Below are 144,179 nucleotides of genomic sequence, written 5' to 3'. Positions count from 1 at the left end.
GCTGCGGTTAAATTGCACGTGGAAGGTAATTCCTGATCCCCATGGCAGCGACCATCTGCCGATTGTAGTCTCAATCAATAACGATTCAAGGCCATTGAAATCAATCAATATTTCGTATAACCTCGCACGAAATATCGATTGGAAGAGCTATACTGCCGCGATATCCGACAACATCGAATCTACCCAAGAACTTCCTCCGGAGGAAGAGTACAGCTTTTTGGCTGGCTTGAGCCAGTACCCGGCGCGAACATACAAAAACGCTCTCCTAATCCGTGGTGGGACAAAGAGTGCTCAGACGTGTACGCGGAGAAGGCCGCCGCGTATAAGACCTTCCGGGACGACGGGTTACCGGCTAGCTATCGACAATATGCGACGTTAGAAACGCGAATGAAGAGTTTGATGAAAGCCAAGAAACGTAGTTACTGGCGCCGATTCGTTGACGGACTAACGAGAGAAACATCGATGAGCACTCTTTGGGGCACGGCCCGGCGTTTGCGAAACCGAAACAGTACTAACGAGAGAGCAGAATATTCAAACCGTTGGATATTCGATTTCGCCAAGAAGGTTTGTCCGGATTCCGCTCTGGCACAGAAGATTTACCGCGCCGCGTCTCCTCACGATAGCGCGAACGAAACACCTTTTTCGATGGTGGAGTTCTCACTTGCTCTCTTGTCGTGTAACAATAAAGCTCCAGGGCCAGACACAATCAAATTCAACTTGTTGAAGAATCTGCCTGACTCTGCCAAGAGACGCTTGTTGAACTTATTTAATAAGTTTCTCGAGGCTAACATTGTCCCACTCGATTGGAGACAAGTGAAGGTCATCGCCATCCAAAAACCAGGAAAACCAGCCTCCGACCACAAAAATGATCCTATCCCGCCTCGACAATTGGGTCGAAGCAAATGGCTTACTGTCAGATACACAATTTGGCTTTCGCAAAGGCAAAGGGACGAACGATTGTCTTGCGTTGCTCTCAACTAAAATTCAAATGGCCTATGCTAGCAAAGAGCAGATGGCATCAGTGTTCCTAGATATAAAGGGGGCTTTCAGAGAAGCTGCACCAGCATAGTCTTTCAGCGACTTTAAACAACTTTTTACTAAACTTGTTGTCGGAAAAGCACATGCATTTTTCGCATGGTGACTTATCGACATCACGATTTAGCTACATGGGCCTTCCCCAGGGCTCATGTCTAAGCCCCCTGTTATACAATTTCTACGTCAACGACATTGATGAATGTCTTGACAATTCCTGCACGTTAAGGCAACTTGCAGACGATGGCGTGGTGTCTGTAACAGGACCCAAAGCTGTCGATCTACAAGGTCTGATTGGGCTATTAAGCTGGGTATCGAATTCTCCATGGAGAAAACTGAGTTAGTTGTATTTTCAAGGAAGCGTGAACCAGCACAACTACAGCTTCAATTAATGGGTCAAACTATCGCTCAGGTCTTCACAGTAAAATATCTAGGGGTCTGGTTCGACTCGAAAGGTACTTGGGGATGCCATATTCGGTATCTGAAACAGAAATGCCAGCAAAGGATCAACTTTCTTCGTACAATAACCGGAACATGGTGGGGTGCCCACCCAGGAGACCTAATTAGGTTGTATCAAACAACGATACTGTCGGTAATGGAATACGGATGCTTCTGCTTTCGCTCCGCCGCGAACATATATTTCATCAAACTCGAAAGAATTCAGTATCGTTGTTTGCGTATCGCCTTAGGGTGCATGCAGTCGACCCATACGATGAGTCTCGAAGTGCTGTCGGGCGTCCCGTTGAAAAATCGATTTTGGGAACTCTCATATCGATTGCTCATTCGATGCGATATCTTGAACCTGGTCGTGATAGAAAATTTCGAAAGGCTTGTTGAGCTCAATTCTCAGACCCGTTTCATGTCCCTGTACTTTGACTACATGGCGCAGAATATTAACCCGTGCATTTCATAAATACTTCTGAATCTACTGTTTTCTTCGACACATCCATGAAAGACGAGATTAGTGGAATTCTGGACCACATACGCTCACAAGTGGTTTCAAACATTTTTTATAATAAATTCCGAGAAGTCGACTGTTCTAAGATGTTTTATACTGACGGATCAAACCTCGAAGGGTCCACTGGCTTCGGTATTTTCAATCAAAAGTTCACCGCCTCCTACAAACTCAGTGACCCTGCTTCAGTTTACGCCGCAGAACTAGCTGCCATTCAGTATACCCTTGGAGTCATTGAAACATTACCCGCAGGCCATTACTTCATCGTTTCGGATAGCCTCAGTTCCATTGACGCTATTCGCTCGATGAAACATGGAAAGCACTCCTCGTATTTTTGGGAAAATACGGGAGCTACTGAGTGCTTTATCTGACAACTCTTTCCAGATTACCTTGGTATGGGTCCCTTCTCATTGCTTCGTTCCGGGCAATGAGAAGGCAGACTCCTTAGCTAAGGTGGGTGCCTTAGAAGGAGACGTTTACGAAAGACCAATTTGCTTCAGCGAATTCTTCAGTATTACTCATCAGAGAACCCTCGAAAGTTGGCAAACTTCGTGGAGCAGTGGGGAGCTGGGAAGGTGGCTCATTCGATTATCCCTAAGGTATCGACGAAACCTTGGTTCAAGAGGATGGATGTGGGTCGTGACTTCATTCGTGTGATGTCCCGACTCATGGCAAACCATTACACGCTGGATGCACATCTCCGGTGTATTGGGTTCGTGGATAGTGGTATCTGCGCTTGTGGCGACGGCTATCACGACATCGAGCACATTGTCTGGGCGTGCACCGAGTACAGTTCCGCCAGGTCACGGCTAATGGATACCCTGCGGGCCCGAGGAAGACCAACCAACGTCCCGGTTCGATATGTGCTGGCAAGCCGCGATGTCCTCTATATGTCCCTTATATACACCTTTGTGAAAACCATCAATATACAAGTCTAATTGCCCCTTCTTATTTTCCTTATCATTCTCAGAACCTCTTCCACCTGTATCAAAGCATCTGTATCGAATAAGCCAACAAACACGGGACCTACGGCACGAACATAACACGCTTAACTCGAAATGTAGCCGATCCACATCTGAGCCGTACTACGAAATCGTCTGGAAAACCCCCTGCCATCGTGAGGAGGACCACCCGGCGTCCCAGTACATGATTCCCCTGATGAAGGCCACCCGAGTTTGTAATCCATCCGTTGATGTCACGATGCCTGAAACTGAAATAATTTTCTCTCCCTGCCATCTTTGTCTACCCTCCCTCCCCTGACTCTTATACCCAGAAGTAACACCCCTACCCCAATATCATCACGAAGCATTTAGCTCTTCTTGTCTCTTCTAGTTTTAACTATTATATTATATAATCTCGTTGAAAATGCCCAACTCTACTACCCACAAACATAACTATAATTACGAATCTTTACAAAATTCAATCATGCCCTCTAGTTATTCCTACTTTTAAGATAGTCGTAAAAAACTGTCCCCCTTAGTTAAACATTATTTGCTCCAATAATCTCACTGATAAAAATGTCAAACCATATTGCCACAAAAACTAAATGACCCCCCTAATCTTACGAAAATAATATTATCCCCTTGTGCTATAAAATCGCATTAGTTTCATTTTTAAAAAATCAATATGTAATCCCCTAGTTTTAAGCAATTTAAAATGTAAAACAAAACAAAATTGGCACCTTTAAGCTAACGCAACGTGCCTTATCAAATAAACGATTTGAATAAAAAAAAAAAGCTCCCTTGTTGTCCCACTGAGTCTTGTCAAAATTAGTTGAATAGTTGCCGCTTTCTGTTCAGCAGGCACAATGGTTTGGACAAAGGTTATTTAGTCTGTGAAAAACTTGGCCCCTTCCGGGCGCCCGTCATAGACTGGTATCAGAGCACCCAGCTCCGAGGCGGTTTTGACGGTAAATGCCATTTTTAGGCTTTGTTAGTTTAGGAGTATTAATTCGAATTTTTTGTTTTCTGGTGGTTCAATACATTAAGTTTCATTCGCGAGGCTATTTTTCCTAAGGCGAAATTATTTCTTTTTTAGATCCCGGAGAAGTTTTAACATTTTCTCACTAATCAGTGAATTCAAGTCTAAATACGCAAAAAACATTGCAGTCTAATCTTAAGCAGGGCATGTTTTTTATGTAAATTCTCGGATACAGTTCACTAGGTTTTGAGATTAATTGGTATACAAATGTTCTCACAAGATTGGAAATATTGTTTGAATTTATGCTAAATATAACGATATTTACTTTATTTTCTCTGTAATATATTTTTTGTTACCCCCTTTTTTGTTTCTTATGTTCTAACACAGTACCTTAGAGTCTTTATTGATGCATCCAGTTGATCAGTCCGAATTAATCCGTCTCTTGTTGTTCTATGGACTGAACTGTTCACAAATATTTGCTGTTCGTTTTATTTGGCTATGGATTCATTGCTTCACTTGTTTCACTTTGTTTTATGGACTAGATTGTCTACATTTATCACAAATATTTGTTGTTTGTTTTATTTGGCAATGGATTCGTTGCTTCACTTGTTTAACTTTGTTTTATGGACTGTATTGTCTGCATTTATCACAAATATTTGTTGTTCGTTTTATTTGGCAATGGATTCGTTGCATCACTTGTTTCACTTTGTTTTATGGATTTATTTATCACAGGTATTTGTTGTTCGTTTTATTTGGCAATGGATTCGTTGCTTCACTTGTTTCACTTGTTTCACTTTGTTTTATGGTTAGCAGTTGCGTCTAGGATTTCCATTTTCACTTATCGCGCGCGAACGTAACGAGCTATTTTTATATTGTATTCATATAACTACTGTTGTATTCGCGGATCTGCTGCAGGTTCGCATAGCTTCACGGTTGCCATCCAACATGTTCATTTACCGTTTACGCGCATTACTATTTGCAGCCACCGTATAATCCGGGACTTGTGATAAATCGATAAATAATTAATTCAACCAACTTATTTCGTAACTCTATGGCTTGATAGCCGATTGTCGGGATGGACGGGATTCCACCGAGTCGGGTCAAACCAAATCAAGTGAGTCTCGTTTATTATCCAAATTCTACTTATATACCCTTTTCGGGTTCTAATACTAGCTGACAATTACAATCTTCCTTAAAGCTAAAAAGAGACATGAAATGAAGCGAGGACCAAAATTGCTTATCCTGCAATATTGATTTTATTGATTGTTTTTATGTTGCGTCGCTGTGCACCGGTGTAAAGCGGGAAAAACTGTTCCTATCGTATGTAACCTGAGATTGCATGCGCACTGTCTTATTATTGCGTTACGGGTTTGCGATGACTTATTTACTACATGTTAATATGGTCATAGCCCTGTTTCGGTAGGTAAGTTAGGTTTGGTATTATTTGGTTGCACAAGATATGTAATGAGAATGTGCTGTACTTGATTAATATGTTTATTCGGTTTTTAGTTTCTCTGATAGCTTACAAAGAGTGGTGTATACTACAAAATACTTATTGATGGACATGTTATTACTTTCTATGAACAAGGGGTCCGACGATGCGTCAAAATGTATTTTCTCAACTTTTCGGGAAAGCGTTTTATATTGAAGGGAAAATTGTTGGCAGTTGAAAATTAATAGTTTTGGACATTTACAATACACAGTGGAGTCCGCAGGTGCACAGTGTTTCCAAAGTGGCTAAAAGGTGATTAAAATTGTTTTGACCAGAAAAAAAAAACTAATTTTGAGCTATAGCCAAGCCACCAATGGTTCGTATAAGGGAACTGCATAAGTTTCTCGCTTTAGCTAATTTTTCGATACGATTTGTGTTCTAATAGCGGCTTAAGCAGCTTTCAAGTTCCATTAAAGCTTAAGCAGCTAGAAAGTTCACTAAGAACTTTATATGCACTTTAAAGTGTGCTTATTTTCATTTTCAACTTCTAACAACTTTCTCTAAAAGTTGAAAAAAAAAATCGTTTTGACGCTGTAACTATTGTACTTACTCTACCCGGCTTGGGCGATTTGCTCTGGAGAAATTGTGGACTGTCTTCCCTACCTGCAGAACCAACCGAAAATATTTTGTGAAAAGGGCTCTGGCAGTAAAGATTTTAAAAAAATATGTTCATACATGCATAATAAGACAAGGCCATTTTATTCATTTTATATTTTAATAAGAAATTTTAAGTATTTAGGAAGGTAAAGAATAAAAGGAAAAGATTTACACGCGCTTGCGGTTTCTGTGTCACCATTTCCGGCCTCAATATTCTTCCAATGTCATTGGAGTAGAAAACGGAGTCTCCATCTGCTTGTCACGCGATTGCTCGATTTGGCGCAACATTAATCTAAACCGCCACCCAGCGGCAGCAGCTACAACAGCAAAAATCTTTCCTCGATGTTGGTCGCAGGATCGATTGTTTCGTCGTCGACGAAAGAAACCGGTCGGGTTCGGTCCACACCTGGATTAGGCCAACTGGTCGACTATGTAGAGCTGGGGCCACCGTGCACACAATCGGACTCTCCCAGTGCAGGGTTGTCGGTCGGTCGGCTTCTGTTTTTACGCGTCACTTTTGTCACTGGAATAATTATTTTAATTTTAATATGCACACTTTATATTGCTTAACTTTTGTTACGAAAATGAGTCCGAATCCATCGTGATCAGTAAGTGTCATTCCAATCGAGCACGGATCGTGTGCTTTCAATTGAATATAAAAATCAAGTTTTGATAGTGTTTTTGTATTTAAAAAATAATTGAAAAGTGAAAAAAGGTTAGTTTGCATCGAACACAAGAGAGGAATGCGAGGTTGCGGATATCGAGTGCATTTGGATAGCAAATAGTTCCTATTATCTGATTCAATGACATAACCTCTATCCAGAGACTGTCCCACCGGAGGATCCATCAAACGGGGGAGTATAATTTAACACACTATAAAGCACATACAATTTTAGCCATTATATAAAACATCCAGGTTAAATGAATTTATAATGCCCGGCCGAAAAAGCACTTTCACCAATATTCGATTGAAGTCGGAAAACGGGTGGAATATTCCAGTGGGGCTCGAAAATGAGCCGGAGTTCTGGCTGGCTGGCTTCTTGATCGTATTCCGGCTTCGGTGACGTAACTGATTCTAACTAGAATCAGTTGTCTGGGCCCGGTGTGCGCGTTTGAGCTGGCTGGCATGCCGGCTGATTTCCCAGCTGAGCTTAGCTGTTATAGTGCATTTCATGACAAAGTCTGTTGCATGGAAGATTGCATGCAAACATTACGACTCGGTTTTATTCTGTGGTTCCCGATTATTACCGATAGGCAAAAAAGCCATTTGCGCTCTCTCCATGACAACTGAGGTTCAGAGCTGCCATTTATACAAGTTTATTTGTGTTTATCTGATGCAGAGTGAAGATTTTCAGTACACAGTACAGATTTTATAACAAATTTAATTGGCGGCCATTTGGTGGACCCTTTCTGCAGCTGTTTTCGTTGGTAGTGGCCCTTTCTTCAGTAGATTATTGTAAAATGAGCCGTGGCATTTTTCATATTTACATTTACAGTCGGAAAATGTACGGATTACTTTGGAGCATTAGTTTTAGATTCCTCTTAGTGCTTGGGTTTGTTAGGGACAATATGAATAGTTGATCGGAAATTCGCCGCGTCTGTTTTTATGACCCTAATTTCAAGCTCCGTTATTGCTAACAAGCCCGTGCATCAGGTTAACAATCCTTTATATTTCCCTTCAGTGTTCGTTATTATCGCTCGTATACTTGTATTCCACAAACAATTCGCTATGGAAAATAAGAAATACTTTCCTTGATTTATAACATCTCGCGCTATTTTTGCTTGTATAATGTATTATCACACGGTAGTTTTCAAGCCAATAAATATATCGTAGAGAAGAAGTAGCGATTTCTGTACAAATACTGTTGCAATGAATAGTGATCCGGCCCATTACGCAGATAAGATTAGCTTTTCTAGGCAATACTCCCACGGTCGGCTGTGTGGAGTTCAAATTGCTTTTGTTTAGGGAACATAGTATACTCTCGGTAGCCGGCTGCCCAGAGTTTAAAAAGAACCAAAAACTAAACAAGATCTCTTTTTCGAGTTATCGTGCACTCGAAGACTAACTTAACAACTACCTAATAAAATATGCTTTACAGGTCGCATCGCTTGCTTGGAGCGAATCCTAGACCTGATACCCTTGCAAACTACCAACTCCGCGACACCTATGGAAGAGTCTGATGAATCGTCGTCCTTCCGTTAAGTAGGTGGAGCATCAACACTTCCTGTCTACCTTATCCTTTATCTTTCCCCGTGAACGATGGAGATGGGGGCGGCCGGCAATGATGGCTATCATGCTGTTGAGGTTTTAATATGGGTCGGATTGGTATGAATTTCTACTTACCATTTCCTAAGCAACTCTTATAAGATAATCAGCAGTCAAACATGATGAAGTCAGTGTGCAATCCGCCAAAATCATCGTCACAACGCAACGCAACGCAACGAAAATGAGGCCGAATCCATCGTTTTCATCCGTTTTTATCTTTATTAATGTCCTGAATGTGAAAGTCGGTGTCGAATGACAGGAGAATATCCGTTGCGTTGTGGGACTCAGGGAAATGTCAGAGAGTTGGGATTATGGCGTCAAGGAGTATGGGAAGCCGTTCTTCGAAATCAGGCGGAGATGTATTTTAATTTAGGATGCGGTTGCGCTGCCTTGCCCGAGACGAAAGTGTGCACCAAAAATTCATTTTGCCCCTGCTCCACGAGAGCATCGCAGCCTGATCAGTGCCTTTTGCCTTTCTCAATAGAAAGGTATTGCAATTGCTCTGAAAACCGACTTTTTAACTGAGACCCGGAGGGCCGAATGACATATACCATTCGATTCAGTTCGTCGAGTTCGGGAAATGTCTGTGTGTGTATGTATGTGTGTATATGTGCGTCTGTGTGTGTACGCGAACACAATCTCACTCACTTTTCTCAGAGATGGCTGAACCGATTTTCACAAACTTAGTCCCAAATGAAAGGAGCATCGTTCCCATAGGCTGCTATTGAATTTCTAATGGATCCGACTTCCGGAATTACAGGGTGATGAGTACGATCACGTAGAAAATGTCGATTTTAATAAATTCTGCAATGAATGTATAATGGTGAAAAATTTTCCAAAATGTGAAAACAACTGCTTCGATTTGTAGTACTAGGTCATTAACAGCCATTCGAAGTCTTTTCGGTCACATTGGCCACCATCATCGGTTCCGGAAGCCTCGGTGGAAGTATCCAAATTCAGAATAACAGTCACATCGGTTTCTCGGAGATGGCTAGACCGAATCAACCAAACTTAGTCTCAAATGAAAGATGCTGCGTCTCCGTAAATGGCTATTAAATTTTATCCCCAACCGACTTCCGGTTCCGGAGTTACGGGTTGTGGCGTGCGATCACATAGCAAATTGTGATTCAAACCGATACTCCGATGAAAGCAAAAAAGGTAAAAATTTCGCTAAAATGTCTCTCAAATAACTTAAATTTGCAGTTCTAGGTCACCGACGGCCAAACAAACTTTCATTGACTACATTGACCGCCATAGACGGTTCCGGAAGTGCCCGGGAAAAGCGGTTATCTTTCGAAACTAGCAAACTCATATCAGTTTCTCGGAAATGGTTTGGCCGATTTTCACAAACTTAGTCCTAAATGATAGCTATATTATCCCCACAGATGTCTGTAAAACTTCGCACGGATCGCTTATATGGTTCCGGAAATATATACTGGACCGTCCGGTCACATATGAAATTCCCATATAAGCCGGAACTCAATTTTTTTTTTCAAGGGGGGACCCCATGAAATTTTAGAAATCGAATTCGTATTTTTGATGCCAAACATCTTTAAAATGCATCTAACGTCGAGATTTTATGTTATGTTTATGTTAAAATCGACTTTTTGGGACTTTGCCGATTTCGCACCTTTTTGCCTTTCTCATATAAAGAAAGGCTATGCAATCACTGTAAAAATCGACTTTTTAACCGAGGCCCGGAGGGCCGAGTGTCATACACCATTCGATTCAGTTCGTCGAGATCGGCAAATGTCTGTGTGTGTATGTGTTCACGCCGAAGTGAACATAGTATCGGAAAATTATTTTGACCGCTAAAATCGACACCAGCTAACAGTGTGCCAAATCGAATAATTTCCCACCCGTGGCACAGATGAATTTCTTCTCCAATTTCGGTCAGCTGGCACACACGTAAAACGAAGGCAAGCTAATATCATTGCTGTTCAGCTGATTGTTGCTGGTCTTTCCAACAATGACTTTTGCAGTCCGGTGGTTTCTACGCAAATTCGTTGCCGTAGCATCACCGAGAGCAGATGATCGCACACGGCTGGGTCATCTTCCCCTTCAGCCGTCTCATGTCCTGTGGGAGCAGCAGGGCAGTACGGCAGTACAAAGTTTATCGCCGATCAAGACAGTCCAGCACAACTGACTGTGCGTCGCGCTTGCCGTGCATACGTTGCACACCGCTTCCCCACAGACCGGGAATTAGAAATAGTTTCGAAGCAGTGAAATTTGAATATAACAATGTTGTAAATAGTGTAAATAAATGTTATGATATACAGTAGGACTTTCTGGTGTTGTGTGGACTGGAAAGGTCCGAAGAAGGCGGAAAAGAACGCCCTTTTGCTGGCCTGTGCGGGGCCAGCCAAGTTTGTTTCGTTCCGGGTGCTGTTCGTCCGCCCTGTGTTTCACTGTTTCCCGGGCTTGAGTATCGGCCAGATCCCGGCGTAAACATGGTCCTTCGAACCGGATAGACCCTCAAGTCCGCAGGATGGCGCTCCATTTACCGCAAGCTAAGCGGCCCGCTGCAAAACGCGCGCAACAATCGCGCTTTTGTTTTCGCGAGCGCCATCGCGATCAACCCGGTCTGTGGGAGAAAATGCAATGGAGACTGCACCCATTTTCCAATACTGCATAGACGCGGATCGAGATCCCCTTCGCTGCTGATTTGGAGAGTCGGCGGCCAGCTGGAGAGCTATGCAACAAATCTGCCAGCTGTGGGACGCGTTTTCCATCACATCATCGACGGAAATGGGTGAGTGCAGTTCCATTCAAGTGTGTGAATAGATCGGTGCGTCTGGTAGTCTTTTTTCTTGCCGTTGAAGAACAAACCCAATTCGCGAATGTTACACACCGACCGCGCTGTAACAGTAGGTCCAAGCAGGACCGATTCGTGGCCACAACACGTCCCGCTTTCGCTGCGATTCTTCGGGACGAGCACCGTTGTGAGCCATTTACGTCATCACATGTTAGTGAAAACCCTACGACGAAGACTACCAGCCCGATTCACACTCGAAACCAGCCATATTGTGGCATCAGATGCACAAACCAACGAACCCACGTCATCAATTCGCGGCAACCGACGGCCGCTTCATCTAGTGCAGCACAGAACGCCGTTCTTCGTATGTGTCGCCAACAGACAATCGAAATGGCGCGTGATCGTGTTTTCCCTACATAAGCCTGCACTAGATTTGCTCTACCGGCATTAGAGCTGTATCGTACCCCGTACACGCACACTAGGCACATTAAGGATCTCTGGTGGCCAAAATGCGCACAACGTCAACCCACATATACGCACGATTCGTACTTCCTGGAAGCAATTGGCTTCACTTTTCCCGTCAAAGACGACCGAAGGACGATTCTCACACACACACACAACTACACACGGATGTCGAGTCACTTTCCGACCTGGGAAGCAACCAAGTGCTTCATATTTCACCGTTGGTGTTTTCTGGTCCCACCAAAGAGCGATTTGGTGGATTTATGATCGCGTATTCGCCAGAAATCATGCAACCGGAAAGTGACATTCGCCAAATTTACCACGTCATCCGTCAGCTCACCCGATACTGGATCAACTTTCCGTGGGATTCTGTTCCTCAACGCACTCCTTGTGGTTGGACCGGAGGAATCCATCTCTTTGCGTGTAATCCGTCCACGGATGTACGGATTGCACCACAAAGTTGATCACATCGCATCACTACACGCAGTAAGATACGACGAAGCGGTTTTGTCACCACCATCAACGAAGCCATAGCAGCAAACACACCCGCCGGACGAGATCCCGGCCCTCACTCAGGGTATAGAGTCGCCAGACGAGATCCTGGCCCAAGCTCGGGGGAATCGAGCAGTTCCTGAAGCATCTGTAAAGAGCACAAGCCTCGCCGGGCGGGTTCTCGGAACCCCCCGGCTATGACTTGACAATAGTTAAGTACCCTTTTTTCGCTCAACAGCAACGATGTTTGCGTACAGATTTCTTATATTTCAGTATTCATCGTGATCGTTACCCACCGCACTATAGTCTGTACGCACATCTATCCGGACAGAATTTCGGACCGTTTTATCATGATCGTAGGTGCACTCATCGCTACATCAACGAAGCTCTGCGATCACCATTCCGACAGAATATCGGACTCCACCCTCTATGAGCATCATTCCGACAGAATATCGGTATGAAATCACTTACCATCACCACGAACGTTTGTGACGTCACGGGATCACCACTCCAGTAGCAGACTGGACCGCACAGTAGTTTTCTGTGATCGCTGTCGACGAGTCACCATCGCCTAGCAACACTATCTCCGGACAGTTTCCGGCCCGTACTACGTCATCGCAAGAAACAGACTATACGATCGTCATCACAGCTACACCGCTACTCCATACCAACTAGCGGAATCGTCAACACTACCAACTCTATCGTAGTTCGGCCCATCTCACTGGCCTAAACAGCTACTGATTGAATTTCCTTGATAATTCAAGGCGGGGAGAATGTTCACGCCGAAGTGAACATAGTATCGGAAAATTATTTTGACCGCTAAAATCGACACCAGCTAACAGTGTGCCAAATCGAATAATTTCCCACCCGTGGCACAGATGAATTTCTTCTCCAATTTCGGTCAGCTGGCACACACGTAAAACGAAGGCAAGCTAATATCATTGCAGTTCAGCTGATTGTTGCTGGTCTTTCCAACAATGACTTTTGCAGTCCGGTGGTTTCTACGGAAATTCGTTGCCGTAGCAGCACCGACTGAAGAGGATCGCACACACTCGGGGCGATCATCATCTTTTACCCGTCAGCCCATACCATGCCTGTGGGACCGGACGGGTAGTACAAAGTTTATCGCCGATCAAGACAGTCCAGTACAACTGACTGTGCGTCGCGCTCGTCGTGCATACGTTGCAAGACCGCTTCCCCACAGACCGGGAATTAGACTTAGAATATTAGAAGCAGTGAAATTTGAATATAAATTCTTGTAAATAGTGTAAATAAATGTTATGATTACAGTAGGACTATCTGGTGTTGTGTGGACTGGAAAGGTCCGAAGAAGGCGGAATAGAACGCCCTTTTGCTGGCCTGTGCGGGGCCAGCCAAGTTTGTTTCGTTCCGGGTGCTGTTCGTCCGCCCTGTGTTTCACTGTCTGTTCTCGGGCTTGAGTATCGGCCAGATCCCGGCGTAAACAGTATGTATGTGTGTGTGTCATTTAAACTCACACAATTTTCTCAAAGCTGGCTGAACCGATTTTCGCAAACTTAGTTTCATCTGAAAGGTATAAGGCTCCCATAAGCTGCTAATGAATTTTTGGTTGATCCGACTTTCGGTTCCGGAGTTACGGATTGAAGAGTGCGGTCACACAGCAAATTCCCATATAAACTGGTACCACCATGGGGTTCAAATGATGTAATACATATTAAAATTGATGTAACATTACTCTAGTTTGCGGGTCTGGATCACTAATGATCAATCAAAGCAGCTTTGACCACATTGGTCACCTATGACGGTTCATGACGCCCCCGGGGAACCCGCCAAGTTCCTAAGCTAATATCACACCCATTCCCCAACGAATTCTCTACCGATTGTAACCTCCAAGTTCGGTTACCCTGACTGTTTTCATATGTGCATGCACAATTTGTATAAAAACTACCTGTAAATAAATTTATTCTAAATATTCCTTATCCTCTATTTATAAGCTAAAAATAAAATCATTTAAATAACATTATTATAATATTAAACTAGCTTAAACTTAAAATACAAATTCCCTATTCCTAAAGGTGTCTGAATTTATCCCAGTAAATAAATAAAAACAAATGAATTTACGCAAATGAATTATATTTATCTTTGATTAATTAAAACTTCAGCTATACCCTATTATTAGATTTCGATTTGAATTTGAATTTGCTATAAAATGTTCCCATACCCCTTGACACCATAATCCCTATAATCTCGCACTATCTTGATGGTCTTCCGTCAACTGCTGGTGACAGTTTCCCAGGCAAGACATCAACGGGAATAAAAACAACTGGGAGCAGACGATCGGTCTCTTATTTGTGTTAGGCGTGTGTCGGCTGTCAGTCAGCCATTGTGTTCAGTGAACTAAGCAACCCTGTGGAGAAAATTCATCGCACCGTAATAAGGGTCGCCGACAAAAGTTGGCCCAACTCGATTGTGCGGACTGCGGAACCAATCCACCCGCCATCTCTCCGAGGTTCGTCGTCGTCAAGATATTTGAACGAACCGACTCGGCGCTACCCTGCGTCGGAACCGAACGCGCGCTGCTGTTGTTGTTGGACTAGTTGCTGCTGCCACCAAGCGTCGAAGCGGCCGGCCTCGAAATCTTCAAGACTGCTACCAACGCCGCCGCCATGGAAGAACAAACGCATGGATTACCGTAAGCTAGTGCTATTTCATCCTTTCCCACATTTAAATAAAATATTTCTTAAATTCTATTAAATTCTATTAAATAAAATGGCCTCTAATTGTGCATGTTTAAAACTATTTTTTTTTTTCTTAATTGCAAGTGCCCTTTTTGCTATTTCTGTCATTGGTTTTTGCAGTCTGGGAAGATAGTCCGCAATTCCTCCGTAGCAAATTGCCCCGCCGGGCTAACGTAAGTAATTAGTAACAAATGGCGCCCAACGTTAAATGAATTTTAAAAAAAAAAGGTTTTCAACTTTTGGCCAAATTTGAGCACCTTTTTAAGTAAGCTCCGGGAGGAATTGCAATTAATTAAATTAATTTCAATTTTTATGAAACAGATTTCAGATTTCTTATCATTTTTTATTTATACTTTTTGTGGTTCGAGTGATATAAAAAAGTGGGAATATTTTCTCATTCCGGATGATGAAAATTACTTTAGTGATCAAGATATCGCCTACCCAGTGTTCGAAGGTTTAGAGATGATTCAGTTGTTTAGTCTAGACATGAGGGGAGTGTAGTTTATAGAGGATAGCGCAACTCAATAATTTCAAAGCTTAGCGTAATTTTATTTTTTTTACATTTGCTTTATTTGCTACATCAATTGTTTTTTTGACCATTCCAAAATGGCTGATTCGAGTTTGAGTTATACCCAAGCTGTTGAATTGCTGTCAAGGTGGTACCATGAGATGAGAGTCGACCATCTTACTACTGAAGAACTTTTATTTGAGCTTTCAATGCGCACTATTGTAATTCGCGATGATCCGAGTTTCACGCGAAGAAAAAGAAGTTTACGTGAACACCTTAAAATAGAAAAGGAGGATGGTAAAATAATCAATGCTCTGATATCTGTTAATGTGGGGGAAGCAATCGAAGCGTGCAAAAAAACATACGAAGAAATTTGTGGCGGGATCAAGCGGCACGATCAAAATGTGATGAGTAGATGCAAGACCAGATTATTGCACTACGCTCACAAAGTGTATCAGCTTTTACTTCAGGCTTGTGAAAGTTGTGAGCCAGAGGAAACATTGAAAGCAATGTTTGTTGAAATCGTAGGCAAAATTAGGTTAGAATTCTTTGCAACCGAGGACATTATTGAGGAGGAACAAGAACAAGTAGATAACGATGAGCTACTGGATACAGTTGAGGATAATTCGGATACGGAACCAAACGATCAGGCTGGAGTTAACCCACAAATAATTAAGTGGATTCGTTCTCTTCAAGTTCGCATTACATATCTTGAGAAGGAATTATCCGATCGAAGTAACCAACGACATATAGCAACTCAGACTGCAGTTAGGTACCTGGACAATGAAGAAGCCCAGCACAATAGTTCTTTGCATAACAATTTTGCCCAATTGAAACCAATCGTTAATTCCACCACACAAAATCGTACAGTAATCCATCCTCACAAAAATCTACTTTTCACTCCGAATCAAGTTTCATTTCCTGAAAGTAAAGTCATTTTGAAACCAGCCGATTTTGGCGGCCATCTTATATCTAACCAAACACAAAACTTATCATTTCATTAGCCAGATGCGGTTTCTGCCAACCCGCAACCAAACTACCCAAACCCCTCCCCAACATATGGGCCACATGGATATAATCATATTCTAAATAATCCTACAGTGCCGACCTCTGGCACCACATTAAATAATGCCAACATTTAGGTAAACTTTCCAAGCTCTAGCTTTCAACAATTTTCTAACCCAAACCATGCTTTGAACAATCAAGTTGGGCAAGGCTCCTCTTTTCGCCATAGCTTACCCGTTTCTAAATGGGCGATGAACAAGTACGATGGAGAAGATCAAGGGTTGAAACTTAACGAGTTTCTTGAAATTGTGCAAGCATTGTCCATGGCCGAACATGTTTCTGAGACTGAGTTATTTGAGTCGGCGGTTCACCTTTTCGCAGGGCCGGCTCTAAAATGGTACATGACAATGCGTACCACCGGCCGGTTACTTAATTGGCAGCATTTAGTACTTGAGCTTCGGAGATCATTTATGCATCCTGATTTAGATGCTCTGATAAAGATGAAAGTTTACCAACGCAGGCAACAACGAAATGAGACATTTCTAGAGTTCTATCATGAGATGGAACGATTGTTCCGTACCATGAGCACTCAATTACCAGATTATGAAAAGGTACAAATTCTATCACAAAATATGAGAATTGATTATAAAAAACAATTAAATTTCATACCAATAACCGATCTAGCAACACTAGTTGCCGCCGGTCAGAAGGTGGATGCACTAAATTTCTCAGCGTACAATAAGGTCTTTGGAACCGACAAACAAGTAGCCATGGTAGACCAAAATGTTTCTAAGAAGAAATCGAAAAAAGATTCTTCAAGTGTCTCACAAATTTTGCAAACCCTACCGTCGCAACAGAACTTGAGTCCTCATGATAACCAAAAACCTTCAAATCCACCCCAGCGCAATGCGCCGCAATCACAAACAGCGGCAACCTTCTCGAATACCAATAAAAATTCTCAACCCACATTGGAGGCTTTAATTGACTCTCATCGTCCACCGCCATCCAATCAATGTTTGAATTGTGGAATATTTGGGCATCGTATTTCAACTTGCAGACTTCCTAAAGGCGTGCTCTGTGGGAACTGCGGCTTCCGCGGATACCCATCAAATAATTGTCCATATTGTACAAAAAACTACGGTTCAGCGAGCGAAAACCGCCGTCCGCTGAATACTTAAATGCGCGTAATAAACCATCTGTTTCACCATATTTTGAACAAGCCACTGAAAACATTTATTCAACGAACCCATATCTTTTCTCAATCGTTTACCCATACCACAACGATAACCGACCGTATATTACTATTAGTTTATACGGGCATAATGTTCAGGCGTTATTAGACAGTGGTAGTAACATTACCCTTATCAATAAAACAGTGTATTCAAAGTTGAAATCACCCAAATTAACCCCTCTTCAAAACCCAATTCTGTTGCGTACGGCGAGCGGGGAGCAGCTTGTGATCTCAGGACAACTTTACCTTCCATTTTCATTCAACGGTCAAGTAAAAGTCGTAGCCACGATGGTGGTTCCGGACCTTGCTATCAATTGTATATGCGCGATGGATTTCTGGAGAAAATTCAGAATAAAACCCACGATCCAACAATGTTGCCAATTGGAAACTTCTTTGACTGTTAATCATCCTCCTCCAGCCACGGTTCTTAATGCCGAGGAAAGAAAAATTATCACTCAAGTGAAAACACTTTTCCTACCAGCAAAACAGGGGCAACTATCGTTGACACCTCTCGCGGTACACCGAATCGAACTGCAAGAAGAATGGAAGAAAAAACCTCCCATTCGACAATTTCCCTACGTAATGTCCCCGAAAACACAACAGTTAGTTTCCGTGGAATTACAAAGGTTACTAAAGTCCGGGATTATCGAACCAAGTAATTCGGACTGGTCGTTAAATTGCGTGCCGGTGATCAAACCGAATAAGGTGAGACTGTGTCTTGACGCGCGAAAAATTAACGAGCGCACTGTACGAGATGCGTACCCCTTGCCCCACCCCTGTCGCATTTAGGACAGCTTCCAAAAGCGAGGTATTTATCCACCATTGACCTTTCAGAAGCTTTCTTGCAAATTTCGCTGGATCCTGCCTCTCGCAAATATACCGCCTTCGGTGTGCAAGGCAAGGGGTTGTATCAGTACACCCGTATGTCCTTTGGTCTGGTAAACAGTCCGGCAACACTAGCCCGACTAATGGATCGTGTCCTCGGTCACGGAGAATTAGAGCCATATGTTTTCGTTTACCTCGACGATATTGTCGTGGTAACGGAGACATTCGAACAGCATGTGCAATTGCTCCGTGAGATCGCACGACGCCTAACACAAGCAAATCTATCCATAAACTTGGAAAAATCCCAATTCGGGGTGTCAGAAATACCATTCCTAGGATATCTCCTAGGTACAGAAGGTCTACGTACGAACCCGGATAAAATCAGGCCGATCGTAGAGTACGCAAGACCAGACACTGTTACCAAACTTAGGAGATTCCTAGGAATGGCAAATTATTATCGGCGTTTTATTCCCCAGTTTAGTGGAGTTACGTCTGCCCTTACCGATTTGTTAAAAACGAAAACCAAGAAAATATGTTGGACCGATGACGCTGAAAAGGCGTTCTGTGCCATCAAAGAGTTGTTAATTACAACTCCTATTCTTGGTAGCCCAAATTTCACCGAACAATTTACAATTCAAACCGATGCCAGTGACGTAGCTGTCGCTGGCATCCTTACTTAACAACAGGAGGGAGTAGAGAAAGTAATTTCATATTTCTCGCACAAGCTTTCGACTCCGCAGAGAAATTACCATGCTGCGGAGAAGGAGGCTTTGGCCGCCTTATTAGTCATAGATGCGTTCAGATGCTACATTGAGGGGTATCACTTTACCCTAGTCACTGATTCATCTGCGCTAACCCACATTTTGAAAACGAAGTGGAAAGTAGGGTCCCGCTGTAGTAGGTGGAGCTTGGACCTGCAGCAGTACGATATGACGGTGGTGCACAGAAAGGGTAAAGACAATGTTGTCCCAGACGCCTGATCACGCAGTACTGTTGTTGTCCAAGATTCACCTACTCCGTCGTGGCACTCGAAGCTAATAGAGAAGGTATTAAAGCAACCCGATCAGTTCATCGACTTCAAGATAGATGAAGACCAATTGTTAAAATTTGTGACTGCGAAAAGCGAGCCATTTGACTGTCGGTTTGAATGGAAACAAGTTCCCAAACCTGACACCATACCCCCTATTCTCATAGAAAACCATGACAATGTTCTCCATATCGGGTTTAAGAAAACATTGAATCGTATTCAGAAGCGCTACTATTGGCCAAAAATGGCCGCAACTATACGTGCGTATGTTCAAGGTTGCCAAACATGTAAGGAGGTGAAACCCTCTTACGTACCGGTCGTTCCAGAAATGGGAAAGATTCGGGAAGCATCCCGTCCATGGCAAATCATTTCAATTGATTTCATTGGTCCGCTTCCCCGTAGTCGCAAAGGTCACCAGCATATGCTAGTGGTGACGGATTATTTTTCTAAATGGGTGATGATTCATCCCATGAGGAAAATTGAAAGCTCGTTGATGTGTAATGTGCTCCGAGACCAGTGGTTCTTTCGGAACTCTGTCCCGGCAATTATCATTACAGACAACGGCAGTACGTTTACCTTCAAAGAGTTTAAGACGATGCTGGATCGCTTCGGAATTGCCCATTGGTTGAACTCCAGGTACCATTCCCAAGCGAACCCAGTTGAGCGCGTAAACCGGACTATAAACGCCGCTATACGCACCTACGTTAAAGACGATCAACGCTTGTGGGACACTAAGCTCTCGGAAATTGAGCTTATACTCAACACAAGTATACACTCGCCCACGGGGTTTACACCGTACTACATAACACACGGTCAAGAATTGTCGGAGGATGGTTCAGACCATCGCCTTTTCCGGCATGATCAAATTCTGGCCGACGAAGAGAGAGAAACTAGGCGAAAACAAAGGTTCACCAGTATTTACGAAAAGGTCATCCAAAATCTGACCAAAGCACACGAATCTTCTCGTAAACAATATAATCTTCGGCACCGGCAATTTTCCAAAGCGTTTACGGCCGGCCAATTAGTGTTCAGAAGAAACATGAAACTATCAAACGCGGGAGAACACTACAATGCTAAATACGGGCGGCAATATCTTCCATGCAAAATTCTATCCAAAATAGGAAACAGTTCTTATGAACTGGAAGATCTTGCTGGGAAAAATCTGGGGATCTGACCAGCAGCCCCACTTAAAACCAGGTTGAATAAAAACACGCACATTTACACTATTTATATTTTAAAAACACATCGATTTTGTCCCAGATCGGTAAAACTAAATAAACATATCGCCGAATATTTATATAATTAACGACGTGCCGCACTTGTCGAAGCAGCAAGCCACTGCACAAGTTTGGAACATTGGCTGGCACTTCTGAGTGACCACCGTAAGTGTATCCAAAATGATTTCGAACGTGCGGCAACATTATCGAGCGCTGAAGATGCATGCACGAAACAGAGCCGTCAGAAATACCCTGAAAAAAAGAACATAAAACATAATTCTTAAATTTTAATGCATGTTTAAACAGCTTACCTGTGAAATAAACAACCATCCTCGATTCACGCTTTGAAGAAAATCAAGAGTACTTATTCAAAAGGTCCTAAGTGACATTGAGCTCGAACTGAGAAAAACGAGGCTGAAGTTTCATGGACCTAAAACAAATCCCTATTAAAGAACAAATATGCGTTTTGATGGAACAATTATGCCAATATAGTCTAAGGACTATGCTCTTTAAGTAAATAATGCTAAAAATATGAAATGTTTAGTGCTAATGTAGTTTTTAAGCGCTTTAGAATGATGCGTCCTTTTGAAAATTATAGGACCTTTCATATAGGTCTTCTTTTCGGGCCCAAGAATCATACGACGCTGCACATACGGCTTTTTTCAGCAAAGGTAGCTCTTACGACGAATATTGAATTTCTTCAAAGTTTTCGACAAAATGAGCACCGGAATACGAATGTTCTTCATTACTATGGTAAATAGTTGCACTGGATTTAACAGAAGTCTTGCAGAAAAAAAATGCGGGAAACTTTAGTTTATATTAACAAATCATTGGCTGGAAGTGGTTAAAACCAACGAATGGCATGTTACTTTAGAATAACTAAGCTTTCCAATTATCATTTAATTATTATATTTATTAAATTTAACTTCGAAAATAAGTCGCATGAACAGAAGAAAATAATTTCTTTTATTTTGATGCTTAGGACGTTTTTACTAGGTACCTATGTGCAGTGGGGAAAACATGGAATGAAATGAATCTTGCGTCGTTTTTGCATGGCGCCTATGAACAGTTGCAGAGGTTTTGAAATATTTCGCGCATAGGTCCTTTCATTTTAAAAGGTCTCAAGTGCAAAATTTCAAAATATGATCATGAAAACTTTGCGACTTTTTATATAATGCTTGTTATTTTGATAAATACTGTGTATAATGAATCCTGGTTTTCGGTATTCGTTAGCTATGTTGTAATCACATGCTGTGCTGCAAATAACTCAGTTTGTTTACATTTGTCACTAAGGTCCATTTGAATCAGCACTCTTGAAATATGATTGTTGACATTTCAGCTCGTTGACAGCTCAAGCAGTTGACCTAACGGGTGATACAAAAGTATTCCCATAAACCCCCAGTTGGTATAATTTACCCTCGAATATTTTCTATGTTTTCTTCCAAATGAAATAGGGTAAAGCAGTTAATAGCGGTACCATATGTTTATCAGATTGTGCAACATGAAACCACAAACTGAACCTGACTTATAAATTAGGGCGCCCTAGATTAAGATTGAGAATTATTAAGATATTTACGCATAAGTGTGTGAGTGGGAATCATAAATCAGAAGGGAGTGCTTGTATGAATGATAGTCTATGTAAGAGAGGAGCAAATGATTAGTGGGTAGAATGATCGAGGAAGAATGAGAAAGGGTATGAAAGTGAAAGGAATGAATGATAGTATGTAAAGGGAAGGAAAGGAAGAGAAACAATTGTTATTAAATTTGTTTTTTGTCTTTGGCGAATGGCTTTAGACAGTATTGGAATAGAATGAAGACGGTATTAGAGTTTTGTCTTGTCTTCTACGAATTACGCAACCTGTTTTGTCTGGGCGGCAGCTGTTGACTTTTTATTCTGGAGGAGCATGGGGATGGCAAATGCTTATTTTTTCTGCCGGACTCTGAGATAGCCAATTCACACTTCCAAGTATGACGTTAAACCACAAAAAGGGACTCAAACATGGCTAGTCTCACCGTTGGAGATTCGCATAAATTAGAAGAAAAGAGCTCCCTTATGGGAAAAATCATTGTTCTAAATTAACTTGCATCTCCGAAGGAAGTAGGCCCATGGAAATATCATTATTTATACTTGCTTTGAAATCTAGTTATTATTTTATTGCTAAACTCACAAAACAATAATTGCTTCGGCATGGCGAGTCTCACCGCACAAGATTCTCATGATGATCTGGAAGAAAAGAGCTCCGGGCTACGGAAAAATCATTGTTTCAGATTAATTGGAAACTTTAGAGGAAGTAGGCCCATGCTGATGATTGCTATTAAAACAAAAAAAAATCTTTGCTTTTTTTTATCTCGACTCCGGGAGGATTGTAACCTCCAAGTTCGGTTACCCTGACTGTTTTCATATGTACATGCACAATTTGTATAAAAACTACCTGTAAATAAATTTATAAAATAAATTAAATATTTCTTATCCTCTATTTATAAGCTAAAAATAAAATCATTTAAATAACATTATTATAATATTAAACTAGCTTAAACTTTAAATACAAATTCCCTATTCCTAAAGGTGTCTGAATTTATCCCAGTAAATAAATAAAAACAAATGAATTTACGCAAATGAATTATATTTATCTTTGATTAATTAAAACTTCAGCTATACCCTATTATTAGATTTCGATTTGAATTTGAATTTGCTATAAAATGTTCCCATACCCCTTGACACCATAATCCCTATAATCTCGCACTATCTTGATGGTCTTCCGTCAACTGCTGGTGACAGTTTCCCAGGCAAGACATCAACGGAAATAAAAACAACTGGGAGCAGACGATCGGTCTCTTATTTGTGTTAGGCGTGTGTCGGCTGTCAGTCAGCCATTGTGTTCAGTGAACTAAGCAACCCTGTGGAGAAAATTCATCGCACCGTAATAAGGGTCGCCGACAAAAGTTGGCCCAACTCGATTGTGCGGACTGCGGAACCAATCCACCCGCCATCTCTCCGAGGTTCGTCGTCGTCAAGATATTTGAACGAACCGACTCGGCGCTACCCTGCGTCGGAACCAAACGAGCGCTGCTGTTGTTGTTGGACTAGTTGCTGCTGCCACCAAGCGTCGAAGCGGCCGGCCTCGAAATCTTCAAGACTGCTACCAACGCCGCCGCCATGGAAGAACAAACGCATGGATTACCGTAAGCTAGTGCTATTTCATACTTTCCTACATTTAAATAAAATATTTCTTAAATTCTATTAAATTCTATTAAATAAAATGGCCTCTAATTGTGCATGTTTAAAACTATTTTTTTTATCTTAATTGCAAGAGCCCTTTTTGCTAGTTTTGTCATTGGTTTTTGCAGTCAGGGAAGATAGTCCACAATTCCTCCGTAGCAAATTGCCCCGCCGGGCTAACGTAAGTAATTAGTAACAAATGGCGCCCAACGTGGGCGCCATTTGTTGCAAACTTGATTTCAAATGAAAGATACAGTAATATCATTGACTGCTGCTGAATTTCATTCGGTTATGACTCTTGCTTTCGGAGTTACAGGGGTGTTAGTAAGAATACACTGGAATTTCCCATATAAATCGGTACAATCGTAATACCTCAGAGGCTAAAAACTATTGAAATGGTCACCAAATTACTTCTAATCGCAGATCTAGATCACTGATTGCCAATCAAACATTCTTTGAATATATTGACCACCATTGACGATTCCGAAAGTCCGGAATTCCGGGCATATTCCACAATTAAAGTCACATCTGTTCTTCGGTGATGACTGAACCGATTTTCTCAAACCAAGTCTCAAATGGAAGGCAAAATATGCAGTTGAGTATTGCGTCGTGGAGTGCGATCACATAGAAAACTCCGATTCAAACCGATACCGCGATGAATGCAAAAAGGTGCTCTTATGTATACTTACCAAGTGTAATAAGAATGAAAGACATTTCCATAATGTTATATTGTACGAACCAGCTATTAAATCATAGTTTGGAGAAATGAGAAAGGCACAATTGCACCTCTAGGTGGATTAAAACAGGTTTTTCAGTTCAATATTACCGTGGCTGTTTTTTTCTTTTACAAAATTTTAGAACTCGAATAATGATTTATTTTCTTGTATATTGTTGTCATGTCATGTATAATAATAAAATGTGATATATGCATTTGAAAGCTTTTTATGAATATGAACATCGCAAACATTCTCGTGTTCATGATTGAGAAAAGCACCGCTAGGTGGATTAAAACAGGTTTTTCTTATTTAAACTCGGTTAACTTTATACCGATTTGTGATTAAATTGGCTTAATGATGCAAACGGTAAAATTGTTTTAATTCATCCAGGTTTCAAGTGGGCTGCTGGCCAGATCCCCAGCCTTTTCCCAGAAAGGTATTCCAGTTCATAAGAACTGGTTCCTATTTTGGATACTATTTTACAGGGAACATACTGCCGCCCATATTTGGCATTATAGTGTTCTGTCGCGTCACTGCCCTGCTGTGAACGCTTTGGCAAACCTACGGTGTCGCAGATTGTGCTGCTTTCGTGATGATTCATGGGCTTTGGTCAAATAGCGGATGACTAGTTCATAAATTCTAGAGAACCTTAGTTTTCGTTGGGTTTGTTTCGCTTCGGTCAAACTTTCGTCGTGTCGGAAGAGGCGATGATCCTAACCATTCTCCGATAATTCTTGCCCGTGTGTTATATAGTACGGGGTAAACCCCGTTGACGACTGTATGCTCGTGTTGAGCATAAGCTCAATTTCCGAAAGCTTAGTGTCCCACAAACGTTGGTCGTCTTTGACGTAGGTGCGTAAAGCGGCGTTTATGGTTCGGTTTACGCGCTCTACTGGATTTGCTTGGGAGTGGTACCTGGAGTTCAACCAGTGCGTTATTCCGAAGCGATCCAACAGCGCTTTAAATTCTTTCGAGACAAACATACTGCCGTTGTCTGAAATAATAATTTCCGGGACAGAATTCCGAAAGAACCATTGGTCTCGGAGCACAGCACAAGTCAATGAACTTTCAATTTTCCTCATGGGATGAATCATCACCCATTTGGAAAAATAGTATGTTACTACTAACAGATGTTAATGACCTTTGCGACTTCGAGGAAGTGGACCAACGAAATCTACCGAGTTTATTTGCCAGGGACGAGACGCTTCCCGAAGTTTTCCCATGTCGGGGACTACCGGTACGTAAGAAGGTTTTACCTCCTTACAAGTTTAACAATTTTGCGCATAGGAACGTATGGTTGAAACCATCTTTGGCCAATAGTAGCGCTTTTGAATGCGGGTTAAGGTTTTTTTAAACCCGAGATGGAAAGCCCCATCGTGATTCTCTTTAAGAATAGATTGTATATTATCAGGTTCGGGAATTTGTTTCCATTCAAATCTACAATCATATAATTCGTTCTTCGCAGTCACGAATTTACACAATTGGCCATTTTCAATCTTGAAATCGACAAATTTATCGAGCTGTGTTGTCACTTTGTCTTTAAGTTTCGAGTGCCATGACGGGGTAGGTGAATCTTGGACGACAGCAGTACTGCGTGATACGGCGTCGGGGACCACATTGTCTTTGCCCTTCCTGTGCACCACTGTCATGTCATACTGCTGCGGGTCTAAGGTCAAGTCATGTCTACTGCAGCGGGACCCTACATTCCACTTAGTTTTTAAAATGTGGGTTAGCGCAGATGAATCAGTGACAAGGGTAAAGTGATACCTCTCAATATAGCATCTAAATGCATATATGGCTAATAAGGCGGTTAAAGCCTCCTTCTCCGCAGCGTGATAATTTCTCTGCGGAGTCGACAGCTTGTGCGAAAAATATGAAATTACATAAGGGTAAGGGTGGACGTAACACCACTATACTGGGGAATAAATTGCCATTCCTAGGAATCTCCTATGTTTGGTAACAGTGTTTGGTCTTGCGTACTCGGCCTGATTTTATCCGGGTTCGTACGTAGACCTTCTGTACCTACGAGATATCCTAGGAATGGTATTTGTTAGCATGTTTTAATTGCCGCAAGGTTCTACTGTATCGATTTTGTTGGCTATTTTCGGCAAATTTGAGACTAAGAGAAACGAAAGCAATGAAATTGAAAGACGGATAGGTATTCTAGAGCGAATCAGTTATAAACTTTGAACGGAAAACTAGAACTAGGCAGGCTCATATGGGCATGATCGAAAGAAAATGTGAAGAATTCTTTGCCTTCTGCAGAGTAGGAGTTGGTCGTTGCACCCAAGTCTACCGCATGGTCTATGGTAGAATATAACTCATCATCATGTTTTACCGCCGACGTAGGCAAAAAATTCTTCACAAATCCTCGCCTAGAACGACCATGCGATCATTCTTCCCCTTTCTGCTAGCATCAAGCCGTGACGTATGCATTCAATCGACACCAAGCTATCGGTGTCGCACTGATCCTATTGTGATTGAACTACTTATTGATTTTTCGTTCCGCACACACGGATGGCTGATAGCAATTAATTACACAGCTCAGCTAGCAGAAATGGAATTTTTATCTACTTTTTTACCAACTAGTTTATATGCTACTATGTTTTAATTGCCGCAAGGTTCTACTGTATCGATTTTGTTGGCTATTTTCGGCAAATTTGAGACTAAGAGAAACGAAAGCAATGAAATGGGTAGACTTGGGTGCAACGCCCAACTCCTACTCTGCAGAAGGCAAAGAATTCTTCACATTTCCTTTCGATCATGCCCATATGAGCCTGCCTAGTTCTAGTTTTCCGTTCTAAGTTTATAACTGATTCGCTCTAGAATACCTATCCGTCTTTCAATTTCATTGCTTTCGTTTCTCTTAGTCTCAAATTTGCCGAAAATAGCCAACAAAATCGATACAGTAGAACCTTGCGGCAATTAAAACATACTAACATATAAACTAGTTGATAAAAAAGTAGATAAAAATTCGATTTCTGCTAGCTGAGCTGTGTCATTAATTGGTATCAGCCATCCGTGTGTGCGGAACGAAAAAATCAATAAGTAGTTCAATCACAATAGGAAATATTCTGTCGGGGACTCCAGAACAACTTTTTATTTTAAAGTTTTTTTTGTTTGGAAACTTAGGTTTTTCAATGAAACTGGTTCACATTTTTGCCCCTAGGTAGTACTTTAGACATTCAAATATTACCAAAAGTGAGAATCTGATGGACAATTTCATTGTGTACAACTTTGTAGAAAACTACATCGCAATCTAAAATTTGAGCCAATATATATTAAATTTTATCAAAGTTTCTAGCTTCGCTCGGGCCTATTGGTTAAGAAGCTTTATTCCAAAAACATTTTCATTCGTAAAAAAATGGATTGCCTAATTTTAACAGTGTGCTCAGAAAAATCTGAATGCTAGCAAAGTCCCACCTTTAAGCGGAAAAAACATAATTCTAGATTCCACCGTTTTATGCGCACCAATGATATTTTAGGAGCAAGGAGATAAAGAGAAGAGTTGATAAAATTTGAACGAAATTAAGACTCTTTTTAAAGATGCTGGGTATTACAGCAAAATTTCAGTTTTCTATCACATATTTGTTTCTTCTTTATTATTTCTTCACTCATTCTGGAGTAAGCTTGATGTAATCTTGAATCAACCTTTTTGCTCGTTAGCATCTTGTGGGATATATTTGGCCCAAATTTTAACTCAACGATCTCCATATCAATGTAGATATAGAAAGTATCACTTTTACCCAAAAGACGTGTTGCTGTTAATGTCTCCAGATTCTGAACTGAACTGGCAACTCTGTCTTCTTGATATGTTCTCTTTGCTCTTATCCCATATTATGAGGGAAATCTTCAAGTCTGTTTGTATTACTTTAAGAATTTACTGAATGTATAGTCCAACCTGATATTTTCTTGTTCGTTTTCTGTTGTGATCCGTGTTCAACGAGTAACGACTCCGGAATTTCTTCTTAAAGGAAATTAAGAAACTTGGTTTTGTTCTTTTTTCTATGATTATGTGAAGTGTGTTCGATTTGGAAATAAAAATTTATGACAAGCAAAAATCTGCATCTATAAATTCTAATGAAATGAATCTACCCCAAAAGATAACAAACATGGATCCAAAACTCGAAGAGCTTTTTCTCTTTCAATCATCTTTCTTTTAATGTTGATAATGTTGACAGGATTCTCAACCCAAAGTAGCAACGAAATCCGTCGTTTATTACAATGAGTCGAACTGTCTACTTTAGTTCATTCAAATATAAAACTTGAATTTAAGCCAATTGTTTTTTACCACGCAGAATAGGATCAGGAAGAAAGATCATTCTAGTTTACACTATCTCCTAGAACGAGAAAAGAAATGAAAAAGGCATGATAAAATCCGTTACTACATTAATCAACATCTTGAAAAGGTATAAGATTATCGAATAAATTTGTCAACACCTTTCCACACCTCCTTGTTCATAAGGTGTCATTTTCGCCCAAGACCCGGAGGAATCAAAAAATATATTTTTTCTGCTCAGAATGGGACTTTGAATACATTGAAATTTATCTGAATTTACTGTTCATTTAAACCCAACTTTTTTGTAAGTCCTTGTTAATCGATTTCCCATAGGCCGATTTATAGCATTCTACGAAGTTGTTGACAATGAGATTGTTCATCAGATTCTCACTTTTAGTATTTTTTGAATGTCTATAGTACCAATTAGTACAAAAAGCGAATTAATTTCATTAAAAAATTATGTTTTCAATCAAAAAACTTTAAAATAAAAAGTTGTTCTAAACCCCCCGACAAAATATTTAAATTTTTCTTTCAAATAAAAGGGAAAAGTCTATTCTTTCATATCCCGAAGTTTTACAGATGCCGATTTTTTTTGAATAAAGTTGTTCGACAAAGACACCGTGAAATACCTCGCTTTTAGAAGATGCCCTACAATGCGACAGGGGTGAGGCAAGGGGTACGTATCTCGTACAGTGCGCTCATTAATTTTTCGCGCGTCAAGACACAGTCTTACCTTATTCGGTTTGATCACAGGAACGCAATTTAACGAACAGTCCGAATTACTTGGTTCGATGACCCCGGACTTCAGTTACCTTTGTAGTTCCACGGAAACTAAATGTTGTGTTTTCGGGGACATTACATAGGGAAGTTGTCGAATGGGAGGCTTTCTTTTCCATTCCTCTTGCAGTTCGATTCGGTGTACCGCGAGAGGTGTCAACGATAGTTGCCCTTGTTTCGCTGGTAGAAAAAGTGTCTTCACTTGTGCAATAATTTTTTTCTCCTTGGCAGTGAGAACTACAGTGAGCGGCGGATGATTAACAGTCAATGAAGTTTCCAATTAGCAACATTGTTTGATCGTGTGTTTTATTCTGAATTTTCTCCAAAAATCAATCCCACATAAACAATTGATGGAAAGGTCCGGAACCACGATCGTGGTCACCACTTTAACTTGGCCGTTGAACGAAAACGGAAGGTAAAGTTGTCCTAAGATTGCAAGCTGCTCCCCGCTCGCCGTGCGCAACAGAATTGGGTTCTGAAGAGGGGATATTTTTGGCGATTTCAGCATGATATCCGTATAATAACTAATAATAATATATCGTTATTATCGTTGTGGTATGGGTAAGTGATTGAAAAAAGATTTGGATTGGTTAAATACATATTTTCAGTGGCATGTTCAAAAGTAGACAAAAGAGATGATTTATCACGCGCGTTTAAGAATTCAGCGGACGGCGGTTTTCGCTCGCTGTACCGTAGTTTTTTGTACAATATGGACAATTATTTGATGGGTAACCGCGGAAGCCGCAGTTCCCACAGAGCACGCCTCGGGGAAGGCTACAAGTTGAAATACGATGTCCAAATATGCCACAGTTGAAACAGTGATTAGATGGAGGTGGACGATGGGAGTCAATTAAAGCTTCCAATGTGTGTTGAGAAGTTTTATTGCTGTTAGAGAAGGTTGCTGCTGTTTGAGATTTCGGCGCGTTGCGCTGGGGTGCATATAAGGGTTTTTGGTTATTATGTGGACTGGAATTATGTTGCGACGGTAGGGTTTGCAAATTTTGTGAGTCGCTCGAAAAATCTTTCTTGGATTTCTTCTTAGAAACATTCTGGTTTACCAGAATTACTTGTTTGTCAGTTCCGAAAACCTTAGTGCATCCACCTTCTGACCGGCGCCAACTAGTGTGGCTAGATCGGTTAGTGGTTTGAAATTTAATTGTTTTTATAATCAATTCTCATATTTTGTGATAGAATTTGTACCTTTTCATAATCTGGTAATTGAGTGCTCATGGTACGGAATAAACGTTCCATCTCATCATAGAACTCTAGAAAGGTTTCATTTCTTTGTTTCCTTCTTTGGTAAACTTTCATTTTTATTAGAGCATCTAGATCAGGATGCATAAATGATCTCCGAAGCTCAAGTACTAAATGCTGCCAATTAAGTAATCGGCCGGTGGTATGCATTGTCATGTACCATTTTAGAGCTGGGCCTGCGAAAAGGTGAACCGCTGACTCAAACAACTCAGTCTCAGAAACATATTCGGCGGCTTACACTATTTCAAGAAACTCGTTAAGTTTCAAACCTTCATCTTCCCCATCGTACTTGTTCATCGCCCATTTAGGAACGGGTAAGCTACGGCCTTGCCCAACTTGATTGTTCGAAGTATCGTTTGGGTTAGAAAATTGTTGAAAGCTAGGGCTTGGAAAGTTCAGTATTATTTAACGTGGTGCCAGTGGTTGGCACTGTAGGGTTATTTACAATATGATTATATCCATGTGGCCCATATGTTGGGGAGGGGTTTGGTTAGTTTAGTTGAGGGTTGGTAGAAGGCGCATCTTGCTGATGAAATGGTAAGTTTTGTGTTTGGTTTGATATGAGATGGCCGCCAAAATTGGTTGGTTTCAAAATAACGTTACTTTCAGGAAATGTAACTTCATTCGGAGTGAAAAGTAGGTTTTTGGGATGGTGGAATAAACTACAATTTTGTGTGGTGGAATTAACGATTGGTTTCAATTGTTAAAGATTGTTGTGCATAGAACTATCGTGCTGGCTGGCTGCATTGTCCAGGTACCTAAATGTGGTCTGAGTTGCTATATGTCGTTGGTTACTTCTATCAAATAATTCAATCTCAAGATCTGTAATGCGAACTTGTAAAGAACGGATCCAATTGATTATCTGTGGGTTAACGCCAGTCTGATCGATTGGTTTCTTATCCGAATTATCCTCATCGTTATCTACTTGTTCATGTTCCTCCTCACTAATGGTTACAAAGATTTCTAATCTAATTTTCCCTACGATTTCAACGAACATTGGTTTCAGTGTATCCTGTTGGTCATGACTTTCACAAGCTTGAAGTAAAAGCTGATACACGTTGTGAGCGTAGTGCAATAATCTGGTCTTGCATCTGCTCATCATATTTTGATCATGCCGTTTGACTCCGCCACAAATTTCCTCATATGTTTTTGAAGTAGAATACTTCTAACGTTTCAATATAGGGGTCCCGTTTCAAAATTTTCTGCCGATATTTTACCCGATTTTTTAAACGTTAATATCTACCTTTTTACTGACTGAAAAAATAAGATTATTGCGCTATCTGATTGAAAATATGTACACCAATTTTGTATCCAACTACGTAGGATGTACAATTACTTAAAATAACGGAAAAATGGATTTTATGAAAGCAGTAATTATTTGATCCATGGTTGGTCGGTACAATTCGACTAAGCAGAGAGCGTTGCTAGGACTGCCCCTTTTTCATCGAAGGAACTGAAACACATATAAAAAGGGAACATAAGAAAAATTCGTTAGTTTGTGTTCTGACATTGTAAGCGTAGTAGCTGCTGCGTTTCATGCCAGCTCGCATTCTTCAGTGGTAGGTAATTCATTCTATGACTGCCACCAGGCGTCGATCTTTTGATGCGCTCTCTTGCTCTTTAAATTATACGTGGCGTCAGGTGCGTGTACAGATAAATTCACCACGGCGCGGGTGTGATTGACGATTAGACAAGCACTGGTTTTTTCGTTGTGTAAAGGAGATGATGTTGATGATATGATACGAGTTACTTCGTAAAGCTTATTTACGAGTTTGTAGAGCTTTTGTACACTACCCGGGGAAACTTAAAATACACGGTTCTCAGAGCAAACGAAAACGTTTTACGTATCATGTTTAAACGCAGTTAAATAATGTATTGTATAACAGGTTGATGCATGACGGGATTTTTATATTCACATTAAGACCAGCTTAGTTTATGTGCGGCTAGATGACGCAATGTGCATTTTACTTATTGCTTGTGGCACTAAAAACTGGATTCTAACCGCACAGCGCACTTGCCATTCTTCTTATAAATTCTTGTCATAGACTGGTTAGTTCGACTGGTCTGTCTATGAAAGTACCAACTCTATCACTTGAAATACATGTGTTTTGACAGCTCGCAGATTTCACGGCTTACATATACTAGGCTAGCTCGTTAGAGTGTAAACATTTCACGAGAGCGCGTCATAGAAATCGTCGGCGAAAACAATTACATGAAATTTATATATTGTTTGCTGCTAACGAATGATCAGCGCCTGGTAAATCACAAGGAAGCTATGCGGATGTCCAAAACCTTTGCTATGATCAGAAAATTACGGTGGGATATGTTTTCTATGACATGCATCCAAATTCCCGATTTACGCTAATAATCACATAGATGCACTGATTATCCACTGTGTCTAGTGTAATTATGGCGTAATTTACGTCAAAAATCCATTGCACACTATTTTTTTCCACCGTAAGAGCTCAAATATTGTCAATTAACAACTTTCGAGAAATCCATTTGTTTATCTCAACGATTTCTCTGACGTCACCGAAAACTGTCAATTCGCGGAATAGCAAGCCTCCTTTCTGTGAGCCGTGGCAGTTTTGAGATCACTCGCACTTTGAAAGTGCGAAGTCCAGGTTGGTGGGAAGTGCGCAATATTTTGTTTACAAATATCGCGGCTCAACAAGTGAAAAGTTCCATTAAAAGTGATGTACTGCATTCGTTATCGATTATCATACGTGACAATTGCAGGGTTATTGCAAAAATTCCACTCTAAGAAAACTGCTTGGTTAAGGTTTGAGTATATTATTATTTAACTGAAAATGGGGTAAAACGCGCCCCCTAAAGAAATAGGATAATAGCTTAGCTATAGAACATTAATTAGGAGAATTTAATAAATATCATTCAACCACCATTTTCTTCTGTAATCGCAATCATAACGCTTTGCAAAATTTTCAAAAACACGCTCTAGCATATTGTATCCCATTCCCATTGTTTCAAAATCATAAATTACACTTTGGAAAATGGTCAGGTAAAAACGCTTTTAATCCACCTAACAGTGTGATGAGACATTTCTTATAACTCTTATCACTCTCTTCGGATATTATATCCTTTAGAACTTGATGCTTCGCGATGTTTTTGATAACACATACTACATGGGATAGTGGCAGGACTCAGAGAATCACTCAAATCAGCATAGGACAACATCAGTGCTAGAAATCTCAAACCAAATCAATGGGAAGGCGAAAAAATGGCCCATAAAATAGACATACCAAGGAATTATTGCTAATGCTTTGTTAATAAAATATCTAAATTTCTCAATCAATGCATTGTGGTAGGAAAACTGATTTTTCTAATGGGGTTATGCATATTGTACTGAGCCAAAAAAAATCGATTTTTTTTTGAATCGATTTGAAGTTTATACTTTACTCAAATTTCCAACGCGACTGAGAATTAAGAAATCAACGGTTTTTCTTGAAAAAACGCACCATTCAAAGAAAATCAACAGTGCATATTTCCAGACTTGGTTTTATTTCCTATTTAAGAACTATTGTGTTTTTTACATCCTAGATTGCAGGATTCAGTGATCGAAACCCAAAACTTCATGAAGTATTTGAAATTATTAAATTAAAATTTGTTTTTGCTATTGAAATTGACAAAATGATTGTATATATATAGTATATAGTCCCTTTGCCGATTGTTTGCTTTTTCGGTCCCACCTATCAGCATTGAAGTATCGCCCTTACGTTTTTTTACAATACCAATTTTACAAGTAGTGGGGGTTTGGTGAAAAGCGATCTGAATGTCTAAACGGCGTAATTCCGAAACCGTAATTTTTTAAGTTTTAAAATTATGCAGAATTAATTTTTCAGAAAATAGTAACAGAGCAAAAAAGTACCAAAGTCCAAACAAATCAATTTTTGTCAAACGTTACTTTTTCGAGTTTACATCAAATCTCAATGTTCCATGCATTATAATGTCATTTGGCATCAAAAATACAAATTTGATTTTGAAAATTTTTCATTTCAGTTTATATGGGAATTTGCTGTGTGATTGCACTCTTCAACTCGTAACTCCGGAAGTCCAATCAATAAAAAAATCAAAAGCAGCCGATGGGAAGATTGTACCTTTCATTTGAGACTAACTTTGTGCAAATCGATCCAGCCATCTCTGATTAACAGAGGTCACATTTTTTCCACATACACACATACATACAGACATACATACACACACAGACATTTTCCCATCTCGACGAACTGAGTCGATTAGCATATGACACTCGGCCCTCCCGGTCGGGATTAGATCGACGAATTTTAGAGTGAATGAGAAAGGCAAAAACATTTTTAGCAAATGTTGAAATTTATGCATTTTTTGGTGAGCAGTTCTATGTTTCATAGACATTAAATCAATTTTAACTTCGCTTTCTATTAAATAAAGACCCTTATTACAGTACATCTCTACAAAAACGAGATCAATTTGAAAATAAATCTGAGGATTATGATTGATTACAGAACTGTGGAATTTTCTATTGGAATGTTTTCAGGCAGAAATTTGATATTGATGCTATTAGACAACTGTGAAATCAAGACCAAGAGATCAGTTACATATCAGGACCCCATTCCGACAATTTATCAAAAGTCCTCATGACGTTTACAACAACAGGTTATCAATCTACGGATCAGATAATTGTTATTGTAATATTGAAATAAATCAGTCTGCATCAATAAATTTTTAACTTCAATCCAATTTTTTTGTGTGGTGGGGGGGGGGGGAGTTGTATGGTGTTAAACCCGAAAACCTTCTCTTGGCTACGCCGTTGCTTGGAGTTATTTATTTCGCTTTTCATTTTCCGATATGTTTCAGATCGATCCGATGGTTATAAGTTAGAAAAATTGCAGTCAGAAGGTTCGCACAAATGAACATTTTTGCACTGATAAGTTATCAAGTTCCTTCCAGACAACTTGGAAGTGTTCGGTGATTATTTCTAGCGGTTGTAGATAGTAAAATGAAATACAAAATTCGTTTTATCGAAATAATGTTTGGCTTATTTCAATGGATTATTACTATATTGAACAATAAATAGGCGACAAAGAGTAATCAACAAACAACAAGCCCTAACTTTTAAAGTATTCAAAATAGATATTTGAAGTCTTCAGTAAAGTTATTTGCAAAAGTAAGAGCTACAAATTTGCTGAAGGCATCATTTCGATATAAGCACTTGTAAAAAAAATTGTGAAAATATCTCACTCATAGGGGGATTAATCAGCAAAAGCACAATACCAAAAGAAAGGGCGTATTGCCTCTATTAAATTCTCTGAAGATACTATTGACCTAAAATAAGCCGTTTTGGCGTTAATAATAGATTACATGTTTTTGGTCATATTTCTGGCTATGGGAAATGATAAAAATCTTTCGTCCGCATTTAATGTTAAATATCTCTTTTGATAATAGTCCGATTTCAACAATCTATAGCTTGTACGAAAGGTATTTGTTAAAGCTGTCTAAAAACATATAAATTGTTAATCTATGTTGTCAATTTCGGCAGATAATTTAAAAAAACTGCAAAAAACGCCATTTTTACGCATTCAAACATTTATATCTTGGAAACTAAACATCAGAATCAAAAACAAATTAATAGCGTTCATACTGTTTTTTAGTTCTTTCATTTAAAATTGGTTTGGATAAGATCGGTTCAGCCATTGCTGAGAAACACGAATGAGAATTTGTCCGTTACATACACACACACACACAGACACACACACACACACAGACATTGTCCCAAATCGTCGAGCTGAGTCGATTGGTATATAAGACTCGGCCCTCCGGGCCTCGGAAAAAATCTTGAAAGTTTGAGCGAATTCTATACATTTCTTTTATAAGAAATGTAAAAAAAGAGATTTTAACTACTAGTGGGAGCAATGCGCTACTGTTTCCATGTATTCAAAAACTGAAACGCTCTAGCATATTGTATCCCATTACTTTGACATGTGTGTACCCGGGCAACATGTGTCAAACTAATGGGCCTAGCATATTTAAGAGCGAGATAATAAATCATTGTTAATAGCGGCATGCGACCTCTAGTAGTTATAATCTCTTTTGCTAAAAAGTACTTGTGCGGGGGTAAACCACAGACAACCCGACATGACAATTAGAATGTTTTCGGTGAAAGTTTTTAGCAACTAATTTAAAGTAAATTACGTCGGAACAGTAGCTCCATCCGTATAATGAGTTACACATCATTACGTAAAGTGTCTCTCATAAAAGAACACTAATGTACGAGCTGAAGTTTTTAGTATTCAAATGAGCATCTTATATTAACGTTTCAAGTAGAAAGTTTAGTGGTAACTTCGTGCTCTGGTTGACTTCATGAAAGGTAAATCGAAAAAAACATTTTTCAACCACATTGATTGATAACCCATTCCATTTTCGTTGTTCGAGAATGAAAGGATTTACTATCAGATTGCAAAGACTTTTCTTCAAAAATGCAGTATAAGTCTTTTACTCTGATTTTAGCATATTCCCCGATATTTTGTCAAATATCGTTCTATTTTAACAAAATATTAGAAAATTGTCAACTATTCAACCAACCCGAAATATATATTTCTAAGATTATTGCGCGCTCAAGCAAACGTTAAGTTTAGTCAATTTTTTTGAGCCATATTTCTTGAAATTATGGTTATCAATTTTCTCTTGACCAGACTTTTAATGTAGGAACTCTAAACAATACGTGACAGTTTTGTCGATTATTAGAGGCAAAATTTTGTAGTTCGTACTGTCAAATACAAATGTCCGTTTGACAGTACGAGACCGATTTTTGCGCCAACTCGAGATTATTCTTGCCAAATCTAAAAATAGAGTGTCATGCCAGATTGTCGATGGGTGAACTTCACCACAACAAGGAGTCATAATTCACTACTACTACAACGGGACAGAAAGCTCGTTGGACAAACACATAATTTTGTTTTCTGTCGAGATTTCACAAAAGTGTAGCTTTAAATCGCCTTAGGTTATGCATTTATTAGGTTTTCAGAACCATTTTTCTGTTTTAGATTAGAAATATGGGTACGTAATGTCAGAGACATTACCGTAATGTTAATACGAATGCCGCAATTTTTACTAGTTTCTGAATGGTTTTATTAGAATAAGTTATCTTGGTATTTCTAAAAGAAATAGCGAAATAACGGTACAAGTATATCCGATTCTCTACTGTTGCCAAATGAATTGTTTCACTTTCATTAAATGCTCTTTTCAGTGTTTCCATATGAGGATAAATATGTTCGAATATTTTAGATATCGATGTACGTGTACCGATATTTCGGTATTTCCATTAGAAATAACGAAATAACCGGTTTTAATACAACCTATCAGAAGCATATGTATTAACAGCCTAAAGTGTATTCTATTTCCCTCCGGTTATGTCTCTGACATTACCCATCCATCTTTTTTACACGCCTCGATTGCTTTCCCCACATTAAAGGATATCTGAGCATTTATAATTTTACCCTCTTCCTTTTCCATTTTAAGGTGCTCACGTAAACTTTTTTTTTCTTCGTGAGAAACTCGGATCATCTCGAATAACAATAGTGCGCATTGAAAGCTCATCAGTGGGAAGATTGTCGACTCTCATCTCATGGTACCATCTTGACAGCAATTCAACAGTTTGGGTATAACTCAAACTCGAATCAGCCATTTTGGAATGGTCAAAGAAACAATTGATGTAGCAAATACAACGTGTAAATAAAAAAAAATACACTAAGCTTTGAAATTATTGAGTTGCGCTATCTTCTATAAACTACACTCCCCGCATGTCTAGGCTAAACAACTGAATCATCTCTAAACTTTCGAATACTGGGTAGGCAATATCTTGATCATCAAAGTAATTTTCATCATCAGGAATGAGAAAATATTCACACTTCTTTATATCGCTCCAACCACAAAAGTATAAATAAAAATGATATGAAATGAGAAATCTGTTTCATAAAAAATCAAATTAATTTAATTAATTGCAATTCCTCCCTGAGCTTACTTAAAAAGATGTTCAAATTTGGCCAAAAGTTGAAAACCTTTTTACAATTTTATTTAACGTTGGGCGCCATTTGTAACTATTGTACTTACTTAACCCGGCTTGGGCGATTTGCTCTAGAGGAATTGCGGACTGTCTTATCAAACTGCAGAACCAACCGAAAAAATATTGTGAAATGGCTCTGGCAGTAAAGATTTTAAACAATTATGTTCAAAGAATAAAAGGAAAAGATTTACACGGGCTTACGGTTTCTGTGCCATCACTTCCGGCCTCAATATTCCTCCAATGTCGGTGGAGTAGAAAACGGCGTCTCCATCTGCTTGTCACGCGATTGCTCGATTTGGCGCAACATTAATCTAAACCGCCACCCAGCGGCAGCAGCTACAACAGCAAAAATCTTTCCTCGATGTTGGTCGCAAGATCGATTGTTTCGTCGTCGACGAAAGAAACCGGTCGGGTTCGGTCCACACCCGGATTGGGCCAACTGGTCGATTATGTAGAGCTGGGGCCACCGTGCACACAATCGAACTCTCCCAGTGCAGAGTTGCCGGTCGGTCGGTTTCTGTTTTCACGCGTCACTGGAATAATTATTTTAATTTTAATATACACACTTGCTTAACTTTTGTTACGAATATGAGGCCGAATCCATCGTTTCCATCCGTTTTTATCTTTATTGATGTCCTGAATGTGAAAGTCGGTGCCGAATGACAGGAGAATATCCGTTGCGTAGTGGGACTCAGGGAAATGTCAGAGAGTTGGGATTATGGCGTCAAGGGGTATGGGCACATTTTATAGCGAGTTCAAATTTGATTTTAAATTGATTAATAGGGTATATCTATAGTTTTACTTAATGAAAGATAAATATAATTTATTTTCATTTATAAACTTAAAATTAAATCATTTAAATAACATTATTATACTATTATACTAGCTTAAACTTTAAATACAAATTCCCTATTCCTAAAGGTGTCAGCAATTATCCCAGCAAATAAATAAAAACAAATGAATTTAGTTTTTATTTATTTGCTGGGATAAATTCTGACACCTTTAGGTATAGGGAATTTGTATTTAAAGTTTAAGATAGTATAATATTACAATAATTTTCGCAGGTAAAATGCTAACATAAGAAATGTATAATACATCATATTCTTCGTTTTTTAATTGCAAAAACAGCTGTGAATCAATGATACATAAATTGGTTTAAACAAAATAAAAAGTGAAAAAATAGCGGTTTTGACTTTTTTCACAAAAATTACTATAACTTTGCGAATTTTCAACTGATTTGAAAAAAATCATCTGATTCTTAAAGTTGAAAGAATGGTCTTGAAACGGTATGAAATGGAATTTCAATATTTTTGAAAAAAGTGCAAATATTTTGAAGAGTGAAAGTTTAAAAATCGTGTTTTGAAAAATACCACAAAATGGGGTGGAAAGTGAAATGAAAAAATATTTCTGACTAGTAATACATTGGTAACACGCAACGTTTCTGTTACAGCAGTTACTGTGAGCAAATTATACTTGTGAGCCAATACTTTGAAAAACTATAAAAAACAATAAGAATCAGCAAAAATGAGAACAATTTTTTGTTCCGCTTCAAAAATAAAATAAAATAAATTAATTAAATTATTGAAAACGATCATATAATACTAATTGTTACTTACGTAGTAAATCAGCTGGTATTTAAACTGGTATTGTCACGAATCACATTTCCACTGACAGCACGAAACCTGACAAAATACTAACGTCAACCGTACACTGGGGTACAAATGTACCCCACGCTAACCTTGACACCTGCTTCCACAAAGGCTATAAGCAAACTGGCTATACCATCTTTTCCTTCTCTTACTAGGAACTCTGAATTACTAGGAATTGAATTATGATTAGGGCCCCAGGTCGGTAAATGCCGAATTCTCGTCTTCACACGGTTCCAAAGAAGCCGTGGGGTACATTTTTACCCCAGTGCAACGTTCTAGGGTTAAAATTCGAAATAAGAGTCTTGTACTTCGAATTTTATAATTATTTTATAATACTCTGAATTTAAATTCCCTTGAATAGATACTAAATGATTTGAGCAGTAGCAGATAAAAACCAATGTGAAAACCATTATTGTTCGATGTTTGGTTTTGTCCTTAATATTTGGAAAGCTTGAAATTAATCTGAACGCCTCACGTTTAATTTTTGTTTGAACATTGTAATGTGCTTCATTCTAATTTCACATTTTCCACAAATAAAAAAAAGATGGGTGGGTAATGTCTAGGACATAACCGGAGTGTCGTGACTACTCGTTTGACTTGTAATTCAAATCGATGAAATATGTGGGAATGTTTCAAGTTATTCTTTATAATAATTATGGTGGTTCTGAAAAGAACCTTTGTTGTTGGCGTCTGCGTTGATAGGGGATGCGCTGGATTCTAAGCTCGTTGAGACATTCATTCATGAAATGAACAATTTTCTTGCTTTGAAATATCAATGTTAAAATCTCTCGAAACAACCATCGGAATCTTTTCCGTACAGAAATGAACACGCTTAGCGAAAAACTAGGGGCGGGTAATGTCCGGGACATAACCGCGATGCTCATATTCTTAGAATTCTGCTTGTATCTCCTTCAAATGGCTAAATTTTGCGCATTAAGTTCGATTCACCGGGCTCAGCGAAATTTTCCTGGGGATCCCGTTCGTTAGTATATTCAGCAAAACAATTTTATTACCGAGTTCTCCGCGTTGAATACAGGTCAATAATTTCATATAATGATTTCAACATGCAGACAATGTACATGTATGACAGGTGGGAGTGTTCTGAAGTGGTTTTAGTGGAGGTAACAACATAAAATCATGTATTGGACATTTTACAATGATTCTCCTTAACCCTGCAAAACCACGTGGTTGGCAGCAGAGGGTTAAGTTGTTTGGAAGAGATGACAGTTAATATATGATAACTAAAAATATAAAATTGTTCTATAAATTGCAGTTATTACCGCGTTGACCTGAAAATTTGTCATTTCATTCATAAAGGAACAATCATTGAAATTATGTCAATTTATGCTTTGCAAGATTTAAAATAACTTCGAAGTGTGGTCACGACACCCCTGTTATGTCATATACATTACCAACCCATCTTTTTCCATTTTGCCTTTGTCCTAATAAGGACGGTTTGTGGATAACTATGTTGATTCAAGACGGGAATCTTTTAAAACAATTCAAACCTTGCCGACGATTGTTTTTACTGCGTACATCCGTACGATCTTTCCCCTTTCGCAGCTCACACCGAATGAGCACGGTTTTCATCATGGTGTTCCTATTTATTGACTTTACAATGCAGATGGAAGGACGTCCTTTTGTTCGATAAATGAAAATATTTTCATCATTCGTTTTGGTGTAGCTTTCGCTTAGTGGTAGAGTTGCCACATTCACTGATTTTTTTGGAAGGATTTGCAAAAACCTTCGGGTTTGTAGATTAGAAAAACATTTTCTGATTCACTGGTAAAAGTACAGAATTACCAAGCGCAAACTTAATACTAGTTAACAAAAGAAACTTTCTAATTAAATTCTTTTTCCATTTTGCCTTCGTCCTAATAAGGACGGTTTGTTGATAACTATGTTGATACAAGACGGGAATCTTTTAAAACAATTCAAACCTTGCAGACGATTGTTTTTACTGCGTACATCCATACGATCTTTCCCCTTTCGCAGCTCACGCCGAATGAGCACTTTTCATCAAGCTGTTCCTATTTATTGACTTTACAATGCAGATGGAAGGACGTCCTTTTGTTCGATAAATGAAAATATTTTCATCATTCGTTTTGGTGTAGCTTTCGCTTAGTGGTAGAGTTGCCACATTCACTGATTTTCTTGGAAGGATTTGCAAAAACCTTCGGATTTGTAGATTAGAAAAACATTTTCTGATTCACTGGTAAAAGTACGCTTTGCAGCCTTCGATGTTTTGGTGGCATTTTTAGTGGCAGTTACTACCGCCTTTTCAGTGACTGCGTTTCTTAGCCTTTGGCTTTTTGGACTTCTCACCGCCGCCACCTCCACCAACGTTTTTCTTCTTCTCTCCGATGGTAGCTGATTTGATTGGTCGTCCGATGCAGCTTCTCACGACCACGCACGTCTGTTATGCACTGCGTCTTACACACGTCTGGCTTAGAGAAAAGCTGCGACACCCCTATTTATAGGTTTTATCATTAATGTTGATTTCATTTAAAGTAGTTTTCGAACTATTTAAACAAATTTTATATAGCAAAGAACGCATCGGTAGCAAGCATTGAACGTTTTCCTTCCGATTTATGAAACAAGATTGGCAATCCGTTTTGTAGAAGAAAAGTTAATAAGGTTCAAAATGTACGTAACGCTTTCGCTAATATGCACTACTATCGCTTTCTCGCTCGTTCTCGTGGCGTGCATGAGCCTTTCCTTTCCGTCCGACTTCTAATGGCTTAACCAAAATTAATATCCCGGCTTTCCCCCACCAACTGCTCTCGTCAAGCAACCCAATACGAATAATCATAGGAACAAACATGTAGTGGACCTTTATATAAACTTTTCATTATTTTATTGTTCATTTGCTGCACCATTTTGACGGCTCTGTGCGGGATGGGCTGAAAATTTTCACTTTTCCGAGTCGTTTTCGAAAGATTTTTCAAAACACTATTTTTCCGTTGATAATGAATATCCTACATATTCCAAAATTTAATACAACATTGGTACAAATATTTTCGACAAAATGCCGAAGAAATTGATTAAATCCATTCAGTACAACAAAAGATATAAGCGTTCAAAATCTTACATCATTTTTCTTCCGAAATTTTGAAAAGGGGCCCCTATATTGAAAGGTAAGTCGTTAGTCACGACAAAATTGAAAAGTCTACGTAGACTTTTGTGGAGAAGGGGGGGGGGGGTGTTTGGTAAAAGTCTATTTAAGTCAACTAGGCTGGAGAGGGGGTCAAAAAATCTCAAATTTCGTTCTACGTCGTTTCTGAACGGTCCTAGAGCTATTCGTCCATCATCCAGCAATGCTGATTCTACTTCGGTTGAAGCGATCGGAAGTGCAATTTTAAATTTAATTTTCAACCTAATTTAATTTTTGACGAATTCATGCAATTCATCTGTGTTATATTGTCATTCGCTTAAAAGTCCTCTATCAAATAAATTCTTGTTATTCCATTTGTGTGCTGGTAAACCTAAATGCCCTCGGCTCAGGTACTCCCCTCCCCCACAGCATCCACAAAATCCACCCCGTGACCATCTCTTTGGTGGAAGGATTACCTATGTCAAAATCAAATTCGTCGCTTATCTATATCACTCCCATCCACTATGGCCACCTCCTTAATGGGAAAAATACATATGTCAAATACTATATGGAGAAATAAATAATTCTTTGGCTACCCCTCCCTCTACCCAAAGCTCAGGTTAACACCCCCCCCCCCCCCTACTCCCCGAAACCTTACCATGAACATCTTCTTAGGGGAAAGAATACCAAATGCCAAATTTTATCAAGATCGAACTTGTAGTTTAGAAATAGTTAGCGGACATACATACAAGCATACATCACTGATTTTGTGACGGGGTTAGATTAAATTTTTTACATGCTGTATAGTCCAGTGGCTTAGCCAGAAATTTGGTTTGGGGGGGGGGGTTTGATATAAATCGTTGATTTTTCGAAAATGTTTAAAATGTAAGTTTGATAAATTTTTGAAAGTTCAGAAGCAAAATTAGTCTAACAGATGCCATTTATAGTTTATTTTATAATATGTCAATATAGGGGTTATATACAAAGTTGGAACTCAAAAAATCGAAAAAAAAAATTATTGAATATTCTGAAAGTACATACTAATCTGTGCGAAATTTCATCAAGATCGGAATACCGAATTTCAAACTACAGCCGTTCGTAGCGCGTAGGTTCTTCTGCGAATGAAGGAAACACAAAACTTTAAACGCAATTATCGCGGAACTAAGTTTTTTGAAAAGTACCGTTGCAGTGAATGTGATATCTCAAATACCATTCATCCGATTTCTATAATTTTTTTTTGAATTGTTTATATTTACATTCTCGTGTACTTGAATGGATCCTTTTTCATTAATTTTTTTTTTGATTCTTTGCAATGGATTTTTGATTAAAATTTTGAAAACCACAAAATTTTTTGGTCTACGTGTTTTTTTGTAAGAAACAAAATTTTTATTGAGAAATCGATCCGTTCAAGTACACCACAATACATTTTTCTTCAATGTTTTTATTTTTTTTATTTTAGTTGAGCGGTTCGGCTTGGAGAGCGTTCACCGCAAACCTCTGCCAAAATAACACACTTCGGGGGATAGGCCATAGCTCCCACAACCTTCAATATTTTTTTTTAATGTAGAATACATTTAAGGTTTCAATATAGGGGTCCCGTTTCAAAATATCGGCTGCGGCGCCGCGTCAGATTTTGAACGTTAATAACTTTTATCATACTTAACAGAATGATTTGATTTTTAGGCCAATTTGTTGCAAATATGTTCCTCTATGCTGTATTAAAATTTGAAGTATGTATAACATGTACTAATAACAAAAAAATGTGTTTTGAAAAATCTTTCGAAAACGACTCGGAAAAGTGAAAATTTTCAGCCCATCCCGCACAGAGCCGTCGTTATGGTAGACCAACCGAACAATAAAATAATGAAAAGTTTATATATAGGTCCATTACATGTTTGTTCGTATGGTTATTCGCATTGGGTTGCTTGACGAGAGCACTTGGTGGGGGAAAGACGGCATATTCCTTTGGTTAGGCCATTAGAAGCCGGACGGAAAGGAAAGGCTCATGCACGGCACGAGAACGAGGGAGAAAGCGATAGTAGTGCATATTAGCGCGATTATATAAATATCTGTCGGTCGGTTTTTCTCATCATTCGTATTCGTTCAAGCACTAGCAAGCAGCCAGTCCACCGAAGAAAAGCAGTCGGCGATGACGACGGCGGAAAAAGTGCCCCAGCTACTGGTGACTCATCGCAACCCGATCAGGAACTGTCGCCCTGCAAGAATTTCGCCCCAACTAAAGGGCAACAGAGTAGGCTATCGTTCCAGCGTCTGGGTCGTGAGATTGTGCAGGACTGCAAAGTCGAGCTACGCTTACAAAGCTCAGTCGTAATGATGCCCCGAGAAGCCAACGATGCCTACTTGATCGGTTTGTTCGAGAATGCAAAATAGTGCTTTCTAGCTCACCGTGTCCGCGGGGAGTGCGTCTGAATTATGCTCCCGCAATAAAACAATAAACGGTTCTTTACAGGACCAATTAATTGTGTTCTAATAAGAGTTAAACTGAAATTTACATTTTATGGTGTATAACAAATAATTTTCAGAAAGCAATATAAGAAATACGATGTGTGGAAAGAAAGAAAGAGAATTAAAATTATCCTCTCGCTCGTTTTCGTGCACTGCTTTTCCATTCCTTTCTGCTGCTACTACCATCATAACTAAAACGAATGTGCGTGTTCGCCCACCATCTCATGACCAGTGTTGCCACAATTGCATGTCGCTATTACAATTTGAATTATTTTATTGATCCTCTCTAGTATTGATAAAATATAGAACGTGCAAAGTACACTAGTCGCATGCTTTTATTCGAACTTTTTGGCAGCCTCCGTTGATTAACTGCATAAATCGATTTGTTTGTGCAGCTCCTTGCTAGTAGCAAACTAAATAGCCTTTATCAGCGCTAACAAATAACACGAAAGAATTTAAATTTGTGAAAATCTTTTCCTTCCTTCTTTTCAAATCTGCAACATTCTTTGAAAATATTGTTTGAATGTTGTTATTGAAAAACTGAACATGCAAGTTTGCTAGCACTGGCCACTAGATTGAAGGCGATGGAAAGACAGAATATTCGTTTTGGTTATGCTAGTATTGGTAGCCGAACGGAAAGGAAAGGCGCAGGAATGGCACGAAAACGAGCGAGAGAGCGATAGTAGTGCTTTCTCGTATATGAATATTGGTCGTTCGGTTTTTCTCATCATTCGTATTCGTTCAAGCACTAGCAAGCAGCCAGTCCACCGAAGGAAAGCAGTTGGCAATAGCGACGGACGGAAAAAGTGCCCCAGCTACTGGTGACTCATCGGAACTGTCGCCCTGCAAGAATTTCGCCCCAACTAAAGGGCAACAGAGTAGGCTATCGTTCCAGCGTCTGGGTCGTGAGATTGTGCAGGACTGCAAAGTCGAGCTACGCTTACAAAGCTCAGTCGTAATGATGCCCCGAGAAGCCAACGATGCCTACTTGGTCGGTTTGTTCGAGAATGCAAAATAGTGCTTTCTAGCTCACCGTGTCCGCGGGGAGTGCGTCTGAATTATGTTCCCGCAATAAAACAATAAACGGTTCTTTACAGGACCAATTAATTGTGTTCTAATAAGAGTTAAACTGAAATTTACATTTTATGGTGTATAACAAATAATTTTCAGAAAGCAATATAAGAAATACGATGTGTGGAAAGAAAGAAAGAGAATTTAAATTATCTTCTCTCGCTCGTTTTCGTGCACTGCTTTTCCATTCCTTTCTGCTGCTACTACCATCATAACTAAAACGAATGTGCGTGTTCCCCCACCATCTCATGGCCAGTGTTGCCACAATTGCATGTCGCTATAACAATTTGAATTATTTTATTGATCCTCTCTAGTATTGATAAAATATAGAACATGCAAAGTACACTAGTCGCATGCTTTTATTCGAACTTTTTGGCAGCCTCCGTTGATTAACTGCATAAATCGATTTGTTTGTGCAGCTCCTTGCTAGTAGCAAACTAAATAGCCTTTATCAGCGCTAACAAATAAAACAAAAGAATTTAAATTTGTGAAAATCTTCTCCTTCCTTCTTTTCAAATCTGCAACATTCTTTGAAAATATTGTTGGAATGTTGTTATTGAAAAACTGAACATGCAAGTTTGCTAGCACTGGCCACTAGATTGAAGGCGATGGAAAGACAGAATATTCGTTTTGGTTATGCTAGTATTGGTAGCCGAACGGAAAGGAAAGGCACAGGAATGGCACGAAAACGAGCGGGAGAGCGATAGTAGTGCTTTCTCGTGTTTTCATATATGAATATTGGTCGGTCGGTTTTTCTCATCATTCGTATTCGTTCAAGCACTAGCAAGCAGCCAGTCCACCGGAGGAAAGCAGTTGGCGATGATGACGGTCCGCAAAAGTGCCCCAGCTACTGGTGGCCCATCGCAACCAACTACCGATCAGGAACTGTCGCCATGCTAGTATTTCGCCCCAACTAAAGGGCAACGGAGCAACTAATCCGCTGGCTAACATTCCAGCGTCTGGTTCGTAAGGTTGTGTATTACTTCAAAGTCGAGCTACGCTTACAAAACTCAGCCGTAATGAAGCCAGTGATGCCTACTTGGTCGGTTTGTGGGAGTGGGCGTAAATTACAATAAAAGCAACGGTTCTTTTCAGGACCAATCAATTGTGTTCTAGTGAGAGTTAAACTGAAACTTTTATTTTAAGGTGTGTAGCAAATTTTCAACAAGCAACATAATACGTTGGGTGGAAAGAAGTAGCTTGCACACGGAACAAAAATTTAAATTATCCTCTCGCTCGTTTCGTGCACTGCTTTTCCATTCCTTTCTACTGTTATTATCAGTATTACCAAAACGAATGTGTTGTTGCATGCGTTTAAGAGAAACGTTGAAGTCGCATGCTTCTATTCAAGCTTTTTGGCAGCCCCCGTGAACTAACTGCATTAAATGATTTTTTGTGCAGCTCCGTGCTAGTAGCAAACAAAATGGCCCTACCAGTGTCTGATTCGTGAGATTGTGCAGGATTTCAAAGTCGAGCTAAGCTTATAAAGTTCAGCCGTAATGGTACCCGAAGAAGCCAGTCTTGTCGTTTTGTTCGAGGCTACAAAACAGTTCGCCAGGCACGTAACTATCATGCCAAAAATATCCAACGATCCAGCGCATCACCATCAACACCAACGCCGATACCAAAGGTTCTTTTCAGAACCACCATTATTACCATAGAGAATTATTTGAAAATTTCCCATTCAAACGTGATTCTGTTGAATATTATTAGATTTAAATTAATGTCTCGAATTGAAATCACGACGCTCCGGTTATGTGACAGACATTACCCACCCATCTTTTTTTATTGTGACCACGACACCCCATTTCAATATTTCTGAATGAACAGAAGGTCGAGTTTGGAAAGTTTGTAACTTTCATTGTACTTAACCAAATTACACAATGTTCGCACTAATGATCCAGAAATATGATCAGGAATCTTCTGTTAGATTTGTAAGTATGTATAATTTACATGAATAAAGAAAAATTGATTTTCAGGAATCAATTATTATCTGTTCTTCCATTGACCAGTACTACGCGACTTCCTCATGCTAACAATTAATTTCATCGTTAGCCATCTCCCTCACCAAGGCCAACAACGCCAACAAAACCGGTCCTTTTCAGGACCACCATCATTTTTGTAAAGAATAATTTGAAATATTCCTCGCCCAAATCAGCTTTTGTCCGAAAATCCTAATGAGTATCAACATATTTGAAGAACGTGTTCCTTATGTATTCTACATCTCTCCGGTTATGTCGCAGACATTACCCACCCATCTTTTTTTAATTCAGCTTGTTTTTTCGAACTTCGATAGTACGTCAACGAACTGTCTTTCGCTTTTCCAAATAAAATTTGCATAAAACTCTTCAAAAAAATCACGAACTTAGCTCAATTTTTCGTCACAACTTTGTATATAACCCCTTAAAACAAAGTATTAAAATACAAAGTGCACTTTTAAAGTGAAATAAATGTTCGAAAACTTTTCTAACGGTCAAGATCACATAATTTCGAAAGTTTCAATCAGCTTTGCAGTTTTAACAACCTTGAAGAAGCTGTCCAACATAAAAAGCACATCTTTTGTTGTAATAATATTGGTGATTAAATCTTCTAGAAGTAATTATGGAGAAATAACTCTTCAAAAATAGTAAGAGACTTAGTGCCTTCAGCAAAGTTGTTGATAATGTTATTTTAAACAACTTTGTTGAAAATATGAATGCTACATGAATGCAGTATATCGAGATATAAACGATATTCAACAAATTTTCTTAGGGCCATTTCATCTCAATAATTTATTACTGTTAGGTTGGGGGAACTCATAGAGGATAAGCCAATAAGAAGTCCAACCGATGTTGGCCGCAACCATGACACGGTCCTTTATGTAAGTAGTCAAACAATTAGTTAATACGAACAACAAAAAAGTCCAATTCCGATTGGCATCACCGTAATAGTGAGTAAAATTAAGAGTGTATCGGTGAATAAATTTTGACTGGTGTGTAGTGAAAAAGCGTTAATTATCAATTTTCATTAAAAATAAATTCCCATCAAAATTAGAAAAAAAAAGTCTAGGTTAAATTTCTATTTCCATAAAATAATGGAAAACCCAGCACCAATTCCTGTGGTTGCACCGTTGACCATGCAACAATTTATTGAGAGGAAAACTACCAGATTTTATTCGTGATTTACAAAATTTTAATGTAAGCCAACAGAACTATTAATATGGCTAACAGATGTTGAAGGTATTCTCTGCATGTACAGAGATGCCGGAGCCACGGAAGCTCAAATCGATTTAATTGAACGCTCCGTGAGACGAAAAATTAGAGGCGAAGCTGCCGTTATTCTCAATTCGAATAACATTGTGCATGATTGGGCACAAATAAAATCGACGTTGCTTCTATATTACAGGGATAAGCGTGATATAAAAACATTGGACTTGGAACTAACAACTATTAAAAAGAATTCCAATTAAAGTTTAGGCAGTTACTACTCCAGGGTGAACGAACTACTTTCATCCATAGTAGCACAAATTCAAACGGAGGAAAAACTGTTCCTCCATGCTAATTCACACATTGACTATTTTCGAGAGAACAGGGTTGTTAGTCGATAATTAATCGTCATCGTCGATAACGTTAACCACCCGTCAACGTCATCGGAAACTCCGTTAACGATAATGTATCGTCAGATTCATCGTCATCGTCGATAATTCATCGGTGGTTATCGCGATACATTTTGCGTTACTTTCCCGTTTATTGGAGTTGAAGTTGATGCGGTTAACTTTCAATTGTTTAGAAATAAATAACTATTAAAGGACATGTTGTTGGCAGTTGAAAATCAATAGTATTGGACATTTTCTATGCACAGGGGGGGGGGGGGTTTGGACGATGTGTCAAAATGGAATTTTTTGTCAACTTTTCGGGAGTGTTTTATATTGATGGGAAAGTTATTGGCAGTTGACAATCAATAGTTTTGGACATTTTCAATACACAGGGGGTTCGACGATGTGTCAAAATGGATTTTTTCAACTTTTAGGGAAAGTTTATTATATTGAAGAAGTTATTAATAAGTGAAAATCAATAGTTTTGGGCATGTACCGTCGGTGCGTCAAAATAGAATTTTTTTCAACTTTTCGCAAACTTTTTATTTTGAAGGGCAGGTTGTTGGCAGTTGAAAATCGATAGTTTTGGACATTTTCAATTCACAGGAGAATCCACCAGTGCACAGTGTTTTCAAAATGGCAAAAAGGTGAAAGAAATTCTTTGAACCACGAAAAACATTTTTTAGCTATAGTGTCTTCAGCAAAGTTTATTTATATTTTTTGCATTTAAAAAGTATTAGTTGGGTGATTAATCCCTCTAAAGCTGAGAAGCAAGTTTTGTTTGGTCATTTATGAAAATAAAAAAAAACTTTTTTTGGCAAAGTTGTTGAGAATATCTTTAGTATTAATTTCGCTGAAGAAACTATGTGTCTATCTGTCGATTTAATTATACGTTTGTGAAGATTTCTTTGATATACCCCACAAAATTGCTTATTTCAAAATACTTCTCCTGGTAATTTTGTAGAATTTCAAAATGTTCCAAGATTTCGTTCAGCAATGTTTTGGTATGGAAGCCACAAATTTCCGCAGGTATAGCTTCACCAAGACGAATCTGTAAAACAAACACTATCAAAACCGTTTGGTGGTCTCTACGTTCAAGTCAAATTCGAGTAAATTTGTTCTTTAGCATATCTTTCTTATCTGAGAGATGCAAAATATACAAAAATAATACTACTGTACTGTAAGACCTCCTAAGGGAATTTTTTTACTAAATAATCAGAACGGGTTATGAGGCTTTGTCGAGGGACTAAAGAAGATTATTTTAACTACTGTGGTTTATTAAAAAGAAAGGAAAAAAAATATTAGTCTTGGTGTTTGCGTTTCGACATCGTCTCCTCAGAACCAGAAAAAATATGTGCCGATTTTGTCAATGTCAATTCACCAGAGGGGTTTATAAAAACGGGTCTTCACTGTATTCAAAAACGACTGAAACTGTATTATGAGGCCGTTCATAAATTACACTACATATTTGAGGGTAAAAGACGGAAGCATGAAGCATCTTGTTACATAGTGGAGAGAAGAAACGGAGGAGGGGCTAAAAGCTTCCCAACTAGAAAAAAAATATACATTGGAAATATGTATATTCTCCTTTTTAAAATTCAAAATCTTCTAGTTTAAATTAAAATTATAATAAAATCTGTTAGTCACCACACCACTTAAATGTGTAGTATAATTTGTGAATGGCCTAATAATAGTGGTTTAGTAGTTTTTTCAATATATGTCTTTGCGTGATAAAAATTACTAATTACACAATAGCTCAAAATTTGTTTTCTTCATGGTCAAAACAATTTTGATCACCTTTTTGCCGCACTGTGCACCAGGGACTCTTCTGTGCACCAACTTACCCGAAAAGTTAAAAAAAAATCCAAAAAAAATTCAGTATGATATACTTTCCCGAAAAGTTGGAAAAAAATCACCGCTGTGCATAGAAAATGTCCAAAACTATTGATTTTCAACTGACAACAACATGTCCTTCAATAGGTATTTATTTCTAAACAACTGAAAGTTAACCGCATCAACTTCAACTACAATAAACGGGAAAGTAACGCAAAATGTATCGCGATAACCGATGAACCGACGATGACGATGAATCTGACGATACAATTATCGACGATGACGATGAAGGCGACGATACATTATCGTTAACGGAGTTTTCGATGACGATATATTATCGTTAACGAGTAACGCCGATAAATTATCGCGAAAAATGTATCGTATAAATAAACCCTGCAATAGATGCATTTATACGAGGTATACTAAAAACATTCAATCCAAAGACGTTAAACCAGGCGTATCAGTTTTGCCTAGACTACCACAATATGGATACCAGATCGGCACCCTTCCGAAATGAACATTTCACCCCAACTCCCAAACCAAGAGATTTGGAAATCAATAGGCTTCCTCCTGGACCACCTCCAAGGAGATATCCATCTCCACCAATTCCAGCTCCAAGGAATTTTCCACAGATGCCATTATTTGGCAGGAAACACTTTCAAGCCAATCCTTTCACCCAAACCAGACCTCAGTACCAGCCTAATCGGTTCCAAGCACCCCCACGGCCTTGGGCTGCGAAACCATTACCGAAACCCGAGCCGATGGATATTGACCAGAGTATGAGAACACACAATTTGGACTATGGTAACAGGCCACCAATGAATCTTAAAAGACCACCGCCAATATCGGGGCAAGCATATCCGTACCCATTCAAAAACCACGCTCATCCTATCGATACCATTTTTGAAGATCGAACAGAAGATCTCTATAATTACGAATATGATTATTACGACGATTCATATCCATATTATGATATGCAATCACCGGCAGAACCGGAACCCAAATTAGATACGCAAGAACAAGAACCGCAGCAAGATGAGGCTACAGCAACCCATTTTTTAGAATGGAACTCAAGTTGGTGAAACCTATATTGCTCTACATCAACTTGAAGAATACTAGTGGACAGATCCCCTTTTGAGTAGATACAGGAGCAAACATTAACTTAATTAATCCAAAACTTGCCTGGACCTACAAGGACAGCAGACCGTATGATTTCAATGCCGAAGACATCACTAGTGCTAACGGTAAATTTAACGCAACCTCTGCGATAGATATAAACTATTCTATCCTCAAATTAATTACGTTACAAAATTTCTGTTACATAAGTTCCATTCATTTTTCTACGGAATCATAGGGACAGAAATACTGAATGACTTAAATGCAAATATTGATTTTCCTAATAGGACTTTGACATTGTATTCTGATAATCAGAAACTTGTCATTCCTCTCTGCGAATATTCCCAGACAAACTGTGCTTCCAATAGTGTTTTTCGAACAGCTCATCTTACTGAAGAGGAGCAGATTCAACTAAGAGTTGTCCTCGAAAACTCAAAAGAAGTTTTTCACGAAACAAATTAAAAATTAACATGCTCAACAAACGTTGAATGTACAATCAAAACCACCGATGATATTCCAGTTCATCAGAAGGTATATCCTTACCCTGCTGCCTATGCAGACGAGGTAAAGAAGCAAATCAGCAAACTCCTGGAAGATGGCATTATTCGACCATCTCGTTCAGCGTGGACGGCACCAGTATGGGTGTACCAAAGAAACCCGATGCCTCAGGAGAGAAAAAATTCCGAATGGTGATAGACTATCGGAAGGTGAACGAGAAGACAATTCCCGATAAATATCCAATGCCCGAGATTGGGTATGTTTTAGATCAGCTCAAGGGTCAAAAATACTTCACCACCCTTGATTTAGCGTCTGGATTTCACCAGATTAAAATGAGGGAGAAAGATATCGAGAAAACGGCTTTCGCCATTAACAACGGGAAATATGAGTTCACTTGAATGCCGTTCGGCTTGAAGAACGCTCCTGCGATCTTCCAGCGGGCAATTGACGATGTGCTTAGAGATCGCATAGGGAAAATATGCTATGTGTACATCGATGACGTCATCGTTTTTGGAAAGACCCTAAACGAACATTTGAAACATCTTAAAATAATTCTAGAAACACTAAATAATGCAAATCTCAAGATTCAGTTGCAAAAGCATTATGAAATAGAATTTTTAGGATTTGTTATCGGTGCTGAAGGAATCAAACCTAACACTAAAAAATTGAAGTTATCAATAGGTACCCAGAGCCTAGGAATCTCAAAGAGCTCCGTTCCTTCCTTGGAATGATGAGTTATTATCGAAGTTTTGTGAAAGACTTTGCGAAAATCGCAAAACCTCTTACAAACCTTCTTCGGGTGGAAAGAAATCCCTCATCAAATAGAAAAATTTTGCTCTCGAATAATGAAAAACGATGCTTCGATAAGTTGAAGAACGTATTGAAATCGTCTGACGTTCTCATTTACCCAGATTATGGGAAACCATTTATTCTCACAACGGACGCATCTGATTTCGCTATTGGTGCTGTCCTATCCCAAGGTGACATCGGAACAGACAAACCGATTCACTTTGCTTCCAGAACTTTGTCGTCAACGGAAGAAAAATACTCTGTGCCAGAGAAGGAAATGTTAGCGATCTTCTGGTCTTTGCAAGTATTTAGAAACTATTTATACGGGGCGAAGTTTAAAATTCTAACTGATTACCAACCGTTAACGTTTGCTTTATCTCCAAAAAATACAAATGCAAAACTCAAAAGATGGAAGGCATATTTAGAGGAGCACGATGAAATAGTGTATAAGTCAGGAAAAGCAAACGTGGTGGCAGACACCTTAAGCAGAATTGTATACTCCCTATCAGCAATGTCGTGTATGTGGGTGAACGACCGATTAAATATTATACGATTACATTTATCTCAACTTTATTCGATTAAAAATAATTACATTTATAAAAACGCGAGACGCGTGGACTGCTTTTCGCTCTTCTTTTTCAACTGTCTGGTAAAGCTGGTATTATATTACACTGAACTGAAAGGTATATTACACTGAACTAAAAAGTGTATCGTATTCCATAAGGTTAATATATAACATTTCTCGACAAACATATGATTACGGCCTAAAAGCCAACTGTCAAAATCCACTTTGAATGGAAATTCCAGACAAACCGTTACTAGTCGAACACAGTTCACAACAGTTTATGAAAGAGAAAGCTTTTCTCTTTCGTTTATTATCAACATCCATTCAAAGTGGATTTTGACAGTTGGCTTTTAGGCCGTAATCATATGTTTGTCGAGATTTCTTCCCTCCTACGGAGAAAACCTAAGCGGCGGGCGACGTAATCTATCTGAGCGGCGTAGTATAGGTTCATAGCCTTCTCTATGTTGATTTGGGCTGCTACATGGCGTCGAAAATTGTTCATTTGTTGACTCGAGCGAAACTGAAGAATCTGGTACCGAGCTCGATGATTGAACTTGTGACGTCATAATGTTCCCATAGAAACGCACTCGTCGCGGTACCTCACCTCTATTATCATAACTGCTTGCTCCGCATGATATGCCCTGTGGTGTGGATTCGTTGTTGATGAAACTCCGTATTTGATCGATGTGACGTTTAAATGTTTTCATTTTGTAAAGGATTTCGTAGTGAAGGTCTCCCAAGCGATTAGAAATAACTCCCGGAATCCACTTGTCCATTCTAGTGTTTCCAGAAAGAAAGTAAACTTGGTCTCCCGGAGTAAACAAAGGGAACTTTGAATCGAAAGCGGCTCGTTGTTAAACGAAATTTTAGCGTCGATATTCTGTGGTCTGGCCAAATCTAACCGTGTTCGAATGTTTCGGCCTAAAAATAGTTTTGCAGGCGATTCTCCGGTCTCGGTGTGTGGAGCCTTTCGGTACTGCCGCAGAAACTCATTGATATCCGTTCTCAGTGTACTTTTTGTGGTTCCCATTGTATTCAGCGCATGTTTCACCGTTTGAACATACCGTTCTGCTTGCCCATTCGTCGCTGGGTGATAGGGTGCCGAAAGTTTGTGATATTTCACTCCACTCCTTTGCAGGAAAGATTTGAATTCTGAAGCGGTAAATTGCGGACCGTTGTCGGATACTAGTGTTATTGGAGCCCCGTACGCGGTGAACAGTTCATCAAGGATATTTACAGTGGCTGCCGTTGTTGTTGAAGATGTGATTTTAACTTCGAACCACTTACTATACGCATCGACGATTATTAACAGCATTGTATCCGCCACGGGGCCTGCGTAGTCAATATGTATGCGCTCCCAGGGACCGCTCGGGTATTCCCAATGGTGGGTATTGAACTTGGGTGGGGCGGTAGCATTTGCGAGCGCAGTCATTGCAGGATTTGGCCGTTCGCTCGATGTCTGAATCAATTCCTGGCCAGTAGACGAAAGATCGTGCCAGACCCTTCATTTTGACGACCCCCATGTGTGCTATATGTAGATCATTCAGAACTGCTTGACGAAGAACAGGCGGTATTACTACTCTGTGTTCAAATAGTAGACAGTTTGCTGCTAAAGTATATTTCGCCTCCGGAGCCTTGTGTCCTAACTGCGCAAGGTCGCGCCCTGATTCCAATTCTTGTACCAATTTTCCTAAATGAATATCCTTCCGTGTTTCTCGTGCTATATGCTCAGCTCGTACTGGTAGTTATTGTATAGCAATCAGTGCGAATTGATCAAACTCGTCCTCCATATTCCTTCCCTCGCTAAGAAACAAGCTGTTGACATTTGATTCTGTATGTCTGATTGCTAGTCGGGAACAGTAGTCGGCATTGGTGTTCTGGTTTGTTGGTTTGTGTACGACGTTGAAGTTGAAGTGTGCCAGGTAATCGGCGTAATTTGCCATGCGACTGATACAGAGCGTAGGAAGAGTTTTTTCAGGATGTAGAATTTGCGCAAGGGGTTTGTGATCCGTAATCAGCGTGAACTTACGGGCGTAAAGATAATAGAAAAACTTTTTGACGGCCCAAACGATGGCAAGGGCCTCCTTTTCGATCTGTGGGTAACGTTGCTCTGTACTGGACATAGTTGTGCTTGCATACGCTATTGGACGTTCCATTCCGTTGCTCAACCGGTGTGACAACACGGCACCTAAACCGGTTTTACTGGCGTCAGTGGCTAGTATTAACGGTAACGTTGGGTCATACTGCATCAATACTTGTGGAGAAACAAGAATTGCTTTCAAATCCAGGTACGCTTTTTCTGCTTTTTCTTTTTCACTTGAATGAATCGGTATGAAGCAAATCTCGCAAGCTTCTTGCTCTAGAAGAAAGGTTTGGGATAAATGAGCTATAATAGGTAGCCTTACCTAAGAAAAGTTGAAGCTCTTCTTTATTAGCTGGAAGTGGTGCATCCCGAATCGCTTCGATGTGCTTATCCGATTTATGAAGTCCATGGCGATCGATTTTATGACCCAAGCACTCGAGGGACGGTACAGCAAACACGCATTTCGACCGGTTGAGCCGCAGCCCGTTCAGTTTCAATCTGTCCAATATTTCTGTCAGGGCTAGAAGAAGGTTTTGAAAATTTTCTGCGAATACGATTATGTCGTCGTAGAAGCTGACGACGTTTCCCAAACCTTGAAGCAGCGTTTCCATTCGACGCTGCCAAATGGCAGGTATATTGGCAACTCCATATACAGCTCTCGTAGGACGTACTAATCCATGTGTTGTAGTATTAAGCGTCAAAACATGTTGGAACTCTTTGTCAATCGGAAGATGTGTATATGCGTCAGTTACATCCAAGTGACAGAATAGGGTTGGTCCTTTCATTTTGTTAAAAATTGCGTCGATTTTTGGGATGGGATGCTCTTCTATAATCATCCTTGGATTTACGGTTGGTTTGTAGTTACCTGTGATACGTAGATTTCCGTTGTTTTTGACGACGATATGTGTCGGCGACGACCACTCAGAGTAGTCTACTTTTTCGTAGAACCCCGACGCAATTTTCTTATCGATTTCTGCTGCATAACGGTCACGTAAAGCAAGTGGTACGTCATGTGCCTTAGCGAAGACTGGATTAACTCCTGGTTTTAGATGTACTTTCGCTGGAGGGCCTACCAATTTCCCTGGAATGTCACTGAAGATGTCATTGAAATTTCCCAACGTACTGGATAGCTGGGCTGCTTGATCCGAGGAAAGTTCGGTAGACGTAATCGAGTTAATAGACGTATCTGAAGTGAAGATTCGGTTTAGATTAATCTGATCGACAAAGTGGGAAATCCATTCGCGTCCAAATAACGAGTCTGATTCTCCGGATACAATATATACATTCAGCCTGCGTGTTGTTGTTCTTACTGATACATTTACCGCAATACGACCAAGACAATTAATACGATGACCAGTGTAACTAGAGAACTGCCTGTCGGTTTTCTGCAGCGAAAACTTCGGTTTAATGGCTCGCAATCTGGATTCTGCGATAATTCCACACGGTGCTCCGGTGTCTAGTTCCATCTGCAGAAGGCGACCGTCGATTTTAACGTTAATCATCTTTTTCCCAGAAGAAATAATATCGTTGACCTGCGTTGTCACTAGATCGATTTCGGAACTGCACTTGGTCGATTGAGGAATTTTTTGATTTCGATTTACATACTTTTGCAATATGTCCTTTTTTATAGTAGTTGTGACATCTAATGTCGCGAAAGCGGCAATAGATTCGTAAATGCTGTCCTCCACATCCACTGGTATGAAAACTGTTGCTCCGTTGATTTTCACCTGACGTGCCTCTTGACTGTTTGTAGCTCGACTTCGTTTTGGTGTTCAGGTTTTCGTATCCCAGTTTGTTCGTTTCCTCGAAATGAGATGGACCAGCGTTCACTTCCCGTGCCGTGTTGCGGGTCGCTTCCAGAGTGTGCGCGATCCCGTATGCATCATTGAACGTTTCCGGTTTCTTTGCTATGATTTCATCACACATATCTCGTGCCTCAAGCCCGTGCAAAAGTTGTTCAATCAGCATCCGGTGCAGGAACTCCCCAAAGTCGCAGTAGGCAGAACCTTGCTTCAAACGTAAGACGAACTGTGCGACCGATTCTCCTTTTTGCTGAACAATTTGTCTAAATTTGATGCTCTCGACGAATTTATTTCTGGTCCGATCGAAATGATTAATGAGCGCACTACGTAAATCTTGGTAACTTATGTCAGCTGGATTGCGAGGGCTAACCAAAAGTTTCAAGGCATTGCTCAACTCCGCACCCATGTGAACTCTGGCATAATTCGAATACTGTGGTTCGGGTATGTGACTCAGTTGGAGTGCCCATTCAAATCTTTCGAAGTAGTCAGCTACAGCTGTTTCCTCTAATGGGCGATACTCGGACATATTGAATGACGGAATTCTCGGCGTAGGAGCAGCATCTTCGCCTGGGTTATGGTGACCGGCGTTTACTTGTGCGACGGCGCTTCCGATAGACGTTTTGAGAGCTTCCGCGATCATTGCGAAAGCGTCTCCATAATTTCGACGTTTGGTTGAGCCATTCTTCGAAAGAAAACGTGTTCCGTGTGAACGTAACCTCAAATATCAATCGCGCGACGAATAGTACCGATCCCACTTCTGACACCAAAATTGTCGTGCCCGATTAAATATTATACGATTACATTTATCTCAACTTTATTCGATTAAAAATTAATTACATTTATAAAAACGCGAGACGCGTTGACTGCTTTTCGCTCTTCTTTTTCAACTGTCTGGTAAAGCTGGTATTATATTACACTGAACTGAAAGGTATATTACACTGAACTAAAAAGTGTATCGTATTCCATAAGGTTAATATATAACAAGCAACCCAACATTCAGCCGAAGACTGCATATCAAGAAGACTGGCAACTCTGTCCAGAATCTGGAGACAGTAACAGCAACGCCACTTGCGGGTAAAGGTGGTACTTCCCATAGTGATGCACACACACATATACACTTTTACATTAAGCTTCCTACCTTCCTCCAGTAGAGGCGCTGGAACCTTTATCGCTCTTCGTTTGTATGGAGGAAGGAAAGAGATATCAGTCTTCTTAATATGGAGTCTTCGATTCAGCCGAAAATAGCGACGACTTTTATATACATTCGACTGAATCGCCAATCAACGTATTTCGTCATCAAGTGGTAATAAAGAAAGGACCTGATAAAACAATAACAGAAACCCAATTTTCAGGATACACAAGAATTACGATTTATATAAATGAAATTAACGACGATTCATTATTACAGGTACTAAAAAACCCCTTTAGCTATTCTAAGGTAAATGGTTTGTTAACAGATGAGAACACAATGGGAAAATCCAAGAGGTCTATAAAAGACATTTCGGACAACAAAATCTGTTAACGATTCGTTTCACTCAGAATATGCTTGAAGACATAACAGAGGCAGATGACCAATGGAATATCATCCGCACTGAGCACTACAGAGCCCACAGAGGTGCACAGGAAAATAAGCAGCAAATATTTCGAAATTACTTCTTTCCAAAATTAGCTCAAAAGGTAGGATATTTTATCACTAACTGTCAGATTTGTCATGAGTGTAAATATGATAGAAACCCGATAAAGTTTCCAATACAAGAAACGCCAATTCCAAAGGCTCCATTTGAAATAGCGCACATCGACATTATGTTTTTGGAGAGTCTTCACTTTTTAACATATGTCGACAAATTTTCAAAATTCGCTCAAGTCACACAAATCGAATCAAGAGCAGCCGTCAACCTCATACCAGCAATAAAGAATATTCTCTTAAAGTACAAAGCACCAAACACACTTGTGATGGATGGTGAAAAATCCTTCATGACGGGAGAGATCGTTAATTTTTACAACATTCACAAAATCAACCCACCGGACGGAGCGAAATGAACGGAACTGTTGAATGTTTCCACTCAACGCTCCTAGAAATTTACCGAATAACAAAAACTGAAAATCCGAATCTCTCAACTCCAGACCTGATCCAACTATCCGTACAGAAATATAATTCTTCTATTCACTCCTCCACAAATTTCACTCCTTTGGAAATAATTCTTCCCTCTCCTCGTACTCCGGACATTATCGAAAAGACTTACAGAAACCTACTGCGAACCCAGAAAAATGCGTTGGAACACCATAATAAAAAAGAAACCTGTACCGATCGAAGAAAATCAAGATGCATACGAAACGACCCGACAAAGACTTAAACACAAGAAAAGGGTCAAAAAAATAAAAATTTCGACAGTTAACAAAAGCACAATTCCGACTGACGATAACCGACGAATCCACAAAGACGACCTAGAAATTAGGAAAATATAAAACGTGACTTCTACTACTACGTTTCAGACAACTACTGCTATTATGTATTCAACCAGACCAACTTCAATCGAAACAAGATGTGACAGTCGACTTACGGGACGTAGGACGCCAACCAGTCCTGATCTTCGATCAAGGCGAGGCACGGATCAAACTTGACCACACATATTACATTCATCACTTCAATCTAACGACTATTAGAACGCAAATAAAAGGCCTTAAAGATCAGTTTGAAAACATTACCAGAAATCAATTTTCCGACTTAATAATAGAAAAATTTAACGAAATAGATTTTGCATTAAAAAGCATAGACCCTATCAGACGTCATAAACGTTGGGATAGTTTAGGCACAGTTTGGAAATTTATAGCTGGCAGTCCAGATGCCAATGATTTGAGAATCATCAATTCTACCATAAATAATTTAATTTAGAACAATAATGAGCAGATCAAGATTAACCGTGAGATAAACCTACAATTGAATGAAGCAATGTTTGAAACTAAAAAGGCAATCGATTTGTTTAACACAAGATCAGCCGAAACTTTTTCTACTAAGATTTTATTTTATTTAAACTACTTATCAAAAAAATTGAACCAGATAATTGATACAATCTTGTTAGCTAAATTAGGAATAGTAAACGAAAAAATTCTGAGCCAACGTTAAATCGATATTTTAATCAATGATTTAGCTAGGGAAAATATAACGGTTCATACTGCTTTGGAGGCAATGAATTATGCGACGACATCAGTGGTAACGAACAGTTTGGAAATTGCACTCATAATAAAAATGCCAAAACTCGACCCGAGAATATTCAACAAAATACGTCTATACCCAATCATTCACAAAAAATAAGCAAATTCATATAGATCATCGATTTTATCTAACTCACAAAGACGAGATTTACTCCATAAACTCAGTCGAACCTACTATATTCGATGCAAACGAAATCAATTTGGACAATTCAACCTGCATACCGAAGCTATTGAAAGGAGAACAGGCAACTTGTAATTTTACCACCAACCACCAAGATCCAGTACCAGACATCCAACCTAACATTAGACGTTTGACAATCAGAGAAGTGATTCGTACGGAACCTCATCTCTCAGGAAGGACGAGTTAACGATGAAGCCACGCGACTCAGGTGCTGACGTCGAAGTTCCTCGAGACAACCGAGACAACCGGCAAACATCGCAATCGCCAAGCTAGGCATTTTTGTTAGACGACGACAACGTGCGACCCAATTTATGGCAACGTGCGACCGGATGGATGGCACCACCGCGAGGATTGCAGAGTTAGCAGTATTGAACTGTAGTTAGGGCTAATTAATTGAAATATATTCATTTCGATGTTGAACGGTAGAGAAGGATAGTTGTTTTTCAAAAAGAGTATCACCAACTCTATTTCTTAACTCGCGTCCGGTTAAAGTCAAAGGCCGTCGCCACACTGTTAAAAATTCGCTGGAGTCCGGTAACAGCGCTCTGGCAACCATAGTTGGTTCTCCTGAATGGAACTCGCAGAAGAGAGTTATCACGTAGAGCTCGAACGCGGGCTTAAAGATCCAGACGTCCGAGGATTGTAGGGCAATCCACTCTGGCAGAGAGTAAGTCCGAGACGAACAGGGCTCGAGAGCAGTCCCTCCGAATGCTGAGTGTATCGAGGTGTATTAGCTGGCAACGGTTTTCATAGCTCGGCAGCTGAAATCTGTTTCGCCATGGGAGATGCCGAAGCATATGAACCGACGTTGTACAGCCTCGATTCTATCAATCCCATTCTGGTAGTACGGATTCCAAACAGCAGAACAATATTTTAACGTTGAGCGGACCAACGCGATTTAAGACAGTATACGTCCCTGAAGTTTTCATTATTCGGAAGATGAACCCAAGCTGTCCTGATGCCTCATCCACGATGTATGTGGTTTGAACGTTAGTGCCGAATCCATGATGACCTCGAGATCCTTGATGTGAGAGTGTCTTGGAATGCTCGAGCCGAAGAAATGGTAGCTAAACTGAGTCGGATGACGTTTCCGCATGAACGTAACGATTGAGCATTTGCTCGGGTTTAAGACCATTCTGTTTAGATCACACCACGTACTAAAGCTGTCCAGTTCCCTCTGAAGAACCTCGACATCGGTTTTATCTCGTATTTGGCGAAAAATTTTCATGTCGTCGGTGAAAAAGAGGCGGGGTCCTTGTAATGTGATATTGACGTCATTAAAGTAGAGGAGGAATACTACTTGACCGAGATGGCTTCCTTGTGATATGCCGGATGTCGCTAAGAATGGTGCAGATAGACAGTCCGTAATGCTGATTTGGAGTTGCCTTCCATCGAGGTAGGAACGAAACCAGCGCAGAAGTTGTCCATGAATGTCGAGTTTGTCCAGCTTCGCTATTGCGATATCATGGTTGACTTTGTCGAAGGCCGCAAATAGATCCATGTAAATAGCATCGGTTTGCAATCCATCAGCGAATCCATCCATTACATATGCTGTGAACGAGAGCAGGTTTGTCGTTGTAGATCGTTTAGGCATGAAACAGCGTTGGTCATCTGCAATGTAGTGTTTGCAGTGAAAGAAAATAGGGTCTAAAACAACCAGCTCGAATAGTTTTGAAACGGCACTTAAACACTTTATAATAATAATTGTCAATGTTGTGTATTAGTCTCTCAATAGACCTTTCTCGTCAAAAAATTTTATATGATAGGATGCTTCCTTTTTATCCCCAATTCGTTACTGCCTATTGCCGCGATGATTTGGTACCTCTAACTATTGAAAAATCAAAAATAGTGCAAGCTGCTCATTTAACCCCATATTCTGAATACCTATCTTGCCTTGTTTCCCCATATTTTTACACTATTTGGATGAATTTCCTGTGGGGAATACTAAAAGGATGCCAGATCTGCATATATATTAGTAAATCTGCAGATTTTGCATTTTCACTGCAGATGTTTTGCAGATTACAAATATTTAGCAGAACAAAGCCTATGCCAGCCAATTTATACACCAGTCTTCAACATTTTTGATCATTTAAATTATATGATGGATAAGGACTTGTACACATTTGTTTGTTTGCTCGTGGGTTAATTCCTAACAAGATGATCCGATTGATTATTCATTTTAGGTGGTGAAGTTTACCTGAATTTTATAGGTAACGAATTCGGTCGATGATAAGTTGTTGAAATGATTTTGATCGTTCAATGCCCATATCGAAGAACGTTTCCATTGGTCAGAATGCCTACCAGCGTATGATAGCTGCAAACATGAGGACAACAAGGTTATCGCTTTCGAATGGAACAATTATTTATTATTCGTGTTCAAGTTTCATTACAGCAAAAGTTTCGTCGATTATCGCATTGTCGTTGATTTAGCCGGCAAATGCAAAATAGCGCTCGGCACTGACGATAAGGAGTAAGAAGGATTTGATTGGAGTGATAATAATGCAGAGCATTATACATTCTGGTAGAATATCAGGGAGGAGAAATTATATGTAAATTTATATTATATCCCGAGTTGCCATCATTTTGGCACCGCAATAAAGCTATCTGCTGTCTTGTTCAAATTGGCACGAAATAACTAGGCAGCGAATGATAAATTTCATAGTCAATTTATTTACTTTTTCGGAAGGATAAGTAATTAGTATGTTGTGAATATATGTGTCGTCGGTGCCGTGTGTTATGGTGGTACCGGACGGAACCGTTGGTCAGCAGACCATCCTTGTCGTACTGGTCATAGTTGCGACGTTTTTTCTCATCTGATAGCACTTGACATGCTTCGGAGATCTGTCTTAACGCTCTCTACTTAGCGCAGGATACGCGAAACCACTGCTAGCTTTCGAAAAAAAAATTCCTAGCTGCTGCTACCCTATCAGTCTCTCTCTCTCGGTTGAGGACTACCATTTTGGGTCGATTAAATTATGCTATGCAAATTGTATTTCCTGGAATTTCATCTAACGAGGTCAATTCATTGTGAGGAATTTCGCTGCGTTCCAATATTGCTTGCCTCTGGTGATGATGTGTGTAGATTCACTTCGGCAGCCAGCTCTTATATTTTGGGTAATTTTGCTATCTTATTCTGCTGAATAAATCATCTGCCTAAAGCCTCTACGTTATACTACGGTCACTTTAAAAACGCTCTGCTATTTAATTTTGTAGCGCTCGGCAGTCAGTCCTGGCACTCTTCTCGACTATTCCTGGCACTATACCGCTGACGTCGCACTTATGGCGGTGATCAAACATGGCGAGAGTGGCAGTGGTTTCGTCGGAATTGTTCACTCGACAAGCAGTAAGTGCAAGGACTCTGCTACTTATGCCTGAGCCCCTCATTGAAACCTTCGTCCTGCCGGAGTGTTAGCTTCGTATGATATCGGAGCGTATTGCTGAACCGAAGCAGTCTGCTACTGGCGCTGCTTCCTTCGAATCGGAATCGCTGAATATTCCCGTTAGCCGAATGTCCAACGTGGCCGAAGGCAAACCGATTGCAGCAACACCACCAGCCGTAGCTGACCTTTTAGCCTTTAATCCAAGTCCCTGCCATTGGCATAGCGACAGACGAGTGCGGCGCAGGCTGGACCATCGGTTGACTCGGTGCCGGACGGGGCGAAACAGCTGCAACAGGAGCGGACCTAATATGGGGTGTAAAGGTCATCAATTGCCATAGATCACCAAAATGCTCTGCGACTAACATTGTGAACAAAACAAACCAAATGAAATTGATCGCAACAAAGATAAAATAATCTAAATTCGGCCCAAACATTTGAAACATTTGAAAAGGGTCTAACTGCCAAACGTAAACTTTGAGAAAAAGGCAAAAGAAGTTTTGGTCGAATTCATTATAATTTAGTTTGATTGCGCATATTGTTTATATCAGACACTCCCCTTAATTCATTAAGTACGTATTTCACTGCCTTTATAATCCTTTTGGAATCAGTTACAATAATCCTTTATAATCATTTTATAATTAGGACATTTATATCAACTGGGCCCTTTTATAATTTGTTATAAAATCATTATCAAAATTCTTCATAATCCATTGTTGCGTTATGTTTATGCACATGGCCAGATAGATAGTTTTTAACTGGGACGTGACGTGTGGATACGAAAAAACCTAATGTCAATTGCAGCCAGGAGGAGCTGTCAAATGCAGCCAAAGGGAACCGTCAAATGCAGTCAGGGGGAACTGTCAAATGTAGCCAGTCCATTTAAAATATGTGAGGAAGAAAGAGTGGCTATGCAAGACAAGAGAACAGAAAAAAAGGAAAAGAAAACATATATCCACAGGTTTTGTCCCAGGATTTTAATAGAGAACATGAAAATTCGATTTGTTTGCATTTGGCAGTGGGCTAGAAATTTGGCTAGAAATTCCTTACTTCTACAATGAATCATGTACAAGAAAAGTAAAAATGTTAAATTTAACGGAACAATGTATGATGCCGACATCAAATGAAAAATTACAGCTGAGCGACCTTGTTTGGAAAGTGTTAACATTTGGCAGCGAACCAAACCAAGTTTCTCATACTATGATCGAATCAACAAAAATTCCAAGACCATGTAAACAATCTCTCTGAACTTTCAAAAAAGTGAGGTTAAACATTATCATGCAATGTTGTCCACCGAGAGGTTCACTTTAGTTTGTTTACATAACCAATGAACTTTGTACCGCGACTCACCACTTTATTTGCCGCGTTGCCAGGAACTCAAGCAAAAATATTCAAAACAGTGTTGCCCAAACACACATTTTGAGTCCCACCATTCTTGCAAAGGTGAAAAAAATACTTAACATTCTTTCATTTTACAAATTTAAAAAAATCATTAAAAAATCACGATAGCTCCAAATAGTCTCATTTCAACGGCAATATTCTTAAAAATGTGTAGTCTTTTGAATAAAAATAAGAAAAAAGGGGGTTAGGTCGGACGAGAAAGGTCTATTATTACAAAGAACGGTTAACAATATGTAATGCACTCACACGCATCATAAGTGTGTATTAATGACAAAATATGTATGACGTATCATAATCATAATATTTTTGGTATAATTTGGTCTATAAATAATCGGTGAGATGCATTTTGAAAGAAATTAGTAGGAGAGTCTAGAAAAATACTAATTATTGATTACAGAGTTGCCAAATATGCTATATTTTCAGTTAAAAACTAAAACTGTATTTTTCTCACAATTCATTTATTTTTATTTTGAAAATGTTTATGCTATTGTGTTTCACAGATATTTTTACACAGAAATACAACTAAAACATCAAAATAACTTCAGCGAATCCCAAGACACAGTCATTGGAAGCAAAAAACTCACAAGTTTGCAACACGTTTATCGCGATATTCAGTAACCAAGCAGAATGTCACAATTCTGAAAACGCCTTTTTATAGAGATTTTTCAGACTACTAATGTGCAATATCTAACTCAGTTTACCCCAAAATGGTGCTTTGTCATAAAACAGCACAACAATGACGATATAGTCTAATATATTTCGATATTCTGAATACACGGAGTATTCATGTCTTCGACAAAATTAGTAATGGAATTTCTTCAACAAAGTTTTAACCTTAGGGGTTTTCGGCTCTTTTTTCGCGTTAGAAAAATTTCTAACCTGACGTACGGGGTTGGGAATCGAACCCAGATGAGCTGCATAGAAAGCAATCGACTGGACAACTACTCTATTCTCGCTTCTTTCAATAAAATTGTTTGAAATAGAATTATCGAAAACTTAGCCGAAGACATTAAATCTCGAACTAAATTTGCTGAAAAGTAAATTTGTTTTAATCAAGTCTCGGCGAATTGATCGCCAAAATTATTTTATTGAGGTGCTGCTTTACGTTGTAATACTACTTCAAAGATAATGTGATCGTGACTGCAAAAATTGTTTTCGAGCATTAAATTTACATTTCTTCAAATATCACAACTCCAGAACAAGTCTTCGTATGCAAAAAATTATTACACCATTCAATTCAACATTCAAATATACACCAGTAATAGCCATTAACTTGAAATATTATGAAATTTTTATTGTATCCAATCCTGCTTAGAGGCTATTTATATAATTGATAATACAAAAAATAAAATACCCATAAAACCTATCCTGACCTGCTTCAGACAAACGGAAAACGTCATTTGTCATTATTTTCCTTTCACCTTCCAAAATATTATTGTCGTTGTTAATGAGTTTTTGTCTCAGCTCTCAAAAAATACATTTTAAAAAAATAAGGAATTGTATGCAATTTTTCGGCGAGCAAGCTTATATTTATACACATCAAACTGCGCATCCCATTCGAAGTATTGTCCTTAATCCATATTGCGGAGCATCTCTTCAAAAAAGAGCTCATGGTAATTTTACAACTAGGGACCTCGACAAAGAGATCAGTTACAAGATCTAATACCCACAATTTTCCAAAAGTTCCGATGATGCTAAACCAGTTCTCAATGTAGTGATCAGACATTATACTTAAAAAATTATTATGTCGCAATATTTAATTAATTAGTCAGCATCAATTTTATTCTCGATCCAACAAATTTTGGTTTGGGAGGTTTCGGGGGTTTTAACCCCCAACTAACCCCCCCCCCCCCTGGCTACGTTACTTGTGTAGCCCCTTATGAACTTAAACCCAAATAAGCAAACTGATTCGATAAAAAAAAGTTTAGATATTTGATAGAAGCCTACGTGTGCTACGGTTATGTTGACAGTTCTAAACCATTGAATTGCAATCTCACAATTCTATGTATTATTTTGCAAATACATACTTTCTGGATCGCTTCATCCACAACTAAATACATATCTAAAGCGCACCGATTCACGGTACAACATTTATGTTTGTGTGTTTTTGTACAGCTGTCGGGAACGAACAAGTGGCATGTAGACTACCGCACTATTATTCGGGTTTCAAAAATTGAGGCAGTCCGCGCAGAGACATTTAGTTTATCTGCGTTTCTCAAGCCGTTAATATGTTGAATCGCGTGTAGCACGTCAAATTAGCCGCTACTTGAGCACATTCTCATCATCTGCACCATAATAAACTAAAATCTTTTGTCTGGTGGGCATAGCGAACTGTTGTACATGTGTGATGTGTTCAATATAACGTATTTTATTTGCATTGTAACGGATCTGATTATTTGGAATAGATTTGGGTAGTGCGGTTGCTTCTGAAGACGTGTATTAAAACGTGATTTCTTTATTGCGCAATTCAGGGAACTGCATCCTTTGTTCGATTTATTTGCTGAGTTACTGATTTGTGGAAATGCATCAAGAACGCGGCTGATTAGTGTTTTTAAATTATATGATGAAGTTCAAGTTTGTTGCTGTATTGTGATAGTATATGTATATTAGATTGATACATTGTTATCGTCAGCAACATAGGTGTTTAAACAGATAGGAATGTGGAATTGTTTGTGGCGTGCGGATATACTGCACCATAATATATCTGTCTATTAGTGTAATGAATCATCTTAAATAGCCGAAAGCTGTGTTTTGTTTTCTTTGCAGTGGTGACAATATTGTGAAGATTATCCCAATGGTCCAATACAATTACTAATTTTCATAATAGTATTGCTTTGAAATAGCCATCAAAATATTAAATCAACTTGTAACAACATTCAGCGTGATTTTTTATTTTAACTGACTGTTCAACGAATCATATTTATGGTCTGTGTTAATTGTTTACCCTTGTCCGACGATTCAGAATGTAAGGCGCTAGTTTCATAATCCACACGTCGTATATTCGAACCCACCCAAAAGGTTTTGTGGTCGTCGGTAGAATCGTAGCACTAGTCCTGCAATTATCCTGAAGTCTGCCGATACAGAAGGTCAAGTTCCGCAACGAAATGTAGTACATACCAAGACTTTACTTTGCTCATATGAATAGTACGTTGAGCCTGTTTCGATCTTTTAGCAACTGTTAATCTATCCATTTGAATCTATTTGATAGAACAGCATCTGCTATCTCAGCTCAACAAATTAACTTGAATGGTAGGGTGAAAAACCTTTTCTTAATTTTTTGTTTGTTTTCGCTGTTCTTGGCTATAAAGCAGAAGTTTTTCATATCGTCGTTCCTATATGGCTCACACGAGCCTTATGATATCTGCATGATGTTGTTTTCTCTTTTATAGTCTTCTTTTGATTATTCCATTAGTCACTATTAAATGGATATTTTTTCTGTTCTTTTGTAAAATTAGTTTGAGTTAGACAGTGAGAAAGTGACCATCCTGATTTGTGTCATCAGGCGATCGCTTTTTATTTTTTTAAATTTTAGTATAGATGACCAAGTGAAAGTCGAACATTTCCAGTTTGTGATTCCAAAAAATATATTTGCATTCACCTGTGCGTGATGATATCATTGAACTTCTATAGACTAAATACAGACAAACAATTTAAGTTTGGTTTGTCCCAATCGTTTGAAAAATATAGTTTTAATTTTGAATGTTATTCCTCTTCATTATTTACAACAAAAACATGTTTCCGTGATATGTTTATTGATTGGCAAGATTTTAATGACAGTTTCAAATATACCCAGTTCCCTAGGTTTAATGTAGCGTGTTTAGGCAAATTCGGGATATTACAATAGTAATTGTTTGAAAATTTGATATAACTTTGTATTATACAGAACTCCAATTGTGCTGTTGTCCTACTGAAAATACCTCAGGCTGAGATGCGAAACAAATTAAAAAAATGTTCTGCTGTCCACCGACAAACTGTTTATTCGTGCAAATCATTGAAGAAGAGTTAAAGCAGAAACGACCAAACTAAACCTGTCTTTTAACCTAATTGTGAGAATTTTTTATCTGCGATGTTCAATAAAAGGAAAAAAGTATAGAGAAGTGTTGGGGATAAGCCGAAACCAAGATGTCTTTGAAAGTAAAGATCTCGTGTGTAGTTTGACGCTGAGGTGGTTTTTGTTAATTATGAAGAATTTTGTCTTCAAGGAGGGATCATGCAAGCCAAAGCTACGACGGATAGTTCGTGCTACGAGTTACGTTGATAACGATGTCACGTCGACGCCAATGACATCGAGGTGAGAAATAAAATTTTGATTAGCTAAGCCCAATCAAATGTGAGATCAGTAGAGAGACTGAAATTATCTGGTTGTGGTGAATTTGTATTGAAGCGGGTTAGGCAGTACATACACTTATTTGATTTAATCTAGTACACTCAGGTCCTTTTACGCGGTTTCTTTTAATTAACGCAGTTCTTACGCGGTTTTCAAAATCGAAGTAATACAAGAAACGTAAACGCGTAAAATCCGCGATTATAAAAAACTCGCCGTAATCCACATAAAAAACTTTTCCTCATAAAAAAAGATAAAAAAGATTTCTACGCTAAAGCTTAAGCACTAATAAAGTTAACACTAAATAAATAGGAACGAAGCTTTGCTGAAAGATCCAAAATTTTACCATCAGAAATTTCAAGAATCTTTTATCATGACGCTCCCTCAATTTTCATTTTCCATTATTAAAATTTTTTTTACGCAAGTTATGTTCACGGTAAATGTTAAGTGAGTAAAAGCTGGGTTTTATCACAGTTGGAAGTGGACTAATCATTTTGTGTGAAGTTCTAGAATATTTCTGCTATCTTTTGTTCTACTTTTAATTAGGTATGTATATCCTACAAAAAGGTGGTATGTGGTGATAAAACGGATCGATAGAGTCGATATTTGAAAGTTGATGCGCATGAATGGCAAATAAAACGAAACAATCGCAAGGAAAGTGTAGCAATTCCTTAAGAGATGACTACGAATTTCTGAAAGCACTTATGCATCTGTATTGTAATATTTTTTTCGTCGGCTCTCGTAATATTTCATGTAAAAAGCATCTCCGCACTTGTTTGCACTTGAGCGAAAAGGTTGAGCAGCGTTGCCAACACTGTTCTCAAAAAAACTGGAACCTCTCTTTAAGAAAAGCCCTAATAAAAATAAACTATACACGTACTATAATTCATATGGTAAAACCATTCCATATATAGTTTCGTTGATATCCTGAACACGTCGTTAAGCTTTTTAACCATAAGATTTTTATTAGACAGATGGGTGGGTAATGTCAGAAACATGACCGCAATGAAGTAGAATACACTTAAGTTTTTTCTCTAACTTGTACCGTAAATTGTCACCGGAATCTCCAACTAAGTCGCTTGAGATGATTTTTTTTAATTTATCGTTCTGGAATATGCGAGTACTTTAAAACTATGAAAGTTTTCTCCAGGACGATTTTGGCAAGAATTGTACCTATTTCAATAGGTACTTTTATTAATAACAATAAAAAAGGGCACAAAGTGCAAGTTCATCTTTATGTTCTTAAATTTTTTCGTTCATATCAAAAGTTGGTAAAGTATCGTAATTTATTTGTAACTTATCTGGTAAAAATGAAAATATTCCTCTCAAATAAAAGATAATTATCTCTGTAAGGTTCAATTACACTTTATTATTTCTTTTGAATTTCTGAAATCATAAAAATTTGGATTGGAAATTAAGGGGAGGTTCTTAATCATATTACCCAAAAGTAAGTAATATTCGGAATTTTTTGTGAGCCACAGAAAAAATATAGATCGAAACAGTTTTAGGATTCAAAAAGCTTATATTTTCGTCTTCATTTATAAATTATTTCAAGATTAAAAAACTATAATGGCGCCCGTAGTGACGTTCTGTCTAAGGTTAGGTGCGCGTGGAATTCTAAAACTGTGTACTGCCTGCTGCCTCATGATCGATACAAACACTAATAATAACTAAAATAATAATAAGGCTCTAAAGTAAACTAAATTTATTGGACTAATGGCCTAAGAACGGGAAAATATACTTTTGCATATAAATTATTTAAAATAATCCATAAAGAATTGTAAAACGATCCATAAAAAAGTTGTTCATGTTCCATAAAACAAAACTGAAAATCCATAAAACAGTGTAAATGATCCATAAAAAAGGTGATTTGATCCATAGATTATGTAAAATTGAACCATAAAATAATCGCAAAAGAGCACTAAAATAGCAATAAAAGAGCAATTAAAATCAACCAATGCTCACCCTCTCGCAGGTTGATGGGATTGACGGTATTGTAAACATCATCAAGCCACAATATATTCAATAGAGTTATCTAAATATAAGGACCTTCGCTCTTTTTAGTTTTTATTTGCACCAAGTTCTACTACTAGAGGTTAATTAGTTCTCATGTTAATAATCCACCAAAGATTATGACTACTGAGGATTTGATTTATATAAGAAGCCCGCTTCAAGATGTTGATTACAATACGCCTCGATAGTGTTGTGTCGAGGAGGCCGGGAGGGCTGATATGAGCCTTTTGTCTGTTCTATACCTTTCCTCTATTCACCAGCTCATAACCAACAATCAACCAGTAACAAATAGATAATTGAGAAAGGATGTGCTATGTGTGGTGATTGGCTATTCAAGTATTAGTAGTGTTTGAAGTACTAATGTATGTCTCATGTGATGATCATAACTTCAGCTGTATCTTGTACCTATCTAATCTATTACCTCTCTCATATATTGTCTTTTATTTCTTCTTTTCAAGTCCTATACTGCCATTCTACACCCGCCCGTCAACAAAGATGGTGATAGTGAACGTCTTAACACTCACACATTCTCAAACGCGGTCTCAGCGGGAACCTACAAAAATGCCATCGTGCACGCGATTACGAATCGGTCACGTCCGAAAGTCTATCCTTGATCCTAGAAGCCTAGGTCCATGCCTTCAGCTGGACCAATTAAGAAAATACGCCCATACCTATTAGACAACTCGTCTCATGGCGACATGACCGGGAACCCTATCGATCTAAACGATCCCACTCTCTGCCAGAATTCAAACCGCGCACTGAAAATTTAATATCAGACTCACGGTTCGCGCAACCATTCAAGAACACACGTTACAAAATCACGTCAGCGCACAAACGTTAGAGCCCCTCGCGATTTTCCAAGCAACCTACGAACTCGCAAACATGATTACACCCCGGTGATAAGGTGAAAATCTCAGCACTCATAAACTTACCAACACGATCTCAAGTGTCAACGTACAAACTCCCGCGCTCGCGCCATCATGAATCGGGATCGTCCGGAAGTATCTATCCTCGGTACAAACAATCTAGGTCCTTGTTAATTATTAAAAAAATAATAAAATTGAAAAATAACTACCATATCCACTAGACAAAACGTTCCATGGCGACATGACCGGAAACTCTAGTGATATGGGGTAACTCTCTCCCTGTCAGAATGTGATCCGTACACCGAAAACTAAAGATCAGAATGACGGTCCGCGAATATATAAATCGCCGCAGGGTTTCAAAATCGAATTTATACACGCGAAGTCACATACACGCGAGCACACGGGACAAACACGTCAACATACGAACGCTTAAGCCCTTCGCGATCATCTACGCACACCTATGCCCGCGATCGCGTAAACTTGATAACACTGCGGCAATTGTGTGAACGTTTTAGTACTTACGAAGTTACAAACGCGATCTCAAACGCCAACCCGCAAATGCGCGATCATGAATCGGTCACGTCCGGAAATCTTTATCCTTTATTCTAGCAATTTAGGTCCATACATTCAGTTGGACCAATCAAAAAAAAAAAAAAAATAAATAAAGCTCATATCCACTAGACCACGCGTTCTACGACGACATGATTGGGATCTCTAATGATATGGAAGAACCCACTTCCTTCTGAAATCTGAACCGTACACAAAAAATTAAGTATCAGATTCACGGTCCGCGCGAATATGCGAAAGGCACACGGTTATGAAATAGAATTTATGCACGCGAAGTTACACGTTAGCACACGCGACATACAAACGCACACGCGATCGAGCACATTAACGTACAAATATTCGAGCCCTTCGCGATGATACACGCGATTCCGAGTCCCTACGCCCGCACATGCCTGAACCGTACAAAGAATATCACATTCAGAATCACGGCCCGCTACAATTGGCCTATTGCATTGTTTTATTGGGCGACATTGCCTGTCTCGTCTGCAAATTGTAGTATGTGATTCTGACGGGGAGCCCTTCCGAGAACCTAGCTCTACAGCTCCAGTAGGACAACTCTCGGAAAAAAAAAATTAAAATCAACTAATGCTCCATAAAAATATTGGAAATGTTGCATAAAATGATACATTTTGCACCATAAACAGGGTTGCCACCCCGCCGGGTTTGACCCGGAGACTCCGGTTTTCGGGAGCGATCTCCGGGTCTCCGGGTTTTACATCAATTTCTCCGGGTTTGGTGGGAAGAAGCATAGGTTATTTTTTTTTTTGGAATTAATTGATTCTTTACAAAATATTTAAAAGGTCTAAATTAACTATTACTCTGGTTTATTTTTCCCGAGTAACTCTTGATTTCAAGGTGGCGAAAAGTTCACCAAATATTGCTAATTTCTTTCACAAAGCAATGAAAATGAAAAACAAATAAAATTTACTACAAATTAACCTACCGGAAGTCGCACTAGTGCACTGAGTGCACGCTGCTCTGAAAATCTAGCGAAATCGTCTTGGGGAACCAGCGGCTGCTCGTTCGGTAAGCCATATGCGCGACTTCCGGAGGGTTAAGGAAAGTAATATTTCGCTATGTGCTACAATTGAAATGTTGCATTCCACTAAGTCGCTCAAAATGGTGTAAAAAAGTTGTTTTACTGCAATTTTACCAAATCATTTCACTCTTAGTGGTGCTTATCACCAGCTGCACTAAGGTCTGGCAGATTTGTTCTAATCCAACTGACTAGGTCAACATCAAACGAGTTTTTGCGGTGTTGTTGCTACTCAAGCAGCGATCCTTAACTGGGCTAGGGAGATGAGTTTTGCCCCTTTGTTGCGAAATTAAAATTTGTTGGTGACGAATAACCGACACCACATAGTGTGATGTCGCAGCTCTGCCTCCTTTACTCTCCTTCTCCTGTTAGTTGTGGAGGAGAGCAATGTTCGTTCGACCTCCACAGTGAGAGTAGCTGGTGCTTTTGTATTATTGGCACTTAGTCTGGGAAGTGCAATACTACACCGCAATAAACCGATAAAACCGTTCTCAAGCGTGAAAAATTTACAGTTTTACTTTAACGTGGTTATATAAATCGATTAAAGTGGTCTAAAATGCCTAGCAATCGCTTTGATTCCAATTTCTGTCTCGTTCCACTCAAAATCCACCACTCCCCAGATCAGTGAAAATCTCCGGGTCAAAGCCTCTCCAGAGGTGGCAACCCTATCCATAGAATATTAACAATGTACATTAAAACAGGTCGATATGTTCCATAATATCGACAAAAATGTTACACGGTATTACAAAATGGAGCAATAAAATGTTAAGGAAAGTTCCATAAATTTGATGAAAATGTTAGCTAAATATTTTTTCTTAGTCCATAAAAGATGTAAAAATGAACATTAGAAATGCTATGTATTGATTCATATAACGAACGTTAAATTATGGTTCATGGATATTTACAAAACGATCCATAAGAAAAGAAAATATAAAGCTTCTTCCCACCAAACCCGGAGAAATTGATGTAAAACCCGGAGACCCGGAGATCGCTCCCGAAAACCGGAGTCTCCGGGTCAAACCCGGCGGGGTGGCAACCCTATTTATTTATTTATATATATATATATATATATATATATATATATATATATATATATATATATATATATATATATATATATATATATATATATATATATATATATATATATATATATATATATATATATATATATATATATATATATATATATATATATATATATATATATATATATATATATATATATATATATATATATATATATATATATATATATATATATATATATATATATATATATATATATATATATATATATATATATATATATATATATATATATATATATATAGATTCGAAACTACCGGAGTTTTACAAATATCGTGTGTTGTTTTTGTGCTGCCGTGTTGTTTCGCTGCTCTGTTAAAAACGCGTTACTATTCGTGATTTCGGTTCCGTGAAGAATTGGTTGTGATATAGAACTGTACATCGTGACTGTCGATTCCCGGTATTAGCAACTCGTATAAATCCCGAGGATTTTTGTGTGCAAATATCGCCTCGGATCAACAGCACCGGCAACGTATTCTTTTGTTTCCACGGCTTGCCCTGATATCAAACTGCTGAAAGCGTCTATTATCTCATCGTGCAGCTTTGACCTACGATCGCACTTGAAAGATGGATATGGCATGCGGAAAATGTAATCGTACCGTTGAAAAGGCAAATTCAGTTATTTGTAATGGTTTTTGGCAACGGCTGGCGTGTATTTCATAAGCAATGCACTGGCCTAACTGATGATGAGCTTCACGCTTGCACCAACTCCAACATTTTTTGGATGTGTGATAGATGTGTTGATATGTTGGAAAACACCAGATTTCGCAACTCAATTAGCTCGTTCGTTGCCGTGCACGCCAGTCGTGAAAAGGAACGCGATAAGGAGATTAAAAAATTTAAGGACCAGTGTCGATCGGTTGAATGCGTCTGTAAGCAACTTTTTAGAAGTGACGAAACCTACTCAACAATATGAGCATGCTGTCAACGTTTCTACGCAAGATATAGTTGATTCTCTGTCCTCGACCATGAAAGAAGTTCCACTATCAAGTTTCTCGAGTACCGATGATAGATTCAAGCTATTCTTGACAAATATCGGTAGCGACGTTAGCGAAGAACAGGTGTCAAATTTTGTGAACACATGTCTGGATGCTAAAATGCCAATACTAGTGAAAAGGCTTGTACCAGCGTGGCAGGATACTTCGGCTCTCGACTTCGTTTCATTCAAAGTTGAATTGGATTCAACTTTAAAAGGAAAAGCGTTATGTCCAAAAACATGGCCTCGTGGTATACGGTTTCGAGAGTTTCGAAATAATAATCCCGCACTTTCTTGGATCCCACTTCAACATGGAAATACATAGGCTTGCATAAGAAACATGAGAAATGTAGAAAATGTTATGTTTTGTGTTGATTAACGTATTGCTACTTGTTATGTTTTAATGTATTGTAATATTGCTTAATATGAAAGAAGCGTGTGTGTGTTTGTATCTGAATTAATATTAATTAGTTGTAGGTAATTTCAATAAGACACCCAGTCTGTTGAAAAAATCAATAAAATGAAAATGAAAAATGAAAAATTAAGGAAAACAGGGAATTTTTACGTATTTTAAGGACTTGTTCTATAAAAAAATGCAATATTACATGATAAAATCGACAAAACACGAATATTTTTAAGGTATCTTTGCGAATGGTGTTAGAATAAAACTGTGCAATTTAATACTAAGATTGGCCTTGATCCAGTACTGAAACAGATAGCACTTACTCCGTCCTTGGCCCGAGGGCCTGCTGTTTCGAGAATTCATTGACATGTCAATAAAACCCAATCGTGGACCCGGACTAAACCAACTCCAAGCGGATGTAATCATACTGAGAACAGTGCTACGAAAATCAAAAATCAGCTACCTATTTCTGCTTACATTTACTGAAACCGACATTCAGATTCAACGCCTCCCTCATTCATTCACTTTCCAACTGACTGAAATTTCATGCAGAATCGAACGCTTGAGTGCATAGGAAATATAAATTCATTCACCAACCAAAGCATTCATTTGTTATTATGTCGACAGTTTGAAGGCAGAAGTTACCATCTTCTACATTTTCGAGCATAAGTGAACTGCGTAATCTATATCTGGTGCACTTTTGCTCAATAATCCCTCTCAGAGCTAGCATAGAAATAAAATTCACTTTGCTTCTAAAATCGAACATGTCCGTACCTGAAAGCGCTGCGTCGGGAGAACGAATGACGATGGAAACGAATAAAAAATTTCACTCATCGCAGCGGGCATGAATTGAATTTCGTTTTCTTTCAAGTTCATGCAGCGATGTCAATTTTTTTGAGCTCTGACTGAGAATTTGGAAAGCCCAATGGTGACTAAGTAGCTGATGGGAAATAGTACACGTTACATCGCCGATTTCCGAATTCCTTTCTTGCACAACTTGCCACCGTTACGAAGAAGCATTGTTTCGCCGTCATTACCGAGACTGCACAAACGAATTCTCGCTGCGCTGCCATCACCGGGACGCCTGTTATGCCGCACTACGGAAGCCCCCGAGCGCTCCGACGCAGTCGTGCTACCAGCCAGCGACCAGCTTAGTCGTCCCGGCCCTGCGTCCGGAGGTCGTGAGGGGGTCTTCCCAACTCCCTTCTCAGGCGAGTATTTTGCTTTAAATGACGATCCGCTTCCTGAAAACCTTCTAGTTTCTAGCATGCCCTCTGGTACAACTCGTTCGAACAATCTGCCGTTGTTTGGACGAAGCATTATTTCGCCGCTATCGCCAAGATTGCACAAACAAATTCACGCTGCGCTGCCATCACCGGGACGCCTGTTATGCCGCACTACGGAAGCCCCCGAGCGCTCCGACGCAGTCGTGCTACCAGCCAGCGACCAGCTTAGTCGGCCCGGCCCTGCGTTCGGAGGTCGTGAGGGGGTCTTCCCAACTTCCTTCTCAGGCGAGTATTTTGCTTTAAATGACGATCCGCTTCCTGAAAACCTTCTGGTTTCTAGCATGCCCTCTGGTACAACTCGTTCGAACAATCTGCCGTTGTTTGAACGAAGCATTATTTCGCCGCTATCGCCAAGATTGCACAAACAAATTCACGCTGCGCTGCCATGACCGGGACGCCTGTTATGCCGCACTACGGAAGCCCCCGAGCGCTCCGACGCAGTCGTGCTACCAGCCAGCGACCAGCTTAGTCGTTCCGGCCCTGCGTTCGGTTTCTTCCGCACTTGCCTCCTGTGAGTTTGGTGTGGATAGTTCATCAAGCATTGAAGCAGTTTGGACGAAGATTACTACGCAAACGAAGAACTACTTCATTGGGGCTGTTTACATTCCTCCAGAAAAACGACTTGATTGTTCTAGTACGCAGTTCCACCTAGACTCCATAGAGCGCGCTTCTTCTCAGGCAGATACAAACGATGTGATGATAGTCCTTGGCGATTTCAACCAACCAGGACTCATGTGGGTTTCTTCTGGACGTGGGTACGCTTACCCTAACCCGTTATCCTCGACAACAAATCCTGCCAGCCGCTTACTTCTGGACGGGATGGCTTTTCACGGACTAAGTCAAGTAAGCACGGTTTCCAACCATCGATCTCGTTTTCTTGACCTTGTCTTCGTCAATGAGAATGCTTTGCCTGAGTGTTCTGTGAGTGAAGCTTCCAGTGCGATCGTTCCTTTGGATAACTATCATCCCGCTTTAAAAATATCCATTTCCACCATTAGTTCACCACTATAAGAAGAAGCTTTAGCTGTGAATCGTCGTAATTTTCGCAAAACTGATCTAGTAGCTCTACGCCGCTCACTGTTGCTGATTGACTGGAGTGTACTACTTGATCAAGTGGATGTAGATGTTGCAGTTGATCTCTATAATCGGTTACTCCTTGACTGTGTTGAAAAATCTGTTCCAAATTATCAACCTCCCAGGAAGCCTCCCTGGTCGAACGCAATGCTTCGGAATCTGAAACACATCCGTGCCAAAGCTCTACGTGCGTACACAAATCGACGATGCCCTATTCTCAAGCGCTTTTTCGCAATAGCCAGTAATGAGTACCGCTGTTATAATAAATTGCTGTACAAAGGATATGTGAACCGCATCCAACAAAACTTACGACGAAATCCGAAGGGCTTCTGGACTTTTGTTAATACGAAGAGAAAGGAAACGGGTCTTCCGTCTAGGATGATTTACAATGGCGAAGTAGCGACTACGACAAAGTGTTCCCTATTTGCCAGTTACTTCTCGAGTGTCTTCACTACTGATGCGCCAATTGCCATCGAGCTCGGAAACGCGTCCCGTGATGTTCCCGTTGGTGCGGTGGATATGGATGTATTCACCATTTCAGAACAATCGGTTCTCTCTGCAATACAAAAAACGAAATCATCGTATGCTCCAGGACTAAGTGCAATACCTTCAGCTGTTCTGAAAAAATGTTCGGATATTTTAGCGAAGACGTATCTTTTCAATGTGTCATTTCAGCAGCAAAAATTCCCCGATGATTGGAAGTGTTCAGTCATATTTCCGGTACACAAGAAAGGTGACAAAGGCAACATCGAGAACTACCGGGGAATCACTTCGCTGAGAGTCGAGTCAAAAATTTTCGAATCACTTGTCAACGAAAATTTTCGAATCACTTGAACCGATCTTATCCAAACCAATTGCAAATGAAAGGCTTACCATCCAGACAGAACACAATTATTGGTTTTGGATTCTGATGTTTAGTTTTCAAGATATGTATGTTTGAAAGTGCAAAAAATGCGTTTTTTGCAGTTTTTTAAATTATCTGTCGAAATTGATAACACATAATCATTTTATATATTTTTAGATAGCCTATACGAATACCTTTCGAAATGGCTCTAGATTGTTGAAATCGGATTGCTATCAATAGAGATATTCAACACTGAATTCGGACGAACAAAAATTACTATTTCCCATAGCAAGGAATAAGACCAAAAGCAGGAAATCTATTTTAACGCCAAAACGGCTAATTTTAGATCTTCGCAGAATTTAATGGATACAATATGCCCTTTCTTTTGGTATTACGTTTTTGCTGATTAATCCTTCTGAACATACTATTGAGATAAATCTAACCATTATTTCACAAAAATGTATAGTTTGTGGGAATCGAGTACTGATACACTACCATGCACTGCTAGGCCCCATTAGACTGCCCAGAAAAATGATGAATTTTTGAAAACTCAATCGGCCCACCCCTGAGTCGATTCCTAGTCCCACCAGGAGTACTTGTACCAAATTTAAGCAAATCGGACAAGTCTAACTACCGGACCAACGTGCCTGAAGTTTATATGGGATTTTTCAACAATTTACATGGAGAAAACTCACTAGCTCGTATTTTCGCCGCTAGGTGGCACTGTATACATCGTATTATCACTGTAAGTGAAAATAAGAAAGATATTTTAATTGTCTACAACTTTGTCGAAGACTGCTAGTAAATCCGGCTATGTTAAAAGAAGTTATTAAACTTTTAACGAAGTGATGTCTGTGTCAGTTTTGCATGGGGCCTAGCAGTGCATGGTTGTGTATCAGTACTCGAGTCCCGCGAACTATATATTTTTGTGAAATAATGGTTAGATTTAGCTGAATAGTATGTTTACAAGAATTATAGTAAATAATACGAGTTATGCTTTGGTTAGAAAATTTTAGTTCCACCTGTGACCGCATAGAGGGCGCCACTACTATCTTTTCATAGAAGAGAGATGGGGGTCATTTTTTCCTGTCACCCTAGGCCCCATGCAAAACTGACTCAGACATCACTTCGCTAAAAGCTTAATAAGTTCTTTTAACAAAGTCGGATTAACTAGTAGTCTTCGGCAAAGTTGAAGACAATTAAATAATCTATCCTATTTTCACTTACAGTGATAAAACGATGCATACAGTGCTACCTAGCACCGAAAATGCGAGCTAGTGGGCCATCTCCATATAAATTGTTGAAAAATCCCATACAAACTTCAGGCACGTTGGTCCGGTAGCTAGACTTGTCCGATTTGCCTGAAATTTGAAAGTACTCCTGGTGGGATTATGAATCGACTCAAGGTTGGGCTGATGGGGGTCACTTTTCCCTGTCACTCTATTGTCTAATCACCTCAACATCAAATACCTACATGAACACATTTCAATAGAAATTCATCCCAGAATTCTAAAATCAATCATAATCCTCAGATTTCCTATCATATTGAGCTCACTTTCAAAGGTGTGTACTGTAATATGGAATAGGGTTTTTTTTAATGGGAAGCGAAGTTTAAGAAAAATGGCATTTTCCGTTCGACTCTAGCAGGTCCTGATCGATTTTGATGAGCATTTGATTTTTGTTACAAATTATGTGAATAGATAAAATAAATGTAAATAAACAAATTTAGTTCGAGACAATGTCTTCACCAAAGTTTTCGAGAGTGCTAAAAGCCAATAATTGTCTTCAAACCACTTTGTTGAAAACATGAATACGCTATGTGTTTAGGGTATCGAAATATTTTAGGCTATTTGTGACAGAAAACCTTTAAAATCAGTTAATATGATATTACTGTTTATGATCAATCTCTTCTACTTTTCATTAACAATAAAATTTACATTTTATCCAGGGTTTGAGTTTGTGATGCACACAATAAAAAGTTTTTTTTGAAAAAAACTAGATTTACGAATTTAGTAATTATCATTTTTTAGTTCGATACATTCCTTCAACAAAATTATTCTAAATGACAGTCTCAACTAATTTGCTAATGATTCGAAGTCTATTACTATTTGTTTTGATGAATTATTTTTCTATAAATTACTTCTAGAAAATTAAACACTCAAATTATTATATCAGAAGATGAGCTGTTCTAAGTTGGGAAGCTACAAAGATGACAATTTCGGAGTTATGTCATTTTGACAGTAAGTTCGATTTTCACCAAACTCCCACCAAAGCGTACTTCTTGCAAGTAGAATCAAAGTCTTTCTTCACTCGTCCACAAAAAATCTTTGAATACTGCCTCTCTATTATAATACAGTGAAGGCCCAGCAGCCCCCTATTTTGTCGACCCTATTTTGTGGAAATTTATATCAAATGATCAGTAATGGTTAGGACCCTACATCACGGGACTAAAAGAGAATATTTTAAAAGTTTCGGTTTTTTGTAAAGAAATAAAAAATATGTCCAGATTTAGTCAATGTCTCCATTTCCTCAGTCTAAGGTACACTATGAGGAAGATAAAACGGGTATTCACTACACATATTATTCACTGTGTCCCACATTGATACTTGGCGAACCTACTCCCAAGGGTATCCTAAATTAATCGGTACATTTGAGGGTTTGTACATGTTGCGGTTCGAGAAAGTACAGGAATTTTCCTCATTTATTCAATATTACAAAAACTTATTTTCTGTGCAAAAATATCGACAAACGACTCGGTGACGAATCTTTTTGTAGGACATCTCTGTAATACATTTTTTGACATTGAAAATGTAGTGTGCAATATAATTCGCGGCGTTGGCGGTAAAACTTTTTTGACGTAGGACTACGTCTTTGTTTTCGATATGGGGGTGCACTTTGCAAATTCAACAAAAATGGTATGTAACGAAAAGTGGTCCAATTTTAAACGCTTATAATTCAACCATCTTACGGTAAATTTTCAATTTTTTGCGCATATCGCTCAGAAATACTTCTAAGAATAGATTCCAATAGATAAACCAAAAGATTTTTGATATCATGGCATTAAAATTTTAAATAATGTGCAACATAGTTAAAATACCACGCATTTGCACACAGAAGGCTGCGCTTCCATAGTCTGGCACGACAGATTTAAGGACGATTCAGACGATACATCAGCTTCCGTCAACGTTAACGGAACGTCACCGTTCCGTCAGGATAAGTTACATGCAGTTAAATGGAGACATTTACACACACACCATCAACGGCACGGAACGTTTTGACGTACGGGACGTGTGAACGGGCGCAAAAGAAACGTATTTAACCTTTACAGTACCAAGTTAAAATTTTTCTGAAAATTTTGTTTAAATTTTGATCTCATTTCGTCAATTTTTGACCGAATTGGATAGAACCGGCTTTTAAAGATCTGGAATTTAGTCCAGTTTCTATATACCGAGTAGCGTTCTAATCCGTGAACCGGTTCCGGAGTTAATCCGAATTCCCTTGGGGTATATCCGGCATCCCAGTGGGGTGACGGACGAGTTTTGAAGAAACATCCCATAAATTTAAGTAATTGTGTTTTGAAATTTGCTACATATGACTATTTCCCATTGATCCTTCACAATAGACATGAATTGGACCAATCTTGGCCACCGGAGCACTGTTCCGGGAGAACCTAAGAAAATGTATCTATTTTTCTATCATTCCAACGATTTGGGTTCATAGCTTTATGCGAAATGCAAAGTTCTTCCAATCATACGGTTCTACAGCTCCCTCAAGACATTTCCTGTACCGATTCCGTACGGATGGACATTTGACGCCATTTTGAAATCCAAGATGGCGGCTTCCGGTTGCCACAAAACAGCGAAAACCACCATCAATATGGGTGTTATTTGAAAGAGAACGGTCAGCAAAAGCCGGAAATTGATAATTGACGCCATTTTGAAAAGCAAAATGGCGATTTCCGGTTACCACAAAACAGTAGTGAAAAGCATCATCAATATGGGTGCCATTCGAAAGGGAGTGGTCAATAGAAGACAGAAATTGATTTTTGACGCCATTTTCAAAACCAAGGTGGCGGTTTCCGGTCATCACAGTGCAGTGTAAACCACCACCAATAATGGCGTCATTGTAAAGCGCTAGCGATCAGCAAAAGTCGGAAAATGGTTTTTGACGCCAATTCGAAAACCAAAATAGCGGGTTCCTGTTCCAAAGAAACAGTGAAAACCGTCATCAATATGGGTGTCATTAGAAAAGAGATGGTCACTTGAAAACCAAGATGGCGGCTTCCGGTTACAAAACAGTGAGAACAACCATCAATATGGGTGTTATTTGAATGAGGAAATTTATAATTGACGTCATTTTCAAAGCCAAGATGGCGGTTTCCGGTTACCCCAACAGTAAAAAGTATTGTCAATATGGGTGTCATTCGAAAAGGGGGGGGGGGTCAATAGAAGACAGAAATTGATTTTTTCGCCATTTTCTAAGCAAAGATAGCGGCTTCCGGTTTCCACAAAGCAGTGAAAACCACCGTCAATAATGGTGTCATTGTAAAGCGGGTGGTCAGCAAAAGACGAAAATTTGTTGTTTATGCCATTTTGAAAACCAAGATGGTGACTTCCTGTTCCAAGGAAACAATGAAAACCATTGTCAGTATGGGCGGCATTTGAAATGGGGTGATCAGTAGAAGACGGGAATTGATGATTGACGCCATTTTGAAAACCAAGGTGGCGGCTTCCGGTTTCCACAAAACAGTGATCAATACGGAAGTCATTTGCGAGTGGATGGTCGGCAGATACGGATATTGATTGACGCCATTTTGGAAAGCAAGATGGTGGTACCACAAAATAGTCAAAATCATCATCGGTATGGGTTTTATTTAGAAATGAACGGTCACCCAAGTAGCAATTTTTATTTCAACAACTATTTCACACCAACAATAAGTATGTGCTGTTGTGACAGACAACTAAGTTTCTTCGTGACTCAAAAGGTACAGATTTAGACTGATTTTCAATATAGTTCAGCGAAACTTTTAAAACTTGCTCCCGTTTCGTAGTCATTACGATGCGAGAATAACCGAATTAAATCATATTGTTGTCAATATGTTGAACGCAGATCTCAACAAGATTAGTTCATTCTAGCCGATGTTCACATGGGCTGTCAATCGGCATTATTATTATAATAATAATTTTCGATTTGGACATGTGTATTTTTCCTCGTTCAACACTGCGGGTCGTGATCGTGCGTTGCATTGGAGATGTATTTGTTGATTCACGCGTTCGGAGTTGGTGCGGTGTCGGCATCATAGTGTGGTATACGTGCAGGTTTGTGGGGCTTCTTCGATGACTCCATCGTTTATGGAGTGATTGCTGGCCTCAATTAAAGCAGTGGATGATATCAAGAAGTTTTGACTCGTGAGCCGCTGCCGAATAAGGGACCATTCATAAATTACGTAACGCAAAAATTGCCCAAAATTGACTCCCCCCTCCCCCCATGTAACAAATTGTCACAAATTTCTCCATCCCCCCTCCCCTATTACGTAACAAATTCCAAGAAAAAATATGTATTTCTTCGGTGAAAACATGTTACGTAACGATCTAGCTAACTCCCCCTCCCCCCTATGTCACAACATGTCACAACTTGTTGTACCCCCTCCCCCCCCTAAAAGCGTTACGTAATTTATGAATGGTCCCTAATGTGCTGGGGGAACGACGGCGACTGGGATGCCGCGGTTGCCTACTTTTTTCTCTTTTTTCTTTACTTTGTAAGTAGGGGTTTTCCACTACTCGGGTTCTTGTTTGCCCTAGGTGCTTCTACAGAATTTTAGATTTTCATTTCACAACAAAAAAAGGTAAATAAACTAATAGATTTACCGACTTTTATTCCACCAAATCTCCTCTTTGCTGCACTCTGTCGATGAAGTTGATCAGCTGCTTCTGACGATGGCGGGAAGGCGGGCGGTTTCTTCCAACCGGCCGGGAACACAACGGCCGCGTTCACCTGCTGGTGTCGTTGGCTGCTCCGGGAGCAGTCCTTGACTTTTAGCTAGGGAGGTGAGCTTGGCTCCTTTGTTGGAACCTCCCTAGCGACGATGGCGAATTATCGCCGGATCTACTCGCTCCCCGCGAGAGATCCCAGAATACACCTTTGGCCACCCTGCTTCGCTCTCCTTGACGTTTAGATGTGAAGGAGAGCTAGGCTCGTTCGGCTGATCCCTTACAGCGAGAGCGGAAAGGCGTCTTCTGGGTCCTTTATACTTAGCCGGGGAAGCGAGTTGCTCCTAGACGCTTAGCTTCCTTTTCCGGCGACCCGACACCAAAACACTTGAGTACTCGAACCACGGGTCGGCACTTTTCGAACGGGATTGTCACCGTCGCACACCGCACTGGTTATTGTGGCGGGAAACTGTCCCGAAAAAACAAAAAAACTTGGGGCGTCTGTTCGATGCCGTGGTCCGTCACTATCTAAAAACCTCGATGGCCGCCTTCTCCACGACACGAAAAAACAAACACCAACACCAAAAAACCGTACCGCCGCATAGCTACGTGTAGCATATCCAGCATACTTATTGCAGGAAGAGGAGAGCGGTTTCCTATCCAAGCCCTATGTTTCTTGTATACAAACATAAAACAAAAATTAGTACACCTATCTGATTACACAAAACCGTTCGACGATTGTAAGGACGTGACCCCTATCGGCCTACCCCTGAGTCGATTCCTAGTCCCACCAGGAGTACTTGCTCTAAATTTGAAGCAAATCGGACAAGTCTAGCTACCGGACCAACGTATCTGAAGTTTGTATGGGATTTTTCGACAATTTATATGGAGAAAACCCACTAGTTCGCATTTTCACCGCTAGGTGGCACAGTATGCATCGAATTATCACTGTAAGTGAAAATACGAAATATAATTTAATTGTGTACAACTTTGTCGAAGACTGCTAGTCAATTCGGCTTTGTTAAAAGAAGTTATTAAACTTTTAGCGAAGTGGTGTCTGAGTCAGTTTTGCATGGGGCCTAGCAGTGCATAATGTATCGGTACTAGGTTCTAACAAAATAAACATTTTTGTGGAATAATGAATAGTATGTTCGGAAGAATTGCAATACATAATACGAGTTATGTCTTGGTTAGAAAATTTCAGTGCCACCTGTGACCGCATAGATGGCGCCAACACTAACTTTTAAACGGAGAGAGATAGAAATTAGGTGTCTTCTACAAATATTTACTATAGAATCCATTCGAAAAATGGTTTTTGAAGAAAATTGTTCAAGGAGCTTAACTTTTCGCGGCAGTGATGCCAACTATGCAATTTTTGCAGTTAAATATTAAAAGTTTTTTCTCTTATTACAAATATTTTAATTTTGAAGATTCTGTAGATATTTTTACATAAAAAAACCTGTTTTAATCCACCTAGCGGTGCAATTGTGCCTTTCTCATTTCTCTAAACTATGGCACGGAGGCTTTTTATGTTCAACATAATTGTGGAAATGTCCATTACATTCTTAGTACACTTTGCACTTATACACAATGGCATGCCAGCCACGAACTTGATGAGCTACGTGTCGACGGTGAAACACTTGAAACAAAAAAATATCATACTCCATTAGCCTAATCAGCATTAGATCAATGTTATCTGCTTGCTAACTCATTTTGTCATGCGGGGCTGGGTATGTGAAGAGGGCGAAAGTCTCATGAACGAACGACTCCCCAGCTTAAATTATTATGCTTTGTGATACAGTGGTGGTTTAAAGATGACGGGGTCTCCGTAAACCATCAACTACGCCTCTGTTAAAATCCAGAAACCCTAAACGAGTCGAAAAAAAAATTTGGCCGGGATTAGGTTGACGTTTTTCAGAGTGATTGCATAACCTTTCTATATGAGAAAGGCAAAAATGTGCCAAAATCCAAAAAAGTGAATCGTAGTCAAATTTTTTTTTCGAGTTTGCATCAAATCTCGACGTTTCATGCACCTTGAACACATTTAGCATCAAAAATAAAAATTCTATTTTTAATTTTTCCTATAGTTTATATGAGAAATTTCTGTGTGGCCGTACTCTGAAACCCGTAATTCCGGAACCAGAATTCCGATCGATCCAAAATTCAATAGCAGCCGATGGGAAGGTTGCACCTTTCATTTGAGACTAAGTTTGGGCAAATCGGTCCAGCCATCTCTGAGAAAAATGAGTGACATTATTTGACACATACGCACATACATACACACACACACATACACACACATACACACACATACACACACATACACACACACATACATACATACACACACACATACAGACTTTTTCCGATCTCGACGAACTGATTCGAATGGGATATGACACCCGGCCCTCCGGGCCGGGATTAGGTTGACGTTTTTCAGAGTGATTGCATAACCTTTCTATATGAGAAAGGCAAAAATGTGCCAAAATCCAAAAAAGTGAATCGTAGTCAAATTTTTTTTTCGAGTTTGCATCAAATCTCGAAGTTTCATGCACCTTGAACACATTTAGCATCAAAAATAAAAATTCTATTTTTAATTTTTCCTATAGTTTATATGAGAAATTTCTGTGTGGCCGTACTCTGAAACCCGTAATTCCGGAACCAGAATTCCGATCGATCCAAAATTCAATAGCAGCCGATGGGAAGGTTGCACCTTTCATTTGAGACTAAGTTTGGGCAAATCGGTCCAGCCATCTCTGAGAAAAATGAGTGACATTATTTGACACATACGCACATACATACACACACACATACACACACACATACACACACATACATACATACACACACACATACAGACTTTTTCCGATCTCGACGAACTGAGTCGAATGGGATATGACACCCGGCCCTCCGGGCCGGGATTAGGTTGACGTTTTTCAGAGTGATTGCATAACCTTTCTATATGAGAAAGGCAAAACTTATAAACTCAATATAATTTAAGCGCATCCAGAGATGCACTGTTTGGAGGGGAAGAACTCGAATTTACTCATATAACAATCCATTTTTATTGGCCAAAATTGAGAAAATCTTCAAACAGTCGTAAAAATTGACCCAGATCTGCTAAAAAGAAACCAAAACGTAGTTTTCCATAATTTCTCGTCTACTTCACGATAAATTATGTGTGAACTCAGAATACTCAAGTTGGTTTTTTATTGTTGTACGCCTGCGATTTTATACGGGAAATAGCGTTTTTTTGCTTCAAAATATCGCTGATTCGCTATTTTGCTGAAAAAATCGGATAGTTGGCAGCACTGCCGCCAATAACTAATATTTTTCTAAACTCCTTGAACAATTTTCTTCAAAACCCATCTTACGCTTTGGTTGTAGAGTAAATAGAACCGGAAATATGTTCAAAAGGAAATCAAGGTTTTTGACAATTTCCCAAAACGGGGGGGAGGTGCTCCCATGGCCCGACGGGTGATTGAATAGACACAAAAAATTGGGTTTTTATGTATTGGCCCAAACAACTCTGAACAATTCTTCCAAATTTGATTCAAATCCGTGAAGGTCGATTACACGTGTCTTGATCACTGCGCGTGGAATGACCCTTACTAGAATACATAGGAATTGAGAGGGACCATCAAGCCATCTGATTGCAACGATTTGGACAGGAAGAGTGGAGTAGCCAGATTCTTGTTGCTAACATTTCGTGAACATTTCGCAGGATTTTCTCCCAACCTATTGAGGCTACTTTTTATAACAATGGCTTGCATTGTAATTGGCTTATATGGTCTTGTTATTGGAAGCAAAAGCTTCCGTAGTACATGTAAACGAAGTCACTTTCCGACCACGCAATTCCTTTTTGGCCCTTCGTACAGTAGCATGCTGAGTATGGTCAGAGAGTAATGCTTGAACACGTCATGCTTGTCGTGTAAAGATTGCTCAGTGCTATAGAGAGTGTTCCTGTTACAAAGGTGGTAGTACCACCGCCACCACTACATCTACTGACCACCCCCTTTCAAATGACACCCATACTTAGTATGGTTTTCACTGTTGTTTGTAGTAACCGGAAGCCACCATATTGGTTTTCGAAAATGGCGTCAAAAATCACTTTATGACTACCCCTTTCTGATACCTATACTTATGATAGTTATCGCTGTTTTGCAGTAACAGGAAACCGCAAACTTGGTTTTCAAAACTGCATAAATAATCAAGTTCGTACTTCTTCTCACCAATCCCTTTCAAATGACACCTATATTGATGGTAGTTTTCACTGTTTTTTTGGAAACCGGCGGCCGCCATCTTGGTTTTCAAAATGGCGTTAATAATCAATTTCCGTCTCGTGCTGACACACCCGTTTCGAATGACACCCATATCGATGACGGTTTTCACTGTTTCTTTGGAACAGGAACCCGCCATTTTGGTTTTTGAATTGGCGTCAATTACTGGCTTTTGCTGATCGCTAGCGCTTTACAATGACGCAATTATTGGTGGTGGTTTGCACTGCACTGTGATAACCGGAAACCGCCATCTTGGTTTTGAAAATGGCGTCAAAAATCAGTTTCTGTCTTCTATTGACCACTCCCTTTCGAATGACACCCATATTGATGATGCTTTTCACTACTGTTTTGTGGTAACCGGAAATCGCCATTTTGCTTTTCAAAATGGCGTCAATTATCAATTTCCGGCTTTTGCTGGCCGTTCTCTTTCAAATAACACCCATATTGATGGTGGTTTTCACTGTTTTGTGGTAACCGGAAGCCGCCATCTTGGTTTTCAAAATGGCGTCAAATGTCCATCCGTACGGAATCGGTGCTGGAATGGCCTTGAGGGAGCTGTAGAACTGTATGATTGGAAGAACTTCGCATTTCGTATAAAGCTATGAACCCAAATCGCTGGAATGATAGAAAAATATATACATTTTCTTAGGTTCTCCTGGAACAGTTCTCCGGTGGCCAAGATTGGTCCAATTCATGTCTATTGTGAAGGATCAATGGGAAATAGTCATATGTAGCACATTTCAAAACACAATTACTTAAATTTATGGAATGTTTCTTCAAAACTCGTCCGTCACCCCACTGGGATGCCGGATATACCCCAAGGGAATTCGGATTAATTCCGGAACCAGTCCACGGATTTGAACGCTACTCGGTACATTAAAACTGGACTAAATTCCAGATCTTTTAAAGTTCCGATCTTTTAAATGAAAGTAAAAGATTGAAAATCCATTTGCAATGTTGGAAGATAGCTTTGAAAAAAAAAACCATTTTTGTTTTGAATATCGCCTGTAACTATGCAAACAAAAGAGATAGAAACTTCATTGCTTCGGCAAAAATGTGTATTTACAAAAGTTCTAAGAATCTCTAAAACAAAGTATTAGCGAGAAATTAAAACATAAAAAGATATTAATAGAAAACAAATTTTTAAAGAGCCACCCTACCTTAAATATTGCAAAAATTATAGCACATGAACCATTAGAGAGCCACATAGTGTCTTCAGAAAAGTTGCTTCAATTTGCTAGATTTATAACTTTGTAGAACATTATGTAGCTGAATTTTACATATCTAAAAAGTTGATACTTTGAACACCCTAACCACAAGAACCACCCTAATTCAACTAATATAAAAAATCGGCAAGAAAGTTCTAAGAAAGTTTGCCGAAGATACTATATACCTAAAACCAACGTTTTAGGCGCAAGCAGTTTTGTCTTCCTAAATACAGCTTTGGGACCATAGTGCAGTGGCTGAGATGCTAGTATCATCACAGAAAAGTGACTGTTTACAGCCTGTAGGTAGATTTGGAAAATCATAGGTAAAATATTGATCCTTCAGGGACGCCTGCTTTAACGGGTAGCTTATTAGATTTACAATTCTGATAAGAAACTTGTAGGGTACGGTTAGAAAGATAATTTTTAATTATCTTTATTATGTAAATAGGGAAATTTAAATCCCACATTTTGGCAATTAATCCTTTGTGCCAAACACTGTCGAAATCTATTTCGATGTCTAGAAGAGCAACTCCAGTGGAATAGCCCTCTGAGATATTTGCCTTTATCATGTGAGTTATTCTCACAAGTTGATGAGTAGTTGAATGTCCAATACGAAATCCAAACTGCTCAGGAAGAACAATAGAATTCTCATTGATATGTGACATCCTTCTAGTTAGGATGATTTTTTCAAATAATTTACTAATAGAAGAGAGTAAACTAATTGGTCGATAGCTAGATGCTTCTGCTGGGTTGTTATCTGGCTTCAAAATAGGAATAACCTTGGTATTGTTCCATCTTTCAGGGAAGTATGCTAATTCAAAACATTTGTTGAATATTTTGACCAAGTATCTCATGGTGATTTCGGGAAGGTTTTTAAGAAGAATGTTGAAAATTCCATCATAACCTGGAGCTTTCATATTTTTTAACCATCATGGATTTGATCTCATCATAGTTTGTTTCAACAATATCGTCTAGAGACAATACTTGATTTGAAACATTTTCATACTCTTGTAAGACTTCGGTTTCAATAGGACTCACAACGTTGAGATTAAAATTATGGGCGCTTTCAAACTGCTGAGCAAGTTTTTGAGCTTTTTCTTCGTTTGTAAGAAGCAGTGCTGTGCAATCTCACGATGGTCTTTGAATTGTGACGGTAAATATGAAGTGACCGTATCACCACAAAAATGACCGTTATTTCATTTCCATTTTTCTCGGCTAGTATTTCAGTACTATCTCTCACAGAAGCCGTGCGAAAGAGAACGTATTGAAATGATAGACAGATTGAGTACCATTTATTTTGTATTGGTATGGTAAACTAAATATTATCAGTGTATTGTATTCAGGCAGCATGCGGTGCTTTGTTAATTTTTTCTCCACCTTTCAGCCTCTTTTATGCATAGCTATTTCTGTAAAACCGCCTGTTTGTAGCTCGTTGTTTGTAATAAGATGACCGTCATAACCGTATTGATATTGTTAATAAAACGACGGTCAATTTCCCTTCCTCTCAATAATGTTTCCAATGAGTGAGAGATTCAGAAGAGACTGCTGTCGATTCATTGGAATGAGAACCGTAACTCAATAAGCATCGCTTACTGCTTTAACTGCTAACCGTTTCATTCTCTTTTGTCTAGCCGGTTTGCCATCAGTACCGTGATCCTTCAAAGCTGGAATTGGTTTCTGAGGTTTCTTAAGAACCTTAGAAAGTTTCCAGAAAGGTTTAGAATTTGGCTTGATTTGTTCAACCTCTTTCGCGAAATTTTCATTTCTTAAGAGTGTGAATCTATGCTTAATTTCTTTTTGTAGATCCTGATAGATACATTTCTTAGCAGGATCACGAGAACGTTGATATTGACGTCTTCGAACATTCTTCAAGCGAATCAGAAGTTGAAGATCGTCGTCAATAATAGGAGTAATAAATTTTTTCTTTGTTGTTGGTACTGATAAATTTATAGCATCAACTATAGAATTACTTAAATTTTTTAATGCCGTATCAATGTCAGCTTTATTTTGTAAATTAAGATCATGATTAAAATTATTCTCAATATAAGTTTTGTACCTTTCCCAATTCGCTTTGTGATAATTGAACACTGAGCTAATGGGATTGGAAACAACTTCTTGAGAAAGTGAAAACGTTACTGGAAGATGATCAGAATCAAAGTCAGCACGTGCTACAAAAGTGACTTTGATCTGTCAAAACCAAATCAATTGTTGATGGATTCCCTACAGAAAATTCGGGAACAAAATTGAATAATAACCAGCAGAGCAATCATTAAAAAGTAGTTTACCGTTGGAATTGCTTTGAGCATTATTCCAGGCTCAGTGTTTGGCTTTAAAATCACCGATTATGAAGAATTTCGACCGATTTCTTGTAAGTTTTTGTAAGTTTTCTTTCAAGAAATTAATTTGCTCGCCAGTGCACTGAAAAGGCAAATAGGCTGCAGCAATAAAAATGATACCAAGATCAACTTCGATACCCAAACTCTCGAGCACCTTGGTGTCAAGAGACGGAATTGTCGGCAAACAGAACCTCTGTGCTTACTATCGAGACATCTCTCGGTATCAGCCAGTGGTTTAGTGTTCACGCAAGACGTGTGACTTTTTGGAATTTAGTGTCTAACTAGTGCTAATTTGGGTACTAGTTCAGATACATAGTCTAACTGGACACCCAGATGGTGCTAGTCACTGACGAGGAGAATCCGAAACACTAAAACAAAAAAACCATACCTTATGTAAGGTATGTGCCCTCATGCACAAAAAATTAGTCTTGTCCAAAATGTTTCCCACTTGGCAATTTCGCATAATTCCAGGCGTTTGGTACTTATACCAAAAGACAGTTTCGGTTCATATTCCTCGTCGGCAAACAGAACCTCTGTGCTTACTATCGAGACATCACTCGGTATAAGCCAGTTGTTTAGTGTTCACGCAAGACGTGTAACTTTTTGGAATTCAGTGTCTAACTAGTGCTAATTTGGGTACTAGTTCAGATACATAGTCTAACTGGACACCCGGATGGTGCTAGTTACTGACGAGGAGAATCCGAAACACTAAAACAAAAAAAACCATACTTTATGTAAGTTATGTACCCTCATGCACAAAAAATTGGTCTTGTCCAAAATGTTTCCCACTTGGGAATTTTGCATATTTAAAGTCATTGTTAAACTTTAATTTCATTACAATTTTGTTTGCAAATTTCCACCCCGCTTGAAAAGCTTCAAACATTGAGGTAGAATTTAACATAGCAATCATCATAGGTAACATAGAGTCCTGCAAGTATTTTAATTTTTCTTCCGTTACGCTATCTAGATCCATTGGACTAAAGGAAGCGTTGGGTGCAAACGAGTTTGTAGGCGTGGTAACGGTAGCCGTTATTTTGGCCTTGTTACCTGCCACTGAAGCATAAGATGACACACCATTGTAGGATAGTGTGACGGAGGTAGAAGTTGTTAATCTATTTTGAATCGGATTAACACGTTTGGACGTGCTTTGTTGAAGTGTACCTAAAGAAGTAGGTACATTTTTTATTTGTTGTTTTTGTTGTCTAGAACGAGAATTTATAATTTTTTCTCGAACAGGACAACTCCAGAAATTCGATTTTCGCTACAATTAGCGCATTTGAAACTTTTTGTGGTTTTTTTCACCGGACAAGTATCTTTCGTGTGCGATTTATAACCACAGATCATACATTTGGAATACAAATGACATTTTTTTGAGCCGTGCCCAAAGTCTTGGCATCTACGACACTGGGTCAGATTTTGAATTCTGCCCCCATGTCGTCTATAATGTTCCCACTTTACTCGCACGTGGAACATAAAACGTGCTTTTTTAAATACTTTCAAATTATTAACCTTATTACGGTTAAAATGAATTAAATAAAGCTCCTGGATAATTCCAGAGCGTACTGGCATGTTCTCACCGCTAGCCTTTCTCTTCATAAGAATAACTTGTGAAGGGGAAAAGCCAAGTAAATTTTTCAATTCTTTGGATATTTCATCCAAACTTTGACCTTGTGGAAGCCCTTTCAAGACAGCCTTGAATGGTCTAGCTGTCTAGCTTGAACCGTAAGATACTGGAGTAGTCTTTTGTGGCGAATCAATTCTTCCGCTGTAACTCGACATTCTCCTCTTTGGCCAATCTGAAAAGAGACTTTCGCGTCCGGAAGGAACGTCGAATGCTCAGTTCGAAAGGCCTTGAAGTCGGAGATCATCACTGTTACAGGCGGAGGTAATTGCGTTTTCTTCTCATTGACTTTAATTTTGAGCTTTAATTTTTGGCACATGGCCTTTCTGGGAGGACCCAGGCATGTTGGAAGAATTAAATATTTCTTTAGGCTGAATTGTTCTTGAAAAATGTTTTAGTCTTGAAAAAGACTGATTGAGTAGAAAATGTAGGTAGTCTTGAGAACGACTAATTGTTGAATAAAAATATAGGTAGTCTTGAGAAAGACTGATCGAGCGAAAATATAGGTAGCCTTGAGAAAGACTGTTGCTGTTGAAAAACTCTAGGTAAACCAGGAGCTATCAAGATTTGTGACCGGTTCGAACGAAGGTTCAAGCCGGTATGTCTCTGGAAAAACATGATTTGCGGTGTTACCTACCATTCCAAAACTACTTAACCGATTTATTTCAAACTTTGCATACACATTCTATGTCAAAAATACCTAACCTCTACATTTACGTTGAGTTTTTGAGATAATTTTTCATTTAAGGGGGTGTTTACTCATAAAAAGGCGGAATTTTTCGTGAAAAATAATAATTTTTATTTTAAATGATTAAATAACCCCCTAATTGAAAATTTATCTCAAAACCTCAACGTAGGAGTTAGGTATTTTGTATATAGAATGTGTATGCAATGTTTGAAATAAATCGGTTAAGTAGTTTTGGAATGGCAGGTAACACCGCAAATCATGTTTTTCCAGAGACGTTCTACAAAAAGCTCCGTCACCGTGTCGTTTGTCGATATTTTTTGCATAGAAAAATTACAGCATGTAATTGACATGATACACTATAATGTACAAAAGTTTTGATAAATTTTCGCCACATAAAGTTCTAAAAAAATCGCAAAAAAGTGTTTTTTACACGCTGAAACCTATAGAAAGTGGAATTCCGATTGTTGAGAACGATTTCATTGACTATCGTGGAGAGCCATGAAGAATTTGGCAAAAAACACTATCCTCGAAATGTCGAAAAATATGTAAACGTCTTTCTACTAGTGTTCCAGTCGAATAGGGGGCACGTGCCCCTCCGTGCCGTATTCGGAAAATATTGCTCTCTGTGAGGTCACTTTTCGAAAAGGCTGATATCGAAATAAAGTTTGAAGTATGCACGCATGCACTTCAGAGGTAGTGTGATATCAAGAGCAGCAATTTTAGCTCTCCGTCGGATTGAAAATTTTAGTAAACGCTATTGAGAGTATGTACTTCAAATATATGAAATATTTTTCTTGGCTCAGCCATTTTAGAAAAATCCAGTTTTCCCTACATAATGCATTGATTGAAGAACTTAGATATTTTATTAACACAGTATTAGTAATAATTCATTTGTCAGTCTACTTTATAGGCCATTTTTTCGCTTTATCTTTAATTTGGTTTAGCCTTTGAGATTTCTCGCACTGATGTTGCCCCATGCTGATTTGAGTATCATGTTCTAAATGCTCTCAATCGATATAATATCCGAAGAGAGTAATCAGAGTTATAAGTAATGTCTCATCACACTGTTAGGTGGATTAAAAGCGTTTTTACTTTAAGGCTTCACTAAAAGTAGTGAATTTGTAGATATTATAGATCATTCCTTCAATTAAAAAGGTTTTCTTTCGAGAGGTCAGAAGATGAAGTTTTTAAATTGAACCGTTTTCAAATGATAAACGCTGTTTTTAAAAATCAGGTTTTGAGACAAACGTGTTTATGGGTTTTGGACATCGCTGATTACGAATCTGAATCAGTTTTCCGAAATTCAAAATGACCGGTAGAATATGGCGGACCCCCACTAAAAAAATGGTATTTCATCCAAAATTGAGAAAAAAGATTTTGACATTTATAAACACCAATTTGAGTTAATATGCATCAAAGTAAAAAAATGCTCCGGGATAGAACTGGCTCGAGTTTTCTTCTCCAGATAAGCCGTCCTCGCGTATCCGGACACCCTGCGTTCGGCAGCTTGCAGACGGTGACTGGCCATGTGTCCGCCGCAGGACTTGCAAGCGGAAGATAGTGACGAAGTTGCAAATAACATAACTGATGCCCATTTGTTACAATATGCTACATAACCAAATTCTTAAACCAAGTATAGGTCCAGGCTCTCTGCTCCAATAACGATGAAGACATGACGTGGCATTCATTTTAGACTAAAAAGAACATTCGCTAAAGCGGCTGCTGGGGAGAGTAAGTTCTAGTTTTGGAATCCCCAATTTTATGTTATAGAACTGTCACAATTATGAATCTAAAACTAAACCACTCCGAAACGCGTCCTTACGTCGTTACTTGACTCGAAATTATTTTCCCCAATATATTGAACCTAAGCGTATAAGCTGCATACTCTTTTTATATTCAAAACACAATTCAAACCGTATTTCAAATTAAGTAACATATAAAACGGCACCGAACACCAGTAGTACAGTTCGAAGCAAAACTTCGTAGTAATAAATCAAACCCTCTGCTGGTGATGTGATTCTTTCCGTCCCAATTCTACTTTTAATCCCATATTAAACAATACGCTACAGAAAATAGTCTAAGGAATTTGATTGATGTATGATATTAATACTCGCAAACATGTACTAACAACAAAAACCAATTAGGTCTTTATCTTGGTCAGATGGCAAAACCTTCGGGTTGAGCAGAATCGCTGTATATTAGATTCGCAACTTTTCGAAACAAACTGAAACTCCTCTAAAATAGCTCAGACCGCCTTCCAGTAGGCGCAAATACAGTTGTCACCTGTATCAACCCAACGCATACACAATTAGAATTTTAATTAATTTTTCCCAACGTAATTCGCAAGCAACACCCTGCAGCGTTGAACTCTATCCAAACCCACCCGTATTGCATGTTTGTTAGTGTATGTAGATGCAAATCGCACAGCGTTCAGAAAACCACGATAAACTCTGGCCACAGTAAGGAAACAGGTGCAATCCATACACTGTTCAACTGACACATTCTTTCGTGACATTACAACGATTTGACGATTCTTCATTTCATAAATATGTTATAACTTTATCAAATGAACGCCTATATCAAAACTTATTACAGATTCGGAAATTAGACAAAATTTCACTAAAGATTCAATAAACATAAACTGAGTATACTGGAAGGGGATTGTTTTATAACAGATAATGTAACGTGACGTTACAACGCGTCACAAATTAGAACTATAAACGAATTTCCATAAAATTCAAAATATCTGCTCTATAAGATTTTTAACAAGAACAAATCTTCTACAATGTATTTCTAAATAGCAGACGCATAACTAGGTGTCATTAAATGTATTTTTTATTGTTTTGTTTCTTATTAAGAATTTTTTAACTTTCGTGACGTTACAACGTCATCAACTTGAAGTCAAATCTAAGTATAATTTAGCGTTTAAATAAACCATGCGTAATAAAATTTGACACTATATCTGATAAACCATTCAAGCGTCTGATAAAAGTTGAATGACGTGACGTTACAACGCAAAGTGTATCCTGTTCTAACTTTAGCTCCGTACATCCAATAAAAGAAATTGTATGCTTTTTAGAAAAGTATTTTTGAATACAAAGAGAATCTGAAATAAAAATTTGAATAATAAAATTAAAAAATGGGCATTTTTCGTGACGTTACAACGCAGAAACAATCAAAACTTCTATTAGTTAAAAAAGTATTAGTGATCAAATTAAGAAAAAAATCTTTCTAGCTTTATTGATCTACACTCAATAACGAACAAATTTCTTTAAACAGATAAAAATTTCAATAATAGTTTCATGAAATAGAACTTTTCTTAGAAGTCAATAATTCAGGAGCCATTTTCCATGAAATTCAACTTACTTTTCCATATATTTTTCAACTATTTGTCGAAATGTCAATGGTTGGATTACATAACTTTTCAATGGTTTAAACACTATCTAGGAAAAAATATTGTGATACCAAAATAAGACAAAACAAAAACGTCATTCTGGTGTACAAGCCCGCGGAATGTGTCAACTGTGTTCGAGTCAATGTTACCACTGCCGAAAATTTATAGTAGAATCACAAACATCTAAACCGTGTAAAACTTGCACCCAAAGTCCATCGTGCGCACTCCATGACGCTGTGCGATTTGAAGCCCAGCATGTACAGTGTACATTGTACACGGACAATAGTACCACCTGGACGATATAGCCATGATGTTGATGATGTTGCTCGTTTGGTGTTTGAGCGACAAATGATTTGCAGCACCTCTTTTTGTAAACTATCCATATGTGATTGAGTCACTTAGGTGCGAGTATGTACAAAAGCCAACGTTGATGAAAATCCATAGCGTCTACCGCTTATTGTACCGTTAGGACAATATATTCAACATATTACTCGTTTGGCATATGAGCGATGACAGATATAAAACGACTCGTGGGACCTGTATAAATAACCTTCTCGTATGTGATGTAACGCTTAGAAGCTTCCTTTTGACGGCTCTGCAGGAAATTGGCTTGCAAATTTGGCATTTTCCTCGTCGCTTTCGAAAGATTTTTTGCAAATTCGTTTTTTGCTTTTTTAACAGTAGTCGCACATTTTGCGAAATGCAAAACACGTGCACATATTTTCGATTAGATAGCGTAAAAATATTACGATTTCATTCAGTACACCGCACCTTATTCGTAATTAAAAACTGGAAAAATATATCGGTTAAAAGAAGTATTCCACGTCAAAGTTTTTGAGTTGCTTTCTATCGGGGTATGACTGTATTAATATTACTTCGGGAGTATAACTGCATCGAGAAATATCTATTTTCAGCTTTTATTTGGCTCAATGATGGTTATCAAAAATCTTATCTTAAATACACTTAAATTCACTGACAACGTGTGAATAATGTTTTTATCAATGTCATAATATATTTTTTAATTCATTTCATTTTCTATTAGGCGCAAAACCATGTCCACCGGAGGAAATGTACGTTGGAGGAATGATCCAGAAGCAATGGCAGGAGGTTCATTTGCTGGTGCTGATTTTGAATACATGCAGGTCGGACCGTCGCCCCCAGCTGAAAGAGCACCGAATTTGTATGATAGCTTCGAGGAGCCCAGCACAGATACAACAACATTTATTTGCAATGAATCTATACGAAATGCGCTTATGGAACAATTGCGAACCTCTTCCGGTCGTATTATCTTATTGGAAGACATCGAATCTCGCATAACTAATGCCAGCAATGTTAGCGAAGTATATGGTGGATCATCTAATGTAGAGAAAAACATTAGTTTTCTTTGGGCTGCATATCTAAACCGCGCGGAACTCTTAGATGGGCTGATCGACAGTGGTGCAGAACTTATGTATTACGATAGCAATGGATTAACGGCTTTACATCTAAGTGCATTTAGTGGTTGTGTAAGTTGTGTAAACTTTCTTCTCCAGAAAGGTGTAGAAGTAAACGTGCAGCCAAAATGCTTTACTCCATTGCATTGTGCAGCCCTTGGAAATTCTGTTGAAACCGCTAAAATTTTAATCAACAATGGTGCTAACATAAACATTCCTACAAATAAACAAAACTGTGAGGAGTCTTTGTTACATTGTGCTGTACGTTCAAACGCTTTAGAATGTGTAAAACTATTTATCGCAGAAGGTATGGATGTGAATATGTCTGATAAAAATGGTAGTAATTCAATTCATCTGGCGGCTGACCTTGGTCACACTCAGTGTTTGCAAGTGCTACTGAATTGTCCGCAAGCTGACCCCAACATAAGAATGCAGCTTCGGGATAAAGAAACAACTGCACTTCATTTGGCTGCAGACGAGGGTAATTTAGAATGTGTTACTTTGCTCTTATCGAAAGGTGCTGATGTAAAGGCGAAAAATCACCGAGGGTTTACACCATTACACTTGGCTGCGCGGGCCGCTAGTGTAGAGTGCGTGGAAGTTTTATTGAGAATAGGTAATGCTGATGCCAATGCTCAAGATGCCGACGATCGAACTCCTCTCCATGCTAGTATTAGTAAATCAGACTCAGCCTTTGATATATTAGAAATTTTGATTTGCTGGGGTGCTAATTTAAACCATCAAGATGTGTATGGTTTTACCGCGCTACATTTGGCAGCATTGGATGGGTTGGCGCACTGTGTTGAAATGTTGTTGTTTCATGGTGCGGACGTTACCACTAAGACTAAGAAAGGAACATCCGCGTTGAATGTTATTATGAGAAAAACACCCGCCTCACTGGCAATGATTAATCTTAGGTTAGACACTGCAATTACTCTGACACATTCACAAGATTCCTCGAATCGCGAGGTCGAACTTGAATTGGATTTCAGGAGTATTCTTCAACATTGTCATCCTCGTGAAATAAGTTACCTGAATACTTTCGTAGATGAAGGGCAAAAGGAAATTCTCCAGCATCCGCTTTGTTCTGCTTTCCTATATATCAAATGGGGGAAAATCAGAAAGTATTATATAGCACGTCTGTTGTTTTGTTTTACGTTTGTACTTTTTTTAACGTTGTATGTTTTGACTGCATTAGCGCATAACTGTTATAACGGAAGTAAAGATATGAAGGAAACAATTCAGGAACAGGAATTGTGTCAAAAACAGTCTATTTTAGGTGATATGCTAAGAAATAACCCATTTGTGATGGAAATGCAATGGATGGTTCTCGTCGCCATTACAATAGTCGAGATATGCCGCAAAATATATGGAATGACCGGATATACATCATTGCGTCGATATGTCACACAAGCTGAAAACGCTATTGAATGGTTTATCATTGTAAGCGTTTTTGTGATCTCCTATATTTATACGAAACGTACATATACGTGGCAGAATCATGTAGGAGCATTCGCTGTTTTACTTGGTTGGACCAATCTGATGCTAATGATAGGCCAGTTGCCAGTATTTGGAGCATATGTTGCAATGTATCGAAAAGTACAAGTGGAATTCGCGAAGCTGTTTATGGCATATTCATGCATGCTTATTGGTTTTACGATTAGTTTTTGTGTAATTTTTCCGTCCTCATCGTCGTTTGCTAATCCATTCATGGGTTTTATTACTGTGTTAGTAATGATGACAGGTGAACAAGATTTAGAGCTACTGATAAATGATCCTGATGGCAAAGATCCTCCATTTTTGCTTGAAATAAGTGCACAGATAACTTTTGTATTATTTCTTTTGTTTGTCACTGTAATTCTAATGAATCTTTTAATTGGGATCGCTGTACATGATATTCAAGGATTGAAGAAGACAGCCGGCCTTTCTAAACTAGTTCGGCAAACCAAATTAATATCGTACATCGAATCGGCACTATTCAACGGTTGGCTACCGAATTGGTTGCGAAGTCTACTGCACTATACTGCTTTAGTATCCCCCCAAGCGTATAGGGTAGTTCTCAGTGTGAAACCTCTCAATCCGGGTGAGAAGCGACTTCCCAGAGACATAATGATGGCGGCATATGAAGTAGCTAAACAACGAAAACATATCGGTCATACTATATCAAATCGAAATTCAAACCTAGTTTTTTTCAATTCAAAAAATAAACTAGACACTACCAATACTAGTGCAATAACAATGGATCGCTCCGGCGATTCAGACTGTGGATTTGAATCGGCTAGTATCTGCACATTGACTACAAAAATAGATGAGAATGCTGAAAAGATAGATCTATTGAAAAATGAAATTTGCGATTTAAAAGAGACACTGCAACAGAACCAACACGTGCTAGAACAATTACTTGATATACTGACAGCGAAACAACAACAAAAGCTTCGAGTCGCAGTGGATAACATCTGATAAAATGTGCTATGATTAAAAATCATCAATAAAGCATTCCGATTGCTATGAAGCTATGTATGACTTTGAAGTTGGAACTGTAATGATTTGAATACACATTGATAATAACATGGTTTAATTACTATAAGATTAGAACACAATCTAGGCGGCCTACTTATTTTAAGGCTTTAATGGAAAATCCACTGCTTACATGAATTATCAACATTATTTTCGTTTTTCTCATCACGAGACCCGCCTACAAAAGTTTTTTCAAGTTAAATAAAAATTCGGGCACTAGAGGGTTAATTACTATAAGATTAGAACACAATAACTTACCAAAAACGATCAACAAATGTTATGTTCTTGGCTCTACTTCTTGTCTGAACCTTGGCTTCTATTTTATCGTAATGTTACTACATTTTTTAAAATTATTAGTGATAAAATTTCTGAGTATTTCACATGTCGTCGCTGTTGTGCTATCTCATGATAAATACTATTTTTGGGTGAACTGAGCTAGATATTCCACATTCCTTGTCTTAATTTGCTCTACATTTTTATTAGGAAGAGTCTTTTTTGAAGTGAAATTTAGGAAGAACATGCAATTCCGCATCCAACGACCTATTTATGATCAAAATCTGTTGAAAAATGGTTATTAATCTTTTTACAAATTAGAAACTTTCTCGCATGAACTTTTAAGGTGTGTGTGTTAACCATCCTATCTCCCACTAGCTGGTAGTGATTTACAGAAAAAAAGATGTTTGTATGTATTTAACTATATTAATGCAAATAACTTGGTTCAAGGATTTAGGTAGGTGTTGGTTCAATTGACTTTCCAATGACCCATTTCGTGTACAGCGCCAGACATGTTCCGAGGTCATCGTTCCATCAACCAGCCCCGCCTTAATGTAATGTTTGTATCAATTGGATTTTAACATAACAGTGATATATTTAACGACATTCAATTAGCTAGAGATTACTGGTTATGGAAAGTTATGAAAATTAGAGCCATAGTACTGTCGGTTCTCACGGTAAAGATGGACAAGTTTGTCTATGCCAGGAGAGATGCTGTGAACTCGAGTGATTCGTAGTTATGCTGCTTAAGCTCGACCCTCATTAACAGAAGACAAAAGTTAAGCCTGTACGATATTAAGTCTGTTCTAATGACCCTGCTACTTCTAGTTTTCCGATTTGTATACCTCATATCCTTGCTCTTACTTGAGTACTATGGCTCTAATTTTCATAACTTTCCCTACCCAGTAATCTCTAGCTAATTAAATGTCGTTAAAATGTAAAAAAGAAAATGTGATTAACACAGTCGAAATAAAAATGGAATATATATGGTAATATATATATATATATATATATATATATATATATATATATATATATATATATATATATATATATATATATATATATATATATATATATATATATATATATATATATATATATATATATATATATATATATATATATATATATATATATATATATATATATATATATATATATATATATATATATATATATATATATATATATATATATATATATATATATATATATATATATATATATATATATATATATATATATATATATATATATATATATATATATATATATATATATATATATATATATATATATATATATATATATATATATATATATATATATATATATATATATATATATATATATATATATATACATATATATGTAATATAATGATTATGAATAATAAAATTCACTTAATCAAAAGATCTTCCATACTTAACCTGCCGGCGAATGCGCTGAATTATATAGCATTAGTAGTACACATTTGAAACTTATTTCACAGCTTTGTTGAATCGAATATTGTGTAGTAAACCGTCTTATAGCAGAGATTTCTTTCATAGAATCCTCAATTTCCGTCGGAACTCGTATTTGAGACGCTCAAGGGATTCTACACGTTAAATATAATATAAATAATTTTATTAAAAAACTAGGAGTGGGTAATGTCCTAATGTCCGGGACGTAACCGCGGTGTTGACGTAGGACTAAACTTGGGCATATCATATGACATTCATGGATAATTTGAGCCAATGCACTTTTTGAATGAATGTTTACTGGAAATTTCATGTCGAATGAGATTGCCACATTCACTGATTTTCTAGGACTTGCAAAAACCTTCGGGTTTGTAGATTAATTTGATAAACATTTGCTTATATGAATCACTGGTAAATGTATACAAGAATTGACAGGCGCAAACTCAATTCAAGTTATTAAATGGAACTTTCTAATTCAATTCTTTCTCCATTATGTTTTCATCCTAAAAAGAACGGTTTGTAGATAACTGTTTGGTGATACCAGACGAGAATCCTTGCTAACGATTCGAACCTTGCCCGAATTCGCTTCTGCTGCGTACATACACGAACATTTCCCTTTCGCAGCTCACATCGAATGAGCATTGTATATCGGAATGCGATCTCTTTTATAAACTTCTTAGTGCAGATGGTAGTCCATCCCTTTGTGCGACAAATGAAAATATTTTCATCATTCGTTTTGGCGTGGCATTCGCTTAGTAGCAGGGTTGCCACATTCACTAATGTTCTAGAAAGATTTGCATTGTAGATTAATTCGATAAACATTGGTTTATATGTGTCATTGATAAAGTACAGCAGACTTGACAGGCGCAAACTCAATCCAAGTTATTAAAAGGAGCTTTCTAAATAAATTCTTTCTCCATTATATTTTCATCCTAATAAGAACGGTTTGCAGATAACTATTTTTGGTGATACCAGACGAGTGCATACACCAGATGCGTACATACACGAACATTCCCCTTTTGCAGCTCGCATCGAATGAGCATTGTATGTCGGAATGCGATCTCTTTTATAAACTTCTTAGTGCAGATGGTAGTCCATCCCTTTGTGCGACAAATGAAAATATTTTCATCATTCTTTTTGGCGTGGCATTCGCTTAGTAGCAGGGTTTCCACATTCACTAATGTTCTAGAAAGATTTGCAAAAACCTACGGGTTTGTAGATTAATTCGATAAACATTGGTTTATGTGTCACTGCTAAAGTACAGCAGACTTGACAGGCGCACACTCAATGCAAGTTATTAAATGGAACTTTCTAATTCAATTCTTTCTCCATTATGTTTTCATCCTAAAAAGAACGGTTTGTAGATAACTATGTTTGGTGATACCAGACGAGAATCCTTGCTAACGATTCGAACCTTGCCCGAATTCGCATCTGCTGCGTACATACACAAGCATTCCCCTTTCGCAGCTCACATCGAATGAGCATTGTATATCGGAATGCGATCTCTTTTATAAACTTCTTAGTGCAGATGGTAGTCCATCCCTTTGTGCGACAAATGAAAATATTTTCATCATTCGTTTTGGCGTGGCATTCGCTTAGTAGCAGGGTTGCCACATTCACTAATGTTCTAGAAAGATTTGCATTGTAGATTAATTCGATAAACATTGGTTTATATGTGTCATTGATAAAGTACAGCAGACTTGACAGGCGCAAACTCAATCCAAGTTATTAAAAGGAGCTTTCTAAATAAATTCTTTCTCCATTATATTTTCATCCTAATAAGAACGGTTTGCAGATAACTATTTTTGGTGATACCAGACGAGTGCATACACCAGATGCGTACATACACGAACATTCCCCTTTTGCAGCTCGCATCGAATGAGCATTGTATGTCGGAATGCGATCTCTTTTATAAACTTCTTAGTGCAGATGGTAGTCCATCCCTTTGTGCGACAAATGAAAATATTTTCATCATTCGTTTTGGCGTGGCATTCGCTTAGTAGCAGGGTTGCCACATTCACTAATGTTCTGGAAATATTTGCATTGTAGATTAATTCGATAAACATTGGTTTATATGTGTCATTGATAAAGTACAGCAGACTTGACAGGTGCAAACTCAATCCAAGTTATTAAAAGGAGCTTTCTAAATAAATTCTTTCTCCATTATATTTTCATCCTAATAAGAACGGTTTGCAGAAAACTATTTTTTGTGATACCAGACGATTACATACACCAGATGCGTACATACACGAGCATTCCCCTTTCGCAGCTCACATCGAATGAGCATTGTATATCGGAATGCGATCTCTTTTATAAACTTCTTAGTGCAGATGGTAGTCCATCCCTTTGTGCGACAAATGAAAATATTTTCATCATTCTTTTTGGCGTGGCATTCGCTTAGTAGCAGGGTTTCCACATTCACTAATGTTCTAGAAAGATTTGCAAAAACCTACGGGTTTGTAGATTAATTCGATAAACATTGGTTTATGTGTCACTGCTAAAGTACAGCAGACTTGACAGGCGCACACTCAATGCAAGTTATTAAATGGAACTTTCTAATTCAATTCTTTCTCCATTATGTTTTCATCCTAAAAAGAACGGTTTGTAGATAACTATGTTTGGTGATACCAGACGAGAATCCTTGCTAACGATTCGAACCTTGCCCGAATTCGCATCTGCTGCGTACATACACAAGCATTCCCCTTTCGCAGCTCACATCGAATGAGCATTGTATATCGGAATGCGATCTCTTTTATAAACTTCTTAGTGCAGATGGTAGTCCATCCCTTTGTGCGACAAATGAAAATATTTTCATCATTCGTTTTGGCGTGGCATTCGCTTAGTAGCAGGGTTGCCACATTCACTAATGTTCTAGAAAGATTTGTATTGTAGATTAATTCGATAAACATTGGTTTATATGTGTCATTGATAAAGTACAGCAGACTTGACAGGTGCAAACTCAATCCAAGTTATTAAAAGGAGCTTTCTAAATAAATTCTTTCTCCATTATATTTTCATCCTAATAAGAACGGTTTGCAGAAAACTATTTTTTGTGATACCAGACGATTACATACACCAGATGCGTACATACACGAGCATTCCCCTTTCGCAGCTCACATCGAATGAGCATTGTATATCGGAATGCGATCTCTTTTATAAACTTCTTAGTGCAGATGGTAGTCCATCCCTTTGTGCGACAAATGAAAATATTTTCATCATTCGTTTTGGCGTGGCATTCGCTTAGTAGCAGGGTTGCCACATTCACTAATGTTCTGGAAATATTTGCATTGTAGATTAATTCGATAAACATTGGTTTATATGTGTCATTGATAAAGTACAGCAGACTTGACAGGTGCAAACTCAATCCAAGTTATTAAAAGGAGCTTTCTAAATAAATTCTTTCTCCATTATATTTTCATCCTAATAAGAACGGTTTGCAGAAAACTATTTTTTGTGATACCAGACGATTACATACACCAGATGCGTACATACACGAGCATTCCCCTTTCGCAGCTCACATCGAATGAGCATTGTATATCGGAATGCGATCTCTTTTATAAACTTCTTAGTGCAGATGGTAGTCCATCCCTTTGTGCGACAAATGAAAATATTTTCATCATTCTTTTTGGCGTGGCATTCGCTTAGTAGCAGGGTTTCCACATTCACTAATGTTCTAGAAAGATTTGCAAAAACCTACGGGTTTGTAGATTAATTCGATAAACATTGGTTTATGTGTCACTGCTAAAGTACAGCAGACTTGACAGGCGCACACTCAATGCAAGTTATTAAATGGAACTTTCTAATTCAATTCTTTCTCCATTATGTTTTCATCCTAAAAAGAACGGTTTGTAGATAACTATGTTTGGTGATACCAGACGAGAATCCTTGCTAACGATTCGAACCTTGCCCGAATTCGCATCTGCTGCGTACATACACGAACATTCCCCTTTCGCAGCTCACATCGAATGAGCATTGTATATCGGAATGCGATCTCTTTTATAAACTTCTTAGTGCAGATGGTAGTCCATCCCTTTGTGCGACAAATGAAAATATTTTCATCATTCTTTTTGGCGTGGCATTCGCTTAGTAGCAGGGTTGCCACATTCACTAATGTTCTAGAAAGATTTGCAAAAACCACCATTCAAAGCACGGCTAATTAATGCTTTTACAAAATCATTTCTATCAAAATTTACGGTAAAATCTACGGAATCTACTACACAATTGTTTTAATTATTTCCCAACAAATCGCGCAAAAATCTGTTCCGTACAGCACAGCGCAAATAATTGACGTTGGAAAACAAATCGGCAACTTCAGCTGCCAAACACAACGATCGAAGCATTTTTCCGTTAATATCACTTTTCTGACTCAAATTGTTGTAGGTATTTTATTGCTTCCGTCCAATTGGTCAGTTTATTGGTTTTATTGCACATTTTTCGGATATTATTATAGAAAATAACTAACCCGATAAGAGGGAAGTTATTTTCCAAAGCACGAAATGGAAATTTCAATTGTAATTCTTCTGAGAACGATTTTGTGGTCCTAATAAGGACCGTTTGTTGTGAATATTATTTCGCCGTTTCCCGCTCGGCATGATGATTATTCGCTTGGCATGGATAGCGCACAGATTGGTATTTTCCAACAAACTAACCAGGCAGGCCTCGCTGGCTTCTTAAAGGGCCATTACGGCTGAGCTCCGGAAGAGTAGGTTTTGAAATTCTGTGCAATCTCACGGACCAGGCACTGGAAGAGCAGCTTGCGAATTAGTAACTCTGTCCACTTCTGAGAGCAATGAATTTCACGCAGGGCGACGACTGTTCTTGGTTGGCAGCGATAAGGCAGTAGCTATGATTTGGTTGGTGGTCAAAATGCAGCTTCTCGTTGAGCAGCACACGTACGTGTGTTCTGCTCTGTGGCTTACACACGTCTGGCTTTAAGAAAAACTGTGACACCCATATTTATAGGTTTTAGCATTAATGTTGATTCGCATTAAAAGTAGTTTTTGAACTTTTTATACAAGTTTTACATAGCAAACAAGGTATCAATAGCAAGCGTTGAACGTTTTCCTTTCGATTTATGAAACAAAATTAGTAATTCCTTTAGTAGGAGAAAAGTTATTAGAGTTCAAAGTGTACGTAACGCATCCGTTTTGAAAATTTTGAAATGACACCCAGTATAGTAAAGAAAGACGTAAGTCCTACGTCAAAAATCCCTAATTCTATAATCAACTACGGCTGTCTGACGATTCTAATGTAGATGCTAATGATGTGACCATCAAAAAAACGCCAGACAACCTTAATTGACCCCCCTCGACACCAGTTTGGCCTTATCAAGCCGTAACATGGGTGGCGTTGTGAGAGCTGTCGAATAGGAGTTGAGAACAGTTTGAAACAACATCTGATGTTGTTCCAAATGTATATGATCGAGACACTATGTCTTGGATCCGCCATCGAGCTTACTTTGCATACCGTACATAACTAGACTCACCGTTCTCCGTTCACCCACTGCTCGCATAAACTTTTAAGGTCATATAAAATTTTCAAAAAATATATTTTATTTTGCTCGAATACGTATTTATTCAAAAGTATATGTGTGAGATATAATTATAGCATCTTATAGTGCGAGACAATACCTCACTGATCCCTTAAGAGCTCATACGAGCAAGTTTCTAATCTGAAAAAAATTTAATAACTCGGCCATTTTTAAACCGATTTTTATGATAAATAGCGTTGGATGCGAAATTGAAGGCTTTTTCTAAATTTTTATTGAAACAAAGACGCTTCTTTAGCAGAATGTTGAGCAATTTTTTATAATTTTCATGGAAAAATCGTAAAATTATGGATGTTTTCATATTGTGATGATGATGATGATATAGGAACCCACCAGTGCATGGAATACTTCGGTGGCTGAAGATGCCTTTAACAGCATAGATAAAATTAAGTTATCAACCAACATTCACATTAACGCTGTATAAAGGGCCAAAATGGGACGGATCCATAAACATAGTCATTTATGCGCAATCCGAAGGGACAGAGAATCTCCTTCCAACGAAAAGATCCAGCCAATTGCATAACTCAATTTCCAATACTTGTTAAGGCACTAACTGATGGTCTGTGTGAAAAGGGCGCGTCAATCTTATTACCACTTGTCAGATAAAAATGTTCACAGCAACAGCGTCATCCCGAAGAATTATGCGATCAATGGGAGCATTCTTATTTTGTAACTAGAAGCTGGCGACCCACGACATCTAGTCCAAGTTGCAACTTGAATGATACCCTGATGCTCCCTCCCAACCAAATGGCATATAGTTTTTATATAGTAAACATTCTGTATATAATGATTGTAATTTTTTTTTTATTTCGATTATAGAGGTTTTAACCTTAAGGTCATTCGCCTCTTCGGGTTAGAAAAATCTCTTATGAAAAATTTCTAACCCTATGTACGGGGTTGGGAATCGAACCCAGGTGCGCTGCGTGCAAGGCAATCGATTTACCAATACGCTACGCCCACTCCCATGATTGTAATGAATATATTTTACCTTATGGATATAATATTGGGCATGTACCATGTGAAGCGATATCAGAGAATAATGTAGTAACGAGTACATATATGCCTATAGGTTGCGTGCAACGTTGTATACAAATATTGTCTGCAATGTTGTATACAAATAGTCTTGGTATATTAACTTTTGTTCATTATTGTTTAGGTTATAAAATGCATGTTAAATGAATAATAAATATGGAATAAATAATTTCAAAATAGCTTCATAGATTTGGTCGAGTATTAATTCGAAACAAATCTTCAATTGGGATTACCGAATACTACGCTCCCATGTAGGATAGGACTTGGCATAATAATATAAGCAAATGAGTTCCTAGCATTCGTCTACCAATGAGACTGCTACCGACGCACCCGCTGATACGATGAAGATTTGCTACCGATTGAGGCCACTGACCCTTACGCAATGTGCCGGGGAAAGATTCTTTTTCACTCTGTCATGTGGGAGGCAAGCGGCTTGGTATGATTAAAACTGTCCGTTAGAAAAAGATGACCCTTGCTGCAATTTGGGATTTCGTGCATTTGAACACGATTTTCAAGAACTTCGCTAAGCAAGTTCCGGTACGAAGATTACCAAATGCCCGGTTAATCTGAGGATTCCCAATGCTAGATTTCTCACTTTGGTCTGATTAGTGGAAGAGGCAGAAGTTGTCCGTTTGTAAAATTCGCGTCGTGGTGTGTTTAAAAAGGTAGAAAAATGACATGAAGACTCTTTAACAGTTTGCTAAAACGTCACGTTTCCTTTCCCAAACAGCTAGATAGAATCCTATTCAGTGGCAGTCAGTGTAGGCAGTGTCGTGTGCGTATTTGTGAGTTTAAAGGTAAGCCTCGTGTTCTCATCCAATGTGCATTGTGCTTATTTTTCGCTTCGTGTGCGATCTTAATTTTCTCATAGATTCGCAACGGTCAAACGCCCAACATACCACACAATACCGCTAGTGACAGCTTCTGACCCCACCGTCAGCTCTCAAGGTTTCCCGGCGGTACACGTGGCCGGAAGAGGGTCGCTGACGTCATCAACGCGCCCTTGGCAGGGCAGACCAGCCGACACGCTACGATCGGCAACCAACATCTACGTTTTCGGTTCGACCGGAATTTGCGGCGTCCGTGCCACGTCGAGCGAATCAGGGGTGACGACTTCGGCACAGGTTCCAGGCGAAGATAGACAGCAGAGAAACAGCTCCGTCATCACCCGCAGAATGCAGTGAGCAGCACGTAACGTCAAAAGGTCGTGAGTAGATAAATGCACGTTTCCGTTTTGTGATTGTCCATGCGCATGTGACTTAAAACAGGGCCGCTACCCTAAGTTCGAAGCGAGCCTTTCGTAGTACCGGCCGCTTGCATACAGCAGGCCGAGAAAAAGCACACAAAGAGAACACACGAGGCACGAAAATAGACGCCACACAGTGATCATAATAGACAGGAGGAGATAGACAATGGGAAAGGGAAAGGAAAAGAGAGGAGACTAGGCCTAGGATATGAATGAAAAACGCATGTGTTAGTATAGGAACGAAAATAAAATGTGTAAAAAGCTCAAGTTAAACTTTGTTTGGAGGCAATATAAATGTGTCCAGGAATGAAGCTTTCTCCGTTTTAGATGCACCCAGAATGCATTAGATTTGCCTTGCGTGAAATAGTCCCGTCTTAGTATATCGTGCTTTTTTTTTCATGTCGTCGGTTTTCGTTTAATTATTTTTTTGTAGTTTGCTGTTTTACTGACTCCGAGAACAACAAATCCCAATTCTTTGAATTAATGAACAGCAATAGAATTATGAATAGCAATATAATAATAATACGGTATGTAATTGTTGCGTGTATCAAGAATCCACCTCGGTTACGCACGTTTCCACTCCGCACTGGAATAACATGTTTCCTCCACAGTCTATAGAGAACAGTTGCGCAAAGAGTGAAGTCAAAAAAAGCCTAGCTATCGAGCACAACTGGAATCCATCTCTGATACCTCTGCAGCACAGTTGGATTCTAATTTTGCTCCATAGGTAGACTTTTTTCGGCTTCACTTTCTGCACACTATTTGCGTGCCTTTATACAGCGCAAATTCGTTAGTTGGGTCACGACTGCGCCCCAACTAGCGAATCGTATCCGTTAATTGGGGCAACTGACAGCTGACAAAAATTACCCAAGGGAAACGCTGATTTTTTGTTTTCTTTTATAAAAAACAAACGAAATATTTTACAATTCACAAAATTTGGCTGTTTCCTTCCAGTTTAAAGTTGTTTTTTTGTGACAAAGTATGTCATTAGTGTTCTTTTTGCCATCAATTATTTTTTGATAAATTCCTTCACATAAAACAGGAAATGGATACACCGTCGGGAAAAAGCCGATAAAGCACAAACATACTACGTTGCCACTAGCTAAAAAAGATTGGATAATGTGATCGCATACATCAGAGATGACCTTCAAAAGTTACTAAACTAACGTCTCTGCGACACAAACTAATTGATGCTGAATGGAAGAAGCGAAATATTTAACACATTTATTTCACTAAAATCATTCCGAAATATGAATTCAAAAAATAAAATTCCATTGAATTTCAAAGTATGATTTTTTCTGGATCGCCACAGAAATCAACCCTTGAAATCAATGACATTCAAACGTCAATCAGTTTTTGACTTTCAGTTTAGACATAAATGTGTCTTTTAGTTGGGGCATGCCCCAACTAGCGAACACCCAACTAACGAACACCCAACTAACGAATTTGCGCTGTACTAAGGCCTTTGGTTTCCTCTTTATAGTCTCAATGTTGCATGCAATATTGCTTCCTAATGAATTGTGGAATATAGAGCATACATTTGTTTATGATAGATAAAATACGATGAACATAAGGAATATGATAATATAATATAATATAATATAATATAATATAATATAATATAATATAATATAATATAATATAATATAATATAATATAATATAATATAATATAATATAATATAATATAATATAATATAATATAATATAATATAATATAATATAATATAATATAATATAATATAATATAATATAATATAATATAATATAATATAATATAATATAATATAATATAATGTTCTAAATGATCTATTCTACAACAAGCAATGAAAAAAAGTCGGGGGTGAGAAAGTGATGCTAAGGGCGAAGGTAGAGTGATGCGGCTTGGCCGCACAGTCGATTCTAAGGACTCGGAGCGGTGCAAAGCCGCTGAGAATACGCCTGACGAGGCGGTCCCGATCCCGCTACCGAAGGGCGCAAACAAACCTGCAAGACACCCGCCCGCCCGGCATACTCAGTATACCGAGTATACCGGACAAACTAGTAGATTACAGACCCGCCCGCCCCCCTCAACAGCAAGACTAAGACCACCTCGTCCGGCAGACTCTCTGCGGTCCCGTGTTGCCTCGAATCCCTGGAAACGACTATGCCGCGAAGCCGCATCGCACACTACCCTCGCCCTAAATATAATCCTCTCATGCGCATTACCACCGTTGGCAAGGTTAGTAAGAACAACCTACTTTTTTCAGATTAAACCACTTTAAAGCTTTCCTCCCGATCCCTACATTGATTGTTCCTAAATAGCACATTTAGAACCATTTCCAAGAAAAACTCACCCATCCTTCGAAAAAGCCTCGATTCGGAACACTTACCTAATCTAATATAGGAATCAGGATTCAGAATATATTGAGGGTTTCCATGAGAAACCGGCTGACCACAAAATATGACCATCGTCGATTCGAACGAAACTTTGAAGTTGTGTTCGGTTTATGAATCTCCAATATTTCCACTGACAATAGACCTTTCTCAACAAAAAAAATTTATGTGCTTAAATACTTAATTTTGCATCCCGAAATCGATTCTGACTATGATCGCAATGTTATTCTGCCTCTAACTATTGAAAAAATTAAAAAATCGTTCAACTGCCCATTCCACCCAATATTCTCATGCCTTATCTTACCTCGTTTCCCCATACTATTACACCAATTGGATGAATTTCGCGTGGGGAATACAACTTCACGCATTCCCTTTGTTACGATAATTCACTCAAATCTGTCAAAAAACAAGATGCAGAAATGGAAAATCTCTGTCGTTTTGAGTGATTGCCTTTTTTCTAGCGAAATAAATTATAGTGGCCGGGCCCGCGGAACGTAAAATGAAAATCATTAAAGATACCCATAGGAATGAAATATGGCTCCTACTTTGTTTTGTTTACTCTTTCACATCTTTCTGTTCAGTTAATTGACAGCACTCAAACGCGGATAAATGTGGACGCCTTTCCTTTATATCATAGCGCAAAAGTTAAATGATTTCGTTATTTTTTTCGGTCGTGAGACAGTTTGTTTGCGCAGTTTTTCGTCGTCTTTAGCACAAGATTCTGTTTTCAGCATAAATTAACTAATCCTCCAGCGATCGCTTATTAATGCAGTACTGGAAAACTGGAACATAAACAAAATTTTATTCAATTCCGCTAGTAAAGAATAATGGTGAAATACAAATACAAGTACAAGGATTAAACACAATCAGCAGCAGCAGAGTAGGTTTATCAAAGCATTTTGTGATGCGTTATGGTTTAATTTTTTTTGTATTCTTTGTAGATCGACCTAATAACACGAATGAAAGTCCTCTCCCACCGGCATTAAAAAATTATTGGCGTTTAACGTTGTAATAATGAAAGAATTCATTAACTTTATGTTGTATTTTGTTCCCTTCCGTACACTACAAACTCACTGCAAAGTTTTGGAAGTTGGTAGATGCTGCACGCACCGAGCATGGTACAGATTATGAAATTATTTATATAGTACTCTTGCCATGCGATTCCCCGACTAGCCAGTTTGCTTGCGTTTTGTTGGATGATATGCCGTCATGGTACCAGACGCAAGTTAATCTGTTCGTAGATCTTATCACTCCTCTACACGCAGAAAAAAAAATTAGTAAAAATAAACAAATGTTGGTTTTAAATAACAATTTTCCCGTTTGATATACTGCCCATGATCACATATCAGTCCCATAAAAATAGGAAATCCCATAGAAAATAGGACAACTATGCGATCATGGGTAGTATAGTGACAAACAAGATTCAGGTTTGCTTCAATCAATACTGTTGGTTGAAATTACCAACTAATTCATTTGTTGGCTTTTCAGTAGTTTCAACAAATATTTCGTTTGAAACAACAAAATCATGATAAGTTTAACCGAAAGAAATGTCCTATTCCCTCTTGTAAAACTCACTTACCGCTCCTCGGTATTTCGAAGCCCTCGGTCGACCGTCTCATAGCAGAGATTTCTTTCATAGAATCCTCAATTTCCGTCGGAACTCGTATTTGAGACGCTCAAGGGATTCTACACGTTAAATATAATATAAATAATTTTATTAAAAAAATCCCTAATTCTATAATCAACTACGGCTGTCTGACGATTCTAATGTAGATGCTAATGATGTGACCATCAAGAAAACGCCAGACAACCTTAATTGACCCCCCTCGACACCAGTTTGGCCTTACCAAGCCGTAACATGGGTAGCGTTGTGAGAGCTGTCGAATAGGAGTTGAGAACAGTTTGAAACAACATCTGATGTTGTTCCAAATGTATATGATCGAGACACTATGTCTTGGATCCGCCATCGAGCTTACTTTGCATACCGTACATAACTAGACTCACCGTTCTCCGTTCACCCACTGCTCGCATAAACTTTTAAGGTCATATAAAATTTTCAAAAAATATATTTTATTTTGCTCGAATACGTATTTATTCAAAAGTATATGTGTGAGATATAATTATAGCATCTTATAGTGCCAGACAATACCTCACTGATCCCTTAAGAGCTCATACGAGCAAGTTTCTAATCTAAAAAAAAAATTAATAACTCGGCCATTTTTAAACCGATTTTTATGATAAATAGCGTTGGATGCGAAATTGAAGGCTTTTTCTAAATTTTTATTGAAACAAAGACGCTTCTTTAGCAGAATGTTGAGCAATTTTTTATAATTTTCATGGAAAAATCGTAAAATTATGGATGTTTTCATATTGTGATGATGATGATGATATAGGAACCCACCAGTGCATGGAATACTTCGGTGGCTGAAGATGCCTTTAATAGCATAGATAAAATTAAGTTATCAACCATCATTCACATTAACGCTGTATAAAGGGCCAAAATGGGGCGGATCCATAAACATAGTCATTTATGCGCAATCCGAAGGGACAGAGAATCTCCTTCCAACGAAAAGATCCAGCCAATTGCATAACTCAATTTCCAATACTTGTTAAGGCACTAACTGATGGTCTGTGTGAAAAGGGCGCGTCAATCTTATTACCACTTGTCAGATAAAAATGTTCACAGCAACAGCGTCATCCCGAAGAATTATGCGATCAATGGGAGCATTCTTATTTTGTAACTAGAAGCTGGCGACCCACGACATCTAGTCCAAGTTGCAACTTGAATGATACCCTGATGCTCCCTCCCAACCAAATGGCATATAGTTTTTATATAGTAAACATTCTGTATAAAATGATTGTAATTTTTTATTTTTTTATTTCGATTATAGAGGTTTTAACCTTAAGGTCATTCGCCTCTTCGGGTTAGAAAAATCTCTTATGAAAAATTTCTAACCCTATGTACGGGGTTGGGAATCGAACCCAGATGCGCTGCATGCAAGGCAATCGATTTACCAATACGCTACGCCCACTCCCATGATTGTAATGAATATATTTTACCTTATGGATATAATATTGGGCATGTACCATGTGAAGCGATATCAGAGAATAATGTTGTAACGAGTACATATATGCCTATAGGTTGTGTGCAACGTTGTATACAAATAGTCTTGGTATATTAACTTTTGTTTATTATTGTTTAGGTTATAAAATGCATGTTAAATGAATAATAAATATGGAATAAATAATTTCAAAATAGCTTCATAGATTTGGTCGAGTATTAATTCGAAACAAATCTTCAATTGGGATTACCGCATACTACGCTCCCATGTAGGATAGGACTTGGCATAATCATATAAGCAAATGAGTTCCTAGCATTCGTCTACCAATGAGACTGCTACCGACGCACCCGCTGATACGATGAAGATTTGCTGCCGATTGAGGCCACTGACCCTTACGCAATGTGCCGGGGAAAGATTCTTTTTCACTCTGTCATGTGGGAGGCAAGCGGCTTGGTATGATTAAAACTGTCCGTTAGAAAAAGATGACCCTTGCTGCAATTTGGGATTTCGTGTATTTGAACGCGATTTTCAAGAACTTCGCTAAGCAAGTTCCGGTACGAAGATTACCAAATGCCCGGTTAATCTGAGGATTCCCAATGCTAGATTTCTCACTTTGGTCTGACTAGTGGAAGAGGCAGAAGTTGTCCGTTTGTAAAATTCGCGTCGTGGTGTGTTTAAAAAGGTAGAAAAATGACATGAAGACTCTTTAACAGTTTGCTAAAACGTCACGTTTCCTTTCCCAAACAGCTAGATAGAATCCTATTCAGTGGCAGTCAGTGTAGGCAGTGTCGCGTGCGTATTTGTGAGTTTAAAGGTAAGCCTCGTGTTCTCATCCAATGTGCATTGTGCTTATTTCTCGCTTCGTGTGCGATCTTAATTTTCTCATAGATTCGCAACGGTCAAACGCCCAACATACCACACAATACCGCTAGTGACAGCTTCTGACCCCACCGTCAGCTCTCAAGGTTTCCCGGCGGTACACGTGACCGGAAGAGGGTCGCTGACGTCATCAACGCGCCCTTGGCAGGGCAGACCAGCCGACACGCTACGATCGGCAAGCAACATCTACGTTTTCGGTTTGACCGGAATTTGCGGCGTCCGTGCCACGTCGAGCGAATCAGGGGTGACGACTTCGGCACAGGTTCCAGGCGAAGATAGACAGCAGAGAAACAGCTCCGTCGTCACCCGCAGAATGCAGTGAGCAGCACGTAACGTCAAAAGGTCGTGAGTAGATAAATGCACGTTTCCGTTTTGTGATTGTCCATGCGCATGTGACTTAAAACAGGGCCGCTACCCTAAGTTCGAAGCGAGCCTTTCGTAGTACCGGCCGCTTGCATACAGCAGGCCGAGAAAAAGCACACAAAGAGAACACACGAGGCACGAAAATAGACGCCACACAGTGATCATAATAGACAGGAGGAGATAGACAATGGGAAAGGGAAAGGAAAAGAGAGGAGACTAGGCCTAGGATATGAATGAAAAACGCATGTGTTAGTATAGGAACGAAAATAAAATGTGTAAAAAGCTCAAGTTAAACTTTGTTTGGAGGCAATATAAATGTGTCCAGGAATGAAGCTTTCTCCGTTTTAGATGCACCCAGAATGCATTAGATTTGCCTTGCGTGAAATAGTCCCGTCTTAGTATATCGTGCTGGTTTTTTTCATGTCGTCGGTTTTCGTTTAATTATTTTTTTGTAGTTTGCTGTTTTACTGACTCCGAGAACAACAAATCCCAATTCTTTGAATTAATGAACAGCAATAGAATTATGAATAGCAATATAATAATAATACGGTATGTAATTGTTGCGTGTATCAAGAATCCACCTCGGTTACGCACGTTTCCACTCCGCACTGGAATAACATGTTTCCTCCACAGTCTATAGAGAACAGTTGCGCAAAGAGTGAAGTCAAAAAAGCCTAGCTATCGAGCACAACTGGAATCCATCTCTGATACCTCTGCACACTATTTGCGTGCCTTTATACAGCGCAAATTCGTTAGTTGGGTCACGACTGCGCCCCAACTAGCGAATCGTATCCGTTAATTGGGGCAACTGACAGCTGACAAAAATTACCCAAGGGAAACGCTGATTTTTTGTTTTCTTTTATAAAAAACAAACGAAATATTTTACAATTCACAAAATTTGGCTGTTTCCTTCCAGTTTAAAGTTGTTTTTTTGTGACAAAGTATGTCATTATTGTTCTTTTTGCCATCAATTATTTTTTGATAAATTCCTTCACATAAAACAGGAAATGGATACACCGTCGGGAAAAAGCCGATAAAGCACAAACATACTACGTTGCCACTAGCTAAAAAAGATTGGATAATGTGATTGCATACATCAGAGATGACCTTCAAAAGTTACTAAACTAACGTCTCTGCGACACAAACTAATTGATGCTGAATGGAAGAAGCGAAATATTTAACACATTTATTTCACTAAAATCATTCCGAAATATGAATTCAAAAAATAAAATTCCATTGAATTTCAAAGTATGATTTTTTCTGGACCGCCACAGAAATCAACCAATGAACCCCTTGAAATCAATGACATTCAAACGTCAATCAGTTTTCGACTTTCAGTTTAGACATAAAAGTGTTTTTTAGTTGGGGCACGCCCCAACTAGCGAACACCCAACTAACGAACAGCCCAACTAGCGAACACCCAACTAACGAATTTGCGCTGTACTAAGGCCTTTGGTTTCCTCTTTATAGTCTCAATGTTGCATGCAATATTGCTTCCTAATGAATTGTGGAATATAGAGCATACATTTGTTTATGATAGATAAAATACGACGAATATAAGGAATGCGATAATATAGTATAATATAATATAATATAATATAATATAATATAATATAATATAATATAATATAATATAATATAATATAATATAATATAATATAATATAATATAATATAATATAATATAATATAATATAATATAATATAATATAATATAATATAATATAATATAATATAATATAATATAATATAATATAATATAATGTTCTAAATGATCTATTCTACAACAAGCAATGAAAAAAAGTCGGGGGTGAGAAAGTGATGCTAAGGGCGAAGGTACAGTGATGCGGCTTGGCCGCACAGTCGATTCTAAGGACTCGGAGCGGTGCAAAGCCGCTGAGAATACGCCTGACGAGGCGGTCCCGATCCCGCTACCGAAGGGCGCAAACAAACCTGCAAGACACCCGCCCGCCCGGCATACTCAGTATACCGAGTATACCGGACAAACTAGTAGATTACAGACCCGCCCACCCCCCTCAACAGCAAGACTAAGACCACCTCGTCCGGCAGACTCTCTGCGGTCCCGTGTTGCCTCGAATCCCTGGAAACGACTATGCCGCGAAGCCGCATCGCACACTACCCTCGCCCTAAATATAATCCTCTCATGCGCATTACCACCGTTGGCAAGGTTAGTAAGAACAACCTACTTTTTTCAGATTAAACCACTTTAAAGTTTTCCTCCCGATCCCTACATTGATTGTTCCTAAATAGCACATTTAGAACCATTTCCAAGAAAAACTCACCCATCCTTCGAAAAAGCCTCGATTCGGAACACTTACCTAATCTAATATAGGAATCAGGATTCAGAATATATTGAGGGATTCCATGAGAAACCGGCTGACCACAAAATATGACCATCGTCGATTCGAACGAAACTTTGAAGTTGTGTTCGGTTTATGAATCTCCAATATTTCCACTGACAATAGATCTTTCTCAACAAAAAAAATTATGTGCTTAAATACTTAATTTTGCATCCCGAAATCGATTCTGACTATGATCGCAATGTTATTCTGCCTCTAACTATTGAAAAAATTAAAAAATCGTTCAACTGCCCATTCCACCCAATATTCTCATGCCTTATCTTACCTCGTTTCCCCATACTATTACACCAATTGGATGAATTTCGCGTGGGGAATACAACTGCACGCATTCCCTTTGTTACGATAATTCACTCAAATCTGTCAAAAAACAAGATGCAGAAATGGAAAATCTCTGTCGTTTTGAGTGATTGCCTTTTTTCTAGCGAAATAAATTATAGTGGCCGGGCCCGCGGAACGTAAAATGAAAATCATTAAAGATACCCATCAGAACGAAATATGGCGCCTAGTTTGTTTTGTTTACTCTTTCACATCTTTCTGTTCAGTTAATTGACAGCACTCAAACGCGGATAAATGTGGACGCCTTTCCTTTATATCATAGCGCAAAAGTTAAATGATTTCGTTATTTTTTTTCGGTCGTGAGACAGTTTGTTTGCGCATTTTTTCGTCGTCTTTAGCACAAGATTCTATTTTCAGCAGAAATTAACTAATCCTCCAGCGATCGCTTATTAATGCAGTACTGGAAAACTGGAACATAAACAAAATTTTATTCAATTCCGCTAGTAAAGAATAATGGTGAAATACAAATACAAGTACAAGGATTAAACACAATCAGCAGCAGCAGAGTAGGTTTATCAAAGCATTTTGTGATGCGTTATGGTTTAATTTTTTTGTATTCTTTGTAGATCGACCTAATAACACGAATGAAAGTCCTCTCCCACCGGCATTAAAAAATTATTGGCGTTTAACGTTGTAATAATGAAAGAATTCATTAACTTTATGTTGTATTTTGTTCCCTTCCGTACACTACAAACTCACTGCAAAGTTTTGGAAGTTGGTAGATGCTGCACGCACCGAGCATGGTACAGATTATGAAATTATTTATATAGTACTCTTGCCATGCGATTCCCCGACTAGCCAGTTTGCTTGCGTTTTGTTGGATGATATGCCGTCATGGTACCAGACGCAAGTTAATCTGTTCGTAGATCTTATCACTCCTATATTTAGTATTAGAATTAGTAAAAATAAACAAATGTTGGTTTTAAATAACAATTTTCCCGTTTGATATACTGCCCATGATCACATATCAGTCCCATAAAAATAGGAAATCCCATAGAAAATAGGACAACTATGCGATCATGGGTAGTATAGTGACAAACAAGATTCAGGTTTGCTTCAATCAATACTGTTGGTTGAAATTACCAACTAATTCATTTGTTGGCTTTTCAGTAGTTTCAACAAATATTTCGTTTGAAACAACAACATCATGATAAGTTTAACCGAAAAAACAAGTTTGAAGAAACAAAAACAAATCGTTTGTATTAACCAAAGGAGAGAACAACTCAAATTTAGTTAAAATTAAACAAAGATTCTGTTGAGATTTAAACAAAGGGATTTATTAGATCTAACAAATTTTATTTTGATTCAACAATGTTTCTATTTAAAATGTAAACAGAAGTATTTGTTGAACTAAACCAAATACATGCTTTCAAAAAACGCCCATTTCAGTTTGAAACAGTCATTCGCCACGTTTTTGATTCAACTAAACGTTTTGTTGATTCAAAAAGGCCAGATTCTTCTGCATGTACTGATATTGTCACGGTGGCCATAAGCAGGGCTGCCCCAAGACACTTTCACCCATTTGCCAACGATGATCTATTCTGCAATGGACCGGAGCTCAACTTCCAATCGGGGCACGAATGCAGCGGTGTAATCATCGTTATTTTTCTGACCTGTTTGGATACAGTGAGTTTCAATGGTGGTCAGTGGCATCTACGTTGCTCTGTCTTTCCTTTTTGCCCTTATTCAGACACCACATTCTGGACGTCCTTGTTGGAATCGTAATAGGACTGTTCAAGAATTATAGGATTATCAAGTTTTAAAAATAAATTAACTGCCATTTTTCAATATAGTAAAAATAAGTCGTTTTGAAATCGCAACTTTTATTGCTAAATATAAATAGATTGAAAAGGTGCAAACTTTGGCTGCCTTGGAAACCTGTGTTTTTCGCACTGGTCTCATTTCATAACCCTATCTACCGATGGAATTAAAAAGTTCTTTTCGATTTCCGCTGCCTTCAGCCTTGCCGGAATCAATACTACAGTTCGTACTTCACAATGGAACATTCGTTATATTGCCTGTTCCAGAATCACAACCGACTCCTATTGACTAAAGACAGTCTACAGATGGACAGCTCGGTACGTTCTGTTTCGGTTTATCATGGTCTCTTTCCAATTCTGTTTATTTTCCGTCGGCCTATTTCCGCTACAAGGCCAAACACCGACGCCAGAGAGGTGACACTCCCACTATCTGGATTGGATATCGACCCATCAACTCATGAACCGGGGACCAACGGCTTTACTTCCCTTCCGAAGGAAGGCGTGACCTCAGATTTTTCTCACCTCTGAAAAATCTCAACGACCTCGACTGGGATTGAACCCAGACCAACTGGGGTGGGTGGCGGTCACGCTTACCACCCAACCATCGGCGCCGTCATGGTCTCTTTCGTAGTCAGTGTTCGAAGTTTGCAGTGTCTGTTCCGATGGATCAACTTATGTATCAATCGCTAATGAACATTTTTCATTGATCGCCTTAGAATTCGGCATAACACCGACCACCATTGCTCCTTATTCGGCTGTCTTGGTAGCATTAGGTTTGTTTCAGTACCACACAGAAAAAAATATTTTGTAATTTTGAGTTTATTTTCATGCACATATTTGGAGCATGAATATAAATGTAACATTAAGTTCCACCACAAATACACACGACTTGTCGTGCTTTCTTCAACGAATTTTATTAAAATTTTACATGTGGATTGAAAATTACAGTTCGTTTAAACGGAAAACCAATGCACTTCAATGTATTTTTACTCGAATACTGCTGTAAAATGAATGACATGTAATATTGCACGAATGAAAGTGTTAAATTGTGTGCTGTTTGATGCTCCAATTGATTTTAACGTAATTTTCAATCAAATTTTGGATTCAATCGTTGTATGTTTACATTCGTATTGATTTACATGTCGTTTAAATTTCATTATTTTTTGGTGTGCAGGAAAAACTGGTAGTACTCCGTAACAAACAAGGAGAAAATCGTTTCTATAGGTTTGTTCCAGTATACGAAAGTTGCTCCGGAGCACTTCCAGTTTCTCTTGGTACTGGAACAAATCTTATATTCATTTCAACTATTTTCGCTCCTTCTGGTACTAAACCGGAGTAAAAACGAGCGATTTTTTTGTCCGGAGCAACTAGGAGTAAGAAGCGTGTACTGGAGCCAATTTATTTATTACAATCGAAGCAAGGTTTTGCGATTGCCACATTTGCGTAGGACTGTTCATCAAAAGCATTGAACAAAAAAAATTAAAGGGTTGTGTACAGGACACGACCACGGTGACATTAAAAATGTAGCTTTTTTCAAGAGCGTGCAAATGTATTTTATCTATCACACATATCGACTCAAGTTCTTGCTCACTCGCCTGTTTTTTATGTTACAATTTGCTATATACCCTCCCCATTAAAACATAATTTATTGAAGGTCTTTTAACGGTAATCTATTAATTAATCAAGTATCTCACTAGGTGATTGGCATTATTTGGCTGATCCATCTAGTAAAAATAGGCTGGTCTGTCCAAAAAATATTTTTAAAAGAAAAGTTCCATATTTAGAACCGTGACGAGGAAGCCCACGCCCAGCAACGGAAATATACAGATTCTTCATGAAATATGAAATTTCATTTTCCATTTAAATTTTCAATAATGTATTAATGAACTTAAGTAAACAATCTTAAGATTAAGTATTTCTTGATCGATTAGTGGTGAAAAAAATGAAATTATTTGATAAATTACATTGTTATGCAACGTTCGCACTACCAGTTAAAACGGGTTTTATGCTATCTTGGTGACATTTTCTCTTGTTGCTAATTATTAAAACGTGTTATAACTCTGTAGTGTAAACATTGTATTATTAAACCAATTCTGCAGCGTTTTATGTTATATAGGTGTTTTATGTGGTAATAGGACTGACATAATTATATCTTCAGTACAGCGGTTTGTTGCATAATTTCAAACAGATATATTTTAAAATTTAAATTAGTATACCTAACCGTTCAATTTGTTGTATACTTTAAAACGCAATTAGAACTGTGTTTTAACTACATAGGGCAGGACAGATACTCTGACTGGATAAACTGGGAAAACAATTTTAAGTCCAGTAACGAATAAGACATGGCTTGAATTTGAATCGAAAAAGAACACCCGCCTAAACTGCTGCTGGGACGGTAAGTTCTGTTTTAAAATTTTCCGTTGTGTACAGTACGAAACAAAAGTGTTTGAAATTAGAAAACAAAAAGTTCTGCTGGGAATGTGATTGTTTCCGATGCAATTACACTCAGGTTTTTTTTACGCAGGGGATACAGGCCGTGCAAATGAAAACCGCCTAAATTAAAAAAAAAAACGCGTAAATGAAAACCGCGGAAATTTCAAAATTCGCGTAAAAAATACCGCGTAATAAAACCTGAGTGTACTCCCCTATATAAAATACTACGCTGCTGAACAGTGCAATAACTACAGAAGCACGTTGTCAGATGCCTTACTGATAAAAAACATATAACCAAAATATGAAACATATGAAAACCAATAGGCTCTTTACCCTAGGCAGCTACAATGCGCCGTAAACATGGATTAACAAGTTACAACGCACACGCATGCATAAAAATAAATATATTTTATTCAAACGCAACACTCTTAAGCAGCACACACCGTATTAAATTAAATCCAAACCACCCCACCCACCCACTTTGCAAATCATTCTGTGACACCGTGCTGGTACCCGAAAAATCCGCACACGGCCACCGCTGCCGAAAATGCATAGCGTCTACCGCTTATTCCCGGTCAAACCATTCGGAATTTGATTCGGAATCCTGAATGGAGTCAGTATGGATTCCAAATCAAATGCAACAACCGATTCTGAGTCGGAATCGGTTGTTGCATTTGATTTGGAATCCATAATGACTCCATTAAGAAATCCGAACCGGTTCCGAAATGAGTTTAACTGGGTTGTAGTGCCCACACGCTGCAGCCATGATCTTACCCGTTCAACATAAGAACAAAAACTGATTCAAACGGGTACGCGTCACCTCTATTTATAAACTAACCGTATATGGTTTAGTCACATAGGTGCGAGTGTGTGCAAATGCCAACGTTGCCGAAAATCGATAGCGCTTATTGCATCGCCCGGAGACGATGTTGTTCGTATGAGACAAGAGCAACAACTGATTTAAACGGACATGCGTCGCTTCTATTTATGACTTTTCGTCTTTCATTGAGTCACTAAGCTGCCCTCTTTTGACGGCTGTGTCTGAGAAATCTGCCTCACGAATGGTAATTTTCCCGTTTTTCGTGAACTTTTTAATTTTACCAATTTCCAAAAGTCTACTTTTATTGGGAAGATATTAAATTATTACCAATATTTAAGTTAGGTGTTTCTGAATCGGTTGGTGTATGAATGATTAAAATCCATCTAGTAATATCGGAGTTATAAGCGTGCAAACCTTACATAGTTTCGTTACATGGGAGATAGTTTAGATTTTAGAATGACACCTAGCCCCAGATAGTGGAGTAAGACATTTTCAATGTCAAAAGGCTAGGTAACAGTGTTTATGTGTCAAATTATCGCGAAATATCGTTGGCGAAACGTTCCCCAATGCCACCGGCATAAACCAGTCTTCTCGCAGCACTTCAATCTTCATGACGTCCTTTTTCAGTTTACTACCGTGACCGCATAGGTAGCATTTGTGATTGCTCAAACATCTCTAACGCCGTTCTTTTAGGACTATTCCTGAGCAAGACGGTGGTCAGGTTGTCCTTTCTACCGATAGCAATCCAATCTTACATATAACCATTTAAATCCTTCCGAACCGCTAGCAGAATGGCTTCCGGTTCACCTTTTAGTACAATTTAAACCATTCCGATCCGACTCAGTACCGTGTACGGACACTAATATCACTAGTTTACAGCATTTCTGAACTAAATAAGCTAGTGGTGATTTTCAATGTAAAATCATGTACTGAATCCGAAAATGTGATCCAAAAAATTTACAGTAGAACAGTTTTCGAGTTACAGTGAAAAAATGAATTTTACCCTTAAAATTAAAAGTACGTTCAGTAAAATCCAAATATCTTCGGTTGTAGTGCATCGATATGAAGTATTATTATGTTGAATTGAATGTAATCGAATGCACGATCGAGTTAGAACATTAGAACAGTTAGAACAGTTTCAGTGCGACTACTGGTTCTGATGTCATTTACGAATCTATTGAACTTTTTCTTAATTTTTCGTCGTTTTTTAAACAAAAATGAGCGTGTGGTCAATATTTTCGGCAAGATAAAGCATTCCCAGAAATTATATTTTTATGGGAAATTAAAGACTGCCAATGAAAATAAGCACTTGTTAGTTTAAATGCGATGAACATTGCGAAAGTTATTTTCAATTTTTTTGTAAAATGGCAATTTTTGTGTTTCTCTGGGTCAACTTATTGAACCGTCTCGATTCCAATTTTTTCTAGGGCTTGTTTAATAATATATGAGGGACTCTCTATCAGAATTCTGTTAAACAAGTAAATGGAAGCATTTTGGAAGAATGAATGGGGGGGTATTATTCGATCTCGTTTATCCAAATGATTAAGGACTTCTGGTAACAATAATTTCAGCCTCAGTGGAGTAATGTCATTATAAATTCCGCATTAAAAATACGCATAATATTTACATGTACAGAATCGTATATGTACAAAACACCTTGTAAACTACACGCTCCACAATGTGTTGATACACACATCGGAAGCTTATGATTGTGCAAATTGCTAAATTCGGGCACTAGCTTCACGAATGATGACTTATCCACCTATTTTGTCACGTTTTGTTCTACTAACAATTTATTTACGTTATTAAAACGTCTAGAAGTTTATAATATGAAATTATATTGGATTCATATTGGCTTCTATGATGTACCGATTTTACTGTACTGGGTCACAAAACTTCAACATACTACAATATATTGCGTAAAACATCTAAGTGCAATTACTATTCTACGTTCTTCAAATCATTTTTAAGTTCAGATTTTGAGATTTTAAACCTAAAATAAGTCTTGTTCGATGTCCTACATAGTTTCAAAACACGAACTGCTAGATGTTCTAGGAAGGAACACAAATTAAAAGTTTTACAAATTATTAATGTTATAATACTTGACGTAGTATCACATATTTCTACGGATTCGTATAGTTTGTATTAACATTGTACAAACTAGCATTTCAAAATACGAATTTTATAACATGTGCGGGTTTAGTTTACAACGAATTTTGTATCACAAGAGTGTTATTTTATGTGATACACTTGTAAATATTACTTATAGTTTCATTGAGCCTGAAATTATTGTTATCAGAAATCTTCAATTATTTGGATAAACGAGTTCAAATATTACCCCACGTTAAATTCTTTCAAAATTCTTCCATTTACTTTTTTAACAGAATTCTGAGAGAAAGTCCCTCATATATTATTAAACAAGCCCTAGAAAAAATTGGGATCGAGACGGTTCAATAAGTTGACTCAGAGAAACACAAAAATTGACATTTTACAAAAAATTGAATAACTTTCGCATTTTTCATTGGATTCAAACTAACAAGTGCTTATTTTCATAGGTTATTAGCAGGCTTTAATTTCCCATAAAAATATAATTTTTAGGATTGCTTTATTTTGCCGAAAATATTGATCATACACTCATTTTTCATTAAAAAATGACGAAAAATTAAGAAAAAGTTCAATAGATTCGTAAATGACGTCAGAACCAGTAGTCGCTTTAAAATAAAATGTTCGAACGATCGAAAGTGCCTTTCAATTATCTTTAATTCAACATAACATTTCTTATCGATGCACTACATCCGAAGATATTTAGATTTTACTGAACGTACTATCAATTTTAAAGGTAAAATTCATTTTTTCACTGTAACTCGAAAACTGTTCTACTGTAAATTTTTTGGACCTCATTTTCGGATTCAGCATGCAATTTTACATTAGAAATGGTGTTCGAATATTGAAGTTCAGATTTTTATTTTTATTTTGTAAACTAGTGTATTCTGCCATATATCTTAGGTGCGCATTCACACTTGTACGGTACAGGTATAGCACCGGAAAAATATGGAAACTCATTAAAAATATAGAACGATCAGAAAGGTATGAATTTTGTAAAGTTCAGTTGAACAGGAATTCTCGCTCGCTTTAGTTATTATCCGGTCACTGGATACTAACTAGAGCCAGCAGTATAGACTGGGTTAACTAGGTCGGAATTGGCTTTTTTACAACATCCACTTCGAACCCCGCCAAATTCAAAAGTGGCCCTGGAACTGGTGACAAACATGCTAACTAACTCTAGAGAAATAACATTTTAGCGCTTGGATTGGGGATAACCATCATTTGGAGCCATTGATTCCAAGCAATCTAAATATCACCATATTTCGATGATTTGGAGATGTAGGGTCTCATTAGTTACTAGATTCTTAAATCGAAAATGAGGATAGATTATCAGAAAGATCGACTTTTTCCGAATTACTTAGGTTATAAAATGAACGGGCCTGTGAAGTTGATTTACCTGATTTCTTACCCCTTCGGTTCAACGTAATAGTGCATTGCCGTAAATCCCGGTAAAATAGCTAAAATCTATGAAGCGTTATATTATATTATTATATATTATATATTTTGAATGTGATTGTATGACGGAGAACTTATCGGTAAAAAAGTTTTTCTAACAAAAACAACTAACTAACATGTTTTTAAATTTCATTCTAATTGACATATAAAACTGTAATTTTATTACAGAATATAATTTGTAGTCTTAATTTAAATAAAAATGTATTTAACAAAAATCTTCCAAAATGCGATAGTTTTCGAGATATTTGGAATTTTGTTCCAACAAAACAAGTTAATTCGTGCGATTATGCCCTTTTTAAAAATTATTCGTGTTACCCCATCATAAAATGTCAAAAATCTAATGTTTATCGTTTTAAAGACGTAAAAGAAACTTTCTCAGTGTATTTGGATCATAAAGAAGCTTCCAATAAAAAAGTTTTCCTAACAACTTTTGACATATTTTTATAATTCATACTATTTGCAGTAAAAAATACAATTTTCTTTTTGAATATGATTATAAGCGCTATTTTAAATCAAAATACTAATAACAAAAATTTTCTGAAATGTAGTAGTTCTTGAGATATTTCAAATTTCGTTTTAATAACACAATTCTTTTGTTTTCTTATGACCTTTTCAGAAGTTATTCGCGTTTCTCCATCAACAATAATAAGTTTTTCAAAAGGTCCATAATATTTCCTGTAACTTTCTCTTTGACATCAAGGTGATATTGTAAACCGTTTGAAAGCTATACGAAAACAACCAAAATATGATCGAACTATTTAGTTTAATCATAAGACCCTATGGTTGAATTGCAATGTATCGATAGAAACTTAATTTTTAACCATTCATCTTTATATATAAAAATGAAATGGTTTCCATGTGTCATCGCATAAATTAAGAAAGACATGACATATTTCTTCGATTTTTGCGTTATTTTGTTGGTTATTTTCTGTGGAAAGTTCTTTGACATAAAAATGAAATATTTCCCAATCCACCTATTAGGGCAATTGTGCTTTTCTCATATATGCACCTCTTGCTGGATATTTTATATATAAAAATGAAATGGTTTCCGTGTGTCATCGCATAACTCAAGAACGACATGACGGATTTCGTCGATTTTTGCGTTATTTTGTTGGTTATTTTCTGTGAAAGGTATTGAAATTTTCGTAATCCACCTATTAGTGTAATTGTGCTTTTCTCATATATGCACCTTTAGCTAGATATCTCTATATAGAACAATGAAATGGTTTCCGTATGTCATCGCATAACTCAAGAACGACACGACGGATTTCTTTGATTTTTGCGTTATTTTGTTAGTTATTTTCTGTGGAAGGTACTTTGATATAATAATTAAATATTAAAACTTACCTAATCCACCTATTAGTGCAATTGTGCTTTTCTCATATATGCACCTTTTGTTGGTATCTTTATATATAAAAATGAAATGGTTTCCGTGTGTCATCGCATAACTCAAGAACGACATGACGGATTTCGTCGATTTTTGCGTTATTTTGTTGGTTATTTTCTGTGGAAGGTATTGACATTTTCGTAATCCACCTATTAGTGTAATTGTGCTTTTCTCATATATGCACCTTTAACTAGATATCTCTATATATAACAATGAAATGGTTTCCGTGTGTCATCGCATAACTCAAGAACGACACGACGGATTTCTTTGATTTTTGCGTTATTTTGTTAGTTATTTTCTGTGGAAGGTACTTTGATATAATAATTAAATATTAAAATTTACCTAATCCACCTATTAGTGCAATTGTGCTTTTCTCATATATGCACCTTTTGCTGGATATCTTCTCTATATATATATATAAATGAAATGGTTTCCGTGTGTCATCGCATAACTCAAGAACGACATGACGGATTTCTTCGATTTTTGCGTTATTTTGTTGGTTGTTTTCTGTGGAAGGTTCTTTGACATAAAAATTAAATATTGAAATTTTCCTAATCCACCTATTAGCGCAATTGTGCTTTTCTCATATATGCACCTTTTGCTGGATATCTTTATATATATATGTATGTATATATATACATATATATATATATATATATATATATATATATATATATATATATATATATATATATATATATATATATATATATATATATATATATATACATATATATATATATACATATATATATATATATACATATATATATATATATATATATATATATATATATATATATATATATATATATATATATATATATATATATATATATATATATATATATATATATATATATATATATATATATATATATATATATATATATATATATATATATATATATATATATATATATATATATATATATATATATATGGGGATTCCACGCAAAATTGCCACAAAATATTTTTTTGGCCCAGATCAATTTTTTTCTCGGTTTAGTAGTCAAAAATATTCGACACGTATTTTTTTATTTCAACATAGTAGGCGAGACTTTCGAGATTTTTGGTGTTGAATTTCACCATTTGAAAAAAACCTACTTTTTCAATCGATCGTACTGTCAAAAGAAAAGAAGGTACCAAAAAGTGCCCAAAACATGAAATGTGCGCCTTTTTCACTGCTTTCGGAGAAAGTATATAAATACTTACTCAACGTATTGGTTTCATGGAAAATATTGAAAAGTTTAAAACATATCGATTTTTTTCAAATTTGGACATGATTTTTTTTTCTTTTTTTTATTGTATAAAATAGGAAAATTATTTTTCTTGATGCCATAAAAATTTGGGATTGGGCAATTAAATACTTACGGAGATATGTATTTATCAATCGCGCCTTGCGCGCGAAAAACGTACCGCCACACGCTTCGTTCGTATTGAGACTTGGGTATATAAAGTTTTACACACCATCGCGTTGTATAAAACACACTTGCGATTAACTTTACAATTTATTGCATTTAGATGTATGTTTAATTTCAGATTTATATTGTCTTAATCATTCAAAAGTGTCGCCGGAAGAAAAGATCTTCAGTTTTAATTTGAAGTCCACGTTCGTCTCAACATTGTGAAATGATTATGGTCTAGGTATGGTTTGGCATTTTTCGAAACAATTCTGTGGATTTTTCTCTGCTCTTGCATCAGAATAAATTGGTTCGATTGGCACGTTTCCTATGTTATTCTGAGATTTGAACTTGAAACATTGCGTAATAAAGAAGCTTTCCTTGCCACATCGTACGACTCAATTGCGGTCGACATTTGATCATCATTGATCATTTGTAAACTGGCTCGACAAATAATGGCTTCGTCGCAAGCACCTTTTCCATGGGCTGTTGTGCGAAAATGTCACTGTGTGGGGTGAATGTGGTGAAAAAAAATTAGTACAACGTTAAAATGTTGACGAACACCATCAAAAAAATAAAAATAAATAAAAGGCGCCAGAAACTTAAAAAGCTTTCGTTCAACATTTTTGCAGAACTTCAAGAATCTCTCTTCAGCAATTATTTATCGCCAGAATACAAATATCAAATTTGAATCATTTTAAAAATTATCTCATACAACGATATTCCCAATCGTTTTATATTATAAAATCAACTACAAAATTGAGTATAAAACAATAATAATCTAAAACAAACATAACGCATTGGCTGTGTATGTTTTCCTATAGGGGGCGTCTGGTGTAAAGTGCTTAAACCGAAAGTGATTTTGGTTTACGATTTTGAAGGTAAGGCAACAATGTAATGTTAAGGTTTATTTTTACATTCATTATGTACGAGAAATAATTGCAGTCACACAGAACCACACGAGCGTTCAAAGAGTAGACGTCCAACCATTTCCACGTCGAGGAGCGCCACGACAAATATGATAACTCTTGATATAATTGACAGGACCAGGAAATTCAATAAGATTTTTAAAATTTGGACTATTATTTACTCGATGAGCAAAAAAAAAATTATAAAATGGTTTGAATTTTAGAATATGGAATAGCCTTATAAAATCCGCAAAATTTTATATTTTTATGTAAAATTCACTCACTTTTCTTAAAAATAATGAGAGATTTTTATTAATTGTGGTTCATCGACTGGCTACACATATTATGCATCCTCATAAAAAATCAAGTGAATCCGTTGAATAATTATTATTGTTTATTTTTTATTTATTTCTAATAAATAATGAAGTTAATTGCAAGTGTGTTTTACACAACGCGGTAGTGTGTAAAATCTCAAACAGTCAAACCTGAGTACGAGTGAAGTGCTTGGCGGGACGTTTTTTCGCGCGCAAGGCGCGATTGAAAAATTCATATCTCCGTAAGTATTTAATTGCCCACTCCCAAATTTTTATGGCAACAAGAAAAATGATTTTCCTATTTCATACAATAAAAAAAGAAAAAAAAATCATGTCCAAATTTGAAAAAAATCGATATGTTTTAAACTTTTCAATATTTTCCATGAAACCAATACGTTGAGTAAGTATTAATATATTTCATCCGGAAGCTATGAAAAAGGCGCACATTTCATGTTTTGGGCACTTTTTGGTACCTTCTTTACTTTTGACAGTACGATCGATTGAAAAAGTAGGTTTTTTTCAAATGGTGAAATTCAACACAAAAAATCTCGAAAGTCTCGCCTACTATGTTGAAATAAAAAAATACGTGTCGAATATTTTTGACTACTAAACCGAGAAAAAAAATGATCTGGGCAAAAAAATTTTTTTGCGGCAAATTTTGCGTGGAATGCCCCATATATATATATATATATATATATATATATATATATATATATATATATATATATATATATATATATATATATATATATATATATATATATATATATATATATATATATATATATATATATATATATATATATATATATATATATATATATATATATATATATATATATATATATATATATATATATATATATATATATAAATGAAATGGTTTCCGTGTCATCGTATAACTCAAGAATGACATGACATATTTCTTCGATTTTTGCGTTATTTGTTGGTTATTTTCTGTGGAAGGTATTGAAATTTTCCTAATCCACCTATTAGTGCAATCGTGCTTTTCTCATATATGCACCTCTTGCTGGATATCTCTATATATAAAAATGAAATGGTTTCCGTGTGTCATCGCATAACTCAAGAACGACACAACAGATTTCTTTGATTTTTGCGTTATTTTGTTGGTTATTTTCTGTGGAAGGTTCTTTGACATAAAAATTAAAATTTGAAATTTTCCTAATCCACCTATTAGTGCAATTGTGCTTTTCTCATATATGCACCTTTTGCTGGATATCTTTTATATATAAAAATAAATGGTTTCCGTTTGTCATCGCATAACTCAAGAACGACATGACGGATTTCTTTGATTTTCGCGTTATTTTGTTGGTTGTTTTCTGTGGAAGGTTCTATGACATAAAAATTAGATATTGAAATTTTCCTAATCCACCTATTAGTGCAATTGTGCTTATCTCATATATGCACCTTTTGCTTGATATCTTCTCTATATATAAAAATGAAACGGTTTCTGTGTGTCATCGCATAACTCAAGAACGACATGACGGATTTCTTCAATTTTTGCGTGAATATTCTGTGAAAGGGTTTTTAGCAGGAACACAAAATATTAGCAATTTCTTGGTTCACCTGTGCAATTGGGATATTTTTAGTTTAGAGTTTAGGATTGTTTGCATAGTTTGGCATTATATGGAGTTATGTAATAAAAAGTCATTTGATTGTTATTGGGTTTACAGTATTTCCGTGACGGTACTTTTTTTGTTAAAAAGTTATATTTTATGACATAACAAAAGTTATATTTTATGACATACCTTTCAGGAAGAGCGGCGAAAGAGTCGATGAACAACGTGTATGAAGGCACTATTCACAAAGGAGAGTGTGAATGCAGCGATGCTTTGTTTCGACGACTTCCCATGATTCAAACTGATTCAAATTCCGATTCAACTTTGAAAATGAAAATAAGTCATTGAAAAGCTTCAAATTTGACGTACCATCGATTCCCCCATGGTCCTATTCAGATATTGGTATAGCATCAGCATTGTTGCTGTTTATAGCAAAATAAAAGCATTGTTGATAATGACGCAGAAATAAAAGCATTGTTGATCATAACGTATGTTATAGGACTTTTCGTAATATGTTTTAGAATTGGAATTGAAATTAATAGAAATTTTATCCACTATTTTTGCTTTCGTTGTATTTTCCAGTGAATACTTATAAGCAGGACAATGTCTGCCAGGTCAGCTAGTAGCAAAATAAAAGCATTGTTGATCATAACGCAGAAATAAAAGCATTGTTGATCATAACGTATGTTATAGGACTTAGCTTTGTTCAACGAAGATTTTTGATACCACAATAATGTAAGAACATATCTTGGTGGAAACTTTTGTTCAAGACCTTGACCGTTGTTGTATTATTTCTTATTATTTCGGTGCACAATTGGTTCCGATTATCAGATTTCTAAACCAATTCCAACCAAACCACTTGCAAATGATCCGGAATTTATTCAAGTTTCATAAACCGTGTGAGTTGAACTGTTCAAATACCGGCGCCGAATTTATACGAAAATTTCATGGGGCCTTTCCGAGGCAAATCTAAGACAGTTATTTTTCAGTGTACAGCTTGAATACTGGTATTAATATAACATTTATAAAATGTATATATAAAACGTCTAAATTAATTTTGAAACCGTCTGAGTGACGTAGTGGTTCCATAATGGGTAGCCCATACCTGTGAAACGTTTGTACCTAAATACACCTGTTATCGATCTACTAACAATGCAGTCAGATGTAAAGTCATCAGATGATATGGGGCAGATTACGACCAACGCCAGAATAATCGTATGCTCGGAAGACTTCAAATGTGCTTGCATAGTTTATAGACAACCGACATGATATATTTCGATATGCCGTGTAACAGAAATATTCATTGAAAAATTTACTAAAGAAGTGGAATCCGGAATTATCCGGACCGGTCGTTTAGTGGGACACTGTTTCCAAATGTCTCCAGATATGATTGCATTCTTCACAGATCGCAGAAATTGGTGTGCCGCATGACCGGAGTAATTACTAGAATTGTTTGGTCCGAATTTCAGTATTCCGGAAGCTTTAATAAAGTGTTTTTACCATTTTACCATGAATTTGCATTTTCAATAATTCCGAAAAGAAAAAAATCGCTCGTCTCTGCATTCGCTTCGATCGTCGCCGTCCCTCGCCTTCGTGCCACGCAACAGAGGCGAAATCTCGTTCTTCGCTCCCTTCGCCTGGTGGTACTGGTCTCTTGATGTAACGCGTTCTTTCGCGTTTTTTCTGCCAATTTCAGCGGCCACTTCACCCGGAAAAATCTTCATCGGTTTCCGGAATGCTCGGCTGCACTCCGGCTATCCTGCTACATTTAGCTCTTTCACTTCCGTGCACTGGTCACTGCCAACACTACCGTGACTTTCACCGATGAAAAAATCACTTCTTTTAGCTGCTTTGCAAAACACTTCTACTCAGCTTGACTATTATCACGCGAATTATGGATGTTTTCATATTGTTGTCTCAAAACAGCAAAGTATTTTTGACAAAAGAAGATAACATAGCATGCCGTTGTAAAGGTCATCTCTTCTTTCCAGACACTCAAAAATTTAAAATCGGTTGAAAAATGACGCGTAGAAATTTTTTTTATGCCGAAAGTCTCGAAAAATAGTGTATATCATGATTTTGAGGGTCTACAACATTTTTCAAACATTGTTTTGTTTTGGATTTGGCGAGATCTACAACCTTTACTATGTCACTTGAAAAATACAAAACCACTGTAGCACCGTGTAATTGATGCTTTATTTGTATAGAGTCATGCGATTCGGATCAATGGATTGTCATCTGTAAGAGATGATCAGACTGAAGGTGGGTGTTTTTGAAGAAATCCAATCCGCGTGAACCACATCACAAAACACCTAAAAGTAATTTAGATGCATGTAATATCTATTTATTTATCGCTCTCGCAGGTTGATGGGATTGACGGTATTGTAAACATCATCAAGCCACAACAGATTCAATAAAGTTATCTAAATATAAGGACGTTCGCTCTTTTTAGTTTCTAAGTGCACCAAGTTTTACTACCAGAGGTTAATTAGTTCTCATGTTAATAATCCACCAATCATTATGACTACTCCGGATTTTATTTATTTAAGATGTCCGCTTCAAGATGTTGATTACAATACGCCTCGATAGTGGATTATCGAGGAGGCCGGGAGGGTTGATATGAGCCTTTTTCTGTTCTATACCTTTCCTCTATTTACCCACTCATTACCAACAATGAACCAGTAACAAATAGATAATTGAGAAAGGATGTGCTATGTGTGGTGGTTGGCTATTCAAGTATTGGTAGAGTTTGAAGTACTAATGTATGTCTTTCATGTAATGATCATAACTTCAGCTGTATCTTGTACCTATCTAATCTATTACGTCTCTCACATATTGTCTTTTATTTCTTCTTTTCGAGTCCTATACTGCAATTCTACACCGGCCTTCAGCTGAGTCGGCAAAGATGGTGATAGTGAACGTCTTAACACTCACACATTCTCAAACGCGGTCTCAAGCGGGAATCTATAAAAATGCCTCCTAGAAGTCTAGGCAGCCTTCAACTGGACCAATTAAGAAAATACGCCCATACCTATTAGACAACACGTCTCATGGCCACATGACCGGGAACCCGATATAAGGGATCCCACTCTCTGCCAGAATTATAACCGCACACAGAAAATTTAATATCAGACTCACGGTTCGCGTGACCATTCAAGTACACACGCAAATATGTTACAAAATCACGTCAGCGTACAAACGTTAGAGCCCCTCGCGATTTTCCAAGCAACCTACGCCCACGAACTCGCAAACATGATTGTACCCCGGTGATAAGGTGAACGTCTCAGCACTCATAAACGTACGTTTCTATCCTCGGTACCAACAGTCTAGGTCCATGTTAATTAATAAAAAAAAGTAAAATAAAATTGAAAAATTAAGAAAAAAAATAACTCACATATCCACTAGACAAAACGTTCCATGGCGACATGACCGGGAACTCTAGTGACATGGGGTAACTCACTCCCTGTCAGAATGTGATCCGTACACCGAAAACTAAATATCAGAATGACGGTTCGCGAATATATGAATAGCCGCATGGTTTCAAAATCGAATTTATACACGCGAAGTCACATACACGCGAGCACACGCAACAAGCACGCCAACATACGAACGTTTACGCACATCTATGTCCGCGATCGTAAAAACTTGATAACACTCCGGTAATTATGTGAACGTTTTAGTACTTACGAAGTTACAAACGCGGTCTCAAACGCGCGCGATCATGAATCGGTCATGTTTGGAATCTTTAGCCTTCATTCTAGCAATTTAGGTCAATATATTCAGTTGGACCAATCCAAAAAATAAAGCTCATATCCACTAGACCACACGTTATACGGCGACATGACTGGGAACTCTAATGATATGGAAGAACCCACCTTCTTCTGGAATCTGAACCGTACACAAAAAAAAATAAGTATCAGATTCACGGTCCGCGTGTGATTATTCTAGAACACACGCGAGTATGCGAAAGGCACACGGTTATGAAATAGAATTTATACACGCGTAGTTACATACACGTTAGCACACGCGACATCCAAACGCACACGCGATCGAACACGTTAACGTACAAATGTTCGAGCCCTCCGCGATGATACACGCGATCGCGAGTCCCTGCGTCCGCCCATACCTGAACCGTACAATGAATATCACATTCCGAATCACGGCCGCTACAATTGGCCTAAAGCAGTGTTTTAGTGGGCGGCATTGCCTGTCTCGTATGCAAATTGTAGTATGTGATTCTGACGGGGAGCCCTTCCAAGAACCTAGCTCTACAGCTCCAGTAGGACAACTTCCCATGCACAATTATGACAAGTCATCAGGAATTGTAATTCTCTCTCACTCACGCGAGAAGAAGCTTATCCGATGTCCAACTTTTCCGAGATAAGATGAGTCGCAAAATTCTCCGTCTCCACAAATAGCGTGAGAATGATTTTCCGGATAAAATTTATTTTTCCTTCTCACCGGTGAAGGTGATAAAATTTTAATTTTGTGGAAATCAATTAAAACTTCAAAAAATACACTTAATTACAAAGAAAATCGGCAAAGAAGTATGATTGACTTGTTTTTTCGTGTTTTTGAATAACGACAGCAAAGCAGCGAACGTTAAGAGGATACCGTGATAAACTGATTCGCTCATTCTCCGGCTGTTTTATTTATCCGGAGAAATAACACGTTGTATTTATCCGGAGAAGTTGTGTGAGTGCCAGTAGCTTTTCGTATGAAAATGTGAGTTTTATTGTCGCAGTAGCAAACTATCCGGGCGCATTTACTCATATGAGCGATAAATGCAATGCCTGCAAGTCATACAAATTTTGTCATCAACACACACAGTTATGACACAACTTTTGTTTACATGCTTTGCATAAACTCTCAATATAGTCAAGCGATAAATGTAATATTTGAGAGTATAATACAGAACAGACGGTATAGCATCTAAGTTTGTTCGGATTATTAATAATTAACTCCCTGATAAATTCAGTTTATTACAGCGCTGGTTTTATTCCACCTGTTCGTATCGTCTTCGTTTGGTGCTCTCCCCTTTTTCTCACTCCCGATGTGTTACTAAATCCCCCACAATCTCACATCCGCTGTCGGCTGTGTTGCCAGACTTTTCAACCCCACCCTTTATTTCTTCGACGTAGTATGGCACGTAGTCGCCATATTTTACGGGTTCACGTCGTACTCGTTTTCCTCGAGAATTGTCTCTTAGCTGTTCATCTCGACCATCGTGGTTTCCCTCCTCATCTTGTGCAGGGCTTATTGCTGCTTCGTTCTGTTGATGAACATTTCCAGAATCAGCTGCTTTTATTCTATTATCAGAAAACGTTTCATGGCAACCAGAAACTTTTCTCAAATGTATAACATTTCGCCGGAGCTCTGACTGCAATTTGTGATCCTCTTTCATCCGCTTCAAGAACACGCGATCACCCTCCTCGATGAGGCTTGGCTCCGCTCGACTCTTCTTGTCTGAATACATTCTAACCTTTTCTTTCTGAATACCATCAAAATCCCGAACAGACTCATCATCGATTAACACAGGAACTTTAGGATGCCGACTCTTGATGCGCCGTCCAAACATTAGTTTTGATGGCGCCTCCCCTATGGTAGAGTGGTTGGTTGCATGATACACCAACAAATATTCACGCAGCTCCTTTCG

At 38.1% G+C, this 144,179-nt stretch overlaps 1 protein-coding gene, 1 long non-coding RNA gene and 1 pseudogene across 15 annotated transcripts; 2 read left to right on the top strand and 1 right to left on the bottom strand.

Moving 5' to 3' along the window:
* Window positions 1-20,497: 20,497 nt before the first annotated feature.
* LOC131690412 (uncharacterized) lies at window positions 20,498-20,860 on the bottom strand. Its single transcript, XR_009305578.1, has 2 exons — window positions 20,813-20,860; window positions 20,498-20,753 (listed from the first exon to the last, which is right to left on the bottom strand). It is a non-coding gene; the product is annotated as an uncharacterized LOC131690412 (long non-coding RNA).
* A 2,497-nt stretch (window positions 20,861-23,357) lies between these two features.
* LOC131693470 (transient receptor potential channel pyrexia) lies at window positions 23,358-140,018 on the top strand. 14 transcript variants are annotated; one of them, XM_058981316.1, is made up of 4 exons: window positions 69,710-70,231; window positions 71,399-71,806; window positions 102,493-103,364; window positions 138,720-140,018. In XM_058981316.1, the coding sequence occupies exons 2-4, from the start codon at window positions 71,697-71,699 to the stop codon at window positions 138,869-138,871; spliced, it is 1,134 nt and encodes a 377-aa protein (XP_058837299.1). In that variant the 5' UTR covers window positions 69,710-70,231; window positions 71,399-71,696; the 3' UTR covers window positions 138,872-140,018. The 14 variants fall into 14 exon arrangements, with proteins under 14 accessions (XP_058837297.1, XP_058837294.1, XP_058837299.1 ...); XM_058981315.1 differs by having other exon boundaries at window positions 102,493-103,499; XM_058981317.1 differs by having other exon boundaries at window positions 102,493-102,955; window positions 138,720-138,878.
* On the top strand, window positions 60,886-62,961 carry LOC131692566 (uncharacterized; annotated as a pseudogene).
* Window positions 140,019-144,179: the final 4,161 nt, after the last annotated feature.

Source organism: Topomyia yanbarensis, chromosome 3 (genome assembly GCF_030247195.1).
Source record: "Topomyia yanbarensis strain Yona2022 chromosome 3, ASM3024719v1, whole genome shotgun sequence".
Lineage (NCBI taxonomy): Eukaryota > Metazoa > Arthropoda > Insecta > Diptera > Culicidae > Topomyia > Topomyia yanbarensis.
The sequence above is the reverse complement of the archived record's forward strand: the minus strand, read 5'-3'. Positions and strand labels throughout refer to the sequence as shown.

What these genes read in the sequence shown, in the direction of transcription:
- LOC131693470 (XM_058981308.1), top strand. Translation starts at nt 71,697, where the DNA reads ATGAAGAATTTTGTCTTCAAGGAGGGATCATGCAAGCCAAAGCTACGA. An exon ending in TCGACGCCAATGACATCGAG is followed by an intron (nt 71,807 to 102,492) that starts GTGAGAAATAAA and finishes ATTTTCTATTAG; the next exon opens with GCGCAAAACCATGTCCACCG.